The sequence below is a fragment of the Acanthopagrus latus genome, chromosome 14 (genome assembly GCF_904848185.1).
Source record: "Acanthopagrus latus isolate v.2019 chromosome 14, fAcaLat1.1, whole genome shotgun sequence".
Taxonomy (NCBI): domain Eukaryota; kingdom Metazoa; phylum Chordata; class Actinopteri; order Spariformes; family Sparidae; genus Acanthopagrus; species Acanthopagrus latus.
In genome coordinates, this window is record NC_051052.1 from 10,698,717 (window position 1) to 10,842,895 (window position 144,179).

The 144,179-nt window shown below is 43.4% G+C and overlaps 5 protein-coding genes and 1 long non-coding RNA gene across 16 annotated transcripts; 2 read left to right on the top strand and 4 right to left on the bottom strand.

Moving 5' to 3' along the window:
- The first annotated feature begins 503 nt into the window (after positions 1-503).
- Positions 504-8,008, top strand: LOC119032735. Its single transcript, XR_005079022.1, has 2 exons — positions 504-6,741; positions 7,116-8,008. It is a non-coding gene; the product is annotated as an uncharacterized LOC119032735 (long non-coding RNA).
- A 200-nt stretch (positions 8,009-8,208) lies between these two features.
- On the bottom strand, positions 8,209-17,069 carry gxylt1b (glucoside xylosyltransferase 1b). Of its 2 annotated transcripts, none has more exons than XM_037122228.1 (7): positions 16,760-17,069; positions 14,715-14,925; positions 14,484-14,615; positions 13,890-14,081; positions 13,558-13,681; positions 13,166-13,338; positions 8,209-9,736 (listed from the first exon to the last, which is right to left on the bottom strand). In XM_037122228.1, the coding sequence occupies exons 1-7, from the start codon at positions 16,960-16,962 to the stop codon at positions 9,575-9,577; spliced, it is 1,197 nt and encodes a 398-aa protein (XP_036978123.1). In that variant the 5' UTR covers positions 16,963-17,069; the 3' UTR covers positions 8,209-9,574. The 2 variants fall into 2 exon arrangements, with proteins under 2 accessions (XP_036978123.1, XP_036978122.1); XM_037122227.1 differs by having other exon boundaries at positions 13,890-14,141; positions 16,760-17,068.
- A 1,086-nt stretch (positions 17,070-18,155) lies between these two features.
- On the bottom strand, positions 18,156-37,563 carry yaf2 (YY1 associated factor 2). The gene is made up of 4 exons (XM_037122225.1): positions 37,390-37,563; positions 36,821-36,946; positions 23,051-23,206; positions 18,156-22,704 (listed from the first exon to the last, which is right to left on the bottom strand). Exons 1-4 carry the CDS (start codon positions 37,413-37,415, stop codon positions 22,452-22,454), a joined length of 561 nt encoding a protein of 186 aa, XP_036978120.1. The 5' UTR covers positions 37,416-37,563; the 3' UTR covers positions 18,156-22,451.
- Positions 37,564-40,112: 2,549 nt separating this feature from the next.
- Positions 40,113-41,817, bottom strand: zcrb1 (zinc finger CCHC-type and RNA binding motif 1). The gene is made up of 7 exons (XM_037121332.1): positions 41,676-41,817; positions 41,524-41,552; positions 41,212-41,323; positions 40,976-41,083; positions 40,770-40,879; positions 40,602-40,677; positions 40,113-40,418 (listed from the first exon to the last, which is right to left on the bottom strand). Exons 1-7 carry the CDS (start codon positions 41,757-41,759, stop codon positions 40,266-40,268), a joined length of 672 nt encoding a protein of 223 aa, XP_036977227.1. The 5' UTR covers positions 41,760-41,817; the 3' UTR covers positions 40,113-40,265.
- A 242-nt stretch (positions 41,818-42,059) lies between these two features.
- On the top strand, positions 42,060-60,010 carry pphln1 (periphilin 1). 9 transcript variants are annotated; one of them, XM_037121322.1, is made up of 12 exons: positions 42,060-42,136; positions 42,747-42,809; positions 43,223-43,287; positions 43,608-43,826; positions 44,829-44,890; positions 45,376-45,492; positions 46,369-46,547; positions 46,990-47,076; positions 47,991-48,026; positions 48,836-48,891; positions 53,629-53,769; positions 59,019-60,010. In XM_037121322.1, coding segments are annotated over exons 2-12 (1,236 nt in total). In that variant the 5' UTR covers positions 42,060-42,136; positions 42,747-42,808; the 3' UTR covers positions 59,292-60,010. The 9 variants fall into 9 exon arrangements, with proteins under 9 accessions (XP_036977217.1, XP_036977220.1, XP_036977221.1 ...); XM_037121325.1 differs by having other exon boundaries at positions 46,369-46,541; XM_037121324.1 differs by lacking the exon at positions 42,060-42,136 and adding an exon at positions 42,188-42,375.
- Positions 60,011-60,149: 139 nt separating this feature from the next.
- On the bottom strand, positions 60,150-92,336 carry prickle1b (prickle homolog 1b). 2 transcript variants are annotated; one of them, XM_037121321.1, is made up of 8 exons: positions 92,114-92,336; positions 70,160-70,357; positions 68,602-68,715; positions 66,016-66,153; positions 63,769-63,972; positions 63,488-63,674; positions 62,354-63,358; positions 60,150-62,251 (listed from the first exon to the last, which is right to left on the bottom strand). In XM_037121321.1, the coding sequence occupies exons 2-8, from the start codon at positions 70,289-70,291 to the stop codon at positions 61,296-61,298; spliced, it is 2,736 nt and encodes a 911-aa protein (XP_036977216.1). In that variant the 5' UTR covers positions 70,292-70,357; positions 92,114-92,336; the 3' UTR covers positions 60,150-61,295. The 2 variants fall into 2 exon arrangements, with proteins under 2 accessions (XP_036977216.1, XP_036977215.1); XM_037121320.1 differs by lacking the exon at positions 92,114-92,336 and adding an exon at positions 74,179-74,328.
- Positions 92,337-144,179: the final 51,843 nt, after the last annotated feature.

Below are 144,179 nucleotides of genomic sequence, written 5' to 3' on the forward strand. Positions count from 1 at the left end.
GGAAGTAATACAACATAAACAACAAAACTGGGATCATAACAATGGCGTCGCCTTGGCAGTCTGGAAAATACATGGTGCTAATGCTAACCCACCATAATGTGTTGTTATCAAGTGGAATTGCTAACAATGACCAACAACAGCTAACCGAGGTACAACTGGTATCCTGACTTGTACCGGAAAGCGGTATTAAATTTGAAATACACATCAAGAATAAAAACATAGTTGACAGAGAGCAGCAGTCTCTAAAGTATTAATTGACGGGAGATGTGACCGTTGATTGACAAACTGTTAGCTGTAGTCTTTGTCTCTCACTGCCTTGTACGGCGTTTTACGTATTGGCCTTTTTACTTCACAGCATCTCCTTCTCCCGCCCACCCTCCCTCCTCTCCCAAGTCTCCCCAGACGGTATGAATCCATCTCTGAGCGAGATGAGTTTTCCCAATTACATCCTTTTTTTCCCCCTTGTTCCTTCGTTAGGAGGCCTCGTTAGTCCCGTGTGATGCTTATCAGTGATTGATCACAACCATCAGCCTCGTGTCCTGTCTCACATCCTCCCGCCCGGAACATCAAGAGCGCAGGGCCTGATAAACGTCGCTGATAAACTTTGAATGCGGTGTGATTACTGGGTGGTTGGGGGGGGGGTGTTGTCTTGGAGCCGTGCCAGGATGCCTTATCATTAGTCACTATGCATTTTGCCCACTGAAATCATTTAGGAAGCCGCAGAGCAGCCGGTGACGGAGCTCGCGTAACGGCGTCGCCGCTTTTTACCTGGGGGAAATAATACAGCCGTGAACAGACATTAAGCCACATCACTAAATTGAGGTATTTGTTTGTCATGCGTGTGTGTGAATACCGGCCCTAATGGGACACTTTAACCTGTCCATCACGCAACATAACGGGGAAAGCAAAGGGCTTTAATTAACGGAGCGGATCCTTATCGTCATGGGAACAGATGTGATAGGTTGCTCGTGACGCGTTTTGCCACCTTGACAGGTTTTAGAATTACATGGTGCGAAACAGCACGCACACACACACGTGCACACACACTTGCCGACACGCTGTGCTCCCATCAATTCGGAGCAGACATTTTGCCTTGTCTTGACAGAGCTTGAGAGCCTTACATGTGTGTCCAAGCAGATCAATAGGTGCTCACTATAAAAGAAGGACCCGGGCGTAAATTAACACACCGGGGAGTTGCCAGAACAAGACACAGGCACAAGAATCATCAGGGGTGTTATTTCGACAAACACACCTCAGCTGCCTGAGTAGACAACAAGTGGTCGGGGGTGCAATTTGCTGCACTACCTTCCTGTTTAAGAGAGTAGCTTTCTTTAATGTGATAAGCAAAACGCTGCGTTCTCTTTTTTTAACACTGGGTCCACTATCACAAGTCAGTAAAGTCGCCGTAGGCTGTAAAAGAGCAAATAAAAGCCTTCAAAAAAAACATGTCACCATGCCTGGCAGGTTTACTTCACGTGCATCTATTATACATGAAAACATTGTTAATATAGGTTGTAAAAACACTTTACACGTGCTATATTTTCAAGAGCGCCGTGCCGCCGATCCTCGCCGCCGGCTAAATGTGATTACGGTGATCTAACGTGTCATCATCCCTGTTTTACTTCCACTTGTTACAAACTGCTTTAGATAAAATGTTTTAAATATATTCTTTGCCTGCTCACGAAAAAGGCTCCGACTGCACGGCTCTGATGGGAGCACGAGGGGAAGTCAATGCGGTGATGGAGACGCATCACAACAGCTTACGTATTTCAATGCACCGACGTCACCAATATACAGTATACTGTAGAACCAGTGGGACCGCGTGCAACAAGCTCTCACCTCTTTGCAATTAATGCAAATGAAAACAGTCTCAAGCAGCACAGATTTCGCAGAGAATGCAACAGCCTGACATCTTTGTTGACGTTCAAAAAACGCTTCACATTACAAGGCCAGGTTTCCATCCAAGTGTGCTGTAGCAAAACTGCTGATGAAACTTTGGGAAAAAAAAAGTGCCGCCGTTTCCACTGTCCACTTTGGTTTTTACAATTACTTATACGCTTTTCCAGTCAGGTGCTATAGAAAAACCGTAAGAATGAACACAGGGCTTGGCCTCCATGGCTGTGTCCAGATTTAATATGTAACGTCCTCTGGGTCGAATTTAATAACAAAGAAAACAGAGTTTGTCTTTTTCGTATGCTAATGCCTACAGTGGCTTTTGTACTGTTAATAACACTGACGATGGTTAACATCTCATTGCCTTCTTCCGTAAGAATAATCATTCAAGTAGCACTTTGAAGCAATGTTTTCTATGAATGGGCCGCCATTACATCTCATGTACATATCAATATATCCGCCATTGTGGTGAAGTGCATAATGTCAGCTATTATTGCTAACCCACAACCACTGTTTATCTTAAATGATATGCAGCTTCTTTTTCTTCTTCCTCTTCAGGCGTATTAGTGAATTGTATTAGTGGCAGCCGTTTACTCAAAGCATTCAGACATTGCTGCATTTTTTTCTCTTTTCGCCGCCCTCCACTTACTTTCTGCTCACGGTGTGCTCCGTAGCAGGGATTAAAATGTTAACGAAGTAATGAACACGACGCGGTAAACGCACTGTTCGCTGAATCTAAACCCCTCCAGCCTCCAGGCAAAATCACGACGCTCCACTCCCGCTGCACGCCGTTTACATACCATGAACGCAGCATGGGTGTTCACCACGTACAGTCCACATGTTCACAAAGACAATTAGGTTGATTTTTATTTTAAAAAAAAACCCAACAAAACATGAACTTTCTAAATCTTCCACCATCACTCCCAGGGTAAATGATTAATTAAGTGCAGCCTTCTCTTGCAGGGCGTCGGCTCTGACACACACAGATACACACACGCAACCAATAGACCCTTTAGCAAACACGACTGCTTAGATGCGTTTACAGTACAGACAGTCCCTGTTAGACTCACACACACAGGCAAATATATGCACACAGACAATAGCCTGCAACTCCCCTCCAGCCTAGCAGGTAATTGCTGTCTATGGGGGGACAGGTGCTTCTACAATAGAGCGCCAGTGTCCAGGCAGGCTCTATTCAGCCCCACTGTAATTACCTAATTGAAAAGCTCGCAGGGGAGAGAGAGAGAGAGAGAGAGTGTGTGTGTGTGTGTGTGTGTGTTCTGAGTGACAGAGAATGTGGAGAGCGGGGAAAAAATGAGAGGAGAAAGGAAAAGATAAGCTCTGGGGTTTTTGGAATACAAAAAAGCTATATACTTCACACCACACACAACTATACGCATACTCACATATTCATACACGCACACATATATGGGTCCATGGTGCCATTTTTGCACCCATGAGCAAATATTCGCGTGTATAAGACCACACGCGAGCACTCACTGAGGTATTTTGCGAATCAGATCGCTCCCGGGGGTAAACATTGTCGAGCCGTGATTGAGGCATGGAGTGAAGAGGAGAGCGGTAATGGGAAATCTATTGTTGCACGATGAGGATGCGGGGAGGGAAGAGAGGAGGAGGGTCAGGGTACGCTGGGATATGAAAGCGCCATGGTCACTCTCATTTCTGCTGTCAGCCCCTCTACCTCCGCCTCGGCTTTAAGTTTCATACGGGATTCATTGGCAGAGTGAGAGCAGGAGGGGTCTGTGTGTGCATGCAGTGCCTGTGTTCCTATGTATTGTGTAATGTTTAAAATGTATTAGGAATATTATTTATTTAAAAAGTTGCTGCAGCGTGTAGTCTTCGAAACTTTTTACACCATGTACATCCTCTGAAAAAAATAGCATCAAGTAGCATAGACCTACATGTGCTGATGTGTCGCAGGTGCTAACTGTTTGGACTGTTTTTGAGCCTTTCATATGCTTCCACTTACTATCCTACGTTGATGTATGTGCTCTCAATGTGCAACAACGTGACTACGTAGCAGAACTTACAACTAAGGATTCTAATGAAAATTCTGTAGTATTTTGATATTAACTGGATGTTTTTAAATTAGCTTATTTAATTAAAAAATGTAATTTGTGACCTGTAACTTTAAAGAAACACACTTAAGGCAATAGTTGGTAAGTTTGCCTTTTTGCTTTGTTGAGGAGAGTAAGACAATTAGATTGACACCATACTCATGTGTGCACAGTTAATATGTAGCTTTAGCCAGCAGCTAGTTAGCTTAGCTGGCACAACATCTGAAAACAGGAGGAAGCTGGCTCTGTCCAAAAGTAACAATATGCTCCTAACAGCATCTCTAAAGCTGAAGTGTAAAAGATGTGTTCTGTTGTTATGCTGAGTGGCATTGTAGCCTTTTTTATAACAAAAAGATATCAGAGAGGTATCAAACTATTTACATAAGAGCAAAGAAAGCTGCAGTTAGCTACTATGGTGAAATGCTGCCCCTGTTTATAAGAGGTATGAGTTCAACAGGTGGCACATTTTTACATATGGCACCTTTAATAGTAAGTAAAAGTAAAAATTACAAAAAGCTACAAAAAGTTAGCCAGCTGCTGGTGGTAGCTTCATATTAACTATTGAGAAAAGAGTATCAGTCTTTCCATCATCAGTCAATCATGTAGCTCTTATAATTAGCAGATCTAGGTGCTCAAACCAGTTGAAAACGTCCCTATTTTGTTGCAAGCAATAACTCGACAACGCCACACGCTTGACAAGACAATCCCGTCTTGTTATTGTCCTTGGATGCATCTGTTTTTACTGTAGCAGCCCTGTTTTGGCTCTTATGTGTGCCTGCGGTCTAGTACAAAGCGAAGAAGCTCATATCCCCAAGGCTAGCATTTGTTTGCACAGACTCACACTTGAAATGTTCGGAGGTGAGAACTCCTGCAACACAATCCATCTTTGAAACCTTTCTGTTGCCATTTCTTGAGCAGTGCAAAAAAAAAATATGAGCGCGTTTGATGAGCGTATTGGGTATTTTTGTATTCGCAGTGTGGTTTTGAGTGCCCTTAGATGGGTGCAGGAAAGAAGAAATCGGGCATGAGAAACTGGGTCAGACACTGCAAGTGGATTTCAAAGGCAGATTTCTTGGAGAAATCATGTGAAAAGGTAAGAATTTTGGGGAGTGCAAAAAGTGGGGAAGGACGGAGGATGGCACGGCAAAATGAAATTACTAAAGGGAGGTACGAAAGAAAAGGAAGGAATGTGCAGACAAAGCAATTATGGACACAAACAAGGACGAGGTCTACATTTGGCCGGAAGCCTGATAAAACGGTGGGAGATTCCAGAGAACCGGCTCCTCCGTGCGAGCGGCGAGATTTCGCGGTGAGCTGGACAGACATCCTTTGGCTTGGCTCCGTGGCATTTGGCGCGTCAAGCCCGGCAAACACAGAGAGAGAGAAAGAGAGTGAGAGAGAGAAAAATAAGCTGTTAAGTAAATAAACCAATCTGCTGAAATACCCGTCACTCCCCCTCTCTTTCTCTTCCTGTGACGTGCCCAGTGAATCGCTGAAGCACATTTCGGTGTCAGCATGAGCAAAGATGTCATATTCCATCTCGCCGGGCATCAAACGTACCCCGGAGTCGCAGACATGTAAATAAGACGTGCGGTTACATGACGTTTGGTTTTGTGGGGAACGTTCGGGCCTGTGTGCCTCCCTTTCGTTCTCTCATCTCCTACAGCTGTGATGTGTAGACCCTATTACAACATGTAAATGACCCCCTGCTGTGCAATCTAGGAGTGAGGTATGACATCCATGCTCAAATGCGCGAAGCAGAAGTCGTATAGTCTATGAGTGACTGTGTGCGCGCCCTAGTCTGTGCGTGTGATGCGTCTCAGCCTAATGCCTCCTGCTCAAACATGTGTGCATTATGCATCCATATTCTGTATGTGTGTTAGATTCAAGCTGTCAGAATCGGACAGATGCTGTCTTGTCTCGTTGGCAAGTCACATGAATAAGAGAGAATTCTGCTTTAGATCAAAGCGGAGATTCACTATAAATGGCACGTATCTACCAGCAAGGCTGACACTCTCACAGCCCGTATTGAAATAGGTTACACTTTAGAACGGGGCACGCTCACAAAAGGACTTCTGATGGATAATATGCCTTCATCGACCAGCAATAAGCCACTAATAAGAACCACTGTGGGTTTTGAGCTCCGGTGGACACTTTGCTCCGGATGGTCTCCAGTTGTCAAAGTCCCCTCCTTAGAGGTGCAATATGTAGGAATTTGCCACCTGTCAAGTCCATATCCCAACAGAGGGCAGCATAGCACCAGGGTAACCGCTAACTGCAGCAAACTTTAGCTGCTGTTAGCTAGTGAGCTCTGATAACCATGTAGCTAGCTGTCGTATTCGCTGACTCAGGCCCCACCAGGAGCTTTGAGTAATGGAGGAGTGTTGGTGCTGTTTACTATCGGACAAGTTGGGTAGGCACTAGCTGACTAGCATGCTAACTTAAATGGATACAAATTCCTAACTAAAAGATATTTTTATTTGGTGGCTAAAACGTGTAGCTCAGGGCTACGTTAGCCACTGCTAGCATAACACAACCAAATCCCTGACAGAATTTTGAAGGTTGAGTTGCATAGTGGGTGCATTCAATGTTTTGGTGTCAAAAGTTGTGTATTGTGTTGCAGAGATATTTATTTGAGTTGGCATGCTAACCAGCTAGCCTCAAACCATCTTGTACCTCAGGAGCCGACAGTCTGATTTTTAGCACAACACCAACACTCCCCTGATGCTCCAAGCTCCCAGTCCAGGCAGAGTCTGCTAATATAATACAAGTAAAACCATTAGTCACAAATTATATTTTAAAATAATATTTGTAACAGTATTATTGGCTAATTGTTTAAAAATAACAAGGCAGATTGCTCGTTCCACACTCATCAGGCGTCTGTTTATCTTCGAGTCGCAGATTTGTTTTAGTTCAATTAGTTTCTCCACTTTACATGTCGGGTCTCTCTCTGCAGCTCAGTCTGTGCTTTCATTCAACCATTTCAGATTTCTCCTCTAGACTTTTTTATTAGAGGTAATTTGGTTTGATCAGTGAATACAGTTAATAATTAGCCTCATATTTTATTCACGGTGACACTGTAGTCCCATTACACGGTGCTGGTATGTGTGTGTCTGATCTTTCTTTTGATGACACCGTTTTCAGGTCCGACCGCGTTTTTCAGGGAAGCTGTATCCAAAAGACAGAGCTCCGGAGCAACCGAGTGCCCTAATTGCTTTATTGGCTACGACAGCCTTGTTCTTGTTCTTTTATCACCAACACACTCCATCAGTCCTTTTCTCTGTCCTCCCACTAAACACTCGTCTCTCCTCTTCAACGTTTTGTCCCACGACAATGGAGAAAAAGGGTCGACCTTACCTAGAATCCATTTATCTTTTTCTCCATCACGCATACATACGCATGCCTAATTTATTCCGTCTTGTGCCCGGTTCTCCCTCATCTTCCACTGTCTGACCCCGCACTAAATGCCGGAGGTCACATATTTATTTTGAATAGTTTCTCTTCCAGCCTTGATGGCACAAAAGAAATAAAATCGGACTTATTTATTGCCGTATAAAACATGGGAGTTTCTGGAAAATGAAACCTTGGAGGATGGATGATATTGAATTTTTCAACATAGTGCTCATTTCAAGCCCATTGTCTCCCTCTCCCTTGGGACCTGGCCTGTTACATGTTGCATTTAAGCACACAGGTCAATAAAGGTAATTGATAAGCTCTCATATGGATATATAGTGATGAATGAAGGATATTTCTGTGGCAATGAATCAAACTTCCTCAGGAGCCATAAATGGATGGTTGTATCCTCCGCCTAATGGGAATAAGCATAAACTCATTCCCCATAGTCAATGCCATACAGTGTCACAGACAGGCACCTATAGGGCCGCGTTATTGGTCCATCACTTACACTTTATGAGCACCTCAGAGCTGAGGCGGAGATGGTGTAGCATTGCTGGTGGCTTAGTGATAGATTATTGGCAAGCCCATCGATCTGCCCGAGAAGGCGATAGAAACAAAGCATCCATCTTCTTCAGCTTAAATCTTTATAGAGGAAAAGATGCTTTAAATTGGCTTAAGAGAGAAAGAATTCATAATGGTCAATTTTCAGTTTGTTTAAGTTGTTTTGTTCACATTACAATTATTTCTTTATTATTATTCATGTATTTCTCCCTCAGGATATGTACTGTTTTTTCACATCCCCTTCACAATACATCATCTGTAATCAAAAAATGTTGCCCTCTGGTGGTTAATGTAAAAAAAGTTCAATTTTATTGTTTATAGCACAAGGACATATAAACCAGTAAACACATCACAAAATATAGCCGACATTACAAACATACCAACAAAGCACTGATAACAACAATTTGATTTCAACCCTAAGTGTTTAAAATACATTCAACGGTTCAGAACCCGTCATTATGATAATAAAAAAGAAATACTTTGGCATCAGGAGAGAAACTTGTAGCTTATTCACATGTTCACAGCAATGCATGCTGTCTGTACTGCGTGTCGTAATCTTACGATCACACAGGATTTTTAGCATAGCTGCGTGTCTAGACTGACACAACATAACCTTTTTAAAAAGGAGTACATAGAGATGACTCAGTAGTGTTCATGAAACATAAGGAAATATACGTAGACTGATATCATACAACATATAAATGACCTTTTCTCAGTGGGAGTGACACATGTATATGTGAAAAATACACTGTGTTAATCACCCTGTTTAGCTTGATTTATTTTTATTAAGGTAGCCTGTGTAACAGATAAAATAACAGTACTCTGGTAAAGTTCATATGCACAACCCTTGCCAAAATCACAAGAGATATTTTGCCATAAAGCTCTTGTTGGTAATGAAGTGGTTTCTAAAGGTTCAAAGTGGCCCAGTGCACACGTCTCTGATATATGGGCCCTGCTGAAAGCCTTCGTCCAGCTCTGATATGATTTTGTCTCTTTTAATAGTGTGTTTCACAAGGTTCAATAAATTCTCCAATATGGAAAGTCAAACTTTTACACATCTTTTGTGCACCATGGTGAATAATGTTCAAGAAGAGACAAGATGGTTGCTTGTTTAGAAAAAAAACAACAAACCCAAGTTGTCGGTAAAATATGAAAAGGGAAAGTCTGTCAGAGTACCTGGAAAACAAATCCAAGGTTATATGTGTAGTAAATATTTTCCTACACTAAGTTCTACAAGGCCATCTGGCCTGGAAGTTTCAGCACATTTCAGGTATTCACATCACACTCTTACGCAGAGCAACTTACAAGAGGTGAGCAGTTTTTAGTCTCAGTCTGAGACAAACTATCTTGTTAATGGTTCATCGAAGTAAGCCAAAAGCTTCATGCATTAGTTGTCCACAAAGTAGTGTTTGCATATTTTGACAACTCAAAAAGCTTGTATCTGTAGTGGTTATGTTTTTGTTGTATACTGGTAAAAAAAAGCCCTGCTTTAAACAGCAGGGTTCAGCTGGCAAGATTAGAAGTAAGCTGTTTAGTTTCTTGCTCGAGGACGAATATGTATGTTCTGACCACGCTTGTAAACGTTCGGCTAAGGCACAGTGTCTTTCTTGTCGGCCTTTTAGCCCAATCACTGTGATACATTTTTGTCATCGTCCACTCGGGGCCTTCCTGTTGACGTCTGCCAGGCTGTGCGCCAGTTTCTTGGTGAATAGCGGGTGAGTTTTACCGCAGTAAGTGTGTGTCGTCTTCATTAGTTCCTCCTCTAGAGGTTCTAGCAAAGAAGTCACTGGATCTGCACCAAAAGAGTACTGAAAGGAAAAAACAAATTCATTGGTAAGATTTAAAAGGAGACATATTATGCTCATTTCAAGGTTCCTAATTTCATTTTGTGTTACTACTAGAATAGGTTTACATGCCTCAGGTTTCTTAATCTTCTTTTCTAGTTTGTCATTCATGTTGACTCAACATGATGCATACTAAAACTAAACTGCATGTGACTACTGAATTTATGTGATTAGATGGATAATCTAAATGTACAATAAATAGTTAAAGGCAACCAATCATAAGGAATTTCTGGAATGTGTATTTACACACATTATGTGCTGAAACAGAGACTTGTTCTGACTATAAAGGCAGGCTCATATGGTATGATGGAGACTGGTGTGTATCCATCTGGTCTCATGTTGCCAAGTAAGATGCCGCGTACCAGTGTGAGGTTTCTTCACAGAGCGGAAAAAGACGGGGGTGGTGTTGGTCTAAAGGTTGGAGGAGTGGGCTCCAGAGCTGAAAATGAGCAGCTGAAATCCCAAACTGCTGTCAAAACTCCCCCGAGGACGCCTCTCAACCCCCCACTGTTCCGACGAAATTGATCAGATTCCCTCAGTAAGTAAGCAAAGTGGTGCTTTGGGCAGCATTTGTGCTTGGAAGATATCTTTCCCTCGATAAATTAAAAACTAAATCCGCGAGGCATGCCGACAATTTGGGACTCCAAATCTAATCTGATCGGTCAGTCGGGCAAAGCATAAAGAAGCCCACGTTGTTGGAGTCAGTTTTATGCTATAGGCTTACCGTCCGGTGATAAGAAGGGATTACAGAAGAAATTTCATGTCTTTCCAATAATGAAGGAGCCTTTACAATGCTCCAAGGAAATCAAAGGGGAATTACCATTTTTTATGCCAGCTCATTTGCTTGCAGTTGGGTCCCTGATATTGGGTCACAAAGAGAATGGCGTTTTTATGAGCGCACCCACATGTACACACACCCGCCGCTCATAAAGTTGCATTTACAGTTGGTGTATTGATTTTGTGCGGCTGATGGGGCACTGTTAGTGTGCAGACTCTGACTCTAAACGTGCCATCGGCTGTAAAATTTAACTGCTGCTTCCCGGGCTCAGCCTCCTGGAGTGGAGGGAGGGCGGAGACGCTTTATGATGGACAGACCGCTGCGGTCTGTTTAAGACGCAGACGGGCAGACAGACAGGGAGGAGCACTTCTGCTTGTACTACCGTTTCTTTGTTTGAAGATGCTGGACATGGACACTTCTCTAGTTTATTAAGACTACTAACTTCTGTGAAGAAACTTTGTATGATTAAGATGACTAGTGAGAAGTTAAGAACAGATGGATACAGGGCTGAAATACTTCTGTTAATCTATCAGCTGATTAACAGAAAATTACCACCAATTTAGATAATCAATGCACAACTTAAGTCATTTTACAAGCAAAAGTGCTCATCATTCACTAGCTATAGCTTCTTAAATGGAAACCTCAACATCAACGTGAAAATAATTGATGCCCAACATAAATAACATGATTATCAGCCTTCGTCTTGACAATATGCTTCATTTTTAGGGATGAGTCAGACAATTTTACCTGTGTTTCCCACACATAACATTTTACTTGGTCAGCCCACTCAGTTACATTGACTGCCAAGTATATTTGGCGACCCCATTATATAGACTACTTTTTTAAAAAAAGGTTTTATCTGTCCACAACATTGATGCCATCCACTATCGATTAAAAAGGCCTAAGTGACAATCCGTCCTCGGTTTGCCAGTGAGTGTGCCTTAAGATGGACAATGAAAGCATCACTTGATAGGCCTAATGTAAGCTAAATACAACTTTGTCACAGTCACAGTATATAAACCAGGTTGGCAGTAGTATTTCTGATTTAAAAATTAAGCAAAAGTGCATCTGAGTCCTTTGTCTGGTGCCAGTTTTCCTCACTCGAACACTTTCATTGAGCTGCCAATGTAGCACTGTCCTGTTATTATTCATTCCATAACACCATACACATTGCCTGAGGTTCTGCTGCAGATGAACCAACAAGAAGCGTATGAAATGTGCAGTGAGATTAAACACACAGAGGATCAATCTATACACCATCCTCCTGGCAAACCAGACTTAATCACATATCTATGAAAGTATCAATACCTACACAGACTATTGGAAAACTGTGTGTTATTGCCTGCTGTGGGGTTTACTTTCCCATGTAGCAGCACAAACAGCACAGGTACATGTGTGTCTGTAATTGATCCTGTCTTTTAAAGCTGCAGTTTTAACTGCAGGCCATGGATCAGGTATGGATCAGCCATCACTCTGATCTACGTTCAATGCTTTGTTAATAGGAAAGCAATGGGACTCCCAATGTTGATGGCTTCATTAAGTAAATGCCACTTGTGTCGTCAGTATCATTACAGAGCCGGTAAACAACCCATAAAACATCCTCATGGGGGAAATTAGCTTTGACTCCAACCTTTTCAAAATGGTGGAGATCTGTGTTCCTCAATGTGGACAATCTGTTGTCGCTAACACTTAGGGTGTTTAGGGTCAGCACCAATCCAGAACCTCATCTGGGAGGGTGAAGAAACAGTTCAACGGAGGAGAGCAGGCGGGTCACTGGGGTTATAAAAGGGCCCTTTTCATCAGATGCTGCTCTAAATTACACCTACAAGCCTCTTTTTTTTCTCTAAACTTAAATATACCCATGAGACTCATAACAGGGTGCAGTTTTCAGTCACCACCCCAGATGGAAGTGTAATGCAATTAAACCTATGATCATAACAAGAACGCAAATGTTTCCAGCTAAAAGAAAGTCAGCTGTGTCTTCTGCTAATGACTGATGCCTTTTCAGATCTCCTACTGTTATTACCTGCCTGTATGATGTCTGTGGGTCTGGGGCACAACCTTTTGAAGCCTCAGGGGCAGACACTAAAACCTGTTAATATTTTAGATTATTGACTTTTTTGGGGGGTTATTAAAGGTAACTGTAGATGAACTGCACACATCGTAATAAGTCTTGTTATCTTAATTTAGTATTCAATTGTTAAAGGTGAAATAGATCACCAAACATACCCAGATATGAAAGATATTTTCAAGAGCTTTTGTATTTTTTTCTTTTGTGAGTCTGTAATGAGCTGGCTAAAATGAAGCATAAAAAAACTATTAAAAGATTAATGGAAGTGGAGTTAATTTTATGTACTAGGTGTGAGTCTTGGTAACATTAAAGCAGATAAATCTTGGCACTTGACGCATCAGTTGTTGGAGTCCAATACAGCCACTTGAATTCTTTTCAGTCTTTTTTGCTCAACAATGTAGAGAGTTCTGTATTTTTCTTTTGATGATTTTTCTGGCCTGGACATTGTAAAAGAGGCCTATACTGCATTCAGTACCTGAATTCACAGAACCTACATAAGGACTATTGTATTCAAGCATCTCATAACACAAACATGCATGCCCACCTTTCTTATGGCCTCGTAAACAGCCCTGAAGGCAGGCTGTTTGCGGTCATGGTAAACCCCTCTGTTTCCATGCAGTATGTAGATGCCGTCTTCTTCAGCAGATGCACAATTACTGCCGTAGATACAATGATCTGGACGATAATTCCACCGGCACGGAAACTCCAGCAGGCACTCTGGGAGTGGAGGTAAACAAAGAAAAGCTTTAATCAACATATTATTGCAGGCGAGGCTGCTCCTGTAATTTTGAGAAACAAGAGGAATAATATAGAAATTGGTATAAGTAAATTCTCAATATCATTTATGAAATAGTTTTTCTAGCTAATGGTTTTTCCCCTTCTGTTTGGCCTGATTTTTTGAGTCACCAGCCACCCCACTGGACTGTGCAGACTTACCTGGGTTGTGAGAGAAAATGATATTGAGAAGGTCCTGGTCTCCCCAGGTTATGTTGAGTTTGTACTTCTGAAGAAGAGGCATCAGCAGCTCCTCCCAGCGCAGCCCCACAGATGTCATGTCATTCTGTCAACATACACATGGATACAAAACAGTCAAAAAGATGCCTTTATTTTATGTCAGCTGTTTGACAGGCTCAAATTGGAGGCCTTTCTCAGACCTTAGTGCAAAGCAATTGCAGTTGAAGGAGGACATCTTGTGGACAAAAAACGTATTACACTGCTACAGTAAACCAAACATGACTGACTAGTCAAATGTCAATGGTCAGTCCTACCTTGAAGAAAAAGCTCCTCATCCTTGTCATGTTCATGAGCATGACTCCTGAGTTGATGCCCGTCCTGCCATAGAAGGGGTGTCGGGCAAAACGGTTGTACCAGGCAATGCGGGGCTCCTCGTGCTCCGGGGCCATGGCTGCCAGCTGGGAGGAATTAAACTGGGACAAGAACTCCCACAGGCGGTCTACAGGCTGCAGGAAGAGGATGTCTGAGTCAACATACACAACGGATTCCACGTCCTTTAGGATTAGCTGCAAAGACAAAGAAATCACTTAATAATGTGGACATTCTCCATTGTTTGTGATGATTCTTAGTGTAGTCTTAGTGTTTGTTCTGCAGTTGCTGTCATGTATGTATAAGGTGAACTGCTCTTGAAAATATAAATATTCTCTTTTTTACATATTTTAATCTGTTGATGTTTAACTATAAATTCATACCAAAAGTGAAGTTTGTGACTTAGTTTGTGACTTGGGAGATTACACTGATAGTTCACATCTTATTTTCTCTCATTTTCCCAGACACGGATTTCCTAATCTGTTAAGTTTTGTCTTTACAAACAACTTTGATGCATCTTCTCTTTATTTGTAACTCACAGGTAAGAAGAGTCTCTGAGAGGCGCAGGGTTTGAAGAGTTTCTTCCACTCTGCTGCGTTCTCACTGGGGAAGCTGATGGAGTAGACTGTATAGTTGAACTTGGAGTGAATAAAACCAGGCCATGACTCCAACTGGAACACAGATAAATATTGAATTGCATGTACAAATACACAGAACAGGATATGGTCAACACACAAACTTAAGCACACTTCCAAATATTTGTAACTCACAGCTTCCATGAAACTGGCATGAAGCTGATCTTCAGCAAAAATGTGCAAGTAGATGTGCTTGATGCTGAAAAGCACAGCGGACTTGATCATGGTAAGAGTCTCCTCGAGCCTGTCGCCACAGGCCACCACAGCCAGGTGCATGGCAGGATCCGGTCTGCTCTGCACGCCGCCACCACCCGCCTCCAACTGACCCTGCTGACGCATGATGTACCTGAGAGAGAGGATGTAGAGATTTCAGAATGAGTAAGACCTAATAATAATAATAATAATGATACTGCAGTATGGCATGAACCATTCTTTCCCATTTGCATCCAGAGGGTGCACAGTTTGAGGGTCTTTGTTTTCCATGAAGCAAACACACACTGCAGTTTTGTCTTATTTGCAAAAAGGTGATGAATGACATCAGTGTCAAGCCACCACAGGACATTTTAACATCAACTTTATACCATTTTAGTTAGTAGACCAGCCCAGCATTTCACTGTACATACTGAGAAATATGAGTATATAAAACATGAATCCTTGAATCGGTGAAGTTGTTTGACGTCAGTTCAAACTATTATGTGTGTACTTCTCAGAAATTATAAACAAATTTCATAAACATATCTAATGCTATGATACCTCAAATGTGGTTATCAAACACTATCAAACCAAGATATGTACATTTACATAGAAAGGATATATTACAGTTTAACAAGAAACATTACTATCCAAAATGACAACAGTAAACTTTACAGGGATTTAATACAAATAAATCACCCAAACCATCGTTTTCTGTATTATGTTCTGTTAAAAAAAACTTTTAATATCTGCACATATCAGACAAAATGTATGCAAATATACCTGTGATATCAGTATAAAGTCGACCTTAGCAAAATACCAAATCACTTTGTTTTCAGCCTCTCAAAAGTAAGACATGGCTGCTTTCCTTTGTACTATGTCAAAGTAAACCCTTTTTTATGTTTCAAGCTTTGAGAGATATCCCTTTAGGCTTTGAAGAGCTATTTTCTAGACCTTTTCATAGACCAAATAATTAAAGTATCTAATGAAATGTTACCCTATCATGGCTGTGGATTTTATCTCACTGGACCCAGCCTTGCCTGCGGTCATGATACTAGTTGCCTCTGTGAGGGATTGAAAGGCAGACAAAAACTGTGGTCTCTTTCTTTTGAACTTTACTGGCCACACCTCCCATCTATCCCCCTCCTCAAACACTGACACAAATAGTCAGCTGTGAAAACAAAACAAAGCAGAGTTTGCAACTGCATCATACATTTAACATTTAATTACACATGTCACTTCATATGAGATACACATTTTCTATACACCTTTTTCGATTAAATTTGGCTCAGTGTGAGGCTGGTTTGGACAGTGGGAGACACGCTATTCTTTACAACTTTAATGACACATCACTTAAAGGTGCAAAGTCTAGTTTTGGGGGAATACATTGTAATCTGAAGAGAGAGGTCTTCACTGACTGATTCGTATTCCTAAACCACAAACAAAAACTCTCTTTGTTTTCTTGACTTAATACATTGAATAAACAAACTAACATTCAAGGACAATACAATTTCCTGCTTCAATATGTTTATACATGGCGGACCCTGCCACCTCTCTAGCTTCAAAACAATGTTCTAAACAGCTTGTTTATGCAGTTATGGTAAAGATGAATGTTTGTGAGTTTGTAGTATTATGTTTGTCATTATTAATGTAAACATTAAAAGTCTTAGTTTAATTTCCTTCTCTAAAACTACACAGATCCCCTATAATCTAGGAAAAATCAAGAGGTGCTGTTCTTGAAGTCTCACCTGTCGAAATCTCGCGTCACCTCTAACTTAAACCGTTTCATTACAAACCGTTAGCTAGCTGTTTGTATACGTTACGTGTGTCATGGGCCGTTCGGTCAGTCAACGTCACATTCCTATACATACAAGTGTGATACAGAGTTCATTTCTACATCTCTACCCACACTCAAAGTATTAAATGTTAATTGTTTGGTCTAGTGTAATCTGTTATGTTAAAAAAAAGACCTAAAATCACAGTCCTACCTATTGTACCAGTGCTGGCTTTGGGGCCCAGTTTTGTCCGCGGCCCCTCGCCTGCCTCCGGGGACTCTCGGTGGGCTGAGACCCCTCTTCGGTCCGTTCCCACCGACCGGCGCGTCCGAGTAAACCAGCTTACTGTAAACAAACAAGCCCGAAAACACGGCAAACACTGTGCACAGCAATAGTGCACGAATGTAACGCCGCATTATGGAGTTTGTAAACGCAACTCGGAGCTAAAGTCATGACACACCATCTAGCGTTCATCAGGACTGGGAAGCTAGAGGCTGCTGGGGCGGCGCACTTCCGGTCCAGGTTTGGAAAGTAAAAGTGTTATCAGGCGCTGCGACTGCGCCCTCTGGCGGCCATGTTAACACCCTGTGGCTCTTTTCACCACACTCATTTTCAAGCTTTGGGAATAATACAGTAGTTGCTTTATTTACAAACGAGAGACAGAGACAGGGAAGACTATACAAGATTACATATACAGCATCTCTTTGCAGCTGTAAATGCATGATTATGTTTATCTTCTACTTTCAGTATGTTTGAGGATTTAAGGTACATGCTCAGTCATCGAGTCATAGGGATTCAGGGTCTGTAATTGTTTTAATGACAGAAGGTCAATTTAGGCCAAACAAACAAACAGAAAACAGAAGAGCAACTGTTCAGTGTTTATTCAGGCTTATACATATGTGCTGTTAGCTCTTGTTATTGAAGACATTATATATATATATATATATATATATATATATATATATATATTAGGAAAGGGGAAACTGTTTGCTGCAACCATTGTCTTTAGCAACCATTCAACATTTTTTTAAAAAAATTTTCACCCTGACAAACGTACTCAGGTACTCCTGAAAGATGAGAGGCTTGGTACTGCATCATAATGCATACTTAAATATATAATATGTTATATGATTAGTGTGATCTGAATTAGCATATGATTTTACTAAGTACATTTTGTATTTTATTTTTGTAGTGTGAGGTCACATTTCCATTACTGCCCGCATTATTTTGTTACCCGTCCTTTCCCACCACCTATGGATTCATAGTTCACTTTTATTTTGAAGGCGATGCCACGTCTTCCGGGTTGTGTCTCTGCTGTGCCCCCTTCACTTGATGCACAAGTGTAAGGCAGGAGAAGCAGGAGGTCGGGACCCTAAATTGGGGGAAGGGTGGGAGCGATAAGCAAGGCTGATTCCCCCCCTCTGTCTCCCCTTCCCTCCCTCCCTCCCTCCCCCGTCAGCCTCCGTCTGCAGCAACTCTCAATTGATTTCACCTCTGAAAAGACCCATTCATGGCTTTAAGTGACTAGTCGTCTTTATTGAGGTGACTCTACCAGACAACAGAACTGATGGCCAACTGCATTTTGCATTCAGTGAGAGAAATGAAACAACTGACTGATCTATGTTTGATTATTTAGTGTATAAACCATACCTTAAATATAATCATGTCAAGGAGATGCTTGACTCACAACACCATCAACGTGATGCATCAGTCATCTCTGAACCTACTGTGTTGAAGATGAGCAGCAGTTAAAGGACAAGCTCACTCAAATCTGAAAGTTCAGTCTTTAACCACTCACCTCGTATACCTGATCGAAAGTTGGGGGAAATTTTATCGCCTGTGAAACGTTCTCTGGCGCTTTGCAGCGAAACAGAGGCGCTGCCTTCTCCTGAACAAATGAAGGTGGATGGGGACTTGTTTTAAAAATGCAGAAATATAAATGAAGTAAGACACAAAATGGCTGCACACAGATTGTCTGGCGTAATCCCAAGTCCCCACTAGCCCTGAGATCCCCATATTGATTTTGAACGATGTTATTTACACCTGAAATCTTTGCTGTAGCTGCTAAGCTAAAAGCGTTAGCATGCACACCATCCGAAATGGTTGCACAAGGGTGTTCATGGAGCCATTTTATGTTTTGTTTTCTGTTATTCTTTTCCCATGTTTTGAAACAAGTCCCCATCTACTGCAAATGTAAAGGAGAATGCCGCTGCGACAGTGTTTTCTGTGATGCTTCAGAACCTTCAAAACTTCATCCAAATTTCCATCAGCATACTGGCGAGTAGATGATGACTGGATTTTTTGGACGAACGCATCCTTTAAGCTGTTCACCAGCTAAAAAGCAAAGATTAGCAAAAACCCAATGACGATACATAGCATGCATGAAAGTGTGGGCGTAAGAAACAACATGTCTTTGTTTGAATTTTGTTATTTTCTTATTCAGACATGTAATAAACAAGTTCACACATTGTTTTTTTTTTTTTTTAAAACAACTGAGCATGGAAAGCAAAAAAGCGAAAATCAAAAAATATCAACAAGTGACACCAACATATTTTTAAGTGTCTTTCCATTTTTGCCACAACCGAATAACAGATGTCTGTCGGAAAACAGGTCTCTCGGCTCCACGTGACTAGTCCCAGCTAGTGCGGTGGGCCGACGAGATCTCCCGACACATTAAACGATGCTAACAAACTAAGAGACACAGCCTGTCCCACAATATACCGAGACCATAATATTATCATGCCATGACAGTTTCTCAGGATCTGTGCTAAAATGTAAAAAGTAAAAATCTTGACAATAACACTGGTATGATGGATAATACAACCACATCAAAACATTGTAGTACAATATTTTAGAAATATCCATTTCATCTGTGTATTATTTCTACAGGTTTTTTTTTTATAAGTTATTGTGTAGTTAGGTTGATCTATAGTTGTTCTGCTGGGAGTTTTTAGTAGATTCTAAAGCTCGCCCCACTTTGCTACATCAAAATGGAGGAATTTAAACAGTCTCTGAAGTCCATCACGCTGCGCACCATCCCCTTTACAGCTGATAAATGTGCATGTCCACAAGTCAAAGCTCTTTTTTTTTTTGTTTCTTTTGTGCAAGCACCGTGCTGTATCCAGACCGGGTCCACTGTGGGGGCAGAACAGTGTGAGCATCCACTCTTTTTTTTCCCCACGCGTAGCCCCGTTTGTGCAGCAGAGATTTAAAAAAGGAGAATACCGGTGTCATTTACAGCTACAGCCCCTTAAACTACCGTCTACAGTTAGGTGCCACTTCCTCAGTCCATCCCTTGTGCAATCAACGGTTCTTTTTTATTTTGCGCCTTTGAAACAAACTCTCCCATCACAAACCTGGTTGGAAAGTGGTTGCAAGAACATAAAAAAGCATGCACGATAAAAAAGTTGAAACATGATGAAATATGACGTCTTTGAAGAATTGTTACCATATCCGCGCAGTTAATCAGCCTGTGGGAGTCATGTGACTGATGATAACCATGGTGCAACATTACCATGAAGCAGACAGGGATTGGTGACAGAGCTTTTATGTTTCTCAAAGCTGCATTAAGCGATATTTTTGGATGAGGTTACAGCAAGAATGAAAATTTAGCTCTAATATACAAAGCCCTGAGAGATAGATTTTAGCTAATATTGCTAACATGTCCGCAACCGGGGCCCTTTCAGAGACGAAGGTGATTCAGTCATGTTTCCTGACAAAAAAATTCCCTTTAAATTTGAAGTTACTGGCCATCTAGCAAATATCAGCCAAATATTCACCCAAATTTTACCCTGGTTTGGTCTGTAGGCAGCTAGCCAGCTAGTAGTTGGGTTGTAGCTGTAGTTTTGAAACTACTACCTATCTAGCTAGCTAACCAATAATTGCCAAATATTTACCCAAATCTGTTTTCTGGTTGCTAGCTAGATAATAGTAAGCTACCTACTAGTAAAGTGCAGAAGTACAAGAAGTCAGCTACTAGCTAACTTCAATCTTCTGTAATGTAATGCTAGGTATTATTAATGCATGTCTGGACAGGACATAGGACATAGTTGAAATTTGTGAGGATAAGAAAACCATAGTAGTGAGGTAAAAGCTGTATATTGCTAAATACTGACCCAAAATGTGCCCTGGTTTGGTCTGTAGGCAGCTAGCCAGCTAGTAGTTGGGTTGTAGCTGTAGTTTTGCAATACTACCTATCTAGCTAGCTAACCAATATTTGCCAGATACTTACCCAAATCTGTTTTCTGGTTGCTAGCTAGTTAATAGTAAGCTACCTACTAGTCAAGTGCAGAAGTACAAGAAGTCAGCTACTAGCTAACTTCAATCTTCTGCAGTGTAATTCTAGATATTGTTAATGCATGTCTGAACTGGCTTGGAGGACATGGCTGAAGTTTGTGAGGGTAAGAAAACCAAAGTATTGAGCTAAAAGCTATATGTTACCAAATATTTACTGAGATTTTAGTTCTGCTTCGGGGTCCTGACTTGGCAAGCTGCTAGCTATTGAGTGGCTGTAAAATACTTTCTTTACCAGCTACTAGCTAACTTCAATCTTCTTCCATTTTATGCTGGCCTGGTAGTGTTAACAACAGTTTATTAATCTGAACATGCTCACTGGACATGGTTGATGTATTTGAGGGTTAGAAATGAGCTATAACCTGCATATATCCAATATTTACCAACATTGTAACTCTGGTTTAATCCATACTTGACTAGTGGCTAGATAGCTAGCTAGAAGCTGCGAAAGACTTAGAAAACCAAAGTAATGAGCCAAAAGCTGCATATAGCTGTAGAGTTGCACATGTTCACCTTTTCACATAACGCACATGAATAAGATTCTATGTTTATACCAAAAATATCACTTAATGCAGGTTGGCGGTTGTTGTTTATATACAGTACAAAAGGAACTTCTGCAAAGACAGACAAACAGAAACCCTGATTATATCTCCCACACAGCTGAACGTGCTCAACAAACTGGGAATAAAGCAAAAAGAGGGGTAGCGTTGATTATTGGCACAAACAGAAAACAAGACACCGGTATTATCCTTTTAAAGTTATATATTATACCCTCCAGCACCTTTGAAAAGAGGGCTTTCATCAAAACCTGCCTGGTGCCTTTACACAGACACAACAGGCTTTTCCTGAACTTGACGACCTGCTCCAAACAATAAGCAAAAAACGGTGCCAGTAGCAATACGGCCACAATTGCTGTGTCAAAAAAAGTCACTCTTCAGCAGCGGCAGTCCAGAAGTAAAAGCTTAGAGTATCAAGAACAGGAGCAAAGGTTCAGTGTGTAATAGGTGGTTCAGGTTCGTAACAGGTAGGTTTAAGATTCCACATGGAGGAAGAAGAGGTCACTCTACCGGCCGATGAAGATGAAGGGTGGGGGCTGAAAGGTTCATTCAACAAAAATACATAAAAAAAAAAAAAGAAAAGAAGAAACTTGATGACCTTGGCAAGTGCATCTGTAGGAAACCATGCAGGACCGTTAAGCCTGTCCAAACAATTACTCAGACGTGTCTCAGGTCAGTCCTGAGGAAGTTCCTCGTCAGAATAAAACTGTCTTAGTAAATATTATTGTGGCGAGCTTCGGACTGCGTGTGGGATCCGTTTCGATTACACCGAATGTCAGAGTGGAAATGCAGAATAGAAAAAAAAAATCTTCAGGTGTTTCGTATTGCTTTTCTAAATGTAGGATTTCCGGTACTGCGAAGAATCTTGAAACTCGCCAACTGTGACGTGTTGGCAACTCTGACGAATTCCTACTGAGATATCCAAAAGAAAGGAAGCGAAACAAGGTCGGTATTGTACAGCTGCAGAGGCAGGACACTCCACCAAGTGGCGTGAACTTGCAGATGAGATGTGGGTGGAGGCCGGGGGTGGGGGGGTGAGGTCATGAGTGGGTGACTCAGTGGGACTCCCCGTTGACCGAGCTCCCTTCGCCTCTCGGTGAGGAGGAGCGGGAAAGCCCCTTCTCTGTGTTTTCTGAGCTGGAGCCGTTCTGGCTGTGGTGGTCGGCCGTGGACGCGGCGCTGGACGACGAAGCCGAGGTGGATGTGGGCTTGGCCTTCTCCTTAAAGTCTGTTATGATGACCGTCAGGTCCCCGACCGTCACCTCTAGGTGCTGGGCGCTGCTCCGGTCGATGTTTTTTAACCTGGGCCTGGTGAGGGAGTGCAGGTGGTTGGGAAAAGTGAGAAAAAGGCATTGTAAGATGATTTCCTTGAAAATCCTGAATGAAGCTTTGTATTTGCTCTTGCGTTGCAACACTATCTTTCGATTTGATTCACCCTAGGGTGCCTTGATCTTTCTTCCAGACACTACTTTGAAATTTATTTCTGGTGTTTCCCACCCTCTTCACAGCAGTCTTTTGAAGTATTTCAAGATATATGACAACACATCAACCCAAACGTCAGGTGGCAACATAAACACCATCTACTGAGTTTATTCATGCATCCCCGCACTGTCTGATTCCCGCTGATCCCTCCGCCTCATGTGATCTTGTTTACCTCATCTTCTTGTGACTGTTCTTCTTGAGCGCCGGCTCTCTGTCGCTCTTCTCCCTCTCTACCCTCTCCTTCTTTTCCTTTTTGGGCTGCGAGGGCAACACGAACTGCTGCGTTACCTGCTGCTGCGAGACGAGCTGGGAGACGGGGCGAGGTTTCCTGATCCGGGGGAAGAGGAAAAGAGAAATAGACATCAGGTGGGTGGGTTGGGGGGGGACAGAGTGTGGCAGATTAATGAGAGGGAAAATCATGGCGGGCACATGGTTTCATGCTAGCGTACCACCACAATCAACAGCCAATAATCACTGCCAGTGCTTGTTAGGACGGAGCTGCTCAAGTGTTCTTAACTCTGGCAGCACGGGGCGACACACACTGAGTGCGTTCTGAATAAAACCCAAGGACTGAGCCATCTGTGAGATATGAGGTATACCTGCACAGGCTTGTTTTGAGAGCTGCTCAGAGGGGGTAAACACTGACGAGCTGGGATCTGCTTTGGTAAGCATGGAGAAGTGATAGGAGCTGGAAGTGTGCAAATTAACAGTCAATTCGAAACAAGATGCTCAAGAAAATCCAGCAAACTAAGAGCCGTGCGATGCTGAAATGTGACCACAACTACACATCCAACAGAGCCACAAGTACATGTTGTCAGTACACAATAATATCTCACTATTTTAATAAATGCTAGCGTCAACATCAAATTTTAATCTTTTCGACCACATTCTTAAACATCAATATTGCAAGGATGACTACTGATACAAAATGTTAAAGGTTCAAAATGTAAACATTCAAAACTTCACAAAAATAATAACAATAAATGTTGCTAGCATGATAACTGTCCAAGTCGAATGTTCTTGTGTTAGCAGTGTGAACAACAGCCGCTGGCAACAGGTCTTTAACAGAATTCAATTTTTTAATAAATAATCATTGGTAATGTGGATATAATGACTGAGTGGGCAATGGAAGGCATGAGAAAAAAGAAGGAGAACGATCAGGTTAGATAAAAAATGACATAACTTTGCTGCAATGAAGCCTTTGAACCAGTAAAAGACAACGCATGAACACTCGTGACACTTATAAATACACAAAATATATATACACAATATATACAGTTTCCTATCAGGTTAACTATATAGCATTGATATATTGACCAGCCCTTTAAATACAGAGCTGACAACTCAAACTGTTGAGCGGAAGCTAGTTAGTGAGAGAGCCACAGCTAGCCTTAGCTACAGTTAAATTTCGCAACATATTCATAGCTTTTTCTTCAACTTAATAATATATTTTTCCAATCCAAAAGTGAAGTAATTCAGTTATCCTGCATGAATGAGGCTTCATCCAACCATGCAAAAAGTAACAGCAGTCAGACGTGTCCTGCTAAAACACTACTAGATAGCTTAGTGAAGTATGAAAAGCTGACGTGACCGTCTCAGTCCCTGACACCCTGGTTCTTTTTTCAGCATTGCTCCATTGCATAAACACATTAAATTCACAATATATCTCGTCACATTATTTGGCCAACCAGCCTCTAAACCTTCAAACTTTTTTTCCCAGCTTCATCCCTTTTCAAGCTCCTGCTTTCCATTTCTGTAAGGTAGCAGAGTACATCACATCTTCATCACAATGCCACACCCGATACGTTTTCCTTTTCTTCCCCTCCCTCAGGTGAAATGTCCAATTCTCCTGCACTGCAGTCTATCTGGAGAGCATAAACAGCCGTAAGTGGTGTCAGCAGCAGGATCAGGGGCATGATCCCTCGCCGGCTACCCACCCCCGATCACTTTAAGTAGCGTTAATGGCTTCTGTCATCATATAATTATATTTTCCATGTTGGTTTATTAAGATTCTAATTACAGGTAATGCACAACCAGAGTGATTTGTTTTTTGCCTTGGCTTGTTTCAGGCATCAAATGTTATGGACCCTGATGATACACCTTCACAATATGGCCTCCGCAAAATGCTAACAGGCAAATCTCAAATCAAATATAACTGGAACACGGTTAACTAAATGTTCTTCCTCGCAGTCACATTTCCATCCTCCGCGGATGTCTGCTGTCTAAAAAAAAAAAAGAAGAAGATATATTATGCAATTGGTCTGGCAACAGTTTTCATGCATGAAGGCTGCGATCGTATTTCTGTGCAGGAGTGTGTGTCTCTGTGTGTGTGTGTGTGTGTGTGTGTGTGTTTGGCACTGGCAAGAGCCCTAGCCGAGAGGCGAGCGCGCTGAAAAGGCCATCTGTTGAGGCAGCCTACACATCTAGTGTCGGATTTTTGCACGCACATAAACGCATCGAGACGCAGACACACTTATATGTATGACTGCACCAATGCACACCGCTGCACGGAGACACTGCACCAAAAAGGCCAAAGGGGTGGTGTGGAAAATCAAAGCTGGGTGCAAATGAAAACGTACGCACGCATTATCGAAACGAATCAACAGACAACACCGAGGCACGTTGAGGCGCGTGCACACGGCTTGTGCACGCGCGCGCACACACACACACACACCACTCAGCAGTGAGCAGATGAAGCACGAGGGCATGATGAGAACTGCAGAAGAGCACAGTGTGTTTTCTGAGCCATGTTGAGCAGTCGCATCCGCAATTAGAGCTAAATATTAACACCTTCTTCATCCACCGGCCAGGTTTTACAGCTGCTCATAATTCCAACAACAGATCAGCACATTAAGTATAAAATATGTATCTTAGACTTTAAAGGAGACATACTGTTCTCATTTTCAGGTTTATAATGGTATTTTGGGTTACGACTAAAATAGGTTTACAGGCCCAAAAAACACATCAGTTTTCTCACTGTGTGCAGTGCTGCAGCTCTGTATCCACCCTCTGTCTGAAACACTCTGTTTTAGCTCCTGTCTCTTTGAGTTTCCCTACTCCTGAGTACCCAGTCTGCTCTGATTGGTCAGCTCACACATGCCTGAGCCAGCACAGCTGACAACAGCAGAGTAGCTGTGCTAAATCAATCAAAAATCAAAAATCAAAGAGACTAACTAGATTATGCGAATGTGCGATATGTTGACGTAGATGGCACAATGTCACAGAATTAAAACCGGGACTACTGATGAGGCGTTTCGGGAGCAGTGTTTTCTGTGGGAGACTGGAGCTTCTGTTTGTGTGGACATTGGCCTTTTTCACTTTCATGATCTTCACCTTTAAAAAAGGTGCACTATGTGGTTTTGGAGATGACATTTTAATCAGATGAGAAAGATCTGCATCGACTGATTCTCTTTAATACAGTAAATATTAAGTTCCTGGGTTTGAATTTCATCTTCAAAACTCTGTAGTGCCCCTTTAAGCTATGCATTGCATGGATGCTCTGGCAGTGTGCCTCTGTTGCAATGCACAACAGCTTCACTCAAGTGTACTAACCTGTGTGTGAACCCTTTGAAAAGTATCCCAATTACAAAACACTGGCCTCCAGGTGCTTTCGTGAGAAATGTGCTCTTGCTCTTGTAATTTTAAGGGGCGTGAAGCAGTCCAAGAACAGAGCGTACGAAAATCCATCCTCGAAATTAGTCTGAGCACGAGGCCAAGTGTTTTTGTGCAATGCGACACATTTTTGCCAAAAAAGAGCCTCGGTGTCCTATTTAGCTTAATTTAGTGGCTTTTACCTTGTTTTCAAAGAGGAGACACATCTAATCGAGGCTGCTGGTCTGCTGTTGTTAAACACCAGTGAGATGACCTAAATTGGGGGCCCAGCTTTTAAAGAGTCTCTCCCGCAATCAGTTTTTTTTTTCCCTTCCTCCTCAGTTATCATTGCCTCCACGGAACATGCGGCGATGCTAGCGCGGCTAGAGTGAAATGCAAATGGGTCTCTTGGCCTACATAACTGTCTTGATAGGGAGGAGATGTACAGTAGAGATCCTCTAATATGTCTGTCTCGTCAGCAGCACGACACTGCAGTAGTGCTGACACCTCTTTAAATAAAAAGCAGAGGCCGCTCAAAGTCCTCTGGTAGCCGCTCTCCTCGACTTCCTAGTCTACCCAAGCGCAATAAAGACACAGGCTCTTTTTTTCTGGAGCTCGAACACAAAGTAGATGTTGTCACAACAGAGTGGACCATCCCGCCCTCGGGGCCACGCGTTACTGCAGCCAAAAAATGAAAAAGAAAAACAAGGCGACTCTCTGACTGCCTCATTCATAGCTTCCCCTTTTTAGTTCATTTGATTTCTGTTCAGGATGTTATTATGTGTCTTCCTTCTATGTAATTTACTGCACACAAAACAGATCAATTACTGCTGTCTCATTAGGATGTTTTGCTTGAAGTGCGATCAAGGAAAAATGTCACCTGAGACTAATCGTGATCCTTTCTATTTAAGGCTGCACGTGCCTGAGAGCGTATCAACATATTTTGTACATCCAATCTTCTCCGTGTATTACAGTGGAGTAGATTTTCACTAATAGAGCCAGTTCAATAACCTGGAGGTGAAAGAGGAGACGGACAACCTGATGTTACGTGGAGGCCCAGCAGCAGCCCTAAACAGAGCTGCCTCTGTTAACCCAATCAGATGGTTATTATCTTAGCACTTAGGACTCCGCTGCTGGCCTCCATCTGGAGGCCGAGTGTGTGTGTTTGTGCGTGTCTATTGATTTCGACAGGGATTTCTGTGCCTAATGCAACGGGCCTATTCTTTCTGTCATTAACACTGCGTGTTTGAGCTGTTGTTCCAAACAACATTTGCTCCACTCACACCATCTATTACACGGCAGCTAATGGAGTCCCACATGAGGGAATTACGTTCCACTTTGTTACCACAAGGTGTGTCATGGAAAAGTCTCCGTCTTTCAGCGGGGGAGGTCAAAGAAAAACAATGCATGGTTGATCACAATCTCTTAACTTTGGGGGTTTTAATTCAAGGATTGAGAGTTTTGATTTTATTAATCAGCTAGCTGGAGATAACTAGGCTTATCTTTACCTTTAGCCCAAACTCTTTTTTTGTATGTATATTACAGTTTGCAAGCACTGCTGTCGCAACAACAACATTACAGTCAAAGCCAAGAAAAGCCCAATGTTTCTTCTTCTTCTTTGGATCAGGCAGACTAGATGCTGCCATGTCGTACTGCTGCCCTCTACCGAATGCAAATCACCCAATTATCTAGGTTGAGTAAATTATACATTTTCTCCAACTGCTTCCAGGTATTTTGAATGTCTTCCCACTTTGAGGCAATGCTGGGAGTAAATTCAATTACATTTTCTTGTTACACAGAAAATAAAGTACCCAAAAAAGGTACCGCTGGTACTGGTATGAAATTCCAGGCACCAGTATTCGTTAAATTTGAACGGTACCCAACCCTAGACATAGCCTCGAAATATTACTATTACGCCAAGCCCTACAGAAACGTTTTTTTCGTTTTATTTACCCCTGCAGCTGGTGCCGCCTCAATGAATGCAGGATTCTTTAGCTGATCATCATCGTTAGGTCGTGTGAAACTGCAATGACATCACCTTAAACACAAACACAAACACACTTTTGTGATCCTTTCACCGACAGCCAAACAGAGGAACATCTGCTGGAAGTTAACTGACAATTGCCTGGTTTTGCACACCAGTTGCAGTTGGCGAGTGGGATGTCCATAAAAGCACAAGGGACAATTCACTAACCAATCAATGGTTTGAATATCAGGACCCCCCCCACAAAAAAAGCTTCGACTCAAGTTAAGTTCTATGACCTAGATAAGATCATTCTAGTGTTTCCAGAGCGTACCAATCAAACTTCTTCCATATTTGGTTTTGATCAAACATATAAAAATAAGCATAACTTTAAACCCCGTCATCTCAAACTCTTTTACAGCTCTAGCTTTGAACCGCGAGCTTAAAGACAAACTCATCTTGAGCTGCAGACTGGAGGGGCTGGAAAGCAAAAAAGCTGCCACTGATCCCTCACACATTTCACCGACAGGGGAACTCTGGCTGACCCCTTTCTAAATATGTCACACACACACACACACACACACACACACACACACACAGTCTATCCCTATCTCCTCTCGACCCTTTTGCACTCTCATCCTCCCTTCAATGCACCCACTGACCTCACACTCCTCCAGTCCTGGCCTGTGCTCCTCCCAGAAGCAACACCACCAGAACCTATCTCCTCCAGCTCTGATTGGGTCACGGCCTCCGACCAAATGTTTGCCCATGAAAATTTCAGTAGGTGGTCGAATTATGACTCAGAGTGGTTTGGCCAGACCGACCAAAGTTTCTGCCACAGTGGACAAGCAGGTCACGGATGCCGCAGCAAACAGACTCAGCAATTGACACAGATGGTGTAGTGGGGTGTGCGTGAGGCCAGAATCTGTTTACAGACGATCCACAACACACAAAAAAAGACCACTTTGAAAAACCTCTAAATGTACCACAGACAATGGGATTAACAATTCAAAGACTTTTCAATAAAAACAGCACTCAAGCAAGTGTTTGATTTGTTTTGACCCCAGTGGAATGAGCAGTTTGGTTGTAAAATCAGCGACGATCGGGTTGTGGCCTCAATATTTTTTCAAATATTCCAACACAGTCACTCTCGATTCTTCACAGACACTGTGCACGTTTTGACAGAGACCTACTTTCTACCAAACTATGCCTACCTACTGTTTATCTCCACACAAGAAGGAGGAAACCATTCAAGGTTTATTATGTTTTTGGGTGGACGGACCCTTGTAAAGCTGAACACAGATGTAAGAAATCCACAACCTGAAGTGTTTGTGCAAGGTTCATACAAATGAGGTGCGGGGATGTCGCTGCGGTATTTTTTATTTTTTTTCAAAGTCTCTTGCTTTGGAAGTCTTTTCTTTTGAAATACATATTCATGTATGCATGTATATTCAAAGCTCAAAATAGTTGTCTCTAGAGGCGTCCCAATAGCTCAGCTAGTGGAGCATGCACCCCATGTACAGATGTTTGCGTCCTCGCAGGCATAGATGTGTCCTCGCATGTACTGGTGTTGTGTCCTCACATGTACAGAGGCTGCATGCCCCCCACCACCCAGTTGCTCTCATCCTGTTTCCTGTCAACGCTTCACCTCATCTGTCCAATAAAGCCATGAAAAAGGCCAAAAAAAACCCCAGAAAACAATGGTGTCTCTAATACTGATTATTCCAGGCATCGACTCTCTAAAATGCTGTTTGGTAACGTGGTAGCGTGGCATTGCACTCAAAAGACGGCAGTACTGAACTCCACAGATGTTTGGACTGCTCGCTAACATTTGTCGAGTACATTGTGTGGTGAGCAAACAGCCCACAGGACAGCCGATGGACTGAAAATAGCGGACTGGAGTGCGCTACTATAAACAACTCTCATCTCGCTGCTCTGTGATGATTGTAAGATCATTGTGAAATAGCTCGTTTTATGCCCTGTTGAACACTCTCTCAATCTAGATGTAGGTGTGTGTGTGTGTGTGTGTTTCAGGTTTCTCTATCAGCGGGTTGTAGGCTGCTCCTGGGAGCTCCTCCAACCCGATGATTAATGTCTCTCCCTGCCTGTACATGCTACCGCCGTGTGTGTGTGTGTGTGTGTGTGTGTGTGTGTGTGTGTGTGTGTGTGTGTGTAGGAGAGAGAGAGGGGGAGACAGATGGCTCTCTACGTCCTGTGGTTTATGACACCTTCTACAGCCCGCTAGCCACACTATATACCACATTCTCCTCTCGCATACAGGCCTGGCTGCACACACACACACACACACACACACACACACACACACACACACACACACACAGCAGTATGTCATGCATCAGTGTCACCGCAGTAATTACAGGCTTATCACGTAGCCATAATCTTGAGCCACAGTGACGTGATAACAGCCAGCTTCATTGTCCTCGGTGTACATGCAGTGTTTGTATGCTGTGCGAGCGCTAAAAAAACAGTAAGCCACGCGACAGAGCAGAGTGTGCCTTACTTACACAGAGGATGTTGTCGTGTAGATGAGATGGGTGAACACTGATTGGCTGTGTACAATATGTTTTACCCGCGTGATGCCTTTTTAAAGATGGGTATCAATCACTTTACTGTAGCGCGTTTTTTCTTTCAAAATAAATAACATGTTTTGTCGCTCTCTAGCTGCAGATCTGGGTCACGAAACCTTTGTCAGCATCTGTTGTTGCCAGTTCTAAAGATAATACACCTCTTGCCCTTACCACTTAGACCTTCGCCTCTGTTTTGCATCTTAAGAGGACGGCCAGATTCTTGTTGGTACAGAGGCGTAGAGCCAACTGTCCAAATAGCTGTTTTTAGGAGACACACTTCAATGAGAGGGTAATCAGAACTCGTATTGCGGTCCTTTCCTAAAAACACTTGCTGCTATGCTTTTGTCCTGGTAGCTAAGTAGCTAGGGAGCTAATGTTACTTTGTACGTTACGTTGTTATTACTGATGTGTGTACAGTCCAACATTTCGATGTATTTCAATTACAACTGGTCAGGGTAGGGAAGGGGGATTGTTGCAGTTGCCCTGATGCACTGTAGTGCCACTACACCCGTCTCGAAGCTTGAAGTCCCCTGCGACGGGGGCACTTGAAAACAAGGGAGTAGGAACTGGAACTGAGCCACAGTCGCTCATGAAAAACGCACACGAACAAAAAACAAACCAAAAAAAGGCCTGGATGCGTTTCATTAATCCCTCTGCTTTTCTGTGTATGTGACGCTGATATGCAGCACCAAAAGCGTTGCACAACGGTATACAACAACCCCAGCACTTCCATTATTAGCACTTAAGGTGAATGAGCACACGCGACTCCGAGGTGAGTCGAACGTGTTGCTCTCTGCCAGTCGCACATTTCGTGTAATCAGACCGGGTAATTAACACCGACATTAACACAGCTGCTAAAAGGTTTGGCTTTCTCCCACGCGCCCTGCCTACCCAAGCGCCAGATTAGTTTCTGATTTTAAAGGATTTGTTTAATTGTGACCCTGTGAAAGGCTGTAAAAAAAAAGGGAGGAGGAGTATAAACCTTGCAGAGGAAGCCAATAATATGTCTGATAGAGATGTAAGGCGAGGGTAACTGACTTTATTGCCAAAAGGGAAAACTCTGTATTCCAGTCTTGTCGGAATGAGTGCGCGCACAGGCAGCGGAACAATATGGAAGCACGGCTAATTCACACTTTACACTGTGCATTTCAAATGGATACATTTGTCTTCAGGCTGCATTTTAATGCATACACATACTGCATTATATATTACTATTCCATGGCAGCTACACACACACACGCACACTTCTGTTACTAATGCAGCTCTTTGCAGAGGATAAACAGACAGAAAAGAGGGATAATGGATGCTTTACTTTTTTGCCGAAGTTCTGTGCTGCATTTTGATCCCAAATTCAGGATCCATCCTGTCGTGTGAGCACAGTGCAGTCGACTGTCTGCCGTGGCTCAGTTTCTGTTCCGCATGATCAGATAGCTCCTGCAGACTGATCGGTATCTCGTAGTCACGCAAAAAGCTTCTAAATGGCAACACTTTCATTAGAAATATTTGCATCAGAGTTCTTTTCTCCCCGCGGCTTGTTTTTCATTTTTTCCAATGGCGGTTTCATTTCACTGGAATGTCAATGATTTACAGCGTTTCTCTGTTTTATACCATCGTAAACCAGTTATCTTTGAGGTTCTGACTGAACAAGACATTTTACGTGTCACCTTGGAGTTTGGGAATATGTTTCTTCTGAGTGCAGCCTGACTTCAGGGCCTTGGTACTTCCCTCAGTCCTTCCCCTGCGTTTATGTTTGGTTAGAATGTAGAGCTGCGACGATTAATTGATTTAGTCAACGAAACAACTACTTCGATAGTCAGTAAGTCATTTCAGTGATTGTTCAAGCAAATCTTCTGCAACATTTGCTCGTTCCAACATCTTAAATGCTTTTTTTGAGTGTCATTTATGACATGAATGTTTGAGACCATTAGTTGGACAAAAGAAGCAATCTGAAGACATCACTTGTCAATTTTCTGACATTTTATAGATGTTAAACGATTAATCGTGATTGTAAAACCATTCGACAGATTGATCAATAATGGAAATAAACTGTACACAATGAAACAAAAACTCTTAACTGACACTTTGTAAAGAGCTGCAGTCGAGCCAACCGCACAAGAACAACCCGATTTTCAGTTTGTGCGCTGCACATGAGCCGCGAGGGTGAGCTTGTGCTGTCGTCTATAAAAAAGGCAACATCTAAAAAGCCAAATGCTGACGGCTCGTGCTTGTTTGACAAAATCTGCACATCAGTCAATCTGTCACCGGGAGACGCCCTGGGTTAAGTTCAACTCCTAGAGAGAGAGAGAGAGAGAGAGAAAGAGGGGCAGGTAGACAGAGTCAGATAGAGAGCAAACACGAAAGGTGGGTAGAAAGTGAACACAAAACGCGAGAGAGCCAACGGCGAAGAGAGGGAGAGGACTGATAGGAACATGATCGAGCTCACTGTCTTGACCTGTAGAGACAGAATGCTGCTAAACAAGCTCCTCGTGCACACAGCCAGTGTTTCCCTGGTGGCAACTGGCTTGTCAGAGCTCAGCTCGGTGAACAGATGCAGGTGGTGTAGGCGAGACACCAGAGAAGGTCACACACACACACACGCACACACACACGCCGCTCTATTACACCCAGTAGTATTTGGCTGAGGGCGGTGTTTGGATTCGGGTCTGTCAGCACCACTTCACATGACATTTTCAGCTTTATTCCGAGACAGGAGCGCTTCAGCTTCCAATCTGACAGTTTTAAACATTAAGATGATACTCTAATCCAGGGCGAGTCATAATGGGTGCACTGAGAGAGGCCCCCATCGAGTTTCTGGCTCAAGGACGCTCTGCCTGAGCATTTCAGCCGCTGCAGGACTCAAACCTGTGACCTTGCACTTATCAACGCAGCCTCTTTTTAAACAGCGACGCAGCTTGTGCTGTGACTTTTCTCCTTCCTGGTGGGTTTCAAAGGCTGGGGCTGAGCTCAAAGAGTGGCAGGAAGAGCGACGTCTTGAGGGTAATGAGGGCTGCGTGATACGTTTGAAGCACAAACGGCTGCATCAGGTTTGTGACCGGGGGAGCATTTTTTTTCTCTATAAAGCACTTCCAATTCGACTTTCCAGCCGTGCAAGTTTCTTTTCCAAGCCGCTGACAGAATTAGCGAGTCAATCAGCCACTTCGCCTCTTTGTCACTGCCGTCTCCCTCTCCCATTTCACTCGTCCTGACGATAAGCCAGTCCAATCCCGCTGATGTATCCCTGTCTTCAGTCAAAGTCGACGGCACGCCTTCAATCAGCCACCAGCTCCGGGGTCCCTGCAGTAGATCACGTCTCCATATCAGAGGGATCTTTAGGCTTTGCGAAGCCTCACCTCCATAAAACAGTCATCTTTATCTCTCGACGGCTGTCGGCTTTCAAACCCTCCGCATCATAAAATAGTCCTCCGTCGCGTCCGCGGATGTTGGATTTATTTGGCATGCATCATCTGGAGCGCTTGCTGAAAAGATCGGAGCTGATTTGTCGATTAACAGATTTGAGTATCCTTTAAGCAAAAGTAGTCAAAATTCTCAGATTCCAGCTTCTGAAAAGGTGCAGTTTGTAGTTTTGGGAAAGAAATTTCATCAGTCAATCAGAAGAGAAAGATCTTTTTATGCTTAGACAACCTAAATAAACAAAGTCTCTTAACAGACTACACTTCAGTTTCATACTGTTTTACTTTGTTGTGGCGGACCCTGCCACCTTTTTAGAATCAAACAGTGTTCCTGGGGTTTATTCATTCAGTTATGGAGATGGTAAATATTTAGAGTTTGTATTTCTGCTCCACTAACGCAGATACCCTTTAACTGAGAATATTTCCTGTTTTTCATTTCCTCTACGCGATAAATGAATTAATATCTTCTGGTTGTAGACAGAATGAGACATTAGAGGGCGTCATCTTGGACTTTTGGGAACACTGATCCAACATTTTTCCACCACGTTCTGACATTTTAATGCCCAAACAACTAACCAAGAAATGAGAAATTCGCTATAACAGATCAATCACTGATGAAAGGAACTGTTAGCCGCAGAGTTGATACAGATCCTGGCCAGGAAAAAGAGACATTTATATGCCGTTAGATGACAGGCTGATTTAAACGCGCTCTCACAGCACCCACATTGGCCGTCAAACCTGTGACCTTCAGGCTGCGGGACGCTGGACTCTCCACGCCTGTGTCAGGCATTAATTCATTACTCCACAGTAATGGCTCAGTCATGCTTGTTTAGTAACCAGCCAGGGAATTTTGCCATGCCCTACATTTATATTCCGCGTGCCGTTTTGCCCTTTAGCACCTTTCGGCTTGCTCGCCGAGAAATCCGCTTGTCTGTTGTGTTCACTCGTTAACAGCTGCGACCACCTGTGTGGCCATTTTGCTGCAGCATTAGTCCGGCGTGTGCCGTGAGTGTGTGTGCGTGGATACAAAATTTAAAAAAACAAAACAAAAAACTATGTCTGCAGCACTGCAGTTGAAAAAGTGGGTTGTTATCATTAAATACTCTCACGGACGTTTTTCTAAATTTGTCATCAGGCGTCGGGGGGTGTGAGCGAGGGAGTTCTGGGTCCTCGTGTCCTTGCCAACTTTCCCCCGCTGCCCAGATGGGTGAGACAAAAGGGTGTCGGAGCGTTTTCAGCGACGCGAGGTATCAGACAGGTTCTTGGCGAAGCTGTGGGCCGCTTGTTTTGAACGGAAGCACACACACACACACCCCCACACACACACACAGACACACACACACACACAGAGTCCCTGGAGTGTCCTCTCAACAATCCAACCCAACAGCAGCATGGCCGCTGCTCACTCTCCGCGTCTGCCTGAGCACACACTGTGCACTTGAGCGCATTTGTGTACGAACATGCATGCAGTCATGTGTGAAATTTGCATGTTGAGTGCATCTGTACGTGTGTGTGCGTGCGCGTCTCTGATGACAGCAGGCTGATTAAGCTGTTGCATAGTAATGAGCTATGGCTGTCTGTCTGGCAGCTGCTCTGACAACCTCTTTTCACAACTAGCCCTCCCACACACACACACACACAAGTGCATGCACCAACACGAGCAAAACCCACAATTCTGAAAAGGCATCAAAGCTGACAACCGCACTGATGTGTTGTTGTTGTTGTAGTTAAATCATTGGGAAAGTTGTGCTAACACGGGAGAGAATAAGCGGCCATGCATTAAAGAGCAAGCGCTCACACACGCGCACACACACACACTTCCTGTCCTTCACCCTTTGTTGTGTTTTCATCCTAATAATGACTGCCACTCAGGGATAACAGTCACCAATGTCAGGACAAACATCAGTGCTGCACAGAGTGTGTGTGCACCTAGTATTTGTATGCTTGAGCATACATGCGTGTGTGTGTGTGTGTGTGTGTGTGTGTGTGTGTGTGTGTGTGTGTGTGTGTGTGTGTCCTAAATATCACCGGGGCAACAAGATGGATGTGTATGCCCCCCCTCCTCCTCCTCTCCCTCCTTTCTTTTTTACAGAGGTCAGTGTCAACACCAGGGCAAGAACATGGAGACTAATGCATCTGGGGATTAAGAAGTGTTGAGTTCGAGGGGAGCCCGGAAAAAGTAGTTGCCCTACAAAAAACCCGCGCAGTAACACGAGAGGAAATGAAGGCAGCCTGTTACGTGTGTTTACAGTGCGAAGGGTTAAATACCCATTGTCTCGTGGTGCAAATGCACTAATTGCCCCACCACCACCACCACCACCCCCCACCCCCTCCCATACACACAACCCACCCTCCTTTGCACAAGGTAACACACACATCCACGGCCTTACCTTGTTGATGTCCCCTTCCTGACATCACACATCATGCACTTGAAAGCTTCTGCCGTGTTCTTGTACGTGCACACGCTGCAGTCCCAAAACCCCTCGTCGGAGGAGGGCTTCGGTTGACGCTTCGGCCTTTAAAACAATACCAAAAAAAAGAGAAAGAGAGAGAAGAAAAGAACATTAAAAAATGAAGGAGGAGGAGGAGAAAAAAGGGGGTCGAGGAGAGAGAGGGACGGAGGAGGAGAGGAGAAGGAGGAGGAGGAGGGGGCGAGAGAGAGAGAGAGAGAGAGAGGAGGCAAGAGTGAGTTGAAGCTCGCATCCACGAAGGCTATCGATAGCAAACATCTGGGTAAAGCCTCCAGGATTTGGGGGAAAATCATCTAGCGAGCGCACTGTGATCCGACCACACTGTAATTGGCGATGAGGTTTTAACACCCCGCGCGCGCACACACACACACGCAGAGAGAGAGAGCGAGAGAGAGAGAGAGAGACCGTGGAGAAACCCATTTTTTTCCCGATGTCCGCTCCCCCTCTCCTAGCCTTGAATATCTCGGACGCCGCGGCTCGGTGGTTACCTTGTGGGACTCCTCTTGTCGCCCATGCCAGACCAGGATTATCTGGAGGTGCTGAGACGAGCACAAGTCGCGCTATTTTCCGATTATTTTAGCGAAGAAGCGATGCGCCCGTGCCGCTCGGCTTCCAGCTGTCGTGGAAACTCCGCTTGGGAAATGGTCACGTGACTCGGCGCGGCCAATCAGGGGCCGGGTTACTTCCCGAGGCTGACATTCCTCTTGATGAATCTATGCCGCCTTCGCGTACCTGCTGTAAAGCTCGTAACTCTGGGCACCAATAGCTTTTTTTTCCCCTTCTTTTTCAGACATAATTCAAATTTACAGACTGTAAGGCAACAATTGATTACATTTGGAAAAGTTCCTGAGTTAACAGACACTTATTAAAGGGGCATGTAGTTTTGGAATAGAGACTCAAATTTTAATATTTACACACACACACGCACACACACGCACTCACGCACACAACACACACACACACACACACACACACACATATATATATATAGTATAGTATATACATATATAGTATATGGTATAGTTTTCCATAATTGAATAAACAAGCTGTTCTCACGAATATCACTAATTTCCATCTTGAATCAGGAAATGACTCAGAAAAACGTGCCTTCTCATGCTTTGATTTAAATGTCACTGTCACCTGCTCTATTAACTTTATTTACAAAATTCAAATGTAAGGCAACATTAAACACAATGCCAAAATTCCAGAGTGAACAGACACTTCTTAGCACATAAAATAAGACTTAAAACATCGACGTAGAGATAATAATGGGAAGAAGAAAAAAGATCAAGGCCTTACATTGGTACTGTCCTTTTCTAATAATACAAAGAGGTATTTGGCATGCTTGTACTTCAATCAGCTCATTCCAGGGACTTAATATTACGCGAGATCAATTCTAATAACACGTGAAGATGGGTAGGGTTTCTTTTTATACATCAGTCAAAAGATTGGCTAAGATTATCAAAACCTTTGCGGATAGTTTTGTCTCTTATTACGCCATAAACAATGCTATTATGATCTAAAAACCCTACACATGTAAGAAGCAAGCGCTTTCTACGCAACAGACACGACTTTATCTGGTGGCGTTACAGTTTCCGACAGCGCCTGAACGCAACAAAAGCCCCTCGCTAATGTTGCGTCTCCGGTAATAAATGTGTTAACGCGGCTCCTCGGCTCGCAGCACCGGGGATCCTCTCACATCCCGGCATCTGAACCGTGTCAGACCCGCAGAGATGCCGCAGCAGTGACAGACAACAGGCGCACGATAGAGAAAAACATGCGGGGAATCCCTCGCTTTATCTGCGCGCTGACGTAAGCGAGCATAAAAATAAATAAATAAATTAATAAAAAATGAGAGAGAGAGAGAGGGAGAGAGAGCATATTTCCAAGCGAACCACCGTACCGTGACTTTCCATTTAACACGCTGCCTTTCCGGGGCTGGGACTGTCCCCAAAACGTTTTCATATCAAGGGCAACCAAATGGATTCTCCTTTATCTCCCGACGACGGGATTTTACCGCAGGGGAACCCCGACTGCTGCATTTTAGCTGCTGCAATATTTAGGATTCACACTGAGTCTCACAGCGAGGGGCGCTTAATCGCTTAATCCTTTTCAGTAAGGTATCTAGTGGCCAGGAAGGAGGCAGAGCCCCGGTTTTTATGTTCAACGTCAAATAAAGAGACTATTTTATTATTTCGTTCATCGTTTTTAGAGGAAAAAAACACATTCAAACACTGTTAACTGATTACACACAGTACATACTTTAACACCAGGTTTCCACCGCAGGGCTTTCAGGCTACATGTATTTTCTCATTTACTGTAACTTAACTTCAGTATTGAGGTACTCCACTACAGTTTAGAGCCACGTTTTGTAATTTCATTGCACCACGTTTATTTTTAAGGCTTTAGTTACTAGTTACCCTGCATATTGCTAAAGTATCAATTTCTAAATTAAGTGATTTCATTAGCGAACAGATTAAAGATGCACTATGTACTTTTGGGGAATACATTTTATTCAGAAGCGGAAGATTTTAATTTGCTTAACATAAAGAACAACACGATTTCATAATTCGTTAATATTAATATTTGGCAGACCCTGCCACCTTTTTCTGTCTTCAAACAGTCCTCTGAGAACAGCTTGTTTATTCAGTTCTGGAAAAAACAAACATTTCTCAGTTTGCATTCTTCAATCATTAATATTATAAATATAACAATTCTGAGTTTAAATTTCCTCTCCAAGACTTTTTGGTAAGCTATACAACATTGCTATTTTCATACTGTAGTATTACATCTTTTACCTAAATAAAGGATCTGAAAACTTCTTTCATCACTACCTGTATCACCTTTGGGATCTCAAACTTCTATTGTGTAATCTATGGGTGTGTATGTGTAATGTAACGCTTCATATACAGAGTGTTTTCAGTTAATAGCCCAGCAATCCACCTTCATCCACATGTGCATATGCATGATTGTAATATTTCAATGGGGACCTTCAGCCACAAACTGATGTTCAAAGACAGACAATGAGCAAAAGCTTCAGCTCTGATTAGGCTAAATTCCTCAGTGTGTGTGTGAGCACCTACCGATGTGACTGATAGAGTTGAAGACCTGAGCAATGATAAAACCAGACTTCTTCAGCATCAGTTCTGTTAACTTCCCTTTCAGTACATAACCTTCTTTATCTGATTCTGCAGTTAACACTGGAAGGTACTGTTACAAAGGCTTTATTAACAGAAAAACGTGTATAAATACAGTCAAAAAAATCAACCAGGTGGTTTTTCAACTTAAAGTTCTACGTACAAGGAGAAAATCTCCCAACTTACAAAAATAAAGCAGTATTTCCACAAATGTCTGAACTGTGTATTTAGTCACTGAGCTCCTCCTCGTCACTGAAGTATGCACTCTTTTTGATCCTTGGTTTCTTGGAGTCTGAGGATGTCGAAGAATGAGCACCCTCTTCTTGAGACAAAAGCCTCTGCTTCCTCCGTGTCTCCTCCTCTTCCTCTATACGGGCCGCCTGCAGGGACACAAAAGTTTGCACGTATTCAACTTTCCAGTTCCCATAGCCTCATTGCAAACAACCGTTCATCATCTCTTTGCTCCCCTCTTTTTTGAGGCAGTGTGTATGTTGCATTTCAGCAGACTTTGCTGGTGATGCTTAGGTCACTGATGATTTAGTTTACTATATCTGCACACTTACCTGGAAAGCAATAGCTTGGCTCAGACTATCTAGGGCTGGGTCCTCTCCCTCCTCTTCACTTTCTTCTTTCTCTTCACTACAAGAAAAAAGATGCAGGAATTACAAAAACAACACAGCGTACCGTACAATGTCTCACAACATCAACATGTGTAAGTACTTTATACTTACACATGCTCAGGTTGTTGAGCCTTTTTCTTTTTTTTCTTTTCCTTCTTCTTCGGAGGTTCCCTCTCACCCAGCATGTTTTTGGGGCATGCGTAGCTCAGATGACCTGTGTCCTGAGATGTGAAAAAAAAAAGAAAGATTATGCAGGCAATTTAAAATAAAATGTAACAAAATCACACGACAAACAAAAATGATGAATATGCACTGACCCCACATTCGTAACATTTAGTTTTGTCTACATAATCCCGTCTCCTTATGAACTCAGTCGCTCGCCCGTTGTCGACAGCAATGCTCGCCTTCAGTGTCCTGCCGAACAACTGGGATACAAACACAATCACAAGAAACACACAAGTATGGCAAGTGAACATCCATTATGAGAAATGGCAATGACAAGCAGCCTGCAGCTTATGGGAAGACAAGTGATCTGAATGTGACGCAGACGCACCTGCTTGTTGTTCACGGCCCTGACACAGTTATGAGCCGATTCTCTGTCGAGGAAGAGAACAAACGCCACTCCTTTACTCTGGCGAGTGTCTTTATCTTTCACGATTGTAACCCTGGAATGAGACAGTTGTTATAATTATTACATATTTAAAACCTATGTTAAAAAAAAAACACACACAAAAAAAACTACTATGTTACTACAGAGCCTTTCACTGGTTGTTGAGAGTTATGTGTTCCTTATGTGGTTAGTTTGTTTGGTTTACACATTGCTGTATAAAATATATTTTAAAAATGATGACAGAACCTTACTTACTTTACAACTTTTCCATATTTTGTGAATAGCTGAAATTGGGGAAAGAGTTTAGTTTCATTAAGGAAGTTGCGTACATTTAGAGACAATAGTGAAACCATTCTCCCATGACACTGACAAACACTAGCATAAATAATTATAAAGGGCTCACTTACCTTGTGTAGGTCATTGTTGGTAAGAGAGAATGGCAGGTTGGACACATAAACGGTGCTTTTGCTTGGCGCCAAACCTCCGCTCATACTGAACGCATCCGACAAAAACTATAAACCCAAAACTAAGACAGCCATATGAGCATAAGATATGTCTAATGCATAGCTAGCTGCTTTGCTAGCTCTGTTAGTCCACTCGGCTTAGTAGTTTATGTATCGGTAACTTTGTAGACTTTAACGTTACTTAAAGCACCAAATGACTTACCAACACAGCCTACAGCGTTTGAGTAATAACTAAATGTGTCTAAAACTGCAGAAATGTGTGTGTTCGCAAGCAGCTAGCAAACAGCAACAAACGCCATTGCCGTGCGTCGCAGCTTGATGACGTGACACACTCCTCATCCAATAATACAGCCTTTGTACATGTAGCTAACGGAAAGGCTAGGCTAACTAAACGATAGGAGAAGGTAAGCCTGCTTTGCTAACTTGTGTGGAATAAATTGCCGATTCTGTGGGCTGTTTTGCACACATTCATGTATACGATGGCATATTCCGCCGTAAATATTCATACACCATTTTTGTGTGTAAGTATTGTTGAGTTAACTGGCCCTCAGATGAAATAAAACGTGCGGGTGTTTGCAGCATATATGGAGGCTAGCTAATTAGCAACGCTAGCTGTCCTTTCTACTTGGACCTGCAGTAGTAGGTAAATTAACAGTCAGAGAAAATATTAATTGGGTTTTTGTAACGTACCGGGTAGGTGGTTATTGGGTGGGTGCTGTCAAGCTGGTGCTATGTTGAATTTGGGGTCGTTGGTCAAATGGGCCAGTCTGTTCTGCAGAGAAACATCAGCCGGCTCATGTTGTTTGATTACATCACAGAGTGCTCTCTCTCTTACCTTATTTCACACTGTGTTGTATTTGTGGCAAAACAGAGGTTTTAGTTTTCATTATAACTCACAAAACATAGGTCTTACCTGTTGTCTTTCATGAGCTTGATTATGAAAGACCAAAACAGTTGCTTGATATAAAATCTAAGTGTCTGAACTCTGTCTGTGTTACTGAAATCTTTTTACAGATAGTGTTGAAGATCTTGTTTTCACAATATCACCCTGATTCACAGAAGTTCCTGTGTCCAACAGTAAGTTAGTGCCTTTTGTTATGGATTACATTCATTCGTCATCACGTTGTTTGACACCAAACAAGAGAACTGCTCCTACTGTTTAAATTGATCTGAAATTAAAGATGTGGATTGCAACATTTCTCAAGTCGCATATACAAAATTTGGACGATATTCAGAGCATTTTGTATATTGTAAACAGTATATTTGTAAGAGCAGTCTCAGTGTTGCAGCTTTTCCAGACTAAGGAAGAGAACCTAAAATGCTTTCCCATAAATAGACAAACATAAACTTTTCCAGTTCCCACAGTTGTCATCAAAATAGATATAAACTACAGTTGACACTTCTAATAAGTACAGACTAGTTTTCAGTATTTATTTTGTGGAACCACCCTTACGCAGTTACTTGTATCTTTCACTTTTTGCCTTTCACAGTGACATACAGGAGAGACAGGAGTATACGAGAGATGTATGATGAACGCTTTATAACAGAGAGACCGGTAAGTGTATATGAAGTGATTTCACTGTTTATTTTCCTCTCGTCATTTTAGACCTTGTTTTATCACAATCAAAGGTATGCACATGTAAACATAAGGAGGAAAACTGTCTAGTCTAAACTAGCCTTCTGTATCTGAACAATGTTGCTTCCACCAAGAGATCTAATTCCACATCAGGTCCAGCAGTCTTTAGCTAACAGGTTTCCTAAGTCATGAGTCATGTTTAGCAGGCAGATATCAAGTAGAAGTTGTTGAAATAAAATCAGCAACAGCTTTTTTGAAAGCCAACAAAAAGCACATGTAACTGAAATGTACAATCATAGGGTCCATACCCACGGGGAGCTGGTGCACCGGAGAGGAGAGGCCCGTTTGGCAGGCCAGAGGACGACTACAGCCGTGGCAGCGGGTATGAATACGAAGGAGGTCCGCGCTTTTTCCCGAATGGAGGAGGCCCACGAAATTATCATGAAGACCAGAGGGGCTACCATGGCGACAGTATCCATTTCCCTGCTGAACGCAGAGCTGGTCCACCTTCAAGGAGGGTGAGTGCATAGATGTAATACAAAATGAATTAACTAATATTTTGATAATCAAGTTATTGTCAGTTTTTAAGCAAATAGGTCAAACATCTGCTGGTTCCAGATTCTTCAATGAAAGAGCTTGTCATTTATGATGGTTAATGAAGAGTCTTTGGGTTTTGGACTGTTGATTGAACAAAAGTTGCAAAAATTGTGATGTGAAATTGTTACTTTTAATAGTTGAACTGAAGTGGTGATTAATTGGTACATTGTGAAAGCAGATTTATTTATGATAAAAATAAATATTAGTTGCAGTCCTCATGAACATGTTGGATAAAAGTAGATGGAGTAAAAAATTCTGACGCAGAACCCAAACAAAAATATATTATGAGCTTGCAAAGACTGCCTCAACACTGAAGGAAAAAGTCAAACAAACAAAAAATAGATTCAAGCTAAAAGTTAAAAACAAAATAAGTAATCATTTAAAACATTTATGGGCACATGGAGTTGCAAATAAGATGTTCAATGGCAGCAAATTACAGCAATTCAGATATAAATAGTTAGTTTTGAAAGTCAGAAATATGAGCAGTTGCCACTTTGCAAAGTAATTGTTGACTCAAGTAGATGTCATGTTTACAAGTATTTTTGTCATCATTGTCATTGTGTAATTATTAATAATGTTCTCATGATTATCTTTCAGTTGTTTGTATTATTGAATGAATGACTGCCTATATCAGTTTACACGGACATTTAGATATATAAAGATGAGTTTGATCTCAATAAGAATGCTGTTGGTTTCACATGCACACTTATAAATGGCCAGCTGAGGGCGCTATTGTTGAACTTTGACTGAAATATTTTCAAGCCACACAATGTCTACTATATTTTAGCCGTTTAGTATGTGTGTAAATCAATTGCTGCTTAGGTTTTGTTATATTAAGTATCAGAGAATCCGTATTTTAAGTTATGATCACACTGTAAAAAAATGAATGGGTCGCTTTAATGGATTTTACCTGTTTTCCACAGGAGGATTATCCTTACAGAGGACCCAGGGAAGACCCACACACAGGACGGCCTTTGGAGTTTGGGTAAACTTCTTTCTGTTTGTTTCAAAGGGAGTATATTTTCTTTGAATTGATATTTGAAGCAAACTGAATTCATATGACATAAGCAAATGCATTTACTCACTTGAAATGTGTGTCATCTCAAAAATCTAAGCTTAAAGTATATAAAATTACCCTTACATTATAAATTACATTATAAATGTCACACCTTAAAGTTAAAATCCCTTGTTCTCTAAATAATTAAGATGATTAAAACACTAAAACTGGTGGATTTGATGGTGGAAAATGCTGTTGATCAGGCTTTGAAGTCACATCTGTGCTGTTTGATGGTGCCAAAATGATTCATCAATTGTTGCAGTTGATTTAACCCTAACCCTAAATTCTTGTAATGTTACAGGGCCCTAAATATAAATTGACCAAATGAAACTTGCTCGTATGTCATACAGTATGTTTCCGTTCAGTAGTCATCTGTAACTGACCGCATATTTGTGTGTTATATATCCCCTCAGCGCTCGTGCACCACCTCCTCATAGCGTGCGAAACCAGGGCATCTACCCAGCAGCCAGATCGCTCCCAGAGAGCGGGGAGGACACACTAGTGCAGGCCATCCTCAACCTGGACAGAGGGTACGTCTGAATAAATCATTAATCATTACATAGGGCATTCATGTGCTTTCACTACTCACGTGTGTGAAGATTATAAATTGCTGTCACCAGTGTGTATAAGTCTAGTTGGTCACAATAACAATCTACATATATTTTTCCCTCATAGCAGTGTTTCCGTAAATGTTTTTTTAAGCACATTTAGAAGTACAGTATTAGGTTTGGTTAGTTTGTTTCAAGGTTGCAACCTCTACTTCTGCTACATAACAGCCATGCTTGACATAGCCTACCATGCCAACTTCTGATAGAACTGCACTTTGCATTCCTGAGCTGGTGGAAATGTGGCTAAATTTGCACCCCCCCCCCTTTCTGCAACATTTCAAAAGTTTGATTGAAATTTTCTTGACGATTACATGGGAACATCTTTAAAGGTCGTATAAAGGGTAGATACCATGTTCTTCTCAACATTTAGATTTGAGTTTTTTGTCTGTCTAGCACATCTAAAATCTTTCTGTTAGTGTTGCCAAAATTGTATTGTTTTCTGTTCTGCTGTCCATCTGTTTAACTCTCCCTGTTTAATCTTTTGCCTATGTTCTGTCATCTCTCTGTCACACGCTTTATAAAAAATGTAATTCTGGCTGAGCATCACTGCACCTCTAGCGTACTATAATTATTCACAGTTATGTGTTGCTAGATGGCAGTGTTGTGCCACATTTGCACAAAAAGGGACCGGCTGAAGTCCTTGTGTTTTAGATTCTCTGAAGCAGCTGTGGCAGATATTGTTACTCGAGACCTTTTTGTCAGATGAAGGCAAGGAGCTAATATGTCATTCGCACAAACCCTCGGATGTTCGGACCATTAAAGTAATGACGGCCCACACATTCTCCCCTGCTTTTCCAGGGAGGACAGAGACCACTACAGGAGAAAGGCAGCCCCGTTCCCTCCTCTCAGAGAACGCTCCCCTGTGCGCCGCGAGGTGGCCCGCTCCCCCCACAGTCGCTCCGGCTCAAGCGTCAGCAGCAGGGGCTACTCACCAGACAGAGCCAAGGGCCTGCTGTATCCCTCACAGCAAGGCAAGAGTATGTAGAACTTAGAGTTGCCACTCCCCTGATGTAGTAAGGAGCTTCTCTGAAACCCTTCTGTAACTATCATGGCACATGCAGAATTCTATACTAAGAATCTTAAAATCTTAAAATCTACAAATGGTTCAAAATGGCAGTATAAGCTGATAGAACCTGCTCGTTTACAACCAGCAATTCTTCCAAAATGAAGCAGACCATTTATAATCACTGCCTACAGTAAAAGTGTTAGTCATGACTCATTTAGTGCCAAGAACTCAAAAAAAAAGGACATGCGCTCACTGAGTAAAACATCATTTGAAAATCAGCCCTGCATGCAAAAATAAACAATACTATGGGGAAACGATCAGTTAGGCCTTTGTCCAGGACAAATCCTCTTCATGTCCCTCTATTATCTCACTGTCTCTTCCATGACTGACAATCTGGCTGACTGGCTTTTCAGGTGCGGACGGTCCAGAAGGTCACGCAGGTGTCGCTGAGCACGCCTGGGGGCCGCTCTATTCCCAACAGAGTGGACATGATACTTTGGGTCTGTACATTGAGCCATGCTAACAAGCTTGGACCTGGGTGACAGTGGGCTGATATGTTGTTCCTCGCACGTCTCCTTGCATCCTTGTCAGAAAAATGTGAGAAGGAAATGTTGTTGCGTCCTCAGAGATGTCTGGAGAAGGATGCAAGGACAGAGGACAGATTGGATTCAAGTTTAAACCTATAGGAAAATGAAGCATATGCAGTGCAATCTATAGAACCACAATGAACTTCTGTCACCCAGATCTGAAGTAAGACAGATCATACATTTTGTTTCTTAGTTGTTAGCTGGTGGTTCCTTTCCTTTACCTTTTTATATAAACCCTCTCTACGACCTGTTGTGGAGGTACGTTAGCACTTAACATATTTCCGACATTTCTATCTTTAAATGAATGAAATTTGGGGACAGGTGTGGAGCAATGTGCAAAGATTTAAATTAATGTCCTCACCAAATAAGATTTGTCCTCTTATGTTGTCCCATGTTATCATCATCAACCAATTTCCCAGTTAGTTAATGATAAATATTGAATGAAGTGGCCTATTAAGAAGTGCTAAAGTATCTCCTTGTTTACTGCATGTTGTTTATTAGTTTGTAGACCTCCCAAAGTCCCTTATTTAGGACTGCGCCATCAGTGCTGGTTACATTTCCTTTTTAAAACTCCATCTTGATTGCTCCTTACTCACAAAATGAGCTTAACAGACTTCCAATTGGGGCTAATCATGCTGATACGGGCAAAAATGTTTGGTAATTTGAAATGCATGATTGTAACCTCATTGAAGCAGAGCTCGACCTTATTACTCATATTTTTAGTGAAGCATCAGGGGAGTGAGTGTCCTCGCTAGATTGCTGTAAGACAAGAAGGCCAAGTTATGATGTGCTCAGCCGGTGACCTTTTCGGTTTGGTCTTCCTACAGGGTATGAGGAGACTTTTTCTCAGAACAAGACGACTGGTAAGTAAAGATCAGTTTAGTTGCTGGAGACAGGAGGGAACCGTTGCATCAAAAACAGTTCAGCAGTGTTTAATTAGACAATCTAAGCACTGCTCCTACATGATACAGTGCATGTTAATACCATCTTTCAATTGATTTTCACTACAAATTACTGAAAGCAAGCCGAGATGACATGCAGAGGATTTGTTTCGGAAACATACAAAGGTTACAATCGTTAAACTTAACCTATTCCCAGTCTAGGTAACCCGAGAGAGACAGAGAGCGTTTCTAATGTGTCCCGCAGCCAGCCGTCCTCCCCGCTCCATCTGCCACTTTGTCAGGCCTCATAAAGATGCCACCAGGTCGTGTGTGGAAGGACTAGGAAAGGGTATAGGATGTCTGATGGATATTCCTGAAGCTTCCACATCAGGGTGTTTTTGTTTCGTAGTGAGGTTCTCAGAGTTCATGTTTGGTGGTAGACCTGTCTGCAGAGTCTCAGACGTTTGAGGGAAGCTGGTGGAAGAACACATAGAAAGTGAGAGAGGACATGGTGGCTGATTGGTTGAACAAGAACAAATAGTGACGTTGATTGTTCCAACTGTTCTAGCCTGTTCAGCACCGTCAACACCTTCATAGAACACCGATTGCCATCAGCACATGCTTACTTACTTTCCAGACATACTAATTGAGTTTTTTTCATTGAATTTCTACTTCCCGCTGCTTTTTTCCTTTCTCTAGTTTATAATTGACTTATTCTAAGTCATGTTATTTTGCTCCTGACTCAGATCTCATGATGACAAACTCTTCTTGTCCTTTTCTTAATCCTTCAGACAAAATTCCTGGCCTGTCAAGAGAAGGCTCCCCACACAGCGCAACTTCAAATAAGGTGAGCATACGTTGAGTTAAAGGTGAACTACTGTGTAGTTTTGGAGAAGAAATTCAAACTCAGAATGTAGAATATTAATGAGGCAATACAATAAACTCAAAAATATTTTATCTTTACGATAATTAAATAAACAAGCTGGAAGGTCCCCAGAATACTGTTTGAAGCGAGAAAGGTGGCAGGGTCTGCCACATATAAACAAATGAATCCAACAACATTGTGTTATCCTTTGAAGGTCAGTTTGTTTATTCAGTTTGTTCAGTCATGTAAACAAAGAGTTTTTTAAGGTGTAAAAAATTGTTTTTTTTTATTTAAGATAATGAAAATCTTCAAAAACATTGGGTTTTTTGTGCTTAAATTTTACTTTAAGTTTACTTGAATGCACAGGAACATTACGCAAGCCCCGCTTTGTCTCGTCAATACAAGCTTTTGTCTTGACACTATAAATCAAGCAGTTCAGTCCAGGATGTACTGTGGGCTGTTCTGTTCATTATATATGGTGGACGTTGTCACTGTACAGCCGGACGCATCTGGAACTTCTTAAATTTCATCCTTTTAATAAGTGTTTAGTCCCATTGAAGTATGTTAATGGGTTTTAAAGTGGCCCTCACGCAGAGCATAAAAGCCATCAGGCCTGTGCTGTGTTTACCTGTGCTGTAAGCAGACTTCAATCACAAGAACTCGTAACGCTGAAGGGAAAAGGGCTCAGGTGTCGCAGAGAATATGAGCTGTCCTCCCTTAAGGTGCTCGTGTTTTTAAAAATACTTTTACTGTTTTGAGTAGGTATTGGATGTAGATCTCCACCACCTGTTTTGAAAATAATAGCTTGTTTTGCTGATATCATCCATTTCCAACTGTGCAGAGAAGTGTAAATACAATCAGATGTGATTAGGCGCAATGCGTCTGGCTGCGGCCACCCAGAAGTGAAGAGGCTAACTCAGTAGCCCGAGTCATGGCTTTATCATAGGATCTTAGCCGCAAAACCCGGAGAAGTCCCCGCGGAGCTCATTGGGATGTGTTCTGAGCGTTTACAATGAACAATCGCTTCCTTTTTCTGTTGAGTTTGGTAGCGGTGCCAGCCTGGCAGATGTAGTAGGTCTTGTGCTTGTGAGAAGTTGATATGTAAGAAAAGGTCACAGGAAAAGCCTTGATGTATCCTGTCAACAACAAGCATGGTTCACGTCAGAGATTGGACAGATTTAATAACTTGCCTGTGTTCACATTCTGCAACAGCAGAACAACAGACTTTGGCAAGTGTGAGGCGTTCTTGTTTTCTTGGTTTTTCAGACATATCTGTCTTCAGTGCCAGTAGATATATTGCAGCTTTCAGAAAAATCTCAGTTTCCCTACAAAGTTAGAAACACATAATTACAATACGGTTAATCTGTTGGGACATGAACAAGCCTCCGAGAACAGACTATCGCGTGTCATTCAACAAGACTAAGACATTAAATACCATCTCGTTTAGCATATTCCACCCTGTGCAGCGCACCAGCAAACTCAAGCAAGAGAGCTAAAGGTAGCTGCTGAGGTAGAAAGAGCTCCTCCTAGCTAAAGCTGTACACAAATTTGCTCATTTATTTTTCCCTAGCTGTTATCTGCTACTGAAAAATATATTTTTATGAACTGACAACTTGATCATTCAGTTTGTTATTTCACACAACTAAAAGAGAAACTAATTACAGTAGCTAGCAGCTAGTTAGCCTAGCAGAGCCCCTAACTCCAGCAACATGAATGCAATCTGGTAATGTTAACCTGCCTTAAAATCACACTTATATCTGCATTGTATTGATTTCAGTATATACCTAACAAAGACATCAAAATGTATTTATTTTTTTGAAGAAACTACTTTTAATGAGACGGGAAAGCATTCAGTTTGAAGATGCTCGCTGCGTTGCGTTTTGTATGTTCCGTGACAATGATTTTGATTTGATTTGTTTTTTGTTGAAATAACCACCAGCCAATAACAACCTAGAATTAAGGGACAACATTTACTAGCTAGCCTGCAATCTTTAAACCCTTTTTTTCTCAACTACACTGCTTGTGTAGTTATTGCTGTTCTGTGACAGAGGCTCTTTCATTATAAGGCAAACATTCCCATGAAGTCACTTTGATCAAAAACCCCATAAAACTGCACCTTTTAATGCTGCTTTTCTGTCCAAGCAGTCTTATTATTTATCCCATTAGCAGCCCTTAGATGTTTCCTGAAACATGCTGGAGGTCATTTTTATGTTTGCCATGTTTTTTTCATATATATTTTTTACTGGATTGTCCTTTTGTCTGGCATGGTGGGCACTTGGATATCTTTGTAAACCCCACATGTCATATGTCCAAAATTACAAGACACAAACGTAGTCCTTTCCTCACCTCCTCATGTGCGTCTTTGTAAGAACCACCCACCGCCACCCAATCAACTGCTGTGATGGAAGTTGTACAAAGTGCCCCACCCCTACACACACACACTCACACACACACACACACTCTTGCATTTTCTGTTTGATCTAGCCTGTGGTGCATTGTTGTTTTCTGTTCTGGGGGCACAAACCCGTAACCTTGGCCAAGATGAAAGGGCCCCTTCGCTGTGCCCCCAGTAAAGCTTGCACTTATGGCCCCAGCCGCTGCCTGCTGTGGGGATTCAACAAACACACACGCAGGCTTTCTGGAGCCATCCCAGACAGAAGAGACCAAATAGAGGGACCTTAAAGAGCACCTCCGGCTCTGGCTGCGGGCCACCATGGCCGAGAGGGTGGGAGAGCATGTCCTGTGACTGAAAAGGTCACCCGAAGGTTTTATCCCTACACAGGCATTCAGTTCCTGTCGATTACAGGATGATAACATTTTGCTTACTAGGAAAATTGCTGAGATCTTGGTTGTAGGAACAGGTCAGAGGATCAAACAGCTCATAAACTCTAAACTCTAATTCTAACTCTAATGAATTCCTCTAGCACCAACATTAGGTTTACATGGTACTACACGATTGGGACTGAAATATGTTAACAACTATAGGATAACTGACATTTGGTACAGACGGATTTGTTGAATATTTCAAACTTATTACGTGTTAAATGTAACATTTTTCTCGCATTAGCATTCATTTCTGCTGTGCTGTGTTTAAATCACGACAAAGCTGCTAGCATGGCTGTAGACACTTGTTTTATCGCTAGCCCAGACTGGATATAATCAGTTTAAATAGTCTGGCCATCGTCCTATAAATGGTCTGTCAAACTTTTATCCTTCCTCTGATGTCTTTGGCAGGTTATCATTGAAAATAAGAGAAGTACAGCACCAAACCACTTGTTAAAATGCAGTAATTATGAATCTCCCTTGCTTAAAAGGTCAGTTAATTGTTCACCAGACTAAGTGAGCTCTTTTCTCAGCAGACAATTAAGAGGGGGAAAAAAACTCTAATACCCTTTTGTTAAATTCATTTTCAGCACGACATTAAAAAGAGATTGCCCGTACCTGCTAATGGATGACATTTTATTTGAATCCAGCCAAGCTCTATACTGATGGTGTAACCTCCCCTCCAGGTTGAGCCATGCCCGGCAAGTTGAAGTGAACCATTAAGACAAGGTTATTTTTCACTCACTGAGTCCAAGGAGGCTGAACACTGACAAATGCGATCTTACGTACATACATAAGCGTACATGTTTCTCCCGAGCTTAGCTCCAGGGGAGAAAATTGGAAGGAGGAATAATTGGATGATGCTTTATGAGCTGTGCTTTTTATTTTAGACCACACTCGGCGCTGTGATGTACCATCTCCTGGAATTACTTCCCTCAGTCATCTAGAGATTTAATATGACCTAGTCCCTGGCCTGTTTCCCTTAATGTATGAGTGGACTTTAGTCATGGCTGGGCAGTTCTGCTCCCTGGCCTTCAAACTCTAATAGTATCAGGAAATGAGCAAAAGAAATTGAGCGGTGATCCAAGTTGGCCTCATTTCTCCCCTTTGCTCTTTCTTTTGGCGTTCACAGTAATACTTATGGGTACCCGAGTTTCCAGTCCACCCATTAGAAGGCTCATCGTGGCTCGTCTGGCCAGAATTCCTACTCTCGAGATATAAAAACTGCTGAGATGTCAGTTTGTGAAATTTGCATAGAGAAATGGGTTTGTTGCTGAGACCAGTTTTATTCACAATTTGCAAAGTTATGAGATCAGTGTTACATCTCCTGTTTTAGCACCGTATCTCCAATGAATCCCTAATTCTTTGACTAGAAATGTACTCAATGTATATTCTTGCTGCTCAACTGCAGAAGCAAAAGGAAGGAGGAGGTTGATGATGCGTATGAAAAGATATATGAAAAGATATATATATATATATATATATATATATATATATATATATATATATATATATATATATATATATATATATATATATATATATATATATATATATATATATATATATATATATATATATATATATATATATATATATATATATATAAATAAAAATAAAATATACAGTCAGTAGGTCAGGTCAGAGCGTTGCGCTGACTGTCTGTGGGCTATAAGTTGCTGACCTACGTCTTTTCACATCTTTTCCTGTTCTCTGCGTCGTGTAATTGCGAGCATTGTCTCATTTCCGTCATCTTGACCTCAGTAGTAAATCACTTCTCCGGTTATTTGTATTGGATTTCTTTATTTTAAAAACTCTTCATTTGTCTCATGCTTCGGCTTTGATATTTTTTTTCCTTCAAGCACTGACGAATCCCATTCTCTCCCCTACTTTTAGGAGGAGAACCATCCTCTGGAGGGAGAAAGAGAGGAGAGTCTGATGGCCCCAGTCGTGGAGGAGAGCCAAAGGTTGTCTGCAGACAACTTTCAAGAACGACGAGCCCAAGCCATCGCAGCCAAAGCTCATGAGATAGAGAAGGTACTTATGCATACTCGTCCCAAATCTAACATCCTTAAATTCACATTTAGCTGCTCAATGGGTTTTAACAGGTAGTAGATCAGTGTGAAAATACCACCTAAGCTCTGTGTGATTTTTTTTTTCTTTTTTAAATCTCTCAGCTGTAGGCCACACACTTTATTACATTGTCCATATATATCAGCTCATATAACATGTTAATAGATCAGATACATCACTACTTAGTTTCAATAGGGTATCGAAAATCCGTAACTGTATTTACAGAGCATTTATCAACAGCATTTATGAAGATGTTTGTGTCAGTAGCTCTCAGTTGCCTCTTTTGGAAAGTCACCGCATTAACAGTCGTCTCATTACAAGTTGGTGATTTGTAAAAACTTTTCTATAAACGTCACCTCGGTGCATGCATGACACACGCTGCAACCCTGGCAAACAGCCTCGCACATATGGTGTCCTTGACTCCGCTGACTCACACATGCGGATTATTTTACTGGATAGGCATTACTGGAACAGCCACCTATTATGTTTCCCTAACAAGGCAGGAAATTAACTTTCCTGTCCACCAGGCACAGTGGTGAGTGCATCCTAAAATTCACCAAATTGCCAGCCAGGTATCGGTTTCAGAACAGTATTTAAGTGATGGGTAATTATCTGCCGAAGTTGCCAGATTTATTAGCATTTTCCTGTTGGCTCTCTCCTAACTGCAGCTCATTAAATCCTGCACCGGCTTAATATCCCACATGGCTCACGTCTCTCCTTCAGCGTTTGACTCATCTTTACAAATGCACGTACACATACAGTACAGGCATGCACACATAGAGTAGGAAACTCTGGGATTATATACATGCCACTAGTAACGCATAAACAAAAGCAGAAACACAAGCAAGGCCCCAGACACGGTACTGGTTTTGCGCGTACAATAAATTGGGAGGCCGACCACTTAACAGAGCTAAAAAACCACCCGAGGCTCGAGGTTCCAGCGCTGCTCAGTTATCTAATGAAGCCCATTCCTGCACCAGTGAGCACCACCGCTGCTTTACTGGGACCATTAAACCTGAGCCAGCTCAGCCCTGGAGCACACACACTGCTGCGTTCTCACATATAGCAGCGCCATAGAGCCTATAGGTTGTTAGAACACTGTTGCTGACGCTGCAGCTTCTGGCCTGTTTTATAGCCTGTCTCATTCTCCCCCCGCCTGTGTCTCCTCGCCTTCATTCGAGCTCTATTGTGTGAGTTTTATTTCATATTTTCCAGTAGAATGTAACCTTTTATTTCATGCATATTTTTCTGGAAAAGGATTACCAAGACCCATGTAAAGAATGACCTTTTGGGTATTTTGATATGGCCATGTCAACCCTGTCCGCTTTGCTTCGTCAGTATAACTCTCCATAAACTTTCCAGAATACGTTTGAACATTAGAGCAAGGTAGCATAACAGTTGAAAATTGAAAAACCAGAGAGAGCAGTGCATTCCAGATATAAGTGTTTTCAGGTTTTCTTTCCAGTATTTCTAACTCGTAGGAGGGAGAAGGTAAAACAAAATCTCTCATCCCTGTCTTTGGCTTTTGTTATGCCCAGATCACTTGCATGAAGGTTGTTTTGTAGTTTGGCAGTCCTCATTTTGTCCACCATGAAGGGCTGGCTTGATTAGTCAGGACTGCAAGAGAAGTTGGCTTTTGTTACTTTTGCACACATGCACGTCAGAAAGAGAAGTTTAGCAACCGGATCAAATCATTTTGGCCAAGTGTTTTTTCCTTATACCAGGGCTGCAGACTAACCTCTCTCACTACTGTCTTGGAACTGTCCCAAAAGACGGTTTTAACCGTCCTGAAGTCAAAATGTTGTCATTTAACTTGGCTGAAGTACTTCATATATTTACAGTAAACTTTTTGTGTTGTCACATTCAACTGCAGTTAATTTTTTTTTAAAGCTTCATGTTCCTTTGAACGGAGACTCTCAGGACTGTTGTGTGTTTAGCATTAGCCCCACTAGCTGTTAGGTCTATATAAGTAAAGATAAAAGGAAGTGGAAAGTACCGTCAAAAGTCTGTCTTGTTGTTTGTTGGCAAATGCTTTAACCCTTTAAAACACCAATCAACAGAACTGAGAGAACTGCTTCTACATGAAGGGTGGTTGGCAAGTGGAAACTGTATGAGCACTTGTCTGGTGGCCGGTGTTCATTTGCCATCGTGCCCAGAATGCACAGTTAAACACTCTCCAGTTGGACTCTCTCTTTCAGTCTGAAACAACAAAGTCACTTTCACAGGCGCTTCTGTTGCACTGCGGCCGCGTTCAACAACATGACAAGTGTTGGCCAGATGTTTGGCTTTCTGCTCCCAATCAGGTCTAGCCATCTCTTCTAAACACAGGGGTACAAACACACTCCGGTCCAGTAGCTCCCCTCACAAGCTCACCAACTGTCTCTGCACTTTTCACAGATCGCACGCTGAACTCTCCATCATCGGCCAGACGTCGTGCTGGGCAGCGCAATACCAGCGCCTCAGTGTGTGTTTGTGTAGCTAAGTGAAATTGGTCTGCAGAAATTCAACCTGAGCCCCGTTCTCATTGTCAAAGTTGACTTTGGCTGCAGTACAGACTAACTGGTTATAGTGAGTGACTAGGCAAGAGCGGCTATAAAGGGTATTATGTTTTACTCCTCCCAGGCCAGGCTGTGATACAAAGGGAGTTTTATTTCATTTGTAGGAGAATCTAAATATATTTGGCAAAAAGACAGACAGCCAGACAGTTCCAGCCTCAGTGGGTTTTTTTAGGTACAAAGATGGCAGAACTGGACGCGGGCCCCAACTCCTTCACTCGTCTTTTCTGAAGCCAGGCAGTGCTCTCACGCTCACTCCTCCTCATCCTGTTTCAACCGGCTATAGAAACTAAAGTTTAAAGTTTTCAGAAGCAGAGACGGTTCTGGAGCGACCCCACCCCAAAGTCGAGAACTGGTCCTTTTCCTTCCTGATTGGATAACAAGGGAGGGATTTCAGGAAGTGCGTTCCTATACAGGAAGTACATTTTCAGCGCATTGTTATCTAGGAACGACTATTCAGAGAGGTAGATGTCAGCACACTTGATTGGATACTTCCTCGGAGAAGTTGATAAATAAAATCGCAGTCATCATCTGTCAGCTGTTGAATGAGACCCTGGGACATTAAGATTAAAAAGGACAAAGTATTGGTGTTATATTAAGCGCAGCAGAGAAAGTTGCTTCTTGGACAGATCTGGTAGTCTGGCTGTTGTGTAACATCTTCCACTGGATCCTTCATTGTACAAGTGGAATGTATAGAAACGCCCTGAGGAGGTGGTGTGTTCATTTTGCGTCTTTCCTTAAATTGTTTATGTCCAAATTTCCTGTGGATTGATTATCCCTTGTTAAATTTAGGTCACCACAAGAGGTAGAACTCAAACCTCTCATCATGGCTTTGTTACTCTTCAAGAACTAGGGAAACATTTCAGTCACTCAATCTGCACTGTGTAATGTCCAAAAATACATTTCTGTCCCTAATTCCCTGTTATGCAACAGCACAAGTATAAGTGTTTTAATGCAGATTTTGGAAAGCAGCCATCTGTTGTCGCTAGTATATTAACCGTGTTTGACAGCAGATCTTTATTTGTGCCCTCTCTCTACTCTACCCTGACCATCCTCGCTGTTCGTGGAACATTGTGAAAAGCTATAAATAAGCCAGTGAGTTCGAAAACGCCCCGCAGCACAGAGGCCACTGTTGGTATCCAGTGAATGACTGAAACTCACACTTGCCTGGCCTAATTTTACACACACTGATAAACACACACACGCATCCCAACACAGGGCCCACGTCATTGTAGGCAGCAATGTTTGCTGCAGCACTGAGGCCTGACTCGCACAGCGATGGCCCGATGTGTGAGCTAATAAGTAGCGGCATTAGTGGGTTAATTCACTTTCACTAAACAAGGATGGAGGGTAAGACAAAAGGACGCACAGAGAGACTATTTTCATGATGCATGTCCTTCTCTAGTAAAATGGACAGATGGAGAGTAGAGCAGCTTCTCTAATGTAAATACAAAGGTTGGTTGTTAATGCCTCTCCTGCACCTGAACAAAATGACATGAACTTTTGCTTCATAGTGTGACTTGTTCATTTAAAAACGTGCTGTTGAAGCCATGAGGGAAAAACTGCTCTGTATAACAAAGGGATGAGGTGCAGGATTTGTCGAAGTTTCTTGTTTGTGGGAGACCACCACATGTCTGAAGCTTTGGGGAAAACGAAAACTGGCATTTAAAAAAGTTACGATTGGCTCAGGTCACCGATACTTCCTCCCTCGTCCCTTCGTATTTTGCGAATCATCCAGTTTATACGGCAGCACTGGACTCCCTCCATTGTTTAATGAGACATTTGAGGCTCGGTGTGAAATAGCAGCTCCCCAACAAGATACCAGCACCTCTTCCTCATTGTCCCCCAACACCTGTTTTAAGCCTCTGAGCCACCACTAAAGTAGGGGTTTTATTGCCTCTTGGGCTACCCTGTCCTACATAAAGGGCCGTTATTAAACTTGAGAGGAGAAGTGTTTATCTTTTGACACTACATGATGTGTGTTAACACCAGAATGATCAGCTCGGGCTCAATGACACTGGAATATTAACACCTAGGCGCCAGGTAGAGCAGGAAGGAAACAACTCTTTATCTCCTCAATTAAGAGCGTCCCTCTCATCAGGTTTGTCCTCTGCCTGCTGTCTCTTTTGTCAGTGTTACATTATCTACACAAAAGTATGAAATACTTGAGTACTAAGTATCAAATGCACAGGTAGAAGTAATTTATATATATATTTACATGTTTGTATACAATCAATCGATGTGCTGATGATCTGAATCTGTGGGTTTTTTTTTAATGTATTCATTTTCTTTACCTAATTGTGGTTTAAAATTGAGCTACTTTGGCTCTGATGTTTGTGTAATCTGCCAAGTAACTTGTAAGTAAAGTAATTACATTACTTTTTTAGAGTAAAATGTAAAATGTAAAGTATTTGCCTCCAAAATGCTGTGGAAGGAGTGGCTGGGGTGGCAGGAAATCAAAATACTCAGGTAAAGTACAAGTACCTCAAAATTGTATTGAGGCACAGTACTTGAGTAAATGTACTTGCACTCCATCACTGCTCTCTTCAGCCCTCCTGAAAGTGTTTTGCATGAAAAGCGTTGTCTTTTCTTATCTTTAAGTTAACATGCACATCAGGATTTTATGCCTTTCTGACTCATGTTCCTGTCCACTTCCAGATGTACCGTCAGGACTGCGAGACATTTGGCATGGTGGTAAAGATGCTGGTAGCTAAAGATCCCAACCTGGAGAAGCAGCTACAGGTCCCCCTCAGGGAGAACCTCGGCGAGATCCGCGAACGTTGCCTAGAAGACCTGAAACACTTCATCAGCGAGCTGGACGAGGCGGTCCGGCAGCCAGAACCGTCCGTCTGCGACTCGACCACCCCGCCTGCAGCTCTGACGGGTCATAAACTCTCAAAGACAGGAATCAATCACAGCTCATCTTACTGACACAGTGGCCTAATCTGCTCTCTGTGAGACTGAGCATTATGGGACTTGCTGCTCAACAGGATGGATTTCTGGGATACATTGTGGATTGCTGGACTGAACTGGTTCTACAGCACAGCAACCTGAAGAGCAGCTCAACATGGCAGGGATGCAGTGTTGCGTTATATGTAGGGATGAACAGTGTTAGTTTTGAACAGACCGTTTTTACCTTCAAGTTTTCTGTTGAAAAATTTAAATTTTTAAATATTACGTTGTTCTTTTTTCTATACAATGTTGGCAAAAAAACACATCTTTTATTTAAAAAAGCTACCAATCTGACATCAATGTGGAAATGGTCAGCATGGGTTTCATTATTTAACCAGTTTTGATGAAAATATGTCTTTGAGATTAGAGTCCTGACGCATGATCAGAGTTTTGCTGAAGAAAACTCAGATGGGGAGAATGTTTTGTTTTTTTTACTATGTTTTGTAGCAGTCAGATGGATGACCTGGTGCTGCTAAATTTACAGTTCTGCATTCTTGTATAAATTTGTACTGTCCAGAGATGCCAGTTGGGTTCCTTTTTCATTGTGTTGTCTCATTTTGCTTATCAAACTTTATATCAAATATGCTCCCCCAACAACAAAAATCTGCACAAAGCTTGATTATTTTGATGACATTGAGATGAAGCTTTGCACAAACTGGGATGCCTCTGAAGGTTCTAGTAAAGATGATTTCTATGAACTTTTGTTTTTTTGTGATCTATTAACACAAGTTACCCAATTATTATCCCGGGCGTGGTCGACCTAATCCATAATAATTTCACTAGCATTGTTAAACTCTATTTTGTCTCCCTAAGATTTTTAGTAAGGCGTTAGCTTCAAACATGCCTTACACACCAAACCACCTTACTATTTTCTTCAGATGTGCATGTTTACGTATCATGACGTGTGGATAGAAGTTCAGACAAGTTCAACAAGGATGGCACAGAATCGAGTATGTATCGAGTACATTTGATGGAGAAAAAAAAAATCTTTCCTGAAGGTTTGAGAGGAGAAAAATATTTATTAAAAGCGTCTTTACATCACAAAGCATTTAGCTGGTTATGTCGGAGCAAGGGTAGTGTACAGTTCAGCTGAATATGGGAAATGCAGGTGTTACTGCCGTTGCATTTTATGTTTTGTACACCAATAGTGAGCATTGTGGAGTATATGTTATAATTAACATTGTTACAGAGTAACATGGCACTTGACTGCTATGAGCACAGTTTGTGAAGTGGCACCTTCTTTGTTCTTTCTAACAAAATATTAAGGAGGTCTGTTTGTTTACCGTAACAACTGCTGCTGTTTCATATCAAACACTTCAAAAGAAACAATTCTTTAAACCACAGATATAAAAATACCAGTATTAAAAATCTTAACTTAGTATATACATTATCATTTTGTACTATTATGCATTAAATAATTATTTGGTTTGTTTGTATTTTCTACTTTATCGGCCTCTGTGTACAATATGTTGCCATTTTAAAGCACACAAAGGTATTGCTGCAAAACGTTTAACTGAACATAAAACATTAGAAGAGAAGAACATAACAGCAAATACTGAAATGAGAGAAAAAGTATGATGTGGCCACTCTGCCAACTCTGTACATAGTTTTGGTCTGTACTGTCAAAAGAAAAGCTTCCAAATGTACCAGTCCACGCATCATATTAGTGCTAAAATTCAATAAGCCCCGGTATCTAGGCCAGGTTTGCACACACAAAAATAGATCTTCTGACTGAATGTAACACAAATCCAGTCTTTCCTGTGCTGTCTTTGCAGTTTGTATTGATTTATTCTTTCAGCAGATTAGGGTCTAAAATATGATATGCATTTTGACATTTTGGCCATGCACCTTCTGTTAGGGTGTACTTTACAGACTGCATGTGGGTTGCTTTAAACTGTCATTGATCTGCAAAAACCACATCATTAGATAAATCAAGACTTTTCCTTTGTAGTGCAGATTACAATGTAAATACACTCTGAGCTGTTATGAGATGATACAGTTTTTGTTTTTGGAGCGGTGGCTCTTTTTACGACCAGTCTGTGAGCCGTGGCTGTGGGAAGAGAGGGCTGTAACCCTTGTTGGGTAGTCCTCAGCATAGTAGCGCCCAGCAGGTCGAGGCTGAGGGATGGGCTGGCCCAGGAAATAGCCTTCCTCCTCAGAGTCTGACGATGAGGAAGAGCAAGTGGAGCAAAAGTCATCCTCGTCTCTGTAGAGGCCCATGAAATGCTCAACCCGTGGGTCTCCTTGAACTGAGCCCTGAGGCATGAAGTCAGATCGGGTCTGGGAACAGGCCATGGGCAGCCTGTGTGCGGGATGCTGTAGGAGCATAGCACCACAAGGGGGGTTTACCAAACCCGGCTGCTGGGGCTCGTACGGCCTCTGTGCTCTCTCCAAAGGCACCATGTGAAGGTTGTTGTCCGAGCGGGTTTTGCGGCTCCTGTGATGCCGACCCTGTCGGTGGGGGTGCTGCCGGCTGCGCCCATGGTGGCTCGATGGGCGGCTTCTCTCTCGACCCATCTCATCTGGGCAGTACATCCTCCTTTGTGGCTTCTCACTCATGGGATGCTTTCTAATATTGACGTCAAACCCATCGTTATATCCATTATCCACAGTGTCTTCTGAGAACTTGACCACCTGAGGTGGCCTGGACTGGGATTTGCTCCTCCTCAGAGCTGGTGCGTGAACAAAGGAGGCAGGGAGGCCCTCTGAACGTGGGGAGAGAAGTCCTCCTGATGTGCCTCCTCTTATTGCCAATGTTACCTCCTCCTCATCTCCCTTCTCTATGTTAAGATTGAGAGAGTTGGCACTGTGGTGAAGATGAGATGAATTAAAGGTTCCCATGTTGCTCATCTTCTCACAGTCATCTGTCACTGAAGGATCCTGCATGGCGAGGGTGTAGACTATGGGTCTGTCCCTGCCATCTCCATCCACTGATGCACCTAAAAAGAACAGACAGGAGAGACGGGTGTTAAACAGCTGCTCGATATATAAGAATAAAGCACATTTTTCCAATGAACACATGCAATAATCAGTCTCCTTACCAGTGATGTTTGAGAGCGCTAGAGAGTCCATGGAGTCTCCAGCACCCTGCTCGACTTTCCTCAGTTCATCAGCGATGCACTCAAGAGAATCTTCATACCACTGCCTGGTGTCTGGCCAGAAGGGTTGTCTTCCTGTCCCAGATTGGTCTTGATCCTGGTCCAGCTCCAGCTCTTGGATCTTCCTGGCACTGGCAGGACCTGGATGACTTCCATAGGCAGAGTCTCCCAACCCGTCCTGGGACTGGGCCCAGTACATTTCGGGCAGGTGCGTCTTGCTCATCAGCCCAGGGCTAAGGCTGTGGGCTCGGGATTGATTGGAAATCTGGCTCTGGGTGGGACTGGCAGGTGTTGGGGACGAGGCGGTAACACCCAAAGATGTGCTATCAGGCTTTAGCCAGGGGTCAGAGACAGGTAATAGTCTGTTTCTGTCACTGGTAGGACTGGGAGATTTTAGAGAAGGTTGCTGAAGTTGGTGTAACATCCCACGATCACCAAACTTGAGCAGGAGCTGAGTCATATAGTCCTCATGCTGTGCCCACTCCTCTGGATCCTCCTCTCCACCAGCATCCTGCTCCTCGCGCTCCCTCCAGAACCTCTCCTCCTCCAGACCCAGACGGGACAGCTTACGCCCTACGATGCCAATGTCGCACTCTGTATCTCCATCGCCCTCTCCATCTCTATCTCCAAACTTGTACTCAAATGAAGGGACGGTGGGGGGCGGGTTGAAGAGCTGTGACTGCCTCCACTGTTCAGCAGGTCTGCTGCTCTTCCCCATGCGGACACTGCGCCTTGACTCACGTGAGCGTGCCGACTGGAAGGCAGAATCAGACGAATCGGAGGCATGAATATCTTCCCCCTGGCTGCAGGCCTTTGAGCAATAGATGCGACCCTGCTTTGGTAGGAAGGGACAGCCCAGCAAGGACGTCTTGCACTGGGCACAACAGAAGCACTTGTCTGTGGCGTGCCAGTGTACACCTTCATAGGTCATCTGAGCATGGTCAACACCTGAATGGTCACGGGATGAAGAGAAGAGGCGCATAGCATTAGCAACAGTAGTAGTACTAACACAAAATCATAGAAATACCCACAGAATTTTGTGTTTGACCTTTCTAGCACCTGACGATTATAACCTACCAATGTTTTCACCGCAGGCCTCGCAGTACTCTGCATACAGTGACTCAAAGCAGCCACAACAGTAGGGCCGGCCATCTTTCATGATGTAGCGCTGCCCCCCGAGCATTGTCTCACACTCGAAACAGGCAAAGTGCTTCATGTGCCAGTGACGACCTTCTGCTTCAGTGCATTCATCCGAAAAAATGATCTGAAGGGAAAAATGCAGAACACTGTTAGTGATTTCCTTGGAACTTTTTCTAACTTGGTACACAAAGGGCAGTGGTGCTGTTACTGCATCTCACCTCATCACAAGAAGAGCATCGTGGTTTGAGAAGCTCAGCGTGGTGTCTCCCGCAGAGGATCTTGCCATTTTGGTAGAAATAGATCAGATCCACCAGCAGCTCTTGACACGTGGCGCACACGAAGCATGCTGGGTGCCAGCAGGGGCTCGGCCCAGCTCTGGAGGCGAAAATTGCCATCTCCCCTCCATTGATGCCTCCGCCACACTGACAATCAAAAGACAAACAACAGATGATCCATGAGATTTATATTTCAAGCATCTACTTGATACAGTTTGTCAAAGTGGCTTACAAGGTATAGGGGACAAGACATGTCCATCATCGAGCCTATGACCTTGCTTATTGTATATTAATAATAAACCTGGTGATAAGTATGCTACCTTGAGAATGAAATGTGATGATGATCACATGTTTGGTACATTCGATGCCTGTGACACTTTAGGAATGCTACATAAACAAAAGCGAGATTATGGAGATAACTATTCAAAATATATCACATATCTGCGGATGTTTCATTTGCAGTGCTGCTTAAACAAAGAAGGCCAAACAACAGGTGATCATACTGTTAGTGCCAGGGGAATATGATCTGCTCAAAACACATCCGTGAATCCTACAGTGGTGACAACCGTCGCCAGAAAACAGCAACAGTTGATAACACAGAGGGTACGATTTATCTTTTCAAGGCAGCGAAAACACAGATTGCATCTGTGACAGCCCCACCAAATGTCTTTGCACTGACATGGGGTCAGATGCAAGTTAAACATTTCAAAACTCTTATGAATCTAGCACGCCTAGCAATAACTTCTTTACTAGAGGTTGTAGGACAAATGCTGCTTCAAGTAAAGTGACTCGTTTCTCTGTTTCAACTGATGCCTGTTAAGTAAAAAAAAAATAATAATCAATTATCCACTGGGTGTTGCTGAGGAACTGGACAGCATTTCGGTCCTGTGGGATTTAACAGAATACACCGGCCTCGGTCCCGAGTCAGAAGATCGTATGACTCCACAGAGATCGTCGGAGCGTGTCCGAACGTGCAATCAGGTCTTTATATAACCCAGCAGAGCTACAAGGCGCCCATAGGCAGCTATGAGAAAGCATGCCCAGCTGTTAACCATTATTACCAGGGTGGACAGACAGGGGCCTTGGATACTGGTGGGGGGCAGGGGGGTGCTGTGTGTCTCTGGGTGTGCGGCACCAGGAAACTGGAGCCTGACAAAGTGTGTGTGAATGATATATCCTTTTGAGCATGTACAGTATGTGTGTAGGTGCGCCTGCGTGGATGAGTGAGTGGGTGGTTATAGAGCAACACCGTGAAATAACAGCATATGTGAAAACACATGCATGTCTAAGGATTTGCGCGTCCGCCGTTGTTCCCGCGTGCGACCTTGCATCTCTGCAGCAGCATCTGTGCTTGAGCGCTGACAGACATCATCTGCCCGTCCGGGGGTATTAACATCGCTGGCCTGCTCTTCCTGGATGCCTGGCAGAGGATGTGGTTTTTACTCGCCGGTCAGGGCTCAATTTGCTGGAAGCCACATAACACTAATATTTATGTTTGTTGCATTGAAAGGGAATTTTTTTCACAGATGTGATGAAGGGCGGCTTGAATAGAACTGGACGTTCTGTTTAAACCTCCATCACCGAATCAAAAGTAGGAAAAGGAGGTCAGGCTTTAGAACTGTTTGCTGAAATGCACTTTGTTTGATGGTTTTCATGCCTGTCCTTTCTAGAAAAACGTCCTCAAGCCAGCTGCGCGTACTGAGCTGCGCTGTGATTATACCTGCTGTGTGTGTGGAACACTGTGCCACATACTGCGTCTTGTTTGGAAAAATAGGATTTTAAGACTTTATGCAAGAATTACTCGTTAGCGTGTACATTCTGTTGCAGCTTTTCGTGCTGAGATATAGACGGGTGGCAGGAAATTTGCCGAATTCCTCCTGAGGAACTCGCTCTCTCCGCTCGGCTTGAGCACGAGCCTCTTGATTTCCCCGCTTCCCCTCTCGTCCTAATGAGGAAGTTTATGTCCATGATTAAAACCATCGCATTAGCCAATCAGGAACGGCCTCGGGGTGCCACTGAATGGGATGGGATGGTGGGTGTTAGCTGCTTGTGATATAAATAACTCAATACCCACAAGTGGGTTTCCTGGTAATGCTTGCCTATCTTTGGGCCACACGAGCACGAAATGATGCAAGTCCTGTGTGCCTATGCATGTGCGTGCGCTCGGTGGTATCCACATGTGGCACCTACATGTTCACAGCGGGTGTGTTGCAGAGCCCGGGGCAGGATCTTGGGTGTTCCTCTCCCCAGTGCCTCCCTCTTCCTCTGGGCACTGAACATGTGGAGCTCCCTCTTCTCCTCCTCACTCAGAGAGTGGCAATAACGCACCTAAAAAAAATTTTTTTAAAAAAGACAGAAGGAAAGCATGAGTGGAGCTGACGGACTAGAACAAAAACAAGAAAGGTTTATTTTACGCTCAGAGCACTGTCTTGGGCAATGTGCGGTGGTATTAAAATGTTAGATTGTGCATCTGTGAGAAGTATACAACCAACCTGGGGAGACACTTGAAGCCACACCATCCTGCTATTAATACCAACATAAGCATGCTAATGTTCTTCTAATGTTTACTTTTTACATTTACTAAAGTTAAAAGTGCATTGCTGGCATCTTATCAGTTTTATACTCAAAACAAACAAAGGACGCATATCAGAAGATTAACTACTAACTGCTGCTAACTGTAGCTGCTGTTAGCTCAGTTAGTCATGTAGCTAGAAGCGCAGACACATCAACGGCAGCTTTAGATGGGACGGGACCGGCTAGCTGGCTAGCATGCCAACTTCAGTAGATATCAACGTATGGACATTAACATGGCAAAACTTCCATTGACAACTAGTTATTGTTTTTAATGTTTTCAACAAAAACGTCGAAAGGGAGTTTGTGGTTCATGGTGACGACGTTAACAAAATAATGAATAAATGAGTCTTTCTTTCAGGCTAACATCTGTTTGCTAGCTTCAAAAGTTGTGAGTGATAACCATTGTTTTAATTTGTGTGGGACATGTAAACTATTTGGTCATACAGGTGAACTGTGTTAGCGAAGTTAAGCTAAGAGAGAAAACATTTTGACATCTCGTCAACCAGACTAGACTAAAATGTTTTGAGTCGTCGACTACTAAATTACACTCACACTATGAAGGGGTTAAATGACTAAAGTGTGGCTAAACTAAAGACTAGACTTAATCTAAAATAGCGGCCAAAATTAACACTGGCTGAGAGAGAATCCAAGTTAGAGGGAGAAGCAGATAACGCTTAATGACACCCAGCCATTACCATTACCGCTGATGGTTCATCTCTCATCTTTGCTTTCAACTTTAGGGACGTGTATCACACGCGATCCATATATGGTTGGAAAAAGGGTTTAATTAAAGCCGATTTCTCTGAAGGCTGCGTTGAAAGGATGGCGTGAGCGATACACAAACCCTTCCTCTGTGTTTAGAGATGGTGATGAAGGGCCCAGATAAAAGACCAAGAGTATCCTAACAACCAGATCGGTTGTTCTCTAAACAACAGTAAACGATGCCGGTGTGTGAGCTCGCACACACACACTAATGTCTCGGTCTCTCCCTTTCACACACACACACACACAGTGCTTATCCCTCCGAACCACAGTTACGCAAGGAATCCTCCAGCGGTTTGCCTCCTCAACCGCCAGGTCTGCCGACAAACATCATAAAACCGCTCAGTCAAACACAGCGCGGTTGTCTGTCTTTATTGTGCGTTTTCCATGTGTGTGCACAGAGACCACCTCCGTCAGACAGTAGCCCCCCCCCCCGGTCATCCCCTCTGGTGATAACCCCTCCACCATATCTCCTAATGTAAACTCTATTAACACAGATGTGAAAGGAGTGCTGGTTTACACACCGTAAAAGCTCTTATACACAAGAGGCTGGCATGTGCTTTACTGTCACAACAGGGCTTTTTTTGGTCAGTAGAGGGAATGCGGCCATTGTTTTAGATTTACTAGGAAAGGTCAGCAAGATTGTTTGAGCTTTACTCAGCTGCTGGCTGTAGTTCAGTTAATGCTGGGTGTGGTTTCTGTCATTTCTAATTGTTGCAAATTGTACGTGAGCAAAATGACACCAAACTTACACTTTCACGTTAGCCTCACTTTGAGGAATTGTTTTACATTGAACATAAACACCAAACTTTTTAAATGCTGCTTAACGCAAGAAGCCAATAAAGAGCGTTGCCCAAAAACCACTGAGACAATTTGAAGTGTCCGCTTAATTGAAACTGACACTGAGCACCCTGAGCAGCTGAAATCAGTTGAGGTGAAATTAGTGAAAGCATTGTTTTCCCCCCTTGCCTGTCGTTGCATCATCTCTCAGTCCATACACTTGAACTGACACTGATAGTTTCACAACCACTTTTAACATAAACTGGATCCTCGACTCCTTTCAGCGCCTTCATTTCAACCCAGCGTCAGCTTCCTCTGTCACTTAAACTGCGATTTCCACCTCCTTCATATTGCAATAGGTATTTTTCGGTATTTGTTTTAAGTATTTGCGCAGTTTAAAATGTTTCAGGTGCAAAAGTCAAGCAGTGAGCACAGAGAGACTCTTAACATTTTTATGGTTTAAAGTTAAAGAGATCTACTACTCTGCTTCCCACTGTCATCCCAATATTAAGTTAGTGAGTTGAAGCTTATTGTATTCTTGTTTGAGAGTCTGCCGCAGACTGCTCCTATCTCCATCTCTCTCTCTCTCTCTCTCTCTCTCTCTCTCTCACACACACACACACACACACACTGTCAGTGTCTCTCTCTCATCATCTCTACCTCGTTGTCCTGTGGCGGCAGCTGGTAGAGGAGCTGTCTGATCCTGTGCTTCTCTCCGGGGCTGTTGACGTACGGCACCTTCTCCTCCGGCAGACAGGAGAAATACATCTGGACCTGCGGGCGGGGACAGATGGATGAACGTTAAAGGACGGAGGAGAAATCGCGTTCTGTCATTTCATTGGCAGATTGGCGCTTGTGGACCTCGGTCAGGGGTGGGAAACAAGACGGGAGTGCCAGATTCTCACAATGCAATATCTGAGATTCTGTCTCTGAGTGAGACATGGTGCCGCGAGCAGCGTTATCAGTACACTTTCTCATGTTTTTCTTTAGATGTGACAGGGGAGATGTGACTGGATTTCAGAGGCGAGTGACTGCCGCTCTGTGCGTCCCTTGTTCTGGGACACTTGTGGGGCAAACACGTCAATCTCGATCCAGTCACAGGCCTGAGTGTGAAATCTCTCCGCGTATAAGAAACAGCTATGGACTGGAAATGCTAGAATGTTTGCCTGGGATAACTGCAGCTGACAGGGGAAAAGGAAACAGTGACTGATTTAATTTGTCGGTGTTAAAAATATGGGAATATGCGGGGGAGCTCATACAGTTCCCGAACATGTGTATCTAAAATGAATAAATGTGGAAAAAAATCCACAGCCAGATGTTGGACATCAGCATGTGGCACCGCTAATCCGCTGGTAGGGCACAGAGAGCAGAAGGTCAGCACACATAACCTTATTTGAACTAAAACCATGTTCTGTCACTGTACAGGTTTATACTCTCGTCCTCCAGAGGCATGACCTTCCACAAATGGATCAAAAATACTAGGAAGGACTCCTTGAGCTTTTCATGAGCAACATTCAAGAACTTTCAAGGTCCCAAGACCAAAAGACTGTTAAAGCCTTTATCACATCTAAGCTGTTACTATAAATGCAACAGAGAAAAATTCAGTTCACAGGCTACCTTCATACCAGCAGCAATCACTGTAGACCATCACTTCCTTTGTTTTACAGGTTGTTTTTATAAACTTTGATTAAATGTTCAGATAATGATTATTTAATGGTGGGTTAATCTGGTGTGAGAGGCCAGATGGTTACAAGTAAATATGACAGGATAGGGTTCGGGTTAGTTTTTTGCTTGTTTTGTTTTGTTTAACATCAGGGTTTAGGGGTTTATTATGCCAGATCACATTGAAAATCAAGCATTTTTCAAGGAGTTCAAGCATATTCCTCACCTTAAAAACATAACAGTTAAAATCCACCATTTTCCAAACTTTTAAAACTTGGTCTTGCATCTAGCCTCAAGTCAGAGTCTGCACAAGTACAGGAATTATGGAGGAAGTGTACACTGCAAAAACTTGCCACGTCAAAAATAAGTTTCCATCCATCCATCCATTATCTGTACATTATATGTACGCCGCTTAATCCTCTGCAGGGTCGCGGGGCAAAAATAAGTTTAAAAATGCAATTTTTTACAGTGTACTAAGGTATTTGAGCTATAAACATGGGGAAATACACTCCGTAAGCACTTGAGTATCTGCAGTGTGACAGGCCACGGCACCTACCTGCTCAGGCCTGACTCCCGGCGGCACCCACGCGTACTCCTCCAGCGCGCACCCGGAGTCATCGTCCGAGGTGGAGCTCCTCTGGAAGCCCACGGTGATCTTCCCCATCTTTCCCGCGGCGCGAGGCTCCATGTCCGGGCCCCGTGGTGAAGGACGCTCCCCTCTTTCACTGCGCTCCAGGTTCACCACACACGAGTGCTGTGGATATAAAAAAAGAGGACTTAATGGATCACATTTACAGAATCCACCTTTCAGTTTTAAAAATAGCCTTTTGAATCCCCTCTCTGTTCGATAATTGTTTTAATTGACTGGGATAATGCTGACTGGGTTTTTCTTTTTTGCACTTATTGTAAGCCCCTCCACACTCTTGTGTGTGCCTGCAACATCGATTAGCCTTAATCGCTGTTTCTCAACAAGATGATGGTTTCTCCCCAGAGTGTTTTAAGAGTTTAACAGAACAGCCTGAACAAACACTGAGAAGAGCTGAGAAGAAAAACAGAACAAAGATTCTTCTTAACAGATCACACACATTTCCATCCTTTCTCAATTCGTCCACTTGAGTCACACTCAAGAATCACTGATATGTTATTTTCCATCGCATTAGCGCAGTGTGTCATACTTCCTTTGTTTATCCGCAACAGAATTATGCTTGATACAGTGCCCGAAACACCTTAAAAGGTAACGTAAGACAAACCTGGGGTGATATATGATGGAAAATCAAAGCAGGGGTTTTTCCATTATGATGCACTTACGCAACAACGATGTATGACTCTTGCCAGCTGGACTGGACTGATGTTACAGTGCATAAATGACAGAAACGAATAAATACAGACGGTTTTAAATTCCTGTATTTCCATTTAAAGGAGCGGTATGTGAGAATGGCTCACCTGTCCAGTTCGTACTCAAAACAACAAAAAAGGGGGCAGCACATCACCAGTAGCTGCTGACTGTCGCTGCTGTTAGCTAGTTATCTCAGTTAGCTGTGCAGCTAGCGGTCCGGATCAGGGCAGTGTTGGTGTGGACGCTGCTAGCACAGGAGCTTCAGGCTGGGGATAGCTGGCTAGCGTGCTAACTTAAAAACTGTTATTTCCTCACATCGCGTTGGTAATTCTGACACATTGCACCTTTAAATTTCAAAAACTAAATTAAAATAAAGCCTCTTTTGCTGTGTCCTACAAATTTAAAGCCTCGCTACTGGCTTTTAACTGCAGCCGTGAACAAAATGTACACACATGTAAGCAGCCCAGCGCGATACGCCGGGACGGAGATTTACAGCGTCTGCGATCGTCGCGTCTGCTGTGATCAAGAAATTGCACAAAAAAGAGCAATTGAAGAAAACTGGTCTAAATCTAAAGTCAGCTGCAGCATGAATCCAATCACAGCAGCGCTTCGAGCATTTTCTTTACAAGCTGATAACAGATGAACCGTGACACGAATAGGGATTAATCTGTCTCATCATCGCGCCTTTAACAGCAGCCTCTCTTATCTCAGACGTGGCGTCCGTGTTCTCCGGAGCCCCCTCAGCCTGCCTCCCAACAGACGCACTTTGGTCACAAGGTGTCGAAGGAGCCACTTGCGACTCGCCCATGCTCCGAGTCTTTCACATGCAAATCCGGACCAGAATAGAACTTGTTTGGGTGGAAACAAAACAGTCGGAGGACTTCACACAGGCCCTCCAAACTTTACATGGGTTTGATCTTTTACACAAAAGCAGTGCTGTGAGGGGCATTAAGGTCATGATGGCTTCTATTGACCAAACGTTACGCCTGTTAACTGACTGTAGAGCATTTAGGTTCAATTCATTCAAAAACCAGGGCTTGTCCCAGGTGATAATCGGCTACTTAGGGACCGTATGGCAGTAATTGGAACGGGGTGGGCGGCAAAACTTAGAAAATGTACATGAATACATATTTAAAGGCGGAAATGTGTGATAAAAATACTGATTACAATTTTCTTCCTGATCTTTTCTTTGCTTCGTCCAAACATCGCAGTGTTGCAGCCTCATCCTTGTTGTAGAAATGATGAGATGAGAATCTGTCATCTCCCAGTTCACCTTCCAGTCTGACCTTCCACCGCATAGTCAAACCCCACTAACAAGAAAACTCAGAAAATATAAGCATTGCCCCCGATTAGCATACAGTTGAAAGATGCCCAGGGCCTCCAAACACTGAATTTTATAGATTACAAACGCAGTTAAAAGTCAAACCGGCACTGTTATCACAGAACAAAAGGGTATCTCGACCGTCGCTTTGTTCTTCGGTGACTAATCTATCAGGTTTTATGGTGGGGGGCAGATAATGTTATCACCCAGAAGCCTTTTCTTTACCGGCTCTGCTTTATCTCAGCTAACCTAGTTAAGACCAGTAAGTGGTGCAATTAGACTGAGTTAGTTTTTCTTTTCTCCGAGATTATTTTGAGCCACTATCTCAACAGTGGTGATTGTTTGTGAGATTATGTGTGTGGAGCTCGGAGTAAAGGAATGACTTCAGGAATGAGAAGGCTGCTCCGGCCCGGGTGCACCCATTCAGTTCAATTTCTTGACACATCGTTTTTTCACCCAATTACTTTTCCATCATAAGTGACTAAATAAAGCACCGACGATAAAAACCAGCGCACGTTCAGCAATTGACCGAAATGATTAATTTACTGTTAGAACTGTCAATAGTTCGACATCCTCTCATTCCTGCCTGTCCTCCTCTGCCCTTCAGCTCTCACCCCGCAAGTTTTCAGTGGAAAGGTGACTGCGGATTCCTGAGCCAACACACACAGCAACTCACATTACACCATGTCATCCACTGGCAGCCGCACAAAGGCCGTCTTTGTCGAAAAACAAAAACAAAATGTCCAACCATTCCCCCCTTTAAAAACCCCGGCGGAGACGTGACAGGAGGAGGTCGAGGGGGTTAAAAAGGGAAACTTCTTTTTTTGAAAAAAAGGCATTCAAAGAGTCACAACATCGGGCCTGTGCAAACACGGGGCCAGATGTAGCCGGCTAACGGTTAATCACGTGCGCCTTCCCCCCGCTTAACTGACACTTTTAAAAGGGCTCTCCTTAGTTAGTCAAACACATATAGTTCCAAGTGAACACAACCTCGGGCGACCTGAAGAGATACAGCCTGATTTACAGAGAAGTTTGACTTTTATGAGCCAATATTTGAGTAGGTATTTATTTAAAGGTGCACTATGTAGAAAATTCAATCAGAAGAGAAAGATCTTCATTGACTGATTTTTTTTTTTTTTTATGCCCAAACTCTCTTCGTTTTCACGACTTGCTCTCACACTTTGTTTATATGTGGCGGACCCTGCCACCTTTCCAGCTTCAAACAGTTTTCTGGGGACCTTTTTTTTCCTCTGAGAACAGCCTGTTTATTCACTAATAGAACGAATAAATATTTCTGTGTTTGTATTATCACCTAATACCTAATTCTGAGTTTAAGCGTATTCTCCATAACTACATAGTGTCCCTTTAAACATCTCAAAGTTACAGATTTAATCAACTGTGGCAGATTCAGAGGACAGATCTGAAGATCTGAGGCGGCTGAGCACTTGCTGAAACCAAAACAGCTCGAGAAAAGAATATTTTTCCTAAACGTCACAGGATTTACTTTAGGAAAACCATTAAATAGTAGAGTTCAAAAGCCGAGGTCATCACTCTTTGACTGGCGAGGAGTGTTATTTTTAGGCCAAATGGGTGTCAGGGGGTGCACAGGAGACTTAACACAGCTGGAGTGAGACCACCTACACACACACACACACACAGGCACAAGATGCAAGACCTACACACACACAAATGAAGGATCGCCTCTCAGACGCACAGCACTTTAATCTTGAGCCAAGCTCTGCTATTCACTTTCAAATCCCCCACAATCCATCGCGCGGCGTCTCACCAACAGAGCTGGACGACGGTGGAACTTGGGCAGGAGGGTTTTTTTTTTCCCACCCTACCCTTCAGTCAACAGAAATCCCTTCTGCGTTTGCAAAAGTTTTCAGGAAAGCGTGCTCATCTGCGCTCCTCTTACCTCCAGGAAAAGCATCCCTCTTTGCACCTCTGCATAAAGCTCTCATTCACTGCCACAGTCCCCTGGTCGCACACGTCCGAGGGCTGGCTACCATTCTGCAGCATCAAGCTCAACGGATCCACGTTTTTTTTTTAAATCAGATCCAGATCAGCCAGGAAGTGTTCTTCAAAAAAAGATCTGAAAAAGATCTGAAAAAGATGTGCTCAGCCCCTCAGCCAGGGAGCAATTCATTCAGTTCCAAAAATCTATCAAGTCCAAAGAGCAACGAGGAGGGCAGAGAGGTGACGTCTCTATCTGGAGTGTCTCTGATCCCTGTGAGTGTGGGAGTGAGTGGATGAGTGTGTATGTGTGTGTGTGTGTGTGCTCCAGGGGCAGCCAAGCCTCGTCAGCCCCTCCCTCATTCCTCCCCTCCAGAGCAAATCGCCTGCCACTGCACTTCAATCACACACACACACACACACACACACACACGCAGTCAACACCCCACCTATCCCCCACACCCCTTCCTCCTCCGGAGTGACACCGAGCCCTCCACCCCACCCCCAACCCCCTAGCTGGGCTGCAGGATTCCTGAGAGCCAGATGACATGCCCACTCTACTCTCACACTCTTTTCCTTTCTCTCAGTCAGCCGGTCTTATTCTTTCTGGATGTTTTGTTCGACAAGCCAGACAGCTGTTCACCGCCTTCTGAGAAAGCAGTCAAGGGTAAATGATCCCAAAGTCAATTTCAAACCCTGAAGGAAAAGAAAAACGGCTCGTCTTCCTTTTTGAGGCGGGCATGAAAAGTGTAGAAAAGTTTATTTTGAAGTCACCAATTCCTCCGAGGCAAACTTTTCTATTTGAGATTCAAGTGGCTGTGCCCTCCCGCCGCTCTCAGTCATTAAACTGCTCCTGGGGTCATCCTGTCTGATCCACCTCGTGTCACTTGCTCTAATAACGTCACATTAATTTCCACTCAGCTGCTGATTAGATCACATGCCGGGATTAATGCAAGAGTTCTAGGTCCAGCTGCTCCATCATCCCATCAATAAACTTTGGTCTCCACCAACTCCTGTTCATCAGCTAATAGCTAACTTTGTTTATCTTGTTTTTGGTGCTGATATGTGATGGTTGGTTTTTTTTGTTGTTGTTGTTTTGTTTTATCATTTTTTGGATGAAAACAATAGTTGTGTGCCAGAAAACCAAAACAAGGAGCTGAAAGATTCTAAAAAGGGGTCAATCCACGTTGGTTTATCACTGCAAAACAAGTTATCATGTGGCTAATTGTGAATATAAAAACTATTGATTACTTAAATCAATCATTGAAAAGCTGGGATTTAGAGGAACTGAGTCATTGGAAAGCAGCAAATGGCTTCCCAACACTAAACCCCCTCGTGTCCTCTTGAGGATTTTTCTGGTTAAATATTGACTGTGCTTCCTCCCAAGTCGGCCTCATCCATCTCAGGGAGTTTCTCACGCAGGGGACCTGTCTGCTCACCCCGTCCCCTGATAATCCCCCCCTTCCTATTTCGGAAATCTTGAATGAGCGCGAGGGGAGGGGGTCCCTCGTTGTCATCTCTCACTTCGGTGCGGCATCACAATGATGTTATTGTCAGAGAGCACTTCACTTCAGGAAACTCCTGACAATCCAGCAGAGCTAGGAGTGAAGAGTTTTGCTCCGAAATGAGACGAGATATCCACTGTGTGAAGAACGTGACATGTGTGAGGCTGCCCGTGACATGTACGAAGAAAAAGTGCTGAAAAACCATCGGCACACAAAATAGTAAACAAAATACAAACAAAAACAATCCGCTGATATGCCTGGGGAAGTCTGTAATGTAATTTACTTGGACGGGCTCCGCACCATCCGTCATTGTGAAGGGCTGAAAAGCAGCAACCGCTTCATTTGCGGAGTCTAAAATGACAAATGAGTTTACCCGATTGTCCGGTGGACAAAGGCGCCCTCTCCCCTGACAACCCCACAAAGTGACTTGTGGAGAGGGCAACGGAGCTGTTTGTCACATGCCAAGATACCTGTTACAAATGAGAAACGACTCCGCGAGCTAACCAGCTGAGGGGAGCCAGATAAAGCGAGAGATTCTCCCTGTGCATGGGGATGGGATCGTCTGTGTGCTTCGCCAGCACCGGCCCTCTTTCCTGGCACCCCAGCGCATATTTGAAGTTTGACTGGGAGGAGGGAGAGCAGCTTGGCAGCCCAGTCAGAGGGTAAACCTCTCAGAGGAAGCTCTCAAGTTTTCCACGGGGTCCTTTGGCGCCACTCGGCAAAAGCCACTTTGTGTTTTAACCCTCCGAAAGATGTGCATTGAGTTTCCTGAGATATTTATCTGGATATGCATTCCGAAAAGCTCTGGGGTACGAGGTGAAGGGGGAAAAAAACGACAAGTGCATGGTACGAAATAGACAAAGAGCGGGTGAGGGATGCTGTGGTGTGAATAGAGGACAGGTCAGAGGATGATCGGCTTTATCCCCAGACAATAGGCAGATATCAGCACGTTAGACTTGTGGGCAAAGACCCGCAGTTCTTTGGAAAGCACAAGAGGCGAGTTGACCTTGTTGTCTCCTCTGCTTCCTCTCCGAGGGGAGAAAGGGCAGCAGGGCAGAAAGTATCAAGAGTTCAAATCGAACCTATTGGATGCCGGGTGAACGCTACACTAAAACGGGAGCCTTGCTGTTCAAAGTAGACGTGTGCTTTCTGTATGAGTTAACGAATGGGTTAGTTGTCAGAAATACAAATTGCAGCGCTCAAAAACTTGGATTAATGGACTTTTTCCATCGGCTTTCAATTTTGTAGGACCACAACGGCAATATCTTTTAGGAGACCAGAACTTCTGCCTTTGCGATATAAACTGAGATTTTCAATGGCCCCTATAGGGCAAAGACCTCATGTATCAGCGCTCTGCAAAGCCGCTGGACATGTGCTGGATGGATGATACCCCGGTCTCATTCACATGTCCGAGGCCCATGAGGCAAGAACTAACTAATGGAGGGTTTATGCGGTGGCCTTTGACCCGAGTGCTAGCAAACACAAAAACACGACGCAAAAATAGCACATGTGCACAAATACGTAAGAAAACTGCAAAAAACTTTCCTTGAGCAGCCATTTCAGACTGACTGATCGACCCCGGACTGTTCCACAGCAGAGAAACATACTGACTTTAAATGAAAATGACTCTGATTTCATGGAGGAACCTCTGGCTGATATCCAGTGTTATTTAAAAGGGCATTATTGTCCAAAAATAACAGTCCGGCCTTTAGCCAAGCCAAGTCACAAGCAATTTCGTCACAATCCTTTGATCAAGTCTCTCAAAGGACTTTCGGAGCAGAGTTTTCTTTCCTTGGCAAACTCGTAGAGCAGACAAGATCTAGTGGCCTTTTCTATTCTTGAAATCCAAGACCAAGTCTGGACTACACACTCACTGTACACACACACACACACACACACACACACTCTTACACATACCAGGCACACATACTCACTCTTTCTGGCTGCACATTTCATTTATCTATTGGAACACAACTCGACTGGTAACTTGGCCTTTTCTTAACCTTCGCTGTGCTGCACAGACGTGCTCCCCTCTGCAGCGCCGTGCTTCATTTTCATTTACAATGGTCGTTCACACCTGGACTCCAGCAGCCGCAGCACTGTGCCTCATCCCCAGGAGGCAAGAAGTGGTTTAACTGATCCCTTCCAATGCAAATATCAGGTGAGATGTCCCTCTGGTTATTCGAAACAGACACCAACAGAGGACAGGGACGTGTCCAGGCTTGTTTTTTTTTCGTCACATAAACAGCCAAACTCAAACAGAGCGCGGAGACCATTCCTGATGTTAAAGTAGCGTAAAGCAAAAATAGCTGATGAAACACACAAGATTGCGAAACAACTCTCATACATGGGATTGAAAGCAACAAAGGCTTTAAAGGTCCGCTTTGTTGGAATGCTGATTTTTGAGTCTCGTCCCCAACTTGTTAAATACTGATGCTTTGGGAAGGTGACCGACCCGACCTACGATCCCAGAGCGTCACTATTACAGGAGCCGGAAATGAGATTAAGGAATCAGTGGAAATAATGGCAACTTTTTTACTGCTCAGCAACATTCAAATAATACTGTTGAATGTAAAGTAGCGTAATTTGTCTATCTTGCGGAACAAATCGTGCCAGGATAATGTAAATAAATCATCAGGTTTTGCACCAACTTGTGGAGTCCATACCGGCTCAAGTGCACGATGTCGTCAAAGCAAAAAGGAAAAAAAGCAAAAAAATTACATTCACATCCAAAACAAATGCAACATTTAAGTATTTTTACTTGCGGTCTCAGACTTTTTGGACCCTACTGTACCTGCTGATTTTTTTTTACAGGAACAATCTTCAAGAAGTCCCACAGCAACACAAGGAGTAACACTGCTGAACCAAAGATGAGAGCTCAGAAAAATAAGTCCCCATGGGGGCATCTCAAACTCTTAGAGTGCACTTGATTTTCTACTGAAAACTGTCTTTAAAGTATATTTAACATTTCTGGTCTGGTAATTGTTCTTTTAATATATCTAAACTAACACAAGCAAGAAAAAAACCCCTCTACAAGTGGCTTAACAAATAAAAACTTTCAGTATCTGTATCCCGACTGCATCTATTTCTGATTGTAATCAGCGACGTCCCACTTACAAAGGCCACATGCACAACAGCTGACAAACCAGCTCACACACGCTCACACACACACACACACACACACATATCTGCCTCACATAAAGACCTCAGATCCGCGTCTCAATTCACATCCATTATGCCTCCCCATTCAGCCCCCATTCACGCTGACAGACACCTCTCAGCAGCCTTTCACACCAGGAAACAGATCTTTAGCTGCCGCTAACCGGGCCCGCTGGCTCGACCCGCCCGCCGCGCTTCAAGTTCGCAGAGGTGCTGCTCAGTGGTCTCGCCAGTCCGTTGTTAAGACTCCCTGACACTCCCAGGCCGAGCGTGATTTAAGTTTCAGGTCATAAAACCCTCTGCCCGAGATTCTTTAACCGCCGCAGGGTGTTACCTACACACCTCTGGGACAATGGGAGCGGCTATAAAAGTGCAGTAAAATGGAGGAAATTGTCAAGTACCTGTGATGGGAGCTTAGGTAGGGATTGGGTTGGGAAAGCTTTGGGTAAGATTCTGCTTGTTCAGACCTCTTTCCCCTTCTCAGTCAGTTTGCACCTCAGAAAACACTAGAATAACTCAACGACCGTTGGATGGATTGCAATATAATTTTAAACAAACATTTATGGTGCCCAGAGGATGAACCCTTAATGACTCCGGTGATCCCCTGACTCTTTCTGTATTGCCAGCGCGAGTTCAAATGCGTTTCCAGCTTCAGTTCTGGGCCGACCCTTCTTTTTACTAGAGAGGAAACCTTTGCAGGCGGATGCTCCATCTGCAGCGGCTGCTTGTGATTTCTCACAAGATCAATAAAGCGATCTGCTCCGGGGGTAGGAAAACTAGAGCAGATTTCAGTCACCAGCGTACGACCAACAGACGCTTTTAAAAGGCTCTATTCATTCTCCTCCAAAACAGTAGGGATCTCATTTTGGATAAATCACTGCAAATTGAAAGTAATGGCTGTTTCAATGCAGCTTCTGTTCAGCCCTTACATGTGTCCTGTCAATTTTACATTGTGCTTTGGGCCGATGTCGGTGCACATGCGGCCAATTACTCTGACGTTCAAGTGGATTTTCTGTAAATCCCTTCGCTACTCACAGGCTGATTACAGTATGCTGAGGAACTACGGTGAAAAACGGTACAGGGGCTTTTTTTACAGTACGTGATTAGAAGGTAACTCCTTCTTTATCATCATCATTATTTTCATGATTTGGCAGCGTCGACCTCACTTAAACTGCTAAATACGTGTCATTACCTGAAAAGGACTGCATGCAAGGGTTGGTGCTCCCTGTAGGCTAAAATGTCTTGCCAAGCCGAAGCATCCTCTTGGATACAGACTGTTTCATCAGGTTTTATATCTGTATGGATGATTACTGCATTTCAAAATAATGGTAACCTAGGTCTCGGAGCATGCTGTTCCCACATTGCAATGTAAATCACTCTACAACGGCACTGAACACACGCACTTGAATTTCTACATTAATTGCTGCTGTGTACCTATAATAATAGACACACTCCATAACCTGTAATTTAAGAACGAACCCGGGATGTTTCCTTTGCGAAACATATTCGTTGGAACGGATGGAGTCTGCGCTGCTTTTATTAGAGCTGCAGCAATTAGTTCCCAAGTTTTTTGATGACAGACATGATCATTTATGGCATTTGCTGGTTCCAGCTTCTTAAAGGGCAATTCCACCAATTTTACCACCTTTATGTGTGTTAACAGGTCTTTACGAGTGCTACCGCATATGTGAAAAAAAGTGGTAAAAAGTATTTCGTGTCCTCTTCCAGAGGAAGCTGCATTTAGTTTGATAAACTCCTATGAAGTCAGTGGCATCATGGGTAATGTAGGCACCATGTTTTGAAAAGGAAAAACTGCATGGAATAAAAACAGGTGATTTCTCTGGTTCTGCTGTACTGATGTTGAACATTTGTTTATAAACTATATGACTCCTAATAAACTCGTAGTATGCTTTTCTAATTATGTTGCCTACATTGCCCACAATGCAACTGGCATCGTTGAATGCAATTTATCTTATTACATGTGGCTTCATCTGGAACCACAAAATACTTTATATTATTTTTTTCACATATGCAGTAGTACTCCCCAACACCTGTAAACACACTGAGTTACCCTTTAAATGTAAGGATTTGCTGCTTTTTGAGGCAATTTGAGGAGGTCATTTTGGGCTTTGGGAAGTTGTGATGAGCATTTGTCACATTTTAAAAATACATTTAATATATTAATCAATTTATTCTGAACAAAAACTAATCGTCTGACTACTTGTTTGTGCAATAAATCTTTAGTTTCGATCCTAGATTCTCTGGTAATTTCTGGAAGCACCACAGGCAAGCTACATATCAAATTACACACTCCTCTTCAGACAGTGCATGGTGTCAATAATAAAGGCTTGGCAGCAGTAAACAGTGCACACAGTCTTCTTCCTCCTGTATTCACATTTTTCGTCCAGGGCATCCAAGGTTTGATCGCCACATGCAAACAATTAACCTGCCAAATCGAATGAATTCTGGACTTTTGTTGGGTCATATTTTGAAACACAGATGTGCCTTCTCTGGTGGAGCTAAAAATTGCCAGCAACATTAAAGAAAATCACTCTCAGCTGACCACAGTGTGACCAATCCATTATAATACAAGGAATTAGGATGGAATAAGGGCATAGTTTCACACATTCTTCCCACTTCAAGCGTCTTACAGCGCTTTTTTTCCCCTTTCCTTGAGTGTTTTATACATCATGTAAAAGATCTTGAAAGTGAAACAGGTCAGAGTCCACACCAACATAAGTCCACTCCCACATAAAACACTGCTCCTTAAACGCTCTGGCAGTATTAAACCCTTTATTCTGTAACTCTGTGACATCACACTACATCATAGAGTTACACATTTGCAGTGTGGCACATAAGAATTGATTAAGCAGAGCTGCTTTTTTGTTGTTAGCGGTGCAGGGTCACGTATGTGTGAGCTGACCAATCAGAGAAGACCGGGGCCTTAAAGAGACAGGAGCTGAAACAGAGTGTTGCAGACAGAGGGAGAATAAAGTAACGCAGTCCTCAACATTTGAAAAAAAAAGGATGTGTTTTTAGAGCACTAAAGCATGTAAAATGACTCTTGAACAAAAGAGGGGGACCAGACAGAAATGTGTAACCGGCACAGTGGTGAGCAGTAGACCGATGATAATAATGAAAAATGTCAAGAGCCAGATCGTCTTGTTCTTGTTGACAGGGAAATGGTACGTGGTGCTTCAGTTCTGCTTCACTTGAACAGCAAGAAAAGCACAGAGGTCATGTTTTGGCTGCTGATGTACGACCCACAAACTGTAAATAAAGGATAACACTGAAACATCCCAGCTTGCCCAAAAGTCACAAATGCACTGCAACAATAAAAAGGAAAAGAACACCAGAAAGAAACCAGTTCCTCTTGTTCTTGTTCACAGGAAAATAAAAGTGACACGCTGCAGCTGCTCATGTCAGAATAAACCTGTTTTTTTTTTGTTTTTTTTTTTAACTCAGAGCCGCAAATGATGCAGGTTTCGTTATCACTGTTACGTGCAGTTCGTTCATCAGTCTATGCATCCGTCTGAGTGATTAACAGCGTGTCACACGTTGCAGCCAAATCAAACAGAGAAGTCAGGGCTTTTAATGAGCTGTGCCAATCAAATTACATAGAGGCAATCGCTTAAGAAAAACAAATCCGAGAGAGAGAAGCAAATGTAAAAACAGATACATCTGATGACATATCCTGCAAGACAAGCAGCAGCGTTGCATCACATTCAGTATGGGAATTGCTGTATGCGGTTGTGTGTGTCTGTGTGGTTATGTGTGTGTGTGTGTGTGTGTGTGTGTGTGTGTGTGTGTGTGTGTGTGTGTGTGTGTGTGTGTGTGTACAACCCCCCCCCCCTTATGAATTCTGAATAAGAGATAGATGTAGGCCAGGGATTGGGGTTGTGTACACAGAGGTTTAATGACAGGGACCCTGGAGGGGATGGCACATCAGTCAAGCGGAACAGACAAACACACACTTACACACACATACACACACACACACACACACACACACACACACACACACACACACATACAGGCTGTGTATTACACAACCAGCACCCTCACTTTCCCATAATTTAGCACTGGAAAGACAGCAAGAGCTGGGAACGGCAGGTCCGACCAAGTTCGCGGCCTCGGGGGCACTTTGTCACACGCCGGCTGTGCAGTTTGGCCTACATGGGCTGGCACAGTTCTCAAGGCGAGAGCATAGTGTCTGACAAAGGGAATGTGTGTGTGTGTGTGTGTGTGTGAAACCATATAGCCTTCAGTTCTAGATGCTTCATTCCCCAGGTGTTTTTTTGTTCAGCTTCATATGGGTTACTGAGTCAGAGATTTTTGAATAGAGACGGATTACAAAAAACAGCTGAGCGATATCGGCTCAGCCCGGTAACATTTCGGTGGCGGGCTCGGATGCCACGGGGGCGCCAGATATCGAGGCTGCGTGTCATGTGAAAGTCACTTTGAGCTCCGTGCTTAAATAAGCACCACTATCACAGGGAAGAGTGGCGTGACTGGCCGTCTTGCGGGGACTGTTTGCCTCCCCTCCTCTCCCAGGGACTGCGGTTGAATTTGGCCAGGCAGCCGCTGTTGGCATTCCACACTGACCCTCGAGTAGCGGGCCTGAGGTTCACGGGTAAACAGACAGACCTTTTGGTGGGCTTCGCTGTGTAATTTTGGAGCCTGCCTCACCCCCGTTACTCCCCCCCAGCCTCTCCTCTCAGCCAGCCATATCCTCAGTTGGCCTCTCTGTTAATTCAGACCTACCTGACAGTTCTGACTAAAACCTTCTGGGTTTACTATCTGTCCCGCTTGGCGACAGGCTCAGTTCTCTAAACACACACTGAAGACTAATCTGCAACAGATGGGACGAGGGCCGGGGAGGAAGTAGTATAAAAGGATATACAGCATATTTGTACCCCTCTGAAGCAAACGATAGGGTTTCAGCGGAGCTCCAAGTAAAGCCGGAGGAAGGCTGTAATGATGTGCACTGCGGCGGCTCCCAGAGGCTTAACTGGACATATTACTTGGAGATATAAGCTGTCCGTCCGCAACCAGATGTCTGAAAAGGCCCCTGAGGGGGAATTCTTGAGGGCTTTCCGTGAAGGGAACCTGCACACACAGTCATTCACACACCCCTACAGGATGTATGTGAAGTACTGCGTGAATCAAAAACGTATGGAAACAAGCAAACGTGCACAGAGACATACATCGCGTACACAAACAAACAAGCCCGCACATGTTGGATTTCACGGGTGGCTGGTTTGGGATAATGAACGCCTCGACCTCCCCCCAAGTTAACTGTCTGGTTTTCAAGGTCATTAGTGTAAACACAAAAGACATTTATTTACCATCTCATTAATGCAAGTGGCAATTTAAGCTCTGTTTCTCAGGCGGGAAAAAAAAAAGAAAAAAGGGGGGAAAAGCGGATGGATCTCACTGTGCCAAAACCCAGACGGCTGTCAAATCACTGTTTGTATTGGTTTTGCGACGAGCGCTTGGAAAGCCCCAAGCTTTCATCAGCTAACCACCACGAGTGAATATCTGTTACATTCTCCCTCTTGTCCTAGCTGAGGGGATACGCCGCCTCTTGATTACTTGCTGCAGAGCGCAACAGCAGTTGGGGGGGGCTTGTTAATGTTATATAAGAGGAACGTTTAGGCGAATATAACATTGAAAAATGCATGGCATGTGGGTTCGTGCACATGCAGATGTAGTTTAAAGCCGCAGTATCACATTTTTGGCTGCTTGGGAGCGCCGGGGGCATCAGGTTCAAAGTATATTGTGGTGTGACGATTGATTCCATGTATTTGATATTGAATTTTGCTATTTTGGTGCCATTAAAAGCATAATGTTTAGTTCAAAATAATAAAGTTGCATAACCAGAAATACAAAACATGGAGCTCAAAGGCGCTAAACACACTGTACAGCAGAGAGGAACTTCAGATTCAGTTGACCATTCTCTTTTGTGGCTTTGGCACTCGAGAGTGACAGCGGTCACACTGCACATATTCACTTGATCAATTGTCACTATGATAATATAATTTATAGCAGCTTTAATGTACTTAAAGACTTAAAGGTGCAATATGTTGGAAGTTCACATGTAAATCCAATAGGGGGCATCATATTACCAGAGTAACCGCTAACTGCTGCTAACGGTAAATGTCTTAACTAGATGTCTCCTCAGTCTGGGGACTGGGCGAGGATGAGTGGAAGGTTACTGCTTACATCGCTAGCACACGTGCTCTGCACCAGGATTGGCAGGGGCTAGCATGGTTAGCATGCTAACTTCATTAGATATCCTTGCATCACAATATACAGACATCATGATATTTTAGCCAATTTCTGAACATTTTCAACTAAAATTCTGACGTATTGTGCCTTTAAAGCATGACGCCTGTTAGTGCTGAGGCAAAGGCGAGTGCTCAGCTTTTGGCGAATTTGATGAAACTCCTGCAGTCTTCCCCGCCCTCACTTATACAGCATTTATCACAACAGGCCATTTCCTGACTCCTGAGTGCCATCAGATTGGACGTATTCCTCTGGGGTTGCATGAGGCTACATGGAGATACAGTGACAGATAGGGCTCGTCTCCAGAGAGTGTTACAGAGACAGGCGACCACCCAACAGCAGAGGTTTTGACGTAAATGTCATGTAAGAGCTTCGTCACAGGAATGTCTTCATGAAACTGCACAACTTCAGAAATCCTTCTCTTCTTCGTCTGCCGCTGTTTACTGAATCAGACGGACAAAACGGAGTTGGATTCATGTGGACATCTTGTGTCATTTTAAGCAGAAATGGAGGGAGAGGGAAAGACAGAGAGGAAGCAGACTGTCTCTGATTAGGCCTGAGATGAGACATTCGGCTCTGGACCTCGTCTTTAGCCTCAGGATCAGAGTCCAACACATGAGCCCACATGAGACCAATTTACAGACTAAGCAGGAGCTAAGTCATGTTTTCCTGATGCCCCCAGCCAAACATTGATCCAAAACACATAGAAAATATTTCCCCTTGGTATATTTATGAATATGATCATTTTAATGTTGTTTTTAACCTGGTCCTGTCTTTCAAACGCAGCTACATTTGACACGACAGCTCGAAAGCAATGGCTTTCTGCATCTAATATCCGTAGTATACTTTGTTCTCATGCCAAAAAGAGTAGGTGTCACTCTCATTTCAGGACACGTTTCAGAATAAACGTCCTGCGTGATGCAAACGGCTGCAAGTTTGAACGGCGTTAATAGAAGAGAACGATGTTTTGATCACGCCCGCCGGGCTCACGACATCACTGCTTGCACGTAAACCGCTGTGCTTTTCACAAACAACAGCCAGATTGTTTTTTTTGTTTTTTGTTTTTTCAGTTCTGCGTTTATGACATTATCGGATTGGATTTAGAAAAGAGGGGTGGTCCACCGCCTGAGCTGCAGACACGAAAAACCACCAGACGTCAGACTGTGAGACGCGATCGAGCTTCACATCGCAGTGGCAACATCGCACGAGTGATCTGTTATGGAGACCTTTTTATGTTCCCTACCAAATCAAAAACAAAACTGAAAGCTATCATTTGTGCTCTGCCTCAGGGTGGTCATTTGACTGGGAATAATTACGTGGTTGTCGCGCTCTCTCGCAATCTCGTCTTCCTATATGAGACTTTTGCTTCTATCTATACTGTTTACCTTTACTTAGAGCTTGAAAGCCTTTTAATTATTATCATCTAATAATCATCACCTTTAATGTCTCCACAACCACTGCGGCTGGCGACTGGCAGTGTCTGGGCAGGTGTGTGTGTCTGTGTGCGTATCTGTGTGTGTGAGTGGCTTTAATCATCATCAAATAGAGCTGTGTGTATAGGTAATTAAGGTGGTGCCAAATCGACTCTCACTCGGAGGCACGAGTCAGGAACTCTCAACAACACCTCAGCTTTGCATCGCTTAGCAAGCGCTGGGGGCAACTTTGTTTCAGCTCCGCTACAAGTTTTAACACAGAGTCGAGTGCAACTCCCTCTCAGAGTCCATTACTCAGTGTCTGATAGGCTTCTAAGCCCTGGATTACTTTTCCTCCCCACAAGCTGACCATAATACCAGGCTTGGGGAGCCAATGCGGCCTGCAGGGTTTGGTCTGTAACCACTCAATGAGCACAAGGATCACGATTAGTGTTCGCAAGATCAAGGACTGCTTCTCCAGCCTCACCCCCCCCCGCGCCCCGACACACACATTTACACACTGCACCCTTCACCTCCTCTGCCTCGCCATGGTTTATGGCTACTGTAAGCCAATAAACACATACAGTATTAGCTTATCTTTCACCATTTATGGGGCAATATTTCCCTCAAACAAGACTGAACTTGGACAGACATTTCTGACACAACCATTTCCATGTCAGGCCTGCGGAAAATGATCATTTACATTTTCAGCTGGTGTCTTGATTGATTGTTTAGTCTAAAAAATGCGAAAACGCGCCCATCGTAATTGCTCGGAACCGTTGCTGACATCTTTTCTTTGCTTTTTACAGTCGAAAACTCCCCATTTATGATATGTAATTAAAGAAAATTGAGTAACTGACCATATTCACAGGGCGCCCATTTTCTTCTCACGCCATGCTCAGAGCGGGAAACACTAACTTTGTACTGGCGTGTTCCAGTCCTGTACATCTTAGGAATCAATAAAAGTTTTATTTTCACCACCTCCCAAAACTGAAAAGGTGAAGAATAATGAAAATGTGGATGGACATCAGACCATATTCAAGCTACAACAACATGCTTGATAACCTGTTAGCTAATGTTAGCTTTCAACCATTCCTAGCTACTGTTTGATTACTTCCAGTGTGTTTCACTTCCTGACTAAATGTGTCCACGATGTTTGTTGTTAGTTCAGAGTTAATTCAAGCCTTTACTATTGTTTTGTGTAACACGTAGCAAACGGTAATGTTAGCAAGGAAGAGCTTGAATGCTCGCGTTAGCTGTTCTCATTTCAGTTGCTGATAATAAAACTATTAGCATAAAATGAACAACACACAACTACGATGCATTTTATTTAAGCCTGGAAGTGAAACACGCTGTAATCAAACTAACTAATGTTAGCTAGGAAGTGGTTGTATGCTAATGTTAGCTAATTCAGATGTGTTGTTTTACATTGAAATATGGCCAAACATGCTACCAAGTTTCCGCTGTTTGTCATCTTCATCAATCATGGAGCGGTGAAACAAACTTTTTTTCCGATTCCCTACTTTTGTAAGACTTGCAAGCTGGAACACAGCAAAACGGCATTCGAGAATGTCAGGGGAGAAATGGATGGATGGATCTATTCCTCACATCTGAGAATCCATGATCAGGAAATGTTTGGCATTTTTGCTCGGTCAAGGCTGCTCCCAGCACTGGTTGTATGCAATCTCCCACTGCTATGACACTAATGCTGCTGATAGCTGGTACAGCTGGGTGGTCCAAGCGTTAGAAATGCTGAATATTACTCTGAGACTCGTTTTGTCTCCCTTCTTCCAGGAAATGTCTGTTTTTTTTATTGTTCACTGTTCTGTTTCTGCTGTTCAGCGATTGGCCCCTTCACTCTGTTTGGCCCTTCATGCACAACTGCAGGGGATAGCTGCTTGGCAAGCACGCACGTGTGTGTGTGTGTGTGTCCGAGTGTGCGAGGGTGTTTTCTGAGGTTTGGAATGATTTACACAACCCCACACTCGATTAATTCCAGTGTGACAGCACAAACTTGCCTGTGTGTACACATGTTGGTCGGAGGTATTAGGCTGACAGCGGCGCACAGACTGAACAGTGTTGACTGAGTAATAGATGGAGGTCTCTCTCTCTCTTTCTCTCTCTTTTTTTACAGACATGCACACATGCAAACACACACACACACTTCACATTCATGTTTATGTTTCTTATTGGTTCCATTTATTTAATCTGATGCCAATCTGTGCTCCAACTCAAACAGCGGGACAGAAGAAATCTGTGAATGCTGTCAGAGTTGGCCAGCAGCAACTCATCCAAAATGTACACACTATTAGTTTGTGTTTGTAACATCATGCACTGTAAATGTGAGAAACTGCTCTAAAAGCAAAGATTTCTATTCCCTCCTCACATTCAAGAGTTGATTTGTCCCTGTGTTGCTTTAAACGCCAGCGATCCCCTTTTAGATCGACTCTATTCTGCTTGAAAACATAAAAAGGTGAAACACGGCACATCCTGAGCCCCTCAACACTTTTAACGGCTCCGATCAGATGAGGTGCTTCGGCCGGGAAGCCAACGGCTCTAAATCCAGAACACCCTCATTCGCCGAGCAAAAAGGTTTTCCAGGAGACTGTCCAACAATATCAAAACAATCTCCAGGCTGGATTTCCTCTCTGGCACTCAAACCCCGCTGGAGAATGAGAATCTGGGTTGCACATGAGAGAGGACCGTAGGATGAAGGATCGAGAGACAGCGCTCCAAAAAATGAGTCTGTCAATTCAGCAGTTCGGCCATAAACAGAAAAGTCAGCAGGGGCTCCAAGAGAACCAATCAACACCCCCCCCCCCCCCCCCCAAAAAAAAAAACAAAAGTCACGGATGCATTCATTATCTGTCCACGTCTCCTGCCAGAGCTGGGCTCACAGTCGTATGACGTTACGCACCCAGTCATCCTTCACTGAAACCTCAAAGGTCACCTCGTCAAGAGGCGCTTCACATCCTCCCGTCTGATTCACGTCCTCCTCAGCCAGAACATCTTCCTTCTCTCCTCGCTTTGACATGTTTAGACAAAAAAAAATCAACCCTGGCTTCCTTTGATAATTGTCAAGCTACCAAAAAATGACCAACAGGCTTCACAGTTCAGGACGCACAAGACTTCTAACTGAGTTGCCCCCTTTCAAGTTTTTGTACCCAACATTGGGATTAGTTCTACAGATTAAATTAATGACATACTATGTTATAATGTTATAATTAGAGAGCTTATTACCCTGTTCAAAATGGCTAGCTCTTTCCCTGTTTCATATATTTAAGCTAACAGGCTGCTTGCTCTAGCTGCTAGCTACATATTTAGCGGTCAGAAATGTGAATGCGCATGAGTGTATTTCACAAAATGTTGAACTATTTCCTTTAAGGGGCTCTGCGGAAATGTCTGTGTTGTGCTGGAAGCCCACTGTTAGTTTTTATGGTAGTGGCGTCCATTTCTAGCGAACATTAGCTAAGGTTGCTCTCTGAGGCGCTAAGACGAGGCACGCCAGAACGTGTAATAAACATCATGAACAAATCATCCACAGCCGTGTGTAGGCAACTGAGAGACATGGCGAAGGTCAAATTGTTCACGGCACCTTACAAACCGCCCACATATAGCTGATAAAAAACGTGATCAATACATGTAAATTACCGCAACTTGTTACACGGAGCCCCTTTAAACTAATTCCGCGGCTGCACGCAAGACACTGTAGATGACAGCATTAATTATAAAGACTCCAGAGACTAAAGACTGTGTTTAGTTTACATTAAAAGCATTGAATCAATGTTGTGTCTCGGGCAGCGGTCGAGCCAAACATGCCGATCATTTCAGCTACTGCCTGACTCGACTCTCCCATGTGGTTTCGAATGGCTGACCAATTAACAGCAGCTTAACTCCTGGTTCCAAACACCTCTCCCTCTCTCTTTCACACACACACAGGCAGATCCACGAGCACTAGCGCCCGGTACCACACACAGACAAGGACACACACATGCGCACACACAGGCAGATACTCATTAACAAAGGCTTAGCATTTCAGAGTGTGTACCCCCAGCAAAGTGCGGCACAGTCTGGCTGACTGGCCCCCCACAGAGGGGGGGGACACACCTCAGTCACCTGATCCCGGGCTGCTCTCATCATCATCCTGGATCGGCTCACTGCAGCAGTTTGTCATTCCAATGCAGACTGCAATGGAAAGCTGTTCAAAATCGGATTATTTCAAGCGATTAAAGGGGCTCCATGTAGTTCTGAGAAAGAAATCTTAATCAGACTCAGAATTTTAATATTTAGAATATTAAATGAGATAATAACACAAACTCAGATCTTCATTTTCTATGTAACTTAATAAACAAGCTGATCTCACACACTGTTTGAAGCTGGAAAGGTGTCAGGGTCCGCCACACGTAAACAAAGTATGTAACTGTGTTGTCCTTTAAGGTCAGTTAGTTTGTCCAGCCACGAAAACTAAACCAGTTTGTTCATTTAGTTTGTTCATGCATTGCAAAGATTTGTCTCTTTTTGGTTGAAATGTATTCCCCCAAAACTACGGAATGCACCTTTAACTGCAGATCAAGTAGAGGTCCTGTCAGCAGACACGTTTTCCATCATGTTTCAGGATCCAAAGCTTGCTGCAGCATCTTCACAAACCTCTCCAGCCACTAGGTGCCACCACTGGCTTCAATACCGATCACACAGCGCTGAAAAGTCTAAATCTAAAGACGTCACTGGGACTCAAATAAAAATATATTTTTAAATGCTCTTTAAACACATTTTTTACGCAGTTTGAGATCTCAAAAGCAAAGACAGATGAGTGAGATGACACGGAGATCACTCTCACATGAGCTTGGAACAATCTGACTCGACTGGGGGAAAACACTTCAAAGTTTGTTTAAAAAAGATTTCAGTCTGGAGTTTGATTGAATATGAAGAAGAAGAAGAAGAGAAAGAAGGAAAAAAAGCGCCTCGCACGGCCGACTGTTCCGTGCGGCTGAAGTGATGTGGCTTCACGTCGGGTCTGCGGTCTGTCATCGCCGATTTCGATCCCGAGGTGATCCAAGAGCTGCGCGAAAAAAAAATGATGGGGTGGGGGGGCTCTGAAGTCAAACCCGCAAGACGGACAAGAGAAAAAAACTGAGGGAGACCACCTGAGTGACAAGCAACAGCTGAGTTCACACATCTGGAAACCTGAACGCGACCTCCGCTCCCCTCCTCCTTTTCCTCCATTGCGCGCGTCTTTACGCACACGCAACTCTCCAAAGCTGGACTCAGCCACCACAGATTCACTTTTTTTTTCTCTCTCTCTCTCTCCTCCTTCAAATAAACTCTTCTCTTCTCGCTTTGGTGTGAAGTCACGAAGAGGCAAATCACTCCAATCCCCTTCACTTTGATGATGTCTTATTTCTTCTTATTTAAACCCCGCACACCCACTCTCAACTGTGCGCACTTGCATGGCTGCAACATTTAGAGGAGGAACAAAAACAAAAAACAAAAAAAGCACCAAAGGAAATTATTGTAAAAGTTCTGAGGCACTCACCTCTCAGAAGCAACAAGTCGGTGAGTCTTGAATATTCCGTTTTCTTTCTTTTTTTTTCTTTTTTTAATCTGAGCGATATCACGACTCTGGAGGCATCCGGGCTGACCGCATCCAAAACAAAACACCACCTCGCAACTTCCGAGTCCTGGATCAGCTCGATGGACTGTCAGTGCATGGTCGTGGATAGAGACAGGAGTCGGAGGGGACGTTCACCAGGGTTGAGCGCTGCGCAGCTCTGGCACCGAGCTCAGGCGTCGAGAAATGACATTAGCGCTGCTCTGCTCCCATTGGCTCAAACGTGGAGCACCCCCCCTCATCCCTCCTCCTCCTCACACACACACACACACACACACACACACACACACGCCTCCCTCTCCTTCTCACTTACAAGCAGACAGCATACTGTATACATTCATGACTTTATGGATGTATTTTTAGAAGCCTTAATCAAGTCCACGTGGTTCTGTTGGGAGATTCCCATTAGACTATATGTGTTACAGCACCGTGAAGTCTGATCAGGTCATTGGGAGCTCATTAGCGACAGCAGTCATAGGAATACAGCAGCAATACTCAGGTTCACCTCTCTCTCATAAATTATACTCAGGAGCTTTACCAGGAGTATAAATCACACAAACTATTAAATCCAAATGGTTAAAGGGGCAATATGTGAGAGTTTTTGTCGTAAATGTTAAAAAAAAAATCAAATCAATAAATCTAAAACTATCAACAGAATGTGAAAAGAATTCAGTGTCATGACATCTGTGTGGTGTTTTTGCAGAGAGATCTACTGATGTTAGCATGCTAACAAGCTAGCCCCAAGCTCATGTGCTTAGCAGTGTAGATGCGTCACAATGCGTGACTAGATGTGTGGCTAAACTAAGCTAAACAGCAGCGGCAGTTCATTGTGAAAGTGCTGGCTGTAAAACCGTGAATACATTTCTTTTGGAGTGTCACGACCCCCGAGAAATCACTCGTTTGACTACCTGAGTACTATCCGAATGAGCTGCGAGATTAAATCATTTTTTCTTTCAGCTGGCCGGCCATGTCGCCAGGAGTGTCCACTGCACACGCTCTACGGTCAAATGATTTTCTCTTTACCCGGCGCTCCACTGGTCAGTAAAGCGGTTTGCACTGGTTAGCTCCGTCACTCCGGTTTCAAAGTTGTTCTGTGTCACATTGTGAATGACACCAAAGACACTTTGAAATTCAGTTTGAGCGGCCGCAGCGTCTGTAGAAATCTGACTGTTATGGCATTTCAAACCACCTCCAAATGTGGCTTGGATCTGGTTTGTAAACATCATGTTTCATGTGGGTTTTTTAAAGTCCAGACTTTATAAAATCAATCTGGATACAATCTGGATATGCCCAAAAAATGGAGTTTGGGCTGGCAGGTTAAACAAGGCCATGGTCGGGTGTGCAATAGACACTTACAGTACATTAAAGCACAACAGATGGAGTCTTTACAGGTGTGAAAAGAAAAGATGGCGATGTGAAAGCACGCCATAAGAAGAATTCTGACCTTGCAGCTTCTATGAGGTTTGTCATCCAATTGTAATACAGCGTTGGTGTCAAGTGGTATAGTGCTGTGTCAGCATTCAGCGGTCTTGGTAGTGGCCAGTTTGTGGGGAAAAAACACATAAGAATGGCGAACGAGTTACGGCACTCGCCTTGCATGGGCCCCGAGCAACACTGATATCAGCTAGCGTTAGCAATGTTAGCTAATGGAGAAACTGACAACCTGGGGGGGGGCGGCAGGTGATTCGGACTACAGCGGTGTTGTGACGTGAATGCAATGCAGTGTGGGGGAGCTGGAATGCTACATTCAGAGGTTATCAACGACACCTCAAGTTTCCATCATGACTGCTCAGTTCGGCTCGGCCGTTTCAGATTTCCACAGTACTGTATTAGTATGACGCTCATGGCATAGTTGAATGAAAACGGAGCTGGTTAAAAGTTATAAAGTTTCTCAAAAGGCAGTGGATCCTGATTTGTGGAGCGGAGCCTCTGGATTGAAGTTTCGGCCTCAGCTGTGGAGTCGGGGGGGCGAGGGGAGCCGTCTGAATGTCCGTGAACCTGGCACTGGGACAGACGGGGCAGGTCAAAACAGTATGGCTTATTGTCCCTGCCAGCCAGTCAGCCAGCCCACACAGCGAGGGACCCGCGGACGCCCTCGTTCACCTTGCAGCTCTGACGGCATCTGACAGCATGATTTACAACTTAGATTTCACGTATAACTTTTTTTTTTTTCCAGTTTCAGCAGGATAAGCTGCGATTCACCCGCTGAATAGAAGCAGCGGTGCGGCCACTGGGAGCCTGGTAACAGATGTAAACAAGTATTTCAGTTGTTGCCTTAAACAAAAGTGGAAAAAAGTTGAACAAGGCAATGAATGAAGGAGAAAAACACACATCAGCTCAGATTGGCTTTTTGGGTTTTCATCTGTTCTGACTGTGCAGCAAAGCACATCTGCGGCCTCACGCTTTAAACACACACGCTGAACGTTTTATAACGGGAAATCCGATCATCTTCCCCTGTCCCGATTGCTCTCTTCCCACCTGTTCTCCTCGCCGAATAGAGCCGGCCTCTGTGCCTCGCCTCGCCTCTTTGTGCTCGCACACAGACATCTGTAACATTAAGCCTATTTACAGCAGACACAGAGCGAGAGGGAGAGAGAGGGGTATAAAAGGTAAGCCTATAGGCCTACACATGCAGCCGGAGAGGAAGCCGAGGATCAGTGCAGCGTGGAGAGCACAAAAGGGGCCTCTGGGTCAGTAAATCCTGCCCCTGTCACCTTCCGCGGCGTTGGAAACGGTTGATGGAAGTGTCATAGCCAGGCGCGGCGCGTTGTACACGTCAGATACCGCCCTTTTATCTCCGTCCTCCATCACCCCCTCTTGTCTTTTCTTTTATGGAACGCTGCTTTGGAAAAACAATCCAGATTGATGTGGGACTGCGCGCTTTGTGACGGCAGCTTGGATGTCACGAGCGATGAATGGCAAACCCCGGCACAAGGAGGTTATCTTTCGATCGGCGTATCTGGTGGTTGGAGACAGTAAAAGGCTCATTTGTCATGCGGCAGGCTCCCACAGTTATGATCCCTGCATCCCTGCTTATGTTGAATGCAGAAATGACAACTCCGGTGCAATATATCTGACGGCAGTGAATGTGGAACTAAAAAAATAAGCAGCGTACAATATCAGGCCTGTTCTGAAAGGTGATATCAGGTCATTAAAAAAAAAACCCTTAGATAACCTAACACACCGCGTCGTTAACCTGACCGATGCATTTCTGCCTGAAAGTGACATTTAACCCTGTGAAACTATGTCAACTAGACGAGTTAACGACCAGCTGGGAAAACTACAAAATAGCCACAAGCACAAGCACTGTGTATCTGGGTGTTTTTCACCGAGAAGCTTTTGGTTCTTAGCCAAAAAATGAAAGGTGCACTATGTAGCTCTGGGGAAGAAATGTTCAATCCGAAGAGAAAGATTTTTTTTTAAGCCTAAACAAACTAAATAAACAATCTGACCTCAAAGGACGACACAATTTCATACTGTTTTGTTTCTATGTGGCGGACCCTGCCACCTCTCTGGCTTCAAACAGTGTTCTGGGGACCTTATTTTCCTCTGAGAACAACTTGTTTATTCAGTTTTTTCCATAACAGTTTGTGTTCTCACCTCATTAATATTGTAAATACACATATTCTGAGTTTGAATTTCTACAGAGTGCTCCTTTAAGCTGGCTGTGAAATTAGTTTGGGATCATCAAGCAATATGCAGGAAAAAAAAAAACCTGTTTCCTTCCCTGGTCTTGACCCATCGGGCCCCTTCTCTCTCTATGACCCTGTATAACCCAGCTCCGAAACCTCCAACCCCCTTCAGTGAGAATGAGGTAAGTGTTTCCAGATTTGGCCTTAAGGAAAACTGTCAATCAAGCTGTGGGAATCCGGGCTGCGTTTCGCAACGGTCCGCTCGTCCCCAAAAAACATCATCTGGATTAAGATGGCGAACGGGAATGTCGTGTGAATCATCCTCTGACTGTCTCACCAAAAGTTTACTCAGGGCAGAGCTTCTTTTTTTTTTCCTTGAGATGAAGAGAGCGCTATTGTTAAGTATTATTAAGTCTACAAAGGGGACAAGCCTTTTCTTGCATTTTCATTCCAGTTATTTTATAGTAAATGAACGTCCAGTCAGTGTCTTTCATCATATTTATCTACCTGTGATCTTTGCTGTCTTGTCATTAGTCTGTCTGCTCATGTCATCATTGTCGGGGGGAGGGGGGGGCAGGGCGGGGACGTCAGGCTCGGTTGGGATACTCATTTCATAGCCTACTTACCTGAGAGGATTTACGGTGGCCACATGTATGGAAGAAATTTGGATTGTTAGCAGTCAAACAATTGTAACTTTAAATACATATGTTCACACGAATGTGCCTTCCAACACATTATCAAACTTAAACCACTGATGGGGTAATTGCCACCAACTCCCACAACGACACTGTTCTCAAAACAACTTGATAAAATTCTGGACAAAACACGAGTTTATTCACACATTTAGTCTATTAAGGAGACACGAGCGTGGATACAGATGGTCCCATGCTGCCTGCCTGAATGGATTGCCAATCAGCCTTCATATTTGCTGGAGATGTCGTGCACATGACAGACAGAATGCAACGTGAAAACAAGGTTTCAATCAATCAATGCTACTGTAATGTTTGTACCATTAATACAAAGCTATGAATGAACAGTTAGCCCCAAAACAGCTAGCTGTAAGTAACTAAATCCACCCACCAGTACTGCTCAAGCTCACCAATATATAACATTTTGTTTAATCTGTACAGTAAAGGAAGCATAAAAACAACTCATGGTTTTATGGTACTGTATCCCCTGTTTCCGGTCATTGGGATAAACCTTCTGGCCTGCAGTCAGTTGGCTAGCAGTACAGATTCTGGCAAAATAAAACAAGAGGGAGCTTATTTCATCAAATGTCAAACTTTTGAATAAACAAAATTTGAACAAATAAAACAGCTGGGGTCCTGTCCAAGCCTGACGCAGTGTGGCACCTCATCACTACCTGCATGCACAACGGAAGTCATTTCAAAGAGGAATAAGTAACTCAAAGTGACAGGTGGACCTTGAAGGGTGAGATGTGGTGTGACACAGGAGAGGCTTAGCCAACTAATTCAACTAATTCAAGTGATTCAGGTATTTTTATGAGAGGAAGGGCTCCGTGTGGGACGCAGGCTTTTTCCTCATTTCTGGAATTCCTGCCACCTGTGAGTGGTAATTGTTGGATGGAGTAAATCAACAGCCGGTGCCCCCCCACGGGGGCCGTCACGCACACACGTACAGGCGCACACGGTTTCCTGACTCGCTGGTGTGGTGTTTTTTTTAGACAGGTGTGACAGCGAGTGAGTGCACTGGTTAAATGTTAATCCCATTAAGTGGATGTGCTGTTCGTTGCTCAAGGCACATGTAGTTCCTCTACATACACACACAGGCACCACTTCTACGGCGATACCTCTCAAACTGCCCTAATTAGGCTAAGGACACTAAGGACATCCGGTGCGCTACCTACAACCTCTGCAGGACCTCCAGCGGATAAGCTACCATTGCTGGCATACCTGAGCACTTTGTCAGGTACTTGAACCCCCCCGAGAGCTCGGCTGTTTAACTCTTGAGTCTTTGACCATATTAGGTTGGGTGGTCGTTAGGCTGACCTCGAGTGGATGGAAGTCGCCACATCGCTCGCTGCCCGCCGCTTCCTGTCGAGTCCCCACTCCTGAACACAGTTACTGGACTTGTCAGTCACTGCCTGGCCAATAGACCTGCACTTGACTTGCATACAGGATTTAATGATAGGCTTCAAGAGAAGAAGTTAACGGAGCCAAACATGTTGTCTGTATTATAAAGTCATGAACGCTTTTCAGTTCGAAAGGCACAACTTGCTAATGTTAATCAGTCTTTATTAGTACAGTGCCTATTAGATACCATTAGATCCCAACCCTTAACTCGCCCAAGAGAGGAATCTGGGAGGACAACATGTGTAGTCAACATATGCATTCTGATATGATGATCTGTCAGTGGGCTAGAGCTTGATCTGATGACACATTGTGCATGACAGCCCTGTCATTTTCATGGTCCTGGTCCAGGTCCTGATGTGAAAAAGGATTTCTCAAGAGGTAGTTCACAGGTAATCAGAAGCTATTGGGTGCACCTGCGATGTTCTCCCTCAGCTGGCTGCCATCAGTCAGCTGAGGGAGTCTATATAAGAGTGCTGCAGTTCTCCTGCTCAGATGGCTGTGTGTTTTCAGGAAGACGACTCCATCATTTGACTCTCTGTGTTTTCTGTTTGAGGTGGAAATCTGAATGTTTGAGATTTCTTTCTTTTGGCCAGTTTCTGTACATTTTGTTTCCCCCCCTTGATCAGTGACTCCGACTTCGCCTTGTGGTTTTTGGGCCCAAAGTTTTTTGTTCATCTATCATTTCGATAGAATCAGTGGATGGCTGTGTTTTTGTTTTTTTGTTTTTCCCCCACCGCCACCTTTTAGACACCAGGGACCAGTTTGCTTTGACCCTTTTATCATTTGTGCAGTGTTTTGTTAGTGTCCTTCAGGTTTTGTTTTCTGGGGAAAACGGGAAATATACATAGATTCCAAAAGGCTTAACCCTTAAACCAATGTTTGGCCACCAGAGAAACCTCATCCACATCTGCAATGTAACACCTGACTGCGTCTCCCCCTCAGGGCTGGACAGTGAAATCCCAAACTCAGCAGCAGTGTCGGTCATCCTGTAACTCAAGATTTAGGGTTCGGATTGTCACGTTGGGTCGCTGACTGCCAACTGTTGCTCCTGAGGGGTGAATGAACTGAACTTAACTTTAATAACGTAATAAAATAATTATCCCTCCGTCTTCATGTACATTATAATTAACAATTCTGTTGACCGACACTTTAATACGTTTGTGTTTGTTGTTCATGGATCAGATCCGTGCCCATATACAGGACCACTCCTCTACTTCTGTCTATAGATCGTGAAGTGATTACCTCACTCTCTGAGTTAATGCTAAACCTCTGCTATATGACACTGTCTAATCTTTAAGCCTTCACCGACCCGAGGACCGCCATACACGATCAACTCTCCACAGCCATTAAACAAAGGAGCGTATTTTGAAGGGACATCACATTTTAAAAGATCTGTAACTTTTAATGATGACAGATTTATCTATATGTCTTGTTTGTGGAGTGTTTTTGAAAATTCTAGTTACCGAAGTGTAAATATGTGAGCGTATTGTGATATAGTGTTACAAATATGATGGATTTCAGCTCAGCTTCAGCTCAAGTATGAATTGCAGGTACGTGAGGCATGAGAAAGAAGATGATTGCTCATTAAAAATGCGAACTGACGGCCGCGACAGTGACATCATTTATTTGTTTCAACACGATTTACGAGAGGGAGCTCCTGCAGGTACACACACTACACTGTGTGTATGTGTCTCTGAGAGTGCGAGGGGGGTTAAACAAATGAACCTTTTGGCTCGGTGCTTACTGAGGTGAGCGAAAAAGCAAACAATATCAGGCATTTAGGCAAGTTGAAAACACACGCGCACACACGCATGCACCACCTTGCAGACAGAATGACGGGGGGCCTCACTGGTATGTTTCAGTCTAATAAAGGAGGTAACCTGTCAACTGTGCATGATATCACCGATCTTCAACATTCATCTACTGCTCGTACTCACAGGAGGTTCTCTCTCTCTCTCTCTCTCTCTCTCTCTCTCTGTGTGTGTGTGTGCAAAGGTTTCAAAATACCTGTGCATTTTTCAAAAGTATTTTCAAGTCGCGAGCCAAACTCCCTCCTCTTCCTCTTCAGGGTTCTGGCCTCAGGGAGGAAGTGTGTGTGACAGCACGGAGCTCCTGGACCGTACTGAGGAATGTCTCTCTCTCTCACACACACACGCACTAAAATCCAGGGGATATGTCAGCCAAGGGCAAGGGGTGGAGATTGGATGGAGGGGCGAAACAAAGTGCGGTGAGGAGAGGAAAGGAAAGGATAGGAAAGAAGAAGGAAAGACCTCAGATTGCACTCTCGCCTTGGGAGGCCGGAGAGAACAAATGTCTTTGACAGTCCAGAAATGAATTTTCCTGCCGTTGTTGCAACTGCAGCCAAATGCCTTCAGACCCTCCCTACAGTCCCCAGACCGCAGCGTGTCAAAGACAGATAAAATATTAGGAAAATACTTTGAAAACTCTTTCAAGGCTCCCTAACTGAGGGGTCCCAGGGGACTCTACCCTTCACTTGCAGATTAATTGTTCAACTCCAAACTGCTGTTTAAAACAATTTGGCCTCCACTTGGCAACAGTGTTTTCATTTTGTCCATCAAACACTTCAGTTAACCGACTTTGCTTTATTTGTTTTTACTTTGTGAAATCAGTCGACAGTAGCTGCCTTTTTGGTTTGACATTTGGGGAAATTCACAGCTGGTTAGCTTAGCTTAACGCAGAGACTGAAAATGAGTGGAGAATGGGTGGAGCCGAGGTGAGCCAAATGAAGCCAGGCCAGCGAACTCTGTTATGTCCACTTAGCTTGAAGCTAGCTAAGACTTACAAGCTAGCAGATTGCATTAGCTAGCCAACAGAGACAGGAAGCCAAAGGTAACAAAATCTGCTTATAAGCACCACTTAAACTTAGTAATTAACTTCCTAGCAAGCTGTTTGCCTCAGCTAGCTAAAAGATACAGCCATTTCTAGCCTTTTTGGTCATTTAACCTGTTGCTGGCAGCATGTTTATCTTTACACATATTTACACAAATATGAGAGTGCTATGGCAAGAAAGCCAATATTTCCTGAAATGTCGACCTCTTTAACTCGGAAAAACTCCACTTGGTGGTCAGAAACAGGGTGTAGTATACTATTCCGACACCCCTGTTCCCTGTCATTCAGTCAGACTTGTATATGGTCAGAAGCATTACAGTTCTCCTCTTTGCATCTGTAACTGTAGAACAATCTGTTTTTTCAGCCTGTCTCATATCTCCGTCCACACATAAGCCCAGAGGCTTTAGAGGTGAGAACCTGGCTCAGATAGGCAAATGAAACGCAATGAAACCCAACGAGAAACACATGTTACACACGGACTCTGATGTACGAACGAGATACGCACAGAGCTCCGCTGTGTAATGTTTCAGATGATATATGCACCTTATGTATACACACAGGGCGTAATCAGCGATCCAGTCTGTGTAACGTATAGTAGCGATGATGCAATGCTGTGTTTTATGCCTTCCTATCAAACTACACCCTCTGAAATGTGGACTGTATGACCTTAGCTGGGGCTCACAGCCTTGTCCAGCAGAAAACGAGGCTCCCACAGGCTCAAGAGAGAAAACAAGTGCAGATTTTGGCCTGATAGCACGTTCATTATTTGCTTTGAGAAGAAACAAAACACTTTCTGGCAACCAGAAATGTGTCTGGCAATTTCATGGAGCTCTGCACCAAATCATACTGATTTAAGTCTGGAGTTCCACGGGTTAGATTGATGCGCCTCCTTCTGCATTATGTCTGTTGCTCACCAGTTTAAATTACTCCAGAAATGATCATCTGTTCCAAGTCTTTTTTTAAAAAATATTTGCACAGTCCATTTCAGTCGCTTGATGACAGCAAACTTCAGCAACGTCCAGGGTGTTCCAGCTTGAAACGCACAGAGTTGGTTTGTGTCCACTGCCAGCAAAGGGCACCGTTACAAGACATAATCCAGATAAAGAAGAAAAAGATACGCAGAGAGCATGATTTCCCTCATCTGCACAATCACACTGACATGAGGTGACACCCATTCCCCGTGTTCCATTAATCATAAAATCAAAGAATGTAGAAAGAACCCAAAACCAGATGTGTAAGCATTAGCTTACTTCATTAAGCCTCCTTCAGACTTGAACTGTAAAGCAACTTCGTCCTAAAAAAAAAAAAAATTGAGCTTTCAATATGAAAATGCAGCGACACATTTTGATCATCTTAAGATACAAGCAGATGTGAGCAGATATGCTTTTGTCCACACGTGTCGCTTTGTCTGAATGCCAGTGCATCCTCGAAGGATCACCAAGGCCCCTTCTGCCCTCATAAATTTTACTGAGGTACAGTACATGAGTAAATGTACTTAGTTACATTCTATCGCTACCACATAGCATTACAAGAGAAGTCTTATCCCAGATGTGAACTGTAGCCTTTTTAAAGTCTGTTATCAGAGAACTGGGGATTATGTAAAGTAACCACTGATAAGTGGAAAAGCACAAGTGTAAAAAAAAATGTTTCAGTTTCAAGGCCTCCTCCAGTAGATCTACCTCATCACACCATAGTGCCTAATTACCAAATACTCTAATTTCTTATCTGATGTGCACATTGTAGTGAATATGTACAGAAATCATATAAAATATATAGTCTCTCTTCTGATTGACGTGTTTTGGGAGATACACTTTCTTTCTTCACTGCTCAGAGTTGGATGACAGGATTGATACCGCTCTCAATATCCAGCAGCCTAGGTTGGCATAAACACCTCTAAATCTCAATAACGAACACTAAATGAACAATAACTCTTGCCATTTGTACAGAATGACATGTTGTGGTTTTACAGAGTCACCCTGCTTCTGGTCTTTTTACTAAGCTAAGCTAATAGCCTGCTGGCTGCTGGCTGGAGCCTCACATTCACTGTACAAACATGCGTGGCATTGTTCTACTTCTCTAACTCAGCAAGAATGGGAACAAAACAAAATTGTTGAACAGTTTTTTGAACAGGAATAAGTCTTAGCAGCACTGATGCACAGCTAAAGCATTAGCGTGCTCATATGTTGCCCAATGCGGTACACAGTAAATAGGATCTCATAGCAGGGGAATCAGACATGTGGACTGGCTGCAGACTTCGGCGTATGTTCCATCAGCGTCTCCTCAGCCCAGGTGGGTATGGTGATCTCGAATTAATCCGTTCAACATGTGTTCTGTGTACGGGCGTGCGTGGAGTGTTCATCTGCACAACACGTGCCAGGGAAGTTCTGTCATCACCTCGGCGAAGAGCGAAGGAGAGAGGGGAGAAGAGCGGCGAGAAGGAAGGGGGAGACAGATGGAGGAGTATCAGGGGAGGAGAGAGCTATAAAAAGAGAAGGGAAGAGGGGGAATGTGAGGGATGGGGGGGGGGGAATTTGGGTGGGACGTACAGAGTGTATGGGAGGAGCTGGAACTCTCCGGGGAAGGATGTGAGAAAGCTCTCCCTGTTGGGTCGCACCCCTCCGGCAGAAACGTTGGCTAGCGTCCACCGAACATGCCTCCTCTGTGCCTGCTCCATCTATCATTCTGTCGCTCGCACTCTCTCCCCCACTCCGTTGCCTCGTCTCTCATCCGTCCCTCGGAAGTATTGAAAGCAGAGCCGGGGCCGAGTTCGGACACTCTCTCATAATCAGACCCTGAATAGCTTCATTTGCCAAGTGCAATAAATGGACAAGGATTTGTTTTAGTGTGGAGACCGCTGGAGGCACATGTCAACAAATAATGAGTTAAAACGCGTAAACACCGGGACACTTGGCCGCAGGGCATCAGGCTGGTGCAAACAGACAGTTCTATTAAATATATACAGCATATATACAAGTTTATTACTATAAACAAACATTCAAAAATTCAAACACTGTCAGTTGTTCTGCACCTGCAGAGAGGATGGCCATACATTTACTGTGGAGGACAAAATCTGTAGGATGTTTAATCATTTACCCTTCAGGTAGGTTTGAAAATAAGGTATGATTTTAAAGGGCACTACGTAGTGCATACTCAGGATTTTAATATTACTAATGAGGTAATAATATGAACTCAGAAATATTTTTTTTCCATAAATGAATGAACAAGATGTTCTCAGAGGAAAATAAGTTCCCCAGAACATTGTTTGAAGCTAGAAAGGTGTCAGGGTCCGCCACATATAAAGTAAAACAGTAATTGTCCAGTCAGTTTGTTTATGAAGTCATTTATTTAGTTTAAGCATAGAAAAATCAGTCAATTAAAATGTCTTCCCCAAAACAACATAGTGCACCTTTTAATATTCATAAATGGTACACTGAAGCTGTTGATATCCACCATTTTGTGCCAAAGTTCAACAGTTTTTTCTCCCAACTTTATGCCACGAAGTCCCCAATTTTTATGCAAAACTCTCCTGTAGAACAATGTTTAGACCCGCTCAGGTGAAAAAACTCTTCTCACAGTCGCTTAAAATGAAGAATTTATATATATATATATATATATATATATATATATATATATATATATATATATATATATATATATATATATATATATATCATTCAAAGTCATGCGATCGTAACATTCACAGCTCCACTTTCAGTCCTGTAACACCATCCCAGCAGAGTAAGAGGAGAGCTTCCCAAACAGTGATTAGCGAGCAGAGAAGCAGCAGTTTATCCTAATGAGCTGTGGCTAATGGTAAAGTGTGTCAGTGATGTAACGCTACACCTGCCCGAGCTCTCCCCGGGGGGCCACTGCTGGGTGTACAATAACACACTCACAGGTGAGCTCAGGTGTGTGTGGGGGGAAGAAAGTGTGCAAGAACCACTGTGTGTGTTTTTTTTGTTTTTTTTTTTCACCCGCAGTCCCACAGTGCTGCTCCTGACAAACTATCTGCAAAGTAAAGACGCCACCCTCGGGAGCCCATATGTTGTTTACAACTGTGTTGGAACACAAAGTTATAATGACTCCACATCTAGTCGGATCATGTCACGCGGCTCTATTTGCATTCTCGCTGCAGACGCTCTGCAAACACCCTCATTACTGTGATTTACAGCAGATGAGCAAAACAGTCAGAACAGCTCAACCTGAGTGAATACTTGGCTCGTGATGGCAACAAATGGGAAGCTGTATAGAGTGAAGCTGTGACCTGTATGTTACAGGACCATTTGTCCATCGTGTCAGCCTGTTGAATGTACATAAATTATGATTTACCATTTGTTATTTGGGTCCAGTTAAAAAATGTTCATGCTTCTTTAAATGAAGGAGACCTTTTCCAGTCCTTTTACAGTTTTTTTTTGCTCTCCTTCAGTGTTTTGTAGAAGTTCTTGCACATGTTAAAGAACTTGAGTGTCAAAAAGGTCAAAGTCGGAACCAATAGAAGCTCCTCTTTCCCCACAAAAAAAATTCTCCTGAAGCGTCTCGTCAGTAGCTGTGCCTTTTAATTCCGTGACTTTGTGACATCACACTACGTCACAGGGTCGCGCATTTGCATAATTAATGCCTAGCAGCTAGTTTGTTGTGTAAGAATGATGTATCATAGTTATACTGCTTATGTTAGCGGTGCTGGGTCTGGCGTGTGTGAGCTGACCAATCAGGGCAGACTAGGTGTTAAGGAGAGGGAGGCCTTAAAGAGACAGGCGCTCAAACAACAAACAAAATGTGACCTCTAACCAACTAATTAGATCATGGCTTTTCATTTTTGATCGGATTTTGCATGTTTGCTATAAATCCACTCCTTCAACCTGATCTGTGTTGCTGCACGCCACACTACATTTGCATCCAATGAGGCATATAGCCACCAGAGCTGCGCCATGCCGTGCTGTGCTAACCCCCTCAGCTGATATTGACAGGTTAGCGACTGGAGACGAGTTAGACGCAATCGATTCCTCCATCTAATCGCACCTCCAGATCATTAATGGGGGCTTTTAATGTAAATAGAGGCTAATGAACACTGACTTGTATGTATGCAGGCGCGCAGACGTAGGCTTGCACACACACACTTATGCATGCGGCGCACCCCCATAGATTTCTGCAGCCAGGCAAGGCATCGCCATCTCCTCAAGTATGTAAACAGAGTGCTCACCAGGAGGCTTAATGCCGTCTTCTGCCGAGGCTGTTTGTTTGCTTGATCGCGCGCCCAACTCCTCTGCAAGAACGTGTTGTTTGACGGCGCTATGGCTCCGGTGTTTGAGTGGGTTGGAAATCATGTGACTTTGAAGCGAGCACGGACGAAGAAGAAAATAAACAGACACGGGGGGGGAAAGAGAGAGAAATATACAAATAGAGACAGCATGATGGAGAGGGAACACTCATCAGGTCAGTTCCAACTTGAATCAAAGAAGCTGCTGCATCTGCACTGCACCTGGTTTCATCCCTGTGTCCGGTGTGTGTGCGTGCGTGTGTGTGTGTTGTAATGACTGGGTGCCATGGCTCCTCGCTGTGTTCTTGTGAGCTATGACTCACCGTCACTGCCGCACCAGGCTGCTGCCTTGGCATCACACACACTCAGCCACCACGGCAGCCAACTCCCACAGAGTCAGCCTGTGTGTGTGTGTGTGTGTGTGTATGTGTGTTGAGAGCGAAAAGGAGAATTTACAGCCAGAGAAAGGACAAAAACTGACACAAAACATATATGTTTTGCTAAAGCAGAAGTCTTCCACTCGTCCTCCACCAAAGGGGCTTTTCGAGGAACCTTTTAATCTGTTCGAAGGAACACAACCATCTGCGCGCAGCAGCGGGGAAGACAGGAATTGAGATAAAACCTGCCGCTGAGATCAATGAGTCTCCGAGGACCAAAGCCATCAGGAGATGCCCCCGTGGATAAGCTCTTAATTTTATCCCTAATGCAACTCCATCTCCTGGTGCCTTTTTTGTTTGGGTCTAATTTCGGTTCATTTCCCTGAGAGGTGTTTAAACGTTTGATTGCAGTGAGGGCAAAAAAAGCTACTAATTTCTTTTTTAAAAAATCAAGAGAGGAGGGATGAAAAGTGTCAGAGCGAGGGCTTCTCGATCATAGAGGCAACTGTTGGAGCAGTTCTTGCACCCAAAACGGATATAATATATTTTATTTTTAAACTGGATTTCGTATTACATAAAAGAACAGCTTGAAGCACAGCTTGAAAAAAACAGTGGAGGCCAGAGATGGTTCAGCACGTCAGCAGGACTTAATGATTAATTTACCAACAGATGACAGGCCTACAGGATATACACAGATTACATAAGGTTGGAGATCCCTCTGTCTACACACAAACACACACTGAGAGACTGGCGGCGTTAATGATGAACCGGCATTGTCGGCAGTTAATTGGCTGCTCTGTACCGGCAGTATAACGGAGACGGCGTTCGAGTTTTGCAGACTCACTGCAGTTTCATCCTCTGGCAGCGAAGCGGCACACGTGTGGGCAGAGAGCACTGCTCATATTAACATTTCAGTGTGACTGTGCTGTATAAATTCACATTTTGCAGAAGCGGGTGGTGAAGAGGTCAGTGGATTTCCATTCACGAGGCAGGAGGCCTGTGAAAATATGGAAAGCGAGCAGGATGTGCTGTTTGAAGAAGGTAACACCTAGAGAGGCAAAGTCCCACCCGCTCTACTGGACCACCATGAGACTTTATTTCAGGAAAAAATTTGTACAGGGCAAGATCCTGTTTGAGTGCCATGGTGCCATGAATTGCATACATGTTTGTCAGTTTACTAGCTCATAGCCCATTAGCAACTGGAAATTTCGGGACTTTACCTGTCTGTTCTCATTAAAGTAAATCTTGCTCACAGATTATAAATATCTAGCCCACGAAAACCATTTTCTGGTCGCGTTTGATTGGATAACCTTGTTTTAAAAGATTAGCTGTTCTCCTGCTGTGACTTTTCCCAAAATGAAATCAGGGTTGTAAATAGGCACATTATTGCGGTGCTAATGTCAGCATGCTAGCATGCTCCCATGCTCCCAAGTACAATGTTATTATTTATTATTTTAATTCTCTACTTTAACCCTCTTAAATCCACAAACTGGCCAACGAGCATCATAAAATTAACCGATCACATCAATCAGGTCCACCATGTTAAACACTATTGCTTCAGTAAGTGCACAGTAGCATATTGTTCTTTCCCAGGTCTCTTGTTAAATCACCAACCTGCTGTATGCAGTATAGCCTGTAAACATGAATCAGTGGGCTATAGTTTGAGCACACGAAAAGAAAAGATGTAAATACAGGTACATGAGGTAAAGAAAGGGACAAATGCATTTGAAGTGGAAACACAGAGGAGTGTGATGGGTCATGTGGGGGGAGCTGGAATAATACAGTGCTGTTACTTGATGAATGAGAGGTTTTGGGGTGAAGTTGGTAAAGGGACGAATGGGAAAGTGAAAGGGAAGAAAGACAAAGAGAACATTCTGCAGGAGCGTGATAGAAACCAGACTTGTGCGGATGAAACTTGTTGCTTGTTGCCAAATAAAGTAACCCTGATGAGAAAGGGGAGGCGGACAAAGCCAAATAAGAAGGGCCGCACATACACAGGCATGCGTGCGTACTCATACATGCGCTCACTCACCTCGCACAAACCAATCCTCCCAGATTCCTAATGAAAGCTTTCATTATGCCTACACGGCCACTACTTAGAGCGTCTCGCAGACTAATGATACCTATTTCCACCACTCTAAACTCTGACACCAAAGACTCGCGTCGTAAATCACCCGCTACTCATTGCACTAATTAATAAAGCCGTGCCAGACTTTGTGACTCTGGGGAAATTTAATAATGCTCCCAGGAAAACCTTCAAAGTCAAATTTGATTATCAAAACCGAGAAACCAGGGAGTTTGTTTTTGCTGACTCAGCAGCCAAGCGCAGGAGATCGGTGTATGTGTGTGTGAGTACATGTGTTTGCCTGAATGTGTTTGTCTTGTGGCCTTGGGGTTCCAGGCCTCCAACCCCTCTCAGTGTGAATGCGGCCTTGTAACTGCTCGAGGTCAAAGCATGGTGACCTCGAGGCTACCAGTCAGGTCAGAGGTCACCCGTTCTCAGGGGAATGAGTGGCGACACTCCGGACCTACAGGCTTGACTCAATAGTCTGAACGCTACATCGAACCTGACAGCCAAAACCTTACCCCAACAATGTCCAAGGAGGGAGGAAAAAAAATTAATCTCATTCATCCCAACAGATTTATTAATTGCTTAAATTGCATCTTGTAGGACCGTGTTTGCTAAATATTAAGCTGTGAGACCCTTTAGACAGACTCTTGCCCTCTCTGCAACTCGCCGGGCTCATTTAACCTGCTATTAGCCCGGGGACGCGGCGCAAAGTGACCTTGGTTCACCACAACCAAAACAAAGACATTCCCAAGGTCGCGTGTGTTACATTAAACGGTTGTGAAATGTTTTGGAGCTGACAGAGGTGGCGGTTTCCTGTTTTCTTGCCAGCAGTTCTCAGAAAACCAAAACTCTCATATCCATGGTTGAAAAGCAGGATATAGTGGTAATTTCGTCCTTACATTCATGGTCCCCAGTAGATGAACCACCAACATTAGTGATCCCTAACCTTTCCTCAGATGCCAAAATGAAGTTGACGATTTTGTGTTTTAGCTAAATATCTCAACAACTGTTCCATGGAGTCACAATGAAAAATGTGGTATAGATATGCAAAGTCCCCAGAGGATGAATTGTACATACTTCAAGTCAAACATGAGGGTCCCATTTTTAAGAAAGTTGATGCTTTGGGATGGCAGCCAAGCCAACCTACAATCCCAAAGCATCAGTATTTGATGAATTCATATTATTGTATAAAATGGATCTTTAACTTTGTTCAGTATTTTAGTTTATGATTATCAGCTCAGCTGCAAAACTAGTAAAATTCCATTCAGCCTCTATGCTACTATGTCTTTAGCTCTAATTAGCAAATGCTAACCTGCTAAATTAATTTAGTGAACATGGTAAACATTACCTGCTAAACATCAGCATCAGTCATTAGCATTGTCATTGGGGGAGTGTTGGCTTTCTCATGTTAGCATTTAGCACAAAGCACCACTTAATGCTAATAGAGCTGCTAGCATAGGTCCTTAGCTTTGTCAAGATTGTCAGACTAACACATTCATACCATTGTCCCTAATGTATGTTCATTTTCATAACTTTATCCCCCGTAGTGTTTTCCTGTGGTGTTACTGTGGCACAAACAGCAATAGCAACATGGCTATCGGTAGCAGCATGGCTACTCCACGAAACAACTATGAGAATCCCAATTTTTTAACTTAAACACCTTTTTGTATTAGTAAGTAGGCAGGTTTCATTACTTGCCAATCTAGTAGAAATAATGACTCCCTCTTCACCCTCTCCTCATAGTGTTGCATTTCCAAAGTTATTCCAGTTGCTCCACCATCAACTGGGGATTTCAACCGGGGAAAACTGAGCCTCTTCCTATTTTTTGTTGCGCTATTGCAGTGTTGCAACCTTCGTTTTAGCTGAAAGAATCGATCCAGGTGCGCAGGACGAATACGCAGATGGTGTAATTTTTCTGCAGTCATTACACTTTGCCATCTGTATTTACTTCAGAATGATACTGGCTTTTATTTTGAACGACCTTCAACTGCCAAAATGCGTAAACACAGAACAAAGCTACTTAATAGGCATCATGTGCAAATTTGGTTTGGAAACGTCCTTTTACGAAACTCAATCACATTAAGCACAATTCTAAGTGTTTAGTCCGAAACTAAATAGATTGCCTGTTAGTTTGATGGATGTGCATTTCCTGCCAACCGGCTCCCAGTCTGAGACTAAACCATACATCATGTTTGATTATGTCCCTCTTTGCGTGCCCTACAACTGTGACACCTCCACTAAACTGATTGCTTCCAAGAAGTGTCACAATCACAAGTCTGCAGCTCTTACAGTCACATTTCTGTGCTGACCAACAGTCTGGTAATCACATCACAGCCCTTCTAATGTTGTTACCGGCATGGACTCCCTCTAAATCCGGTTTTTGAGGCAACCTGAGACATGTTTTTCTGTTTTATGCATAGCCGATCTTGTCGCTTTGAATAAAAAAGACAAGGTTTTGGTCGGTAATTCACTCCTGCTCCAGTCTGTGCTTGAACTGAGACCACCTAGGAGATGGGTCCTTGCAGCAGCCATCCGTGCTGCATAAAGACACTATTCATTGACTTACTGGCCCGATTACTATTGACTTAGGCAGAGGGGGAAGAAAACACGAAAACATATGCTGATTTCGACTGCCTCAGAACCTCCGGGCCTGCCTGGATGAATTTAAATGTGAGTTCTGAGTAAGCCGTTTAGCCCCTAAGTAACATGATTCGAGAGCACTATCCATATCAAATGAATCACTGAGAGCACTAATGCATTAAACGGCATTCCCCAACACTGAAACACACACAGTGGAATGGTTTTCTTGCTGAGACCAGATAATCCTTTCTTCTTTGACCCCTCCACTGTACTGTGTGATCTGAAAGTGTGTGTAAACCTCTCCTCTTTTGCACAGTTTGTCCCTCACACCCTCTGATCCTTTGTTTACCGCGGATCATCTCCTAAAGACCAACCGTGTCCTGCAGAAAGCCCATGCTCATTATTCACACCCGATTGACTCACAATGGAAACGCAACGCTGGGACAACGCCGCGGTCCATATAGCAGCACAGCCACTCTCCGGGCCTGGAGGGGACTTGGCTATGGAAAGGAGGGAGGCAAAGGACCATTGTGGATCACATAAGGTGCAGCCTGTATACATTTGCCCTCTCTAACTCCACATTATCATGCTCAGTTATGTCAGTCAGTGCCAGAGGTCACAGAAGGGAACAAACAACCTAAATCTAAAAACGGTGCTCGTAATGTAACGAGGCAACGCTAATTGCTGTCCGCGGATATTGTAATTATTTCTCATTAAGATCACATGAACGTGAGTCAGTCTTTTTAACAATGACGTACATTTGAAAGCCACTAATTGACCATCGCTGAACCCCCTCCGGCCATAACGGGCATGGCAGGCCTGTCAAGCTTCGCAAATTTCTTTGCATGTTGGCGGTGTGCACGGGACAGTTGTACGAGTGATACTGTGTCATTTGGAGGTTGTGCTTTTTAAAAACCAAATACAGATACAAAAGTAAAAAGAGTTGGTGTGCACGGTTCCTATGGTGTCGGTGTCTAATAATAAAGCCATCATCTTTTCTAAGGTTTAAAGTCAAACATACTGTTGTAAAATACAAACAATTAAGCATAAATTAAACAATGTCTTGCTTGTACAAGTACGTGAGCAATGCAGCCAAGCAAGATTGTCACAGGATGACAGAACAGTCGAAAGAGCGGCTGCGTCATCATCCTAGTTAACTTCCTGTCTGTTTTGCAATTAGGCAACCCCAACCAACTTTAGCTTCTTTTAGCATAAGAACATCATGTTTCGAGCTATCAAATACATGTTTAATACCCCTTAACAAGGTTCTTGTTTTAAATGGAATCTGATTAAAACATACAAAAATGAAAATAAATCAGTGTTAGCTTAATTAGCCATAAAATTAGAAAGAATGAGAAATGAGAAAGCCTGCTTTTGTCTTCTTTTTCTGAAAAGCGTAAAGCTCAAACATTAAGGTGGAGATGGTATCCAGCAATCTGGCAGCACAACAGACAGTGAACAAGAGGGCACTCACAACAATCACAGCAGCTGGGGGGGGGGGGGGCTGAATCAAGCCATCTTGATTAACCCCGTTTGCTTGAGTGCCCATTAGTGTGAGCGCGCACATACATAGTACATACGTGCATGTGTTTCTCTCTTTGTGTGTAGCCTAGGAATGCTGTCCTATGTGTGTATACATGTGTGTTTATGTGTGTGTGTGTGTGTGTGTGTGTGTGTGTGTGGCTGCCTGTTATTACAGTGGCGCTCATTAAAGCCTTACCAGCGGGATGCCCCCCACAGCTCAAAGCTCAATGTAAACAGAAAGAACCAGGCACCATCAGGACCGTTTTACACTCAAAAAGCTCTTCAAAAGTCGTCTGCAACGCATGAAGCCAACCGCACATCCATCACGTTGAGAAATGTCCAATTTATTTAGAAGGCATTCTTTAAAACAAACAGGTTAATTACAAGGTAGTACGCAGAGCGACAGACGACATCACTCCACAGCCTGGGGGACCGGGCTGGGCCAACACCAACCACATTAGGAGAAGCATTGTGTGTGTGATGTGGCGAAAGTTTGGCACAGTGGCGAGAAAGAGGTAAGAGTGTAGTACAGTCAAACAATGAGCCGCTGTACATTAATGAGGGATGCTCCAAATTCTGCGGAGGCACAGGATTAGCCGGCCCTTTTTGTTTTGTAAGCTGTGCATTCAGGATTAAGCGAGCCACATGTTCATTATGTGGGTTTGTACTGTACATTGATTGATGAGCAACACAAAAGCTTACATTGTTGTGATGTTACTGTTTCTATTAAAAACACTCTTTGTTTACAGTTTTGTCAGCACCTATACAGGTTACCACCATGCAGTCTCGTGAACTGGAATGTGTTTCCGTGGCAACTGTAGAAATTATATGACCAATATTTCCATACAAGATAACATATAATGTCCTATGTGTCATGTTTTCATTTGTTTAACTGTGATTTCCTGTTTTATTTTGACGTTTGGCCCTCATGTATCATGTTTTGCTCTTCATTTCCTCCCTTTGTGTGATTTCCCACCTTTGTGTTCACCTGTGACTTATTTACCTTTAGCGGCACTGGATCAGAAAACGCTGATAACCGTCATTTTGGAACGGTTTTGAACTGACTCACAACTTGTTGAAGCTTTGCATGCAAAGCTTTTTACGTGTCGCATTAAATCGTTTACCATGCAGAATGCACTGTTGACAACTTTCACACGGGCAGCTTTGTGTGTCAACATGTGTGTCACATGTTCGTCAGGATCAGATAAGTCCATAGCGTCACCATGAGAGCTATAAGGCCGATCAATCTGTTCGGTAATGTCAGCTCAGGATGGAGGCAGCAGGATGACACGTCCTCTCTCTCTTGCACAACACACCCAGTTGCTGCCATGCAGAATAAGTAATTATTAGTGGATGCGTGCGATTAATGGTCGAACATCACTAACATCATTTCCTCCACCACACCCAGTTGTTACGTCTATATCACGCCATGGTGTTTGCATTCATTGTTAACTACTTCTGGAATCAGGCATATTAAATATGTTGCTTTACCCTGAGATATGGCTGACTGTCTCTCCAGAAGTTCACACTCCATCATCATTTCATTTGCTGATCAATCGGAAGTTGTCAGACTCTTAATGTTTTAGGATTTGCTACCTGGGACACAACAGCACGACATTAACTTCCCACCCTGACAGTGATTTAAGAGGAAAATGGCCGCCGTGTGAATATGGTTTAAGGTACATGGCCTATTCTTTCTGTTTTGAGACACCTCAACATCCTCATATTCCCAATAGATTAAAGCTGTGGGAAGAGTGGTAATGTATGTTAAGACCTTTTGAGTTATTTGTAATTCATCTCATGTCGACGGGACGAACACATCTTATAAATGACAGCCTCTGCTTTACATTCCACAGAGTTTTCCTCTAACCTTTCTAATTTTGATGACCTTAATGGCGGCGGTTAAATGCCAAAAATCCACCACCAATTCCAGTGCCATCCTCTACCCAGTGCGACACATTGGGTTGAAGGTTTGAAACCTTGTTGTTCACTTTCAGCGTTGCCCTTTCTGGCTGACTCCTCTGAGATTTTCACTCTATGCGGAATGACACATCGATCATCTGCCAGACGGAAAGACAGACGGAGAGACGGCCAGCTGTGTCTGAACTCTGCGTGACTTTTCATTCGTCCTCGAGCGCAGGCCCATCACTCTCAGCTTGTAACTGTCAAGCTGCAGCTCTCCTCGAACCTCAGAGACGATGAAACAAGTGTGCACCTGCGGTAATGGTGGTTTATTTAAACCGACCTGTGGCACAGTTTCACTACAATAACTTTTACATTTTACAGCCTATTGCAGAATTATAGGCCCGCTGTTATTATGATTAATTCAGGTGAAGGAAAGAGTTTCTTCCGTACAGAGGATGATTTTCACTCTCATTCTCAGTGTTTTACCATACACAGTTTCAGTTGAGACTACTGTTCCTGCGAAATGCATAAATAGACGGGCCCCAGGGCTGACAGCAATTTATTCGTAATGAAATGAAAAATACGGAGCTCGACCCCTTTTTCTTTGAATAGACATCCTGCATTAGAATAATGCCCTGACTCCTCTGACCGCAGTGGCCTTCATACAAATCATTTGTGACAGGTTCACCAGCCTCAGCTTCACTGATTACTCTTCTCATTACCATGTCCTGTTTAGAAATTCTCTAATATGTGGAAATCGAGTAAAAAATAACCACACCTCACTTTTTGGAAATCACAAAAGATACCTGAACCATGTCACAATAAGGCTCTCAATCAGATTTAACATGGACAAAAGCATGCAAAGAGTTTTAATTACACAGGCAAGTAATATTCACGCCATTATGACATTGTCACATAAGAAACCTGTGTTTCCAGTCAAGATCAGCAGGGTGACGAGTCCACAGGTTCCACGTCAGCACGGGGGGCCAATCAATTATGTATATGATAGTGTGGGTTGGCATGGTATTGACACTGTGGCAGTGTGACGCTGGAGGAACAGGCCCCGTGGCAGAGATCAGACATGGGAAAGCAATTAAAGGTTTACGTAAACCACATCTACACAAACCCAGCTCATGCTCAAACACGTACAAAGACTGAATTCTCACACACGTGAATAAAATGACATCAGAAATTTGTCTTCAGGATAAGTTAATGTGAGAATGAAGGTTCAGTCTTTTCAGTTTTGTAATAGCTCTATTTTACATATTTAATGTCTTTTCAATTTCATTTCAATTCCCTAAAAAGTGACCAGTTACACAGTTCTGTCTGTTCTGTGTGCATAATAGCAATATTTAGATCATTACTTATTCCAAAACGCCCTAAAGGAGTCAGACAATGCTAATTTTGGGCTACTTCTTATATAGGTTTATATACTTTAATGGTGAAAACACATCAGTTTCCTCCTACTGTCCAGTGCTGCAGCTCTGTTTTAGCTCCTGTCTCTTTAAGGCCCCTCCCTTTCCTGAATACCCAGTCTGCTCTGATTGGCCAGTTCACACACGCCTGAGTCGGCATCTCTCGTGTTCTGCCTGCTCTGTTTTCAGCTTCCAGTTGGCTTCATTTCTACCATGAATATAGGCATGTATGATGCAAATGTGTGACATAGTGATGTCATGTGCTGTCAGGAAGTCACAGAGTCAAAGGCGGGTTTGTGCAAAGCTTTGAACCTCGATAACACACCGAAGGAAAGGGGAAAAAAAAACAAAAAAACATAACGGGTCTCCTTTAAAATGTTCAGCTTTCAAAGTGCTTCCAAGCCACTTGACCCACTATTCCTATTTAGCCACAGGTGAAACTCCCAGCCTTTAATGTAGACTCAATTAAGAGAAACAATTTACAACCGTTAAATGAAGATAAAAAAAAGAAAATTAAATGTTCAAAGACTTGTTTGATGTGGCTGTGATTCGAGAGAAACGATAAACCTCAGTACGGGTCGGCAGACTGGTTTATTCCTTGTGTGACCCGTAAATGTTTAAAGGGATAAACACACTGTAAATAAAGGAAACAGTTGGTAAAACGTACACGCGAGGGGGAAGTTTCCTGAACTTAATACCCATTTCCTTTTTTAACGTGCTGAGAGAAGATTCCCTATGAGTCCCTGGAGGTTTGCTGTCAGACACGGCTGAAGCCCCTCTGCAGAGCTGCGTCCGCTGGGCCCCGTAAAATAGTTTTTACCTCGTGATGAGATAACCACCCCGGACAATAATGCGAAATCTGCCCTCACAAAATGACACGTATTGTTACTCGGTCTACGAGCATGAATAAACCCTCAAATCTATAAGTCTGTGTCTACGAGTACGTGACGCAGTTCATTCATTTCCAGCGCAGAGGCTGAATGAAAATAATAATCCTGCTCTCTGTCCTATATCCGGCAGCCTCGTCGCCCTCATTATGACAGATTACTCGAAAGGAGATACACAAATAACCGTCCTGGCCCCTCCTTCCACTGACATGACATCCTTATACTGTACAATTACTTGTGACGCCCAGCTGTACAATTCCCACCCCAATTACCTTATGTATATAAAGGCTGGACTAAGTTTTCCCTATACCACACATTATATTTGTTGACATTTTGCAGATAATTTTATATAAGATGCTAAAATGCTGGTTACATTTAAGCAATTACACTTTTGTGTATACATATATATACATACTAAGCCGGTCTACCACCTCCTCATCCAGCCATCATTATCCGCCTTCATCCTCATAATATACAGACGGAGCCGTCGCCTTAATTTGACCCCAATCACAACCCGAGCCCCCTCCCCACTCCCCCGGTCTATACGTCCTGATGATGCGGGACAGCTTGACAAACAATGGCTCTCGAAGACCCGTCTGCGCCATTTCTCTGTGTACACATCCTTCCAATTATGTAACGCAGATCGTAGATAGATAGTATCTCGGTGTAAAAACAAATTAAGCTCCGAGGCTGCTGTCAGAGTCTGGACGAGTCTCCGCAGCTGTGACTCACACTGACCACAAGTGACCGAGAAAAACGTTCAGTTAAAGTCCACAGAAAGGTCTACTGTGCAAACTGTCACTAGTTTAATGAGTCAAACATATGTAAAATATTACTATTATTGTATCCTGTCAATTAGGTGTTATTAGGAATTAGAACTGTTTATCTACTTTACCACGTCACAAATGTGTTACACTAGCTGACCCTCTATCCTAACAGTCGTTTTAGCATAAATTAAGCTGAGCAACTAACCTCACCTTTAAGTAAACAATGGATGCAATGTGGACGTGTCATGTGAAAAGGGTCGTTCCTAGAGATAAAATACAAAGGGAATCATCACCCAGCTCTTGAGTTCTGCAGCTCCGTTTAAGCTTGTTTCAGCTCATTGTTTTGGTCTTACGTCTTGCAACCTTGTCCTGTTTCTGGCTGATAACTGCAGCTGTTACTAAGTGAGTGAATGCTACCTGCATCAGCCCCATACCACAGAAAAACAAAGTAAGCATTTTTCTGGTGAACCTATGGGGACAATTAAGTGACTTAGGAACCTCTTATCTCCCAATTTTGCAGCACACCAGCAACAGGTGTACTGGACCTTTGTTGTGCAGTCACAGTTTGGCTAGGTTAAGGAAAACCTTGTGGTTAGACTTTAAAAAAAAAACTTTAGTTACGAACGTACCTACGTGATGTGGGGTCAGTATTCGGCCTGAAGCCGCAGCTATAGGTGCATCTTTTAGAGAACATCCAGCCTGAGTGAATGCGTCACGTTGGACGTACAGTATGGACGACTTTGGCGCCTGTGTTCCCATCACTTAACAGGTACGCCGACCACCGGGCCAACCTGAGCAGCATATTTCTTTAACACATACATACATCTCTGCAGCCTCTCTGAGGACCGGAGATTAACGAGGAGAGAGGCTGAGTCTGAGAGGATTTTGTTGACAGGGCTCTCTATCTCTGTGAGTCTCAGCTCGACCCCCTGGAGTCTCACAAAACTCAGGCGGGCCCCACTCGGAGGCAGGATCTCTGCTCGAAAACCATAGTGCGCACACATGACAGGGGCATGCACACACACACTCCCTCTCCTCCTCTGTCAGACACACACACTCCACTTGAGGCGAGTATATAAAACATTTAATTGCGAGCTCTTCCACGCAGTGGATAATCCTTGAGCATATCTGCGCAGCGAGGACATATTTTGTGGACAGCTGGAGGATGAATCACAGAGAAGGAGAAACAACTCTGGCCACTCTGCTCTGGCCAGTGTTCATGCTCCGCCGAGTAAAAAATCAATGACATGTGTGGAACATTTGTAGGCTAATCCCCCAATGATCCACTTTACAAATTTGGAATATTCGCTTTTAACTGATCCCAGGACAGCTTTTGTGTGTTAAGAAATATTTGCCAAAGGTATGCTCGGAGATCATTCTGGAGACTTTATTCCTGGTTGTTGTTGTATTTGGAAACTAACTTTCTTTGACATGGAGTTATGTAGGCATTTCTTGATTATAAGATGCATCACGATGTGGAAATTGAGGATTCTGTGTTGATTAAGAGAAAGAGCATAATTGTAAAGATATGGCGTGATGTCACTCTCATGACTTGAATTGTGGGTGGATATGAGGCTTACCTTACTCAGGAGATGACGCGTAATGAGCTTTATAAGTTTTAAGTTTGAAAGCATCAGCAAGACATCTCATAAACTTTGCCTCACAATTACTAACCATGTTAGCCGCTCTCAGCTGGAGCTAACATCTACAGTGATGAGGAATACAGCAAGCCAAGCTAAACAAGACATATTGCACATATGAGGCGCTGCCGTCCAACTTTGCTTTCTTTCTTTTTCACATAAACGTCTAATTTACTAACTGACAAAACAGAATTTTGCTTTCATTTTAGATCTTTTCTTAGCTTTGTGTTTATTAGTCACACTAGCACTTTATAGCTTGTCCAGACTTGAAATACTTCAACAACAAATCTATGGATTACCATGCAGTTTTGCATGGACATTCATTGTGTCATGAGGAAAAATCCTGCTGACTTTGTTGATCCCCTGACTTTTCCTCTGGCACTGTCGTTTAGTCAAAATTTTAAGTTGTCTCAAAAAACTAATGACATTCCCATCGGCCTCTGCTGTCCCTTGTGTTTGGTGCGAATTAGCAACGTTGCCATGTTAGTATGCTGAAGAAAGATGATACATGGTGCACAGTGGATTATACCTGCTAAGCATCAGTGGTGGCTTTGTCACCGTGAGCACGTTAGCATTGAGCTCCAAGCGCCGCTGTGGGTTTGAGGGCTACAGTCTCGTAGCTAGCAGCTGAGAGAGCTAGCATGGCCTGACTTGTATTAGTGTATGTAATATATACAGCTGGATGATGATCTGTAAGATCACAATAACAACAACAATAGCTTTTTGTGTAGCGGTGGCAGAATATCATTAAATATGAAAATATACATTTTGCACATGGGTATTCAAAGAGGAAATAATGGCGGTGGGGGAAAGTCTTGTAGCGGCTGATTTAATGATGTGCAGTTAGCGTGTTCACAGGCATGTGAATGTGTGCGAGTTTGCATTAGCATTAGCAGGTACACGAATAGGGTTGCTCTTGTGCATGTATCTGTGCGCTGTAAACGTTCCGATACAGAAGAGAGACTGTTCTCAGGACCCCGTCCCTCCCCATTCCTCTACAAGTCCACATGTGTTTTATTAGCAGGCAGGCCTACAGGACTGTAAATTCCAGCAGCGGGCTGGCCTGGGGATATGCACGGCCCGAGGTTGGGAAAGATCACAGAAAAAAAAAAATGACAGGCATGGGAGGAATCACCTCTTTCCTGTCCTCTATTTTCCTTGTGTCTTCTTGCATGTCTCCCTGAGTCTCCTCTTTTTGATTCTCTCTCTGCTTTTCTTTCTGTGCCCGTCTCTCATTGATTACTTCTTTCTAGCTCTTGCTTGCGTGCACATTTTCTGCTGCCTGGCTCTTTGTCTTTCTCCTTCTTGTCTTTGTCTCTGCAGCTCCCTCCCTTCTTCCCTCCATCTGCTCTCGCTCTCGTCCTCACTTTGTTTCTGTTTCTGTTAGTGTAACACTAAGTTCTTGTTCTGTGACTCCGAAACCACAGCATTCCCACTACAGCAAACACTTAGGAGACAAGAGCTGTGGCTTAAACAATGGTTTCCGTTTGCCCCGGGACAAAATAACTCACTCTCCTCCTCCCCTACACACACATGCACACACACAAACTCTCTCTCTCTCTCTCTCTCTCTCTCTCTCTCTCTCTCTCTCTCTCTCTCTCTCACACACACACTCACATTTCCATGGCCCAGTACCTATCATTAAAATTTATGTTAGCTTGCTAATTTTCCAGTCTCTTTCCTCTCCATCAACATGACAATCACAATTAGAGCGTGACATGGCAGGTCGCGACCTGCACCCCCTCTGATTCCCCCTGAACCCTGACATCCTCCCCGGGGTATAGTCTCACTTTGACTGTATCAGAGGAGGGAGCAGGAGAAAAGTGCAAGTGATGAGCTTTAACCCAGAAATGACATGATAATCCGGCAGCCCAATTAGTAAGTGTCTATGGAGTTAGGTACAGCACCCACAGAGCGGCAGCAGTATTTACCTTGGAGCCTCTCCAAAGATGGCAAGTTTGAGCTACATGTTACACATAACATAAAGTCAATAATTCAGACATGTGCATTCGCAATATAACTTTATTGTCTACTTTGAAAATGGCCTTTTTCCACACCACATGAACATGACAAAAATAAAATTAAACAAAACCACCAAACTTTTATATCAAAGACAACAAAGCTGACATATTGTCACCTGTTCAAAGTTATGACATAACATGTTAGCCAACAGTTACCTCTTTACATATCCAGATAACAGAGGCAGACAACATTAGCATTCATTTGTCCAATCTTCACTAAGTTTTCCAGTTGTTTAGGCACTCACCAATCCTTGAAGGAAATATATGGTGTGTATGGACAAAAAACAAAATAGAAGAATAGAAGAAGCTGCATGCTATCGTTGTTAGCCATAAGACCAAAACACCTGGTCCTTAGTTATTATGAAAAGTGTGCAGCTTTAACATAAAAAAAAAAAACAAACAGTGATTCTGATACAGCAGACATCTTTGTGCATTTGTGAAAAAAATGAAAACATTAAGGCTAGAAATCAAGTGTGACACTTTGGTAGAATCTGTAATTCCTCACCTCTGAGCCAAGCTGCCACTTCAATTGCTACGTAACGTTAGCAGACAGCCAATAATTGTGCTAAACTTGGCTAATCTAAACCTGGAACGCTCTGCTTCCACCAGTAAATTGCAAACAGAGATGTACAAAGCAGCATCCATGGCTTTGTCTGATTTTGGGGTAAAACCGGAAAAAACAGTAACCTTCCCCAAAGACCAAAGTATGTTTCTGAGTCCTTTATTGGCAGAATGATCTAAATAAGAAATTCTTCACTGTCTTCAAAGGGCTTCACTGTGTTAAGTTAAAGGGGTGAAGGTTTAGGGGCCATCCACATGGAAATGCTTTTGTGTAGAAATGCACATGTTTTGCATAATTTTGGTCGATCGTCCAAACGGATCCTGTAAACGCAGTTTTTTGAAACCGGGTTTCAGGGTGGAAAAATTCAAAAACGCCGCCCTTGCCTTCTCGTTTGGATGGCAAATCCGCATGGTTTGCGTATCGATGACGCTGTCGCCCCACCCCTCAACCTCTAGCCTTCGACCTCTTAACCCCGCGACATCTCCTAACAACAACAACAACAACACCAGTGGTGGACTACATGCTTGTGTTCGTACTGCGGAAGATACTGAGCCTTAATCGCCTTGTAGTCCCTCATTATCGGTCCTCAAACAATTCTGGTTTCCTTGCACTAGCCATTTTCGTCTTCTTCTTCTTGTGTTCGGTTTCTCCTTCCACTGTCTGTTTGTATACATTGCATAAGCTTTATGCACATGCGCCATCTCTTTGTCGCCATTTTTAGTGAATTTCAAGCGCCACCTATAGGCCTGGAATACAAACTAAAGCGTGTTGTGTCATTTGCAGTGGATCCGTTTGGGCGCAAATATTCTTGAAACGATGCCAAGAAAGACGGGGGAAAAAAGATCGATTTTTCACGTGTGGACATGGCCTTAATTCATGTATGCTCTCATTTGCATATGGTCATTTACACAGGAAGCAATTGAATATGATGAACAACAGCAGCAACAGTGCAGCAGTCACAGTTAGGCACTGTGCTGACTCTTCCGCGCTCCAAATGACATTCTCTGCTGTCACCCAGTTCAGCGTAATCACTCCTTACAGGTCGTGGATACGCGGGAGTCGATAGGAAGAGAAGGAAGAGTTAGGAGGTAAAAACTCCTCTTGAGGAGTTTACGAGTGGTGACGCCATTGTGCTGCGCAGTTTAATTACCTCTCAACCAGCAGGTCTGGTTCCCATTATGTGTGCTAACAGCCAGCTCTCCTCTGCGCCGCTCTCCTCCCCGCTGCCTTGTCCTCAGTTGGCATCTCTCTCGCCACAGAAAGTACTCATCCCAACAAGTATTTCACTCTGACATTCGGACCGACAGTCCTGCTTTTCGCTGCAGAAAGTTAGAACGCTTGCCAGTGCAGTTATATAGATGCACTTCTTTGAGTTAACGGGACTTGTATTTCTAATTTTTGAATGCAACATGTGGTGCACTTGCATAAAATGTCAGTCACGATGGGATACCTGCATCGCGCTGTGCTATAAACAGCACCGTAATCCGCACAGTGGTGTTGCCTCATCACGGTTGTTTTTCCATAAGATAAACTTGGCAGGGGCAAATGTGTTGTGAATTTAAAGCTTTAAAGTCGACATTTCTATGGCGATCACCCAAAAGATGTTAGGATGGCTCCAGCGTACATGCATGCGAACTGCACAGAATCCATTTTTTTTTCTTTTCCCCTTAGCTTTCGAAAAGGCAGGATGTGGACTGTTAAACCGCCGAGCTAAAGACAAACAGCAATGAGGAGTGAAATCAAACTGTGGGGATTAAACACGAGCCCTCGCTGAGGGGAGGATGTGGTCACAGCATCCCCTCTCTGAAACAAAATAGTACTATTCCATACAATACCTGAATGACGCACGTATCGATGTTTGCCACCTCATTCCGGGAACGGACGCTTTATTGTTTTCAGAGGTTGGTCGGTTTCGACAATGAACATTTGTCTTACTTTCTGATGCACAGACATACATATGTTGTCTCAATGTGATGTATTGTGTTGAGACTGCACATAACACTGTCCATCTGTTGGTCATCCAGTTTGCTCCAGATGGACAACGACTCTCAGATGGGTTGCCATGGATCTTGTACGTACATTCACGGGGCCCAAGGTGATGAAAGCCTAAATACGAATAAAACTAAGGACATTCCCTTCAGCATCAGTTGTACTTGTCAGCATTTACTTTCTGACCATGTTAGCATGCTGGCATTAGCAGTTAGCTCAGTCCAGGCTAACAGAGCTGCTAGCATGGCTACAGTTTTTTGATAAATAACCTTTCTATCTGTCTTACAGCTTTGAATCCAAAGTCAGAAATAGAGGTCGTGGGAACTTAAATGCAAAGTATTTAATTTTTGCTGGTATTAGGACTGTCAATAAAAGCAAAACAAAAGACACAAGTGGCGTAGGATCATGGGAGATGCTGTCGTCAGTGTGTCACAGATGAGGGAATGTATTAAAGTGAATAAAGTACGCATGTAAAACTCGGTCATGTTTGCATACTCTCCCCCTCACTCTGATGTATCATCTGATGAGTTATAGTTACAGGGGATCAAATGAAACACACCCGTAAACCTGTGGATCTCTCTGGGTTCGAACATTGTTGGAACCATTTGGGATAATGTAAGTAAACAACTCATCGTCCATGTATGTTGGATATCAGGACACTGAAAGATGGAACCGATATCATCTGTCGCTGAGTTTAGAGGTAAAGTGCAAATGCAGTTTCTCTTGTATTTTCCCATGGTGTCGCAGACGGCCACTTAGGGCAATCAGCTGCAAACTGTAGTCACTCACTTTCACATGACACTAGCCAGATGCCTTTTTTTATCATGTGCTCACAGGCATATTACAGCCAGCGGGTGCCAAATCACGTCCTCAAACACAAATTAGCGTTGTCAGCGGTGGCATCTGATGCAAATCTGACTCAAATGACATTCATTAGGGACTTTGTCTCTGCTGCTGAACACGACTGTGCGCAGAATTGAGGATCGGCAGCTGAAGCCAGCGCTCGATTTGATGACCGTTCAAAATCGTTCACGTATCTGTTTCTCATTACGCCCTGCCTCGGCCGGTGGGATCCTCGTGAAGCCAACGGCAAAATTGTGCAATTACGAAACTTTTCCACAGGTTAATACACAGGTTAATTAACTGGAAGAGTGCCGCAAGTTAATACGCTGCGGCAAATTGGAGAGCAATTCCTCCCGAAGAGCCAAACATCATGGTAGGAAGGGATGTTAATCATGTCATCCCCTGCTGCCCCTTTAAGAGGCAACACTCCTGCTGTCTCGTTACCTGCGGGGCTTTAGGGTGAAGAGGATGTGGTCTGCTTAGCCAGGGATTTGCTAATGTTTTCCCCCCAACACGCCGTGCAGCCTCCAGCTGTGGGCTCAGACACACGAGTTCACGCGCCTCTACATGTACGTACTGTACACACGCGATTAGTCTGAGGCGGCCGATGCGGCAGCGCGCGCCAAACGCTGACCTCACAGCAACATGTGGAGGACGTTTAGCGATGAGAGAGACAGATAAGGAGAAAACAAAAGATCAGCAGGGAGGGGAAGAGAGGGTGGTGGATGTGCTTACATCGCACACGTTGCAGCGCTTTCTTGCTCAGCTGTGAATGTGCGTTCGTCAGTGGGAGCGGGTGTGCGGCCATTAGTTGGTTGAACATTTGCGTTGGGAGTCGGGGTGTCACAGAGCGTTTCCTGGCTCGTTTTCAGCTGAGCTGAGAGAGGGTGGATAGACACAAAGGCACATGAAGGAGGCACAAAGTGGTGAAAGTGAAGGAAGGAGCGTAGGAAGTGAAAAATGGGACGGCGAAATGAGGAGCGCGGTGTGGGAAAAGAAAAGGGGGGAAAGACACAGATGATTGGTGCTCAGCCTGTAGCTCCCTTTGTAGCCCGTCCAGGCCGTCTCCTTATCTGGGCCGTGCCGCATACCAGACAAATGCAGCACTATATCTGCTCACTCTGTCTCTGAGATGCTGCTAATGTAGCCATTATCTCTATGATTTGGTGATGGGGGAGATGTCCGGCAACACAGTGAATTACAGGCTAGCTAGCCTCAGCCAGGTCAGGTCTGAAGAAAATAAGTTTACTGCGAATTAAAAAAAAGTTAATGATGTGAAAAGCCATGACACTACGGAAGAAGATTTGGGTACTTGAACACGTTTCTTCGGTTTCTGACTTAAGACTCTTTTTTTTTTCTCAGATTTTAATTCTGAGTTTGAAGTCGGACAGTCGAAAAACCTTTTGAGATAAGTTATAAATCTGACTTTTATTGTGAAATTAGAGTCAGAACTCAAAGGGAAATGTGAGAATTGTGAGTTGAAAGTCAGAAATCTGAGTTTAAGGTGAGAAGCATGAGGAAAAATGTCAGAATGGTCAGTTAAAGTCAGAATTCAGAGTTCTTTGATTCTGTAATTCTGAACCTAAAGCCAGAATTCAGTGTTTAAACTGTATTTGTAACATCCCAGCATGCACAAACATCCAAGCAAACGTTCAGAATTCACACGACAGCTCTCTCAAACTCCCTACATTTGAACTATTAGCGGTTTGTATGAGTCATCAGAGGTGCTGCCAAATTCTCCAAAAAGGTCACGCATGCCCGATGCAAAAATTTTAAACAACCAAGAAGTAAAGCTGAGATGGGGGAAAAATGGCCTCCGTGCATGATTGCGATTACGCTCAAGAGCTCATCACTCACTCCCGGGAGGTGAAATGTAGCCGTGGGCAGAAGGACCAGCTCGACCCTCCAGTTGTCTGAGTAATGGCCCGGGTGAGAAATGTCTCGTTTGATACTCGGGACGGAGGAAGACAAAAGGAGTCAGACAAGGGGAGTCAAAAGAATTATCTATTGTACAGAAATGTTGATTACTGTCAAGAGGAACAGGGAGAAAGAAAGAAAGAATGAGAGTTAATGGACTAATGGACTGGGATGGGCTCTGAGTCTGCAGGTGAAGCTGATACCATCTCTCTGGAAGGTATTTTCCTAAACACAGCGGACGGTAAATCAATCAGGGTGACTCAGTAAACGCCTGAGGAGGCTGGCCTACCTCAAACGCTAAACCTTTAACTTTACACTGTGTATACAGTGCAGCATATGTACTGCTGTCATAAACTGATTACAAATATTTTTGACTGCAAATCCTGACAGCGTGTCGTATCTTTGAGCCTCAAATTGCTGAAATGAACCTTTTAAACTGTTTTCTCACTCACATACATAATAAGCCTGAAGCAAACTTTCACCGAAAAGCAAACCAGGGATTCTGAATTTCACATCAGCTGTTAATGGACGCCTATTTTTCAAAGACTTTTCTTGAGCCTGTTTATCATCCCCACGCCGGCTTCGTTGCCTTGGTCACTCATCAGCAGGAAGCGAATGGACTTCCGCTGACATGCCGATGGTGTTGCTTGCAGTGTGAACAAGGAGCTCGGCCTTGCGTCCACCAGTCGACTCTTTTATTAGCACGCAGTGTTAAACAGATGCTTGTGGGAAGTGCGAGTCCTGATTGTTGTCATTACAAAGTGACAACTGGGAACCTGGTTGGAGGACAGGGTACGCGCCATACATAAATGAATAAGGGACACAGTTGGGTGACCGACATCTATGTGTTTTGTTAAGAGTCATGACTTGCAGTGACGGAGCTGTGAAAATGCTTTTCTCATTGGCCCCGAACCTCCCGCTGGCTTTCTGAGTGAGTGTGGAAAGGCCCATTGGAGAGCACTTTAGAACGGCAGTATTTCTTCCTGTCAGTCGGCTGTGAAGTTAACTTCTGCCCAGAAACTTTGAGCTTGCATCTTAAATTAATAAAAAATAAAAAAAAAAGAGAGAGAGAACAACGCAGGGGGAGGTGGATGAGGACAAGATAATTTAGAGCGCGAGAGGAGGAGAAAACGGATGCAAGAGAAAGAAAAATTCAAGTGGAAAAATAAAAAAAAATTTAAAAATAAAAAAAACCTCTTTGCTGCTTTGATTTAAGAGGCGGTTATCCGTCCAGTGGGGGGAGGATGCATTTTTTTATAAGACAGAGCAGTAAAAGTGAGCTGGATCGAAGAGAGGCGCTTTAAATCAATGAAGAGATATTTGTTAAAGAACACAGAGGATGAGGATGAGTCTGCTGAGGACAATCGGGGCTGAGTGATATTTGATCAGCGTTAAAACGGGACGCTATCGTACATGATCCAACTTTACTCTCCGCGAAAGGATCCGTTGGTTTGGTTTAACTTTCTAACTACTCTTAGAATTCCTCTCCGAATGCCGTGATGCACGGGAAGCCTCCGGAAGAAATGAGCCGGTAAAATGAACCATAAACACTGCAGGCAGAAACAACAGAAACAGAACCATCTGATTCATGTAACATGGCAATGAGCACGTAGCAGGACTGGGTAAGACATACAATGTCAGCTGCTCCGTCCCTATGTGTTGTTTTATAGCTGTGCCATTCATCTTCCCATTCACACAACTATGCACGACCATTTGTCTGTGTTATGTTGGGAGGATGTCGTAAATCTGACCACTGAGAGTGTGTGTGCACATATTGGTGTGTGCGCGCGTGTGTGTGTGTGCGTGTTTTGCATCTCTGGTTTAAGTTACAAAACAGGCGTGATATCTGTGGATGTGTTTGCACGGATGTTTCGGGATCCTATTTTCTCCAGTTACATTATCCCCGTCGTTCGGTTGCCGGGCAAAAAAAAAAAAAAGCGGCGTGTTATGCTCATTTGTCCGTTTTTTTGTTTTAATGATGCCGAGGCCCATAATTGTTTTAAGATGCTCTCGCGCTTTCTGGCCATCTTGAGAGGCTTAACAGTGGATATGCTGCAAGTTTTAAGGAGCACGGAGGGATTTTGAGGGGAATGAGAGTGGAGGAGTTCTGTTGAAAATTAGAGAGCAGCCGAACGAAGTGCTGCAGAACAGATTGATTGGGGGGTTGTGAGCTTCGTTAAAAAAATCTTGCGAAACAGCAGCTCCTGATGGCTACCTAAATCCTCGGTTGGCAAACTCATTCACATGGTAGATCATCTAGAGCAAGTAAATCAACATTTTTATATTACCAGTAGATCACACAATACTCGCATGGTAATGATATAGCCAGACAGCAGGCAGTGGTTTAACGCCAGCAATGTTATAAAACTAGAATTACTGCCACGTGGTTTTATGCCTCCACACACCATTCAAGTTGCTGTTCCCGAGTTATAGAGTTGAATATATGGTGAACAGTTTATGCGGTACGTTATGGTGTCATAGTGAAGTTGACCTTTGACCTTTTGGATATAAAATGCCATCGCTCATCAGTTCATCATCATCAAGACCAATATTTGGGAAAAATGTTGTCAAAATGATCATGAACTGGAGAGTAACGGCCAAATTCAAGCCAGATATTTCTCTCAGGAGCTGGTGGAGACCAAAAACAGAGCAAAAAATAGACTAAATATTGACCTTTGATAGCGTCACATTGCCAGAAACTAGGCTGCAGGATGGCCGTGCAAATTAAATATGTTGTTCCCAACAAATTTGCCAGATCATCTTTCTAAGTCTTCCATAACATATCAGTATTCGGTTTAAACGGCCAGCTGCTACTAGTTTAATTCAGCTCATGATGAGTTTCCCCCCACTTTTCGTCTGCTGTGACTACATCCAAACCAGTGCTGAGCAGTAACGGATTACTCAGTGATATATTACTGTAATGTTACTGTTCTCAGTAATGAGTAGCAGAAGGGATTACAATTTCAAAATCAGCAATAATATTATAGTCACTATACTAAGTAACACAGCGTTACTGTCATTTGTGCCAAGTAACATGTCGACTACTATCGACGGCGGACGAGGGAGAGAGATTTGTGTCAGCGAGTTTGTCTCAGTCAAACTTTGCGCGAGCAGCAAAACGTAATCACTCACACACCTTGAAAAGCAGGATTTTTTTTGATTTTTTTTTTTTTAGAAATGATGAATGACTCCACACGTCAGTCAGCTCAGACGGACAGGAGGATACATGATGATGATCAAAACGTTGGCTTGCTCTGTAGCGTTGAGCACAGCTGTTGCGCTCACTGTTGCCGGTTGATAAAAGAGGACACATCCGACACGTTTTGGAATCATTTTGAAAAATAGCTTCCTTTCGGCTTTTTTGTAGGATCTGATGAAGTGCCTGGTCATCACAAACACTGGAGAGGGGGGATTTCCATGTCTCGTTTATTGGAGGAGGCGCGATTAGATCACAGGAAGCAAGATTTCCTGGCGTCTGAGCTTTTCGATGTGGACATGGACCAAAATAAAGCAACATTTCGTCCGGCAAAGTCGTCATCGAATTTATTTGATTCCTCTCACCTCTTTGTATTTCTCTCTCACTCTTTGATTGCATATTTTAACATCCATCTAATCCACAACATTGGCTTTTTGCATAGATCACACTAAGGTGACTTTTAATTTAGAGATCTGGCTGATCCCTCTTTCTCTCTCTCTCTCTCTGTCTCTCTCCCCTTATGCGTGATCGTCTGGTATGGCTGGAATGTCACACATCACACACGCAGAGCCAGCAGCCGTCGCGGCGACCACACACTCTCGAAGTTTACGGTCAGTTGACAAGTGGATTATGGGACCTTGAGGTACAGGGACACCAGGCACATACCCACACACGTATACCCTCACATGCTGTTCACAAATACATGTTTGAACATGGTTCGGAAAACCTAGAAAGAGTGCAGAATTGGGCAACCCAGGTGAGGGTTTTTTTTTCTTTGTGTAGTCCCGGTATTCCCAGGAACGCCACACAGGAATCCAGACCAGCCGAGTCGCCCTCAAGACGCCTTGGATGATGACTATCTCGCTCTCAGCATGCTTGTTGGCTGACTGTTACACCCCAGATACACAACCCTTGGAGCAGGTCAGCAGACAGGGGTCAAAGGTCAGTCTGTTTACCTAATGGGAGACCAAGACCGATGGAGCCACAACTCCAGAGTGAGATGATCTGTACAAGGAAATCAGGGAACAATTGTCTCAAGCATGAAATGTTAAAAATACTTTTTTTTCCTAGGATTTTTGGACCAGTTCATTTTCAAAGTTTCATCCATAATATTTGAAGAACACACTTAGATTATTATTTTTTTTATGAGACAGTAGATGTGTTGAACCCTAATACATCAGAATAAACACGCAGTCAGAATAAAAATGCCTCATGGAAACACCTCAACCAAACGAGACGATCCAGTCTGATCCTGGCAAATCATGTCAATGCCTCATCAGATACGTATATTCTGTCTGATCATACTTGGGTGCTTGTAGGAGGCACAAAAAAACCTGCTCTGTGGCGGATAAAACTTGCCGTACCTGCTGGAGGTCTTTAAGGTCTCTTTTGTTTGAAAAGATGAATGAAGACAGAATCCAGTGAATCACTGACCAAATCATGAACCGCTGGAGATGTTTGAAGGGAGCCTACTAAGGTTACAAGACAGTTGGAAAAACCCTTCTTCTGTTGTGCAGTTTGATTCTCCAATGAGAATGATTTCAATCAGATTGAAGAAATGCTGGATGAAAATGGAGCTGGTCCTCTGGTCAAAAAGGTCCCACAATTAGAAGACCGATGTACCCAGAGCTTCAGTACAATCAGTAACTGTAGACATCACAGTGCTGATCACCATCCGGTTCGGAGATGATGTTGATCTTGGATTCATCCAGAGGAAATGTCATAATGCTTACTTAGGAGTTCAGCTCCCATATGATGAGGTGCATACAGCCCCATGCATTAGGCTAATGTGATTTCAAGAACCTCTTTAATAACAAGGGAGTGGACGGAAAGGTCACGTCTGCCTCGGAGAACAAGAGAGGGGAGGAGAGCGAAAGACACAAGGAGATAAAAAAGACAGATGTTCAAGAAGATCATAAGGAAACGAAGGGAAAACAAAAGACCAAGGAAGTGGAAAGAGAATTATGTGACAAGAAATGAATTCAGAGGGACGGTCACAAACCAAAAACTGCGGCTGAAGCCACAGTGACCGTCAAAAAAATGGTTTACTCATTCAGTACTGCCTTCATGGCTTTATCTGATATTGCACTGCATATTTCCTAATTGCCCATGTCTTTTTCCACTGCAGACAAATGACTTAATGTTTTTCACATCAGACGCATTCCTCTAAGCCATGGAAGCATCGTGTGTGATGCAGTGTTTCCATTGTTGCTGTATCGATTCAAAGGACAGGGACTGCGGTTGGATGAAGACATTTACATCGTCATAGTCTCCTCAGCAAAGTCACACACGGACGAAGATGCTTAATATAACCACATAAGAAGTTAGAGGTTAAAATGTGTGTTTTTCATCAAGTGCAGTCACATTACTTTAAACTGGGAATGTCACAGTGGTTAGTCAGTTTGTCCAGACTGGAGTATCTCAACCGGATTACTGAGAAATTTTGTACATACAATCACGGTCACCAGAGGATAAATCCTATTGACTTTAGTGAACCCCTTGAATTTAACTTTAGCGCCACCCACAGGTCAAGGTTTTCGTTTATCCAACAGAATATATCCACTTGATGTTGTGCTGTCCAATTATACATATATATGTACAATCATGGTTCCCAGTGGATTCATGGTCACCAGAGGACGAACCCCACTGACTTTGATGATCTCCTGAATTTGACCCTTTAGTGCCAACTACGGCTCAAGGTTGAGTGATCCAGTGAAACACCCACTTGATAGCTCAGCGTTGAATTTCTCTCAGATATTCATGGTTCCCAGTGGATGAATCCTTATTTACTTTTAATCCAAATACAGCTTGAATTAGATAAAATGCATTGATGGGAATACTTTGTAGATCTACATTTTTAATGACGTGTAAATATGTTTGTGTTTTTGCTTTCAGAGGTTTGTCTCACCGTTTTTCCTTGTGAAGACTTTTAATCCTTAGAAACTGTGAATAAAAGTATGCTAAAAAAACATGCCAAGAAAAAGAGGCGCAATAATTTCCTGATTTACTGCAAAAATTTCAGACATGTTGACATATAAAACATTTCCCATGAACATCAGTGATAACATCAGTCGTTATTAAAACACAGTCCTGCTGCTGCATACTAGTTGTGTCTGCCACTGAAGAAAATGTAAAAAAAAAAAAAAAAATACATCTCTTCCTGGCAGATTTATGACAGTGGAAAGAAATAGTTTTCTGTCTCGGCCGGATGCAAGGGGGAGTGGTCGTTTATCTGCAGATCATATACACTCACACAAATATATACACACTTGGGCCCCTTTAAGGGAGATCCCTCCAGTCTGTCTGTCACAGTGGAATGAGTTTAGATTGATGAAAGAGGAAGAGAAAGTCACAGTAGAGGAGTCAACCTATCACTGGAGGACTCGAGAAGAGAAAAGAGAGAGAGACAAGAAGTGGGGAAGATAGTGAAAGGCGTTGGGGGGGGGGGGACTGAAATAGCCCTGGGGCATTCCTCAAACATCTATCAAGGCAGCAACATATGATTCACAGCACTCCCACTTTAAACAACCCCCCTCCCCAGCAGCTGCCCAGGAAAGACACTGACAGACAAGGAGAGCCGAAAGCAGTCACCCACTCGTCTGATGTGTGGAAGATTTCTACAGACAGAAAAAAAAACTAATGAGCGGCAGCGGTTAACTGAGTACTGACAGGCTGACTGACAGGTAGAGAGGGGAGACAAATAGAGAGCGTCACGCAGACGTTTACAGTTCAGTGACGACTCATGAGATGACGGAAAGACAGATGGAGAGGGAGTTAAAGGTGACTAATTATTGGTATATTCTACTTTATAAAGGCCACTTTGTGTAGAATGTTATGCCATTAGCGTCATTCTTAATTTATGCTGATGGTAAAAGTATTATTTCAGAGAAAATAAGACAATCTGGGAGAAAATCGGTACACTGGATGTGTCGCTTTCAGCCCAGATTCCTTCTTAATACTACCACTAGTGACACCTACAGTAAAATGTTTTTTAATTGTCATGTAACCAAACAGAGTTATGTTTATGTCCAGTGTACATGAAAAATGTGAAACCTGAGTGAAACCACTGTTGATTGACCACAAATGTTGAAGTGGCAGCTCAAACCAGTGGTTTCACGCTTACAAATGTTGAGCCTGTGGTTTTCGTGCTTGCATGTATTGAAAAGCCGTCTCGAACAGCGGTTTCTTGTTAATAGTATCCAGTGGTTTCATGCCTACAAATATTGAAATGCTGTCTTCAAACATTGGTTCCTCGTCTAGAAAGTATCCAGTGCTTTTTCTTGAATAGAAGTGTTGAAACGGCATCTCAAACAGCGGTCTCTTGTTGACGGTATCAGTGGTTTCACGCTCGCAGGTGTTGAGATGCTGCCTCGAACAGTGGACTCTCCCTTGGCAGCCATGCCACCGCCAGGCCCCCCTCCTCCTCCTGACATGTAAATCAGCTGAAAATATCACCAACATTCTATTCTAGCGACTGAGCTGCTGCAGCTTGCTAACAACATCCTCATCCTTATTTTATTCCAGCCTCTCTCCTGTCTCTCATGAGTTATGATCATAAAGCCTCTGAATAAGCACACTTGTATCTTATTCAGAGGCTTTAAAATGCAATGCATGCCGCTACTAAAACACCCTTTGCATTCTGTCTGGACCAGCCTGGAGGGGGAAAAAAATGATTTAATCAACTCCTGCCAGCTTTTTCATTTGGCCCCACATCTCTTGCAATCCATTACAACTCTGTATTCTTCACATAAACATTTACATCCAAGGCGTCTTCCTCGTGCTCTTATCCAAAGTGACTTACGCTGAGAGCAACAACTGACTGAGCTTCGTTTCTCAGATGACTAACTTTGCAGGCAACCAGAGAGCTGAAAGTACCTATAATAAATATTCCTCTTTTTCCCCTCTGGCAACAGCAAGGAAGGTAATAGAACAGATTCAAGTGGAGCAAGAAACGCTGTCAAATCTACAGTGCATCTCCTTTTTTATCCACGATTGAGACGACAAAAACTGGGAGAAGTTGAAGTGAGACACTGAAAGTGATGCAGAACAAAAGAAAAGGAAAGTTGAGAGGGAGAAAAAGAAAAGCGAGTTGAGCCGGGCAAAGCCACAGTCAACACAACCATGTTGAAATGATCAGATAGAGCTCTCAGCAGACATCTTATCAATCAGGGACATGAGACCACAGCGCTCTGTGTGTGTGTGTGTGTTTAAAAAAAAAAAAGACAGAGCATGTGATCTGATCTGCCAAAAGATGTTTGTCTTAAGGCTGAGTACAAAGAAATGCTAACAAATGCTGTGGCAGAGGTCCGACTTGAGTGTACACAGACTAAGGCCTCGACACACACACGCACACAGACACACACACACTGACGCACACACAGAGAGATACACGCTCAAAAAAAAAACAAAAAAAACAAAAAACACACACACACATTCATGCACGTGCAGTCACACTGAGAAATTGCTCTCTGTGGGTCTGCAAATTTGATAGAGATCTTGCAGATTCAGGGCACTTAGCCCTGGCAGCTGAACAGACAGAGTGATTGCATCTGCATTGTGTGTGTGTGTGTGTGTGTATGTGTGCATCCGCATGTGTGTGTTGTCCTCTCGCCGAAGACACTCTTCAGAACAGGAAAAGACGATGAGGGGAAGAAAGAAAAAGAAAGACTGATGCTCACAGTGATCTCACAGCTGGAAACATGCACCAAAACCAAAGGACAGAAACCCTCCAGGAAGCAACTCTGCTTACAAAAAGTTTCTCCAACTTCTTCCAGTGGATCTGTCAACTCGCTCCTGTAACTTTAATAAAAAGTAATACACGCATTACTTGGAGGTGAGCTCAAAGAAAGAATTTGTCTGCCGCTGCCGTTCAGGGCCAAATGCTCTCTGCCGCTTTGGGAATCAATCAGTCTGACGCAGCAAAAAGTGCGATATTTAATCCAGGGATTTGGGCTTTAACTCGAAATCCATGGCTTCAATTTATTGCAGTGTGGAGCCGCGCTTGGCCAGCCATTCAACAAGGAGTGCCATTCTTCACGGAGGGGGAATATTTTAAGAGTCTGAAGTGCAAATGGCTGAAACTTTCCCACCTGAATATCATTATTTAAGTGAAGATTTAGATATAAGTGTTCAAATCTTCTGGAAAAGTGATTTAATTTCTGCGCTGTCAGACATTTTAAAGCAACGGATTTCTGAATGATAAATTGGATCCAATAATACTCATATTTTATTTCTATTAATGTCTTGGAACACGTGGTTTAACCTCACAGGTTTTTTTTAAAAATCTAAACCGTGGACATCATGTGAATCATCATCCTTGCGTGTGCTGTGAGGAAACGGCTGGTTGGTGGTGTAGGAGAGAGAAGCGGCACTTATCAAACCCAATCAGTCACATTAGGGAAGCAACTGTATCTGATAGCGTTGTTCCTGGAACATCATAATGAATGTTGCCCCAGGATCATCATGCCTGCTTATGAAAGAGTGACACATCAAGAATCAGCTGTTGTGGCCGAATGTGTTAGGCACAGGTCTTCCACCTGTGAGGCTGGAGTTTGTATCCTGTCTATTCACTAACCATTTTAACACCACCCATTTTTTTTCCCCCGCTTTTGGTTTTCTGTGGCAGTTTGGTTAGATTGCTCTCCGCAGCACCGTATCAGCACCTAAGAAAAGTTTCATTCTGGTACAGGGGAAAAAAAAAAAAAAACCCTTCTGGCCTCTTTGCATGTCTTTGAAGCGATCACAATCTTGGTTGGCGCTGAGTTCTGGATTAGATATTTTGAGAGTTATCATCGTATTATCAAAGCGTGTGCATGTCTAGATGCGCATGCATTCCCATTGCATTTGTGTATCTGTCCATGCAGTGTGCTCATCAAAAGGTCCGTTGAAGCTACTGTAAAACCTAGCAGGAAAAAAAAAAATGTGTCCGTTTGTCTAAATTCTAAATAGATTGTTTTTATTTATATTTTTTTTCCTGTATATTTCTGTTGATATATATGTGTATATGCACGTATACATACACATACAGAGGCCTCATTTGCAGCAAACATCTTGGCTTGTCAAGCACATGTGTTGCTAATAACGTTAACAAGGGCTCTGATCTCGTTGGTGTCCCAGTAAGCCATGACAGTGTGCACAACACATCTTTATTCATTTGTGATATTTAACCTCGTGCTTTTCTGTTAAAAAAGGTATACTGTCTGTTGTTTTAGGTATTTTAATCAAACTGCTTAATAAGTTAATTGAAAACACCTTCTGCCTCATAGCACCTGACTCCTGATTGGCTGGTCCTGTGTGTGTGTGTGTGACAGCCTATTTAAGTCTCTATGGTTTCATGCTCTGTAAACTGTGCTGAAAATAGCCTTGTGACTGAAACTCTTCTCTTTTTCACCCCTTTTTCTTCTCCAAGTCCTCTGAAGTTGTTCAAGCCCCTTTAACACACCTGATACCACTTCCTAACCCGGGAGCGGACGCCTCTCCACATTGTGAATCACCTGAGAGTCTCTAATGCAAAACTCCAAGCACTAATTTGTATCTAACTCAAGATTAAAAGGAAACGTTTCACACACATCTCCACAAAGTACTGGGTACATTTTTTTTTTAATTAGCATAATCTCAGATACCAGATTTTCAGTATTGCCCAGTCATCAAAAACAAATCTGATTTTCTATTAGCTTCAATCACCTTCGGAGGTTCCAGCGTTTGACATGTCAAGCTAATTAAATCACTCTTTTCCTCTCTCTCAGCATATTTCCTGTGCGTGTCCAACCATGTCTTACCTGCTGCTGCTGTGCAGATTGATTTTTTTTTTTTCCGCTACGCGGCCTGTCATCATGGCATCCATACTAAGTGGATGGACTTAATGTATTCACAGATGGCCTTTTGATATGTGGCTTATTACGGAGACGAGAAGCTGTCAAGAAGAAATGGAATAATATAAGAGAGCTTCTCCACCTTTGAAGCAAGGCTGGGATTTTTCTTTTTTTTAAAACACATTTTCTTACTGGACAACAAGGCTGAATAATTACACTCGTAAAAAAAAAAAAAGGAAAATCTGTTTTACCCCGAGTTACAAATGTGTGGAGAATCAGGGACAGCTCCAGCCGGGATGCCACAGTTTATTGAGGCCCGAGCTGTTGACACAATACAGGACTGTGATTTCGACCATCTGCAGATCAGACTGTCTTTATTTTCCAGCGCTCACGTGGATCCAGCGATTCCCCACACGGCTAAATGCACCCTCATGTTCCCCCCCCGAAACCAGAACACCCTCCCCACACACACCGCACTGTCCGTCTCCGCCTGCCTCTCCGCGACGCTCGTTCCCCCTGCATTTTAAAAATTGCAGCCACATGTCCGAGGGGACCCCGGGTTCAAACACCTCGAGAAAACAACACTATTATCTTCAATTGACTTTCAACTTCAAGTGTGTAAAGAGAGAGGGAGCGATCGTTCAGGGAGAAGGTGGAAGGGGAGATAGGGAAGATTAAAAAAGCGAGAGACGGAGGAGGTTAAGAGGGGTGATCCCTCGGTGTGTGTTTCTGTGTGTGTGCTTGCATTCGCCCCCCACCACCGCCCCGCCGTTGTCTAAATCCCGGGGAAGATTGATTGCCTTCCAAGGATAATCTGTCCCAGACACTTTAAAGACCCCCCCCCATCTCTTTCTCCCCTCTGCCTCCCATCCACCTCAAACTCTGTCCTCCTCTCCTCTGTCTCCCCTTTCTCACCCCTGTCTACCTTCCCCTGCCCTTTGCTCTCCCGGTTGCCGTAACCTCCCCATCCTGTCTGAGGCGGCCCCCCCCTCGAAAAAGCCCTCTGCCCCCTCCTTAAGCACTTTTCCCACCTCCCCTCATGATTTGTTTTTCTCTGTCTTTGACACCCACCTCTGCAGAAGAAGGCGAGGAAGCGCGAAAAGCATTGTCCAGATCCTGCGTTTCACCTAAATCTCTAGGTGAAGCGGCGATTTATGTGACGGTTCACATGTCCAAAAGGAAATGTATCACACTCTCTGTCTCCACTGCTGTCTCGGAAGAAAAACATCACGCTCTTTCCATGGTTAGTGTCTTTTAATAACCCCTCGATTTCCTCCTCTCCGTGCCCAACCCGAACCTATGTGTCTCAAGAGTTTATATGACAGGCTGCGTAACAAACCTCTGCCATCTGGCTTTAAGATACAAAATGAATATAACATATGACAGACGGAGAGGCACCTTTACGTCTCCCGTTTCTTGTCCTCTTCAGCCTTCCAACAATAAAGAAATAAAGAAAACAACTCAGCACCTTTGGGTGATGAGGTCAAGGTAACGACTGAATCTGTGGGGTAAACAGCGGAGCAGCTCTGTGAGATTGTTCCTACGTCCATTGAGCTAAATGCCAATGTCAGCATGGTGCTTCATGAAAGGTCTGATATCAACAGAGTTGTTATAATTCATCCTTTTGGGGCCAAAAATGTCGGTACCAAGTTTCGTGGCATCTATTGAGATGTGTTGTTCTAAACTATGATTGTCAATCTCGTGATAGAACCAAAGAAAACCTTAGAGGATCATCAAAATCAGTAGAATTCAACATCTGGGAACCATGAATATCCGTACTACATTCTGTGCTAAATCAGTGAGTAGATGCTGAGATATTTCCGTGGGGTGCAAATAAAGTGATGACTAGCTGATGGCACTAAAACAAAAGTCAGATTTATTACCAAATATATCAGAATACATCTTCTGGGGAGCATGATGTCACCATTTATGGAGCTAGAAACTATTTAAGGTAGGTATTGTGCCTGCCATAGTTTGTGTGTTTGCTTCTACAAACACCCTCATCTACTCTCAGGTAAACATATACAGACATGCAAGCACACCCACCACCTGAAGCATAATTTAGTCCAGCACAAAGAAACATGAAATTACGCAACAGGAACTGGTCAGACCAGCTCTGACTCAGTCATAATGGCGCTAATAAACAGTGAGCCCAAAAACCAAAAGCCTGAATCACGGGAAACGGGCCTCACTACTTACAGCACGGCTAATTATGAAAATGATGCCCTGCGTCCCTTGAACTCCTCCTGAACTTGCTCACAGGATTCAAATGATGCCCCGGCTCTTGCGTTTGACCTCTGCATGGAAACAACCTCCCCAGCTATCCTTGGAAAATTGCAGGGTATGAGCAGAGTTAGCCCGGGAGCGCACATGGCTATCTGTTGCTGAGGCGTCTGCGGAGAGAGAAAACACATTGTTGCCATTAGCTTGTGACGCTGCCTCTAACAAACGGCCGATCTGTTGTGACACGCTCTTCTTTTTCCTGGTGGATGTACAAGAGGGCTGCTGCAGAGACGGGCTGCTGTAGGCCACAAAACGGTCGTCCATGAGATTTGTTAAGGAGGGAATTTAAGCTTGGTTGGTTATCTGTAAGCACAGAAATAACAATCTCTTTTTCTGGTTTAGGAACTGAGGAGGTTTTTTTTCCCCCCAAAAAAGTTTGTGCCCCTTAGTTTGAGAGTTTTTTTCATACCAGAATAGAATCACTTTTGGATCCAAAAACATCTTGAACTATAAAAAATGTCATTGATAGTGTTGGACGGATGCATTTAGGGTTACAAAATGTGTTTATTGGAGAGTGAAGACACATTTTAAGTTCCGCTAAAACACCACCTACTGTGCAGCAGGAGCCACATTTAATATGTCTACTTTTGATTTTGCCCCAGAAAGACAGAAACAGCCATTTAAAAGGAAGTCACTGCTGCTCTTCCAAAATGATTCACACTGAGGAACAAAATGAAAGCACACTGAGGTTACTTAAGTTGACAAACCAGCAGGATGTTTTTATGAGCTGATGATGAACCGTTCGACAAAGATTTCCTTAACAGGCATCTTAATGCGCCGCATGTGTTTTCAATCTCAGAGGAGATTCAGGTCAGCAACTTAAAATTTGAAAAGCGCTGATGGATGTTTTCATCCTTATCTCATGTGTCAACTACGCCGTTAAAAACTAATTCCATTACAGGAAAGCACTTAAATGCCACAAAGCATTTTTAAGTGTAGGTGTCATTCTTGTCAGATGGAGGATAGCTCATGTTGGCATGAACCAGAGTTTTGTCTAAAGCACGACATGCTCAGGAGCTTTGAGCCAGGAGTCGGATCGCAAGATAAAGTTTTTGTTTTGGCCTCAGTCTGAAGGAGCCTGCAGCCGGGACACACTGTAAAAATGTCAGCTTTTATAGGTTTTCCAATTGATGTCAATTAAGTCCTTTTGTCTTCTTTTTACATGTGAAAACATTCTGGTTAGGGTGATAAAATTTCACTTGTGGCCAATTAAAATCAACATTCTGCTTGAGGAGACGCTTGAATGGGGAATGGATGCCTTTTTATTAAACAGAGTCCCTGACAGAGAAGCTGCTATAATCACTATTTATGTTAACAATAAACCAACTCTACTGAACCTCAAACTTACCCAGTGCCAAAAGCAGACAGACAAAGTTAGCAGCTACCTTATGACCACAATAGAACATCTAACTGCATTACTGCATTTACCTGAGTTGGTGGAGACCAAAAACAGAGCTACGAGAAGTGTGAAAATTGGACTAATAAATACGCTAGCCCTTTTGCTAACATATTTGCCATAAAGTAAATAGATGGTAATACTTAAGAGTTGCCTAGCACTTGTTTCTGTTAAAGCTGAGGTAGATAAAATGAATCAAATAATTGGATGTACCGTTCATCTACCCCTGTACCTGCCTACCCTCACGCACTCCTGAGTCTTCTACAAGGCTCGGAGGGTATAGCCTAATGCTAAAGCTATTAGCAAGCAAGTCACATTGCAATTGCAGAGAAAGCGCAGCCAAGATTTCCCAATCCTAACATGCTAGCTTGACAGCTTTGAGTACTAGCAATAGCCACGTCCCTTGTTTTCATTTTTTATGATGATTTTCAGATGGCTTCGGGGCTGGGCAGATTTTTTAGAATTGTTTTTGTATTTGTCAGACTAGAAGAATGAAGAGCACCTGTTTTACATAGTGAACTAGCTGCTAACACACATATCTCCCAGCTAGCCAGTGAGAGCAAACAGTGTATTTTATCCGTTGGTTACTTTAAAAATCTAGCTCAGCAAAACACCGGAAATGCCATTTCTTTGGGATAAAACTAAATTCTTTTAACTATTACTGAGAGCTAAAATCATCTCAGAATAAGAACAAGTGATTATTGCCCTGTAAGGCAGGTATGCTTTTGCCCAATTTCTCTAACACATGTCAGAGCTTGGCAGTGAATTCTCCTATTACTCAACAATAACATCCATTAGTGACGGAACTATTAACCTGATCCAGTTTGTATTGGCTGGCTGCACCTTTCACATGGCCAAGGAGGGGAAAAAAGTGGCAAGGAAAGAAAGGGGGGAAAAAAAAGAAGTCAGAGGCATTAAGGCACTATCACGCGCTAATTTAGACGCATTTCACTAAATCCTGTCGTATGGAGTTTTCGTCTGGGACATTGCTCCGGGTCTTTATGGAGGTTTAATCCAGGGTGAAGGTGATGGCCTGTGACACTAATAACCAGCCACCCAGTGACACGGACCACCTCCTTTAAAAAAAAAAAAAAACTCCTTATGCCCTTAGACTTTTTTTATTTTTATTTAGACTGAGTATCTGATATGGGCGCCAATAGTATGCTTGCCAGTGAATTAGATCATTTCATTTGTTTTCCAGTGCAATAAACAGTGGTTTTCCTCAGGGGATGAGGCCACTGAAGTCCACCAGCTTACTCCTCTGAAGCGGCTCCATGGGTGGAGGTGAGCAATCAGGGTTGCAGTGCCCCTGGGTGAAAACTGGTCCGAAGGTCAAAAATATGGAAATTATTGTTTCCATCATAATATCCCTTGAGTCCCAGTTGATAGCTTTTTAGGTTTTGTTCATAAACCGGCCTCACAAGATGCATTCCGTACCTCTAGACTACAATCAGTGACGCACAGTATCAGTAACACGCAGTCTATTCCCAACAGAAACCGAGCCCTTTGTGCTATTTTAACGACGACTTGACTTGTCTTTTCTCTTGGGCCTTTTTCTATTGTTACAAGCAGATCTGTCCTTAATCAGCACTGTGCTCTGATGGCTGGTTCAACGGCGCTTTTTCATGATGAAACTGTACGCTCGATGGCAAAACCTCAAGCCGGGGAACAATAAACATCACAAACACATGTTTGTTTACTCACCAGCCAGCTCTGAACATGTGGATGTGGTGTCGTAAACCGGTGATACTGAGATGCAGAGAGCCCGATGCTTGTGGGAAATGGATTAGTTACAGATTTAGTGTAAGTCCTTCTTTTTCTCTCTCGCCCAAAGTCTCACACATACGGCGACTGAAAGCCACTAAAATCTTCCCTCAAAGGCATGTGTGAAGCTGCTCTTTCCGACTGTAAAATGGCCGTTGTCCATCCATTCACGTGACAGTGCTGAACTTTGATGCCTGTTTCTCACCCTTTCACTCCGTCGACCTGTGGAATATGAGTCCCACGGGGTGTTGTAAAAGCACCGAGAGGGCTTACAACAAAAGGTCACAGCGGGAGCATAAAACATCATGACACTTCACAAAATCCCAAGGACCTCACAGCAGCGTGATCAGACATATAGTCCATCATGGAAACGTCAGTATCTGGGTCAAAAGTCAAGGACGCCGGGTTACTTCCTTTAAAGGAATGCTTGGACACTTTGGGAAATACTGGCTTTCTTGCCGAGAGTTATGCCCCGGTCAGACCACACAACTTTCAGAGTCGCCAGATTGCTGTACTGTCCTGCAACTTTCTGTCTCGTGATTGGATATCTTGAAGTCGTGGCTCACACGACTCACAATTGGTCAGTGACAGGAGGTCCCTTGCAATGATGTGATACCATGCAGGATTTTTTTCCTCCATGATCCATAATAAACGCAAGTAACAAGCGGTTCAAGTCGCTGTGGTTTCTGGCCGCTGCTTCCGTCTCTTGCTCTTGACTCCTCCCCTCCGCCAGCCCACATCTGCTGTCTTTGGCTGTCACTCGTGGTTCCCAATTCAACATGATGGCAAGCTCTTGGATCTGGTTTCTGCGAGTGGCAAATCAGGGCTACAATCCTTCAGTGTGAACTCTTTTTCCTCCTGTTTCCAAAAGAAAGCGAGGTGATTTGCAACCCAATTGCACAAATAAACATTAGTAAAGTACATTTCTGTGAAACCGTAGATAAGTCAAAACTGAAAGTTTCTTTATCTTGCAACTTCAAGTTGTCATTATGCTATCTTATGATCTGGTTGGGTTTAGGCAAAAAAACTCCACTTGGTTAGGGGTAAGAAAGCATCATGGTTTGGCAACCTGTTTTGGTCGCCACGATCACAGAAGAAGATGGTCCGACTTCCCCTTGAAATGAACTGGTTTTGGTGTTTAGTAGAATCTTTAACTGATATATCCTGGTAACTGGGCTGGGTATTTGCCAAATATCTCTTCTGTCTAAATT

What these genes read in the sequence shown, in the direction of transcription:
- gxylt1b (XM_037122227.1), bottom strand. Translation starts at nt 16,962, where the DNA reads ATGCGGCGTTACATTCGTGCACTATTGCTGTGCACAGTGTTTGCCGTG. An exon ending in ATGCCAGTTTCATGGAAGCT is followed by an intron (nt 14,616 to 14,714) that starts GTGAGTTACAAA and finishes TCTGTGTTCCAG; the next exon opens with TTGGAGTCATGGCCTGGTTT. An exon ending in TTTACGAGGCCATAAGAAAG is followed by an intron (nt 9,737 to 13,165) that starts GTGGGCATGCAT and finishes TTTTCCTTTCAG; the next exon opens with TACTCTTTTGGTGCAGATCC.
- yaf2 (XM_037122225.1), bottom strand. Translation starts at nt 37,415, where the DNA reads ATGGGCGACAAGAGGAGTCCCACAAG. An exon ending in GACAAGAGGAGTCCCACAAG is followed by an intron (nt 36,947 to 37,389) that starts GTAACCACCGAG and finishes ATTGTTTTAAAG; the next exon opens with GCCGAAGCGTCAACCGAAGC. An exon ending in AACAGTCACAAGAAGATGAG is followed by an intron (nt 22,705 to 23,050) that starts GTAAACAAGATC and finishes CTCCCTCACCAG; the next exon opens with GCCCAGGTTAAAAAACATCG.
- zcrb1 (XM_037121332.1), bottom strand. Translation starts at nt 41,759, where the DNA reads ATGAGCGGAGGTTTGGCGCCAAGCAAAAGCACCGTTTATGTGTCCAAC. An exon ending in GGGCCGTGAACAACAAGCAG is followed by an intron (nt 41,084 to 41,211) that starts GTGCGTCTGCGT and finishes TTTGTATCCCAG; the next exon opens with TTGTTCGGCAGGACACTGAA. An exon ending in CTAAATGTTACGAATGTGGG is followed by an intron (nt 40,880 to 40,975) that starts GTCAGTGCATAT and finishes TTCACATCTCAG; the next exon opens with GACACAGGTCATCTGAGCTA.
- pphln1 (XM_037121322.1), top strand. An exon ending in GGACGGCCTTTGGAGTTTGG is followed by an intron (nt 44,891 to 45,375) that starts GTAAACTTCTTT and finishes ATATCCCCTCAG; the next exon opens with CGCTCGTGCACCACCTCCTC. An exon ending in GAGTGGACATGATACTTTGG is followed by an intron (nt 47,077 to 47,990) that starts GTCTGTACATTG and finishes GTCTTCCTACAG; the next exon opens with GGTATGAGGAGACTTTTTCT.
- prickle1b (XM_037121320.1), bottom strand. An exon ending in TGCCGCCACAGGACAACGAG is followed by an intron (nt 66,154 to 68,601) that starts GTAGAGATGATG and finishes AATTTTTTTTAG; the next exon opens with GTGCGTTATTGCCACTCTCT. An exon ending in GGCCTGCGGTGAAAACATTG is followed by an intron (nt 63,359 to 63,487) that starts GTAGGTTATAAT and finishes GTGACCATTCAG; the next exon opens with GTGTTGACCATGCTCAGATG.